At 44.2% G+C, this 144,179-nt stretch overlaps 1 protein-coding gene and 3 non-coding genes across 5 annotated transcripts; 2 read left to right on the top strand and 2 right to left on the bottom strand.

Annotated features, from left to right (window-relative positions):
- Positions 1-12,638: 12,638 nt before the first annotated feature.
- On the bottom strand, positions 12,639-12,776 carry LOC114811776. The gene has a single exon (XR_003759472.1). It is a non-coding gene; the product is annotated as a small nucleolar RNA SNORA7 (small nucleolar RNA).
- A 559-nt stretch (positions 12,777-13,335) lies between these two features.
- On the top strand, positions 13,336-13,473 carry LOC114811422. Its single transcript, XR_003759126.1, has one exon. It is a non-coding gene; the product is annotated as a small nucleolar RNA SNORA7 (small nucleolar RNA).
- A 33,687-nt stretch (positions 13,474-47,160) lies between these two features.
- SNX7 (sorting nexin 7) lies at positions 47,161-126,848 on the top strand. Of its 2 annotated transcripts, none has more exons than XM_007664205.3 (9): positions 47,161-47,178; positions 62,038-62,217; positions 67,922-68,032; positions 68,371-68,535; positions 72,914-73,112; positions 79,053-79,252; positions 86,866-86,952; positions 109,043-109,195; positions 126,435-126,848. In XM_007664205.3, exons 1-9 carry the CDS (start codon positions 47,176-47,178, stop codon positions 126,513-126,515), a joined length of 1,179 nt encoding a protein of 392 aa, XP_007662395.1. In that variant the 5' UTR covers positions 47,161-47,175; the 3' UTR covers positions 126,516-126,848. The 2 variants fall into 2 exon arrangements, with proteins under 2 accessions (XP_007662395.1, XP_028918827.1); XM_029062994.2 differs by lacking the exon at positions 47,161-47,178 and adding an exon at positions 48,426-48,524.
- On the bottom strand, positions 102,568-102,705 carry LOC114811836. The gene has a single exon (XR_003759532.1). It is a non-coding gene; the product is annotated as a small nucleolar RNA SNORA7 (small nucleolar RNA).
- Positions 126,849-144,179: the final 17,331 nt, after the last annotated feature.

The raw sequence follows: 144,179 nt of genomic DNA, 5'->3' as shown, positions 1-144,179 counted from the left end.
CTCCAAGCTCCATGCTCTTACCACTTCCTTTCTTCTCATCCGCCTCAGCCAGGGCAGGAGTCACTTTCCCATGACCTCAGGGCCTGGAGAGTTTTGGTGGCTCCTGGGAAGGAGATATTTTATTTATATCACTATAACCAGGACCCGACGCTCCTTGGGCCTGCACTTCGGCTGTTGTCTATGAGCGCCTGCTGGAACCCCACTGGTTGGCCTGGGCTTCAGCAGTAAACCTGTCAGGGCCATGAACACTACACTCTTTTTCTTTTAATCGTATTTTTTTAAGCACTTCATATGTGCTAAACACTGTACTAAGCTCTGGGGTAAATACAAGCTAGTCAGGTTGGACACAGTCCCCGTCCAACACATAGGGCTCACAGTCTTAATCCCCATTTTACAGATGAGGTAACTGAGACACAGAGAAATGAAGTGACTTGCCCAAGGTCACACAACAGACAAGTTGCAGTGCCGGGAATAGAACCCATGAACTTCGGACTCCCAGGCCCGTGCTCTATCCACTACGCTACGCTGCTTCTCTAGGAGTGGGAAATAAGGAGTAGTCAGGGAAGACCTCTTGGAAGAACTGGGATTTGAGCTTTAACATTCCTACTTTAGCAGAAGATGAAAGGCAGAAGCCAGGACCATGAAGCACAGCTGAGTGATGAGGAATCCTGGATAGGTGGGACACATCTAAATCAATGACATTTTACTAGGCTGTGTTTTAGTGGTTCCTTCCAGAAAGAATTTAGGAGAATATTAGACTTTGCTCTTTGCTACTGATCCAGAACCATAAATCAGAGATCACCTTATTGTGCTCTGGGGAAAGTTATTTGTCAGAATAGATTCATTCAGTCTAGACATGAATCTATTACACCAGATGAGCTATTGTGATTTAGCTGCTCTTGAAAGTAGGGAACCAATGAGAAGAAGTGACACCTAGTAGAATGAGAACAGGCCTGGGAGTCGGAGGACCTGGGTTCTAATTCTGCCTTAGCCAATTGCCTGCTGTTGGACCTTGGGCAAGTCATTAAACTTCTCAGTGCCTCAGTTTCTTCAACTGTAAAATGGGGATTAAATCCCTGTTCTTCCTCCAATGCTTAAACTGTGAGTCCTATGCAGGACAGAGACTGTGTCCAACCTAATTAACTTGTGTCTACCGTAGTGTTTAGAACAGTGTCATAACCTTGGCATTATCCTTGTCTCCTCTCTTTCATTCATCCCACATATTCAATCGGTCACCAAATCCATTTACTCCCGCCTTAACAACATTGCTAAAATCTGCCCTTTCCCCCGTCCATACTGACTGCTTCCACGTTAATCCATTCATCCTACTTCGCCTGGATTATCACAACAGCCTCCTCGCTGACCTCCCAGCCTCCTGTCTTTTCCGCCTCCAGTGTATACTTCACTCTGCTACCTGGATCACTTTTCTACAGAAACATTCTGGTCTTGTCACTATGCTCCTCAAAGAACTCCAAATGGTTACCCATCCACCTCTGTATCACATAAAAACTCCTCCCCAATGGCTTTAAAGCAGTCCACCACCTTGCCCCCTCCTACCTCACCCAACTTCTCTCCTTCTACAACCCAGCCCCCATACTTAGCTCCTCTAGTGCTAACCTTCTCACTGGGCCTCAGTCTCTCCTGTCTCACCGCCGACCCCTAGCCCACATCCCGCCTCTGGCCTGGAACGCCTTCCCTCCTCTAATCCCACAAATAGCCACTCTCCCCCCATTCAAAGCCTTACTGAAGGCACATCTCCTCCAAGAGGCCTTCCCAGACTAAGCCCCACTTTTCCTCATCTCCCACTCCCTTTGTTGCCCTGACTTGCTCCCTTTGCTCTTCCCTGCTTCCAGGCCCAAAGCACTTATCTACATATCTGTAATTTTATTTATTTGTACTGATGCCTGTCTCCCTCACTCAGGACCCCGAGCTCACTGTGGGCTGGGAATGTTACTGTTTATTGTTGTACTCTACTTTCCCAAGGGCTTAGTACAATGGTCTGCACACAGAAAGCGCTCAATAAATACGATCGAATGAATGAATGAATGAATGAATGAATGAATGAATGAACTTCACTCTGCTGCCCAAATTATTTTTTAAAAAAACATTCAGACCACATTCTCCCACTCCTCAAGAACCTCCAGTTGTTGTCCATCCACCTTCTCAACAAGCACAAACTCCACTCCACCGGCCTTAAAGCACTAAATCAGCTTTCCCCATCTTATCTTATCCCACTGATCTCCTCCTATAGCCCAACCCACACACCTCACTCCTCTAACACCAGTTTACTCACTGTACTCCTATCTCATCCATCTAGCTGTTGACCCCTATCCCACATCCTCCCTCTATCCTGAAATTCCCCGTCCCTCCCCTAAAATACGCCAGATCACCACTCTCCTTTCCTTCAGAGCCTTATTAAGATCACATCTTCTCCAAGAGGACTTCCCTAAGTCTGTCCTCATTTACCCTACTCTCTTTCCCCACAGCCCTTATGTACAGCTGTGTAATTTATTCATTTATATTAATGTCTGTCTCCCCTTCCAGACAGTAAACTGGTTATGGGCAGGGAATATGTCTACTAAGCCCATTGTATTGTAATAATAATAATTCATAAGTGTGATATTTGTTCAGTGCTTATTCTGTGCCAGGCACTGTACTAAATGCTGGATTGGATACAAGCAAATTGGGTTTGACACAGTCCCTGTCCAATGTGGGGCTTACAGTCTCAATCCCTGTTTTAGAGATGAGGTAAATGACGCACAGAAAAGTGAAGTGACTCGCTCAAGGTCACACAGCAGACAAGTGGCAGGGCCGGGATGTACTCTCCCAAGTGCTTAGTACAGTGCTTTGGACTCAGTGAGCACTCAATAAATACCATTTATTGATTAGGGGAATTTTCTACACCAAAATAATTCCATTTTTGACTCTTCAACTTTAGAGCTGCCTACTTTGAGATTACAGAAACTGGCATTTTTGGTGAAATAATCTGTAATAATTTGTAATAATTACTTTTTGGTAATAAAGCACTGTAATTATCATAACTGGTTCAATGAAAGCTCTGAACCAAACCTAACCTCTTTTTTGAAAAAACCCTAGCACAAAACAATCTGAATTAATAGTTCTATGAGAAAAAGACAAGAAACAAAATTAGATGAATTTTTGCTTAGAAAATTGAGGTGGGAGATCAAAAGAAAACAGACCCTTCATAAAGGTGGGTTTTAATTTCAGTAAGACATTTGATTTTAACCAAAAATAGTCTTAGTTGTTTACTTCTTAATTTAGCTTTGGGTTAGATCCTATTTTATTGAAACAAAATTTTCTGTCTCATTATATTGATAATAATGGTGATAATAATGAAAATTGAGGTATTTATTAAGCACTTGCCAATGTCCAAGCACTGTACTAAGTGTTATGGTAGGTAGATACAACAAAGTCAGGTGGGACACATTTCCAGTCCCATCTGGGTCTCATAGTTCAGAGGGGCAAGAGAAGAGGTCCCATTTTACAGATGAGGGGCCTGAGGTTAAGTGACTTGCTCAAGGTCACACAGCAGGCTAGTTGCAGCATTGGGATTATTATCTCCAGGACCTGGCACATAGTAAGCGCTTAACAAATGCCATGTGCCAGTTACTATACTAAGAGCAGGGGTAGATACAAGATAATTGAGTTGCACAGTCTATGTCCCAAATGGGGCTCTCAGTTTTACTCCTCCCTTTACATCTGAGGTAACTGAGGCACAGCCCTAGGTCACTCAGCAAACAAGTGGCAGAACTGGGCGTGGCTTAGTGGTAAGAGCCCTGGTTTGGGAGTCATAGGACATGGGTTCTAATCCTGACTCCACCCTGGTTTGGGAGGCATAGGGCATGGGTTCTAATCCTGGCTCCACTTGTCTAATGTGTGACCTTGGGCAAACTACTTAACCTCTCTGTGCCTCAGTTACCTCATCTCTATAATGAGGATTAAGACTGTGAACCCCACGTGGGACAATCTGTTTTCCTTGTATCCACCCCAGCGCTTAGAACAGTGCTTGGCACAGTGCTTGGCAATTGTTGCCGAATTGTACTTTCCAAGCGTTTAGTACAGTGCTCTGCACACAGTAAGCACTCAATAAATATGAATGAATGAATGAATGAACGAATGAACGAACGAACATAGTAAATGCTTAACAAATACCATATTCATTATTATTATTATTATCATTAGAACCCAGGTCCTCTGCCTCCCTGGCCCACGCTCTTTCCACTAGGTTACTCTGTTCTCTCCTCCATACCAACTCCACCCTACCTCCTTTGTGTGCCTGGTAAGAAGAGTTAATCATTGAACCCTTCTTTGATGATTTCATTCACCACAACTTTCAACAGCTTCCAATGGGTTTCTTCCATACATGAATATCTGGACTTTGAGTTATTAGGAACTCAGTATTCTTTCTCTGAATTGAGGCACGGGCAATTGCATTTTCTCACTTTCACATAATGGTTTTCTTCATGGGCTGAATGCGTACTTGGCATGTTTCAAGAGCCTCTGTCTACTGTCAATGGGGAAATTGAATTCCCTTTGATCAACTAATCAGGTTAAGCTACTTCATCCTAGACAAAGCTCTCACTAACATATAAATGCTTAACTGCCGAAAAAATGAAAGGTGGCTGGACGGAAGCTGGATTAAAATATATCTTCAAGTAAAATGAGATCTTTTTATATCTCAGTAAATTAAAGTTACTTTAGCCTCACTGGACAAGTTAACAAAGGGCCTCATCTGGCACTTCTGCACGTCCCGAAAATTGAAGTAGGAAGTAAGGTGTGCTCTTAAAATCTTGCCAGCAATTGAAGTGTGTCTAAAATTGGTAGGGCCCATTCTTACTGTGACAAGAAAGCAAACAAATGTAGATACAACTCAACTTCTCTTGATATTAATGAGTAAATAATGCAGTCCTGTTCTTTAAGGGGTAAAAAGTGATCCTCTTTGGAATATTTTGATTACATTTTACAAATATCTAGTGCAAATGGCTGACAGCCCTCAACACTTATACCATTCAACTTTTGTACATATAGGTTTAAACACTATACTTATTTATTCACATTCATTTTTCCAACCTCTTGCTATTTTTCTCCCTGCTTCTACTGTATACATATGGTCTGTCTGACTCAGTTGAATGTAAGTTACTTGAAAACAAGAATTATGTCTTTTTTTAAATGGTATCTGTTAAGAGCTTACTGTGTGCCAAACACTGGGTTAGATATAAGGTAATCAGGTTGAACAGAGTCCATGTCCCACATGAGGCTCACAGTCTTAATCCCCATTTTACAGAACAGGGAACCGAGGCTAAACAATTTGCCCAAGACCACCCAGCAGATCATTACACTCTTTCATTCATTCATTCAATTTTATTTATTAAACATTTACTGTGTGCAAAACACTGTACTAAGCACTTGCGAGAATACAGTATAACAACAAATAGACACATGTCTGCTTACAATGAGCTAACAGTCTAAGTGGAAGACAGACATTAATATAAAAAAAAGTTAAATACATAAATAAATTACAGATATATACATATGTATACATATGTGCTGAGGAGATGGGAGGGAGCAAGGAGCAAGTAAGAGCAACGCAGAAGGGAGTGGGAGAAGCGAAGAGGAGGGCTTAGTCAGGAAAGGCTTCTTGGAGGAGATGACCTTCAATAAAGTTTTGAGATGGAGAGAAATTGTGAGGTAGGAGGGGGCAAGGTGATTAAGTGCTTTAAAGCCAATGGTGAGGAGTTTTTGTTTGTTGCGGCTGTGGATGGACAACCACTGGAGGTTCTTGACGAGTGGGGAAGCATGGCCTGAAGTCTCCTAAATGCTTAAAACAGTGCTCTGAATACAACAGGCACCCAATATATACTACTGAATGTATAAACCTGAATTTGAAAACCAAATCAATGAAGTCAATGAGTAATCTTGTAATTAAGGAAAGAGCTAAGAGGAAATAGACTCTTATATTATGCCCTGGGTATTGAGCAAAGTTCGTTCCAAGAACCTAATATTGCAGCAAGACTTTTCTTTCCCTGGAAGAGAGTTATATCTGATTCATACTCTGTAGTATCTGGGTAATTTGTCACTCTAGGACTGCCCCCAAACACACACCATAAAGCAGCAGCAGAAACAGTTTAGGTAGGTCTCCTCCTAGGGAAGCAGCATGGCCTAGTGGAAAGAGCACGGGCCTGGGAGTCAGAGGATGTGAGTTTTAATCCCAACTCTGCCACATGTCTGCTGTGTGACCTTGGGCAAGTCACTTAACTCATCTGGAAAATGGGGATAAAGACCGTGAGCTCCATGTGGGACAGGGACTGCCTAATCTATCTGGAATGCTGGCAGCTGTCTGTGGCCCCCACTACCTCAGGGGCAAGTGTGTTCATTCACATTCATTTATTCAATTAACTCTATGGAGTGCTTACTGTGTGCAAAGCACTGTACTAGGAGCTTGAGAGTACACTATAGCAATAAATAGACACCTTTCCTACACACAATGAACTTCCAGTCTAGAGTGTCCAGGAAGAGGGCAGAAATCAGTCAATCAATCAATCATATTTACTGAGTGCTTACTTGATAGTATTGCACTGTACTAATAACAATAATAGTATTTGTTAAGCACTTACTATGTGTCAAGCACTGTGCTGGGGTAGATAGAAGCAAATCAGGTCCCACCTGGGACTCCCAGTCTAAGTAGGGGAGAGAATAGGTGTTGAATCCCCACTTTGCAGATGAGGAAACTGAGGTTCAAGAGGAGTTAAGTGACTCACCCAAGGACACACAACAGCAGTGTGGCAGAGCCAGATATAGAACCCAGGTCTCTGATTCCCAGGCCCATGCTCTTTCCACTCGGACACCCTGCACTAAGCACTTCGAAGTGTACAAGTACAAATAAGTACAAGTTAAAGAGTGCAAGTAAGGATGGGGAGAAACCCAGCCTGCCACTGAAGAAGACCCCAGGCTCACAGCCTGGCTGAAGGAGGGGTGAATATCAAGTGTTTAGGGGGTACAGATCCAGGTGCATAAGCAACAACACAGAAGGGAGGGCAAGTGGGGGATATGAGGGATTAATTAGGGAAAGGTTCTTGAAAGAGATGTGATTTTAGTGGAGGGAGACTGTTAATCTGTCAGATTTGATGGGGGAGTTCCAGGACAGAGGGAGGAGGTGGGGAAGGGATCTATGGAAAGACAGATGAGATGGAGGTTCAGTGATTATGTAAGTGTTAGCGGAGCAAAGAGTGTGGTTGTGTTGTAGAAGGATAGGAGTGAGACAAGGTAGGATGGGGAGAGATGATTGGGTAATTCTAGTGTAATTGCAGCACGGTTAAAAATCCATCCTACACAACCTTGTTCTGATTCTTTTTTTTAATGGTGTTTGTTTACTACTTACTATGTTCCAGGCATGGTACTAAATGCTGGGATTGACACAAGCATATCTGGCTGGACTCAGTCCATGTCACCCATGGGACTCACAGTCTTAATCCCCCTTTTACAGATGAGATAACTGAGCACGGAGAAGTTAAATTACTTTCCCAAGGTCACAAAGCAGACAAGTGGTGGAGCTGGGATTAGAACCCAGGTCTTTTCTGACCCCCAGGCCCATGCTCTATCCACTAGACCAAGCTGTTCCTCATCCTGCTTCTCACTCTGCTGACCGGAGAAATTATTAGACGTTTACCAAGACTCATTCAATCTTAACACTGCTGTTATCAGAACTGCACTGGGGCTGACTACTCACAGCTATGTTCTTAAGCTTCCTAATTGCCCCATACATAGCTATACTTCATTTTGGAAGATTACACTACTGATTTCTACTGACTCACCATGCCTGTGAATGTGATTAAGAAAACCACTGTTCGCCGGACTCTTCTTTACGCTCCTTTCCATGTTGCTTGAATAGAAAGGAAGTTTCTTTCTACCTTAATGGGTTAGCCCCAAACAGGTCTTTCTTGCTCTGCAAGCCTTATACATATGATACTAGCACTAATGTGGCCATTTGCCATAGACTTTCAAATTGAGTAATCAATCAGCTCTCCTTCGCTGGCGCCTCCTCCCCCTCCCATCCTTTAACTGTTGGAGTTCCTCAAGGGTCAGTTCTCGGCCCTCTTCTGTTCTCCATTTACACTCACTCCCTCGGTGAACTCATTCACTCTCACGGCTTTGACTACCATCTCTACGCAGATGACACGCAGATCTACATCTCCGCCCCTGTCCTCTCCCCCTCCCTTCGGGCTCGCATCTCCTCCTGCCTCCGGGACGTCTCCACCCGGATGTCGGCCCGCCACCTAAAACTCAACATGAGCAAGACTGAGCTCCTCATCTTCCCTCCCAAACCCGGTCCTCTCCCAGACTTCTCTATCACCGTGGATGGCACGACCATCCTTCCCGTCTCTCGGGCCCGCGATCTCGGTGTCATCCTTGACTCGTCTCTCTCGTTCACCCCACGCATCCTATCCGTTACCGAGACCTGCCGGTCTCACCTTTACAATATCGCCAAGATCCACCCTTTCCTCTCCACCCAAACGTCTACCTTACTGCTACGGGCTCTCGTTATATCCCGGCTAGACTACTGTGTCAGCCTTCTCTCTGACCTCCCTTCCTCCTCTCTCGCCCCGCTCCAGTCTATTCTTCACTCCGCTGCCCGGCTCATCTTCCCGCAGAAACGATCTGGGCATGTCACTCCCCTTCTTAGACAACTCCAGTGGTTGCCTATCAACCTCCGCTCCAAACAAAAACTCCTCACTCTAGGCTTCGAGGCTATACATCACCTCGCCCCTTCCTACCTCTCCTCCCTTCTCTCTTTCTACCGCCCACCCCGCACGCTGCGCTCCTCCGCCGCCCACCTCCTCACCGTCCCTCGGTCTCGCCTATCCCGCCGTCGGCCCCTGGGCCACGTCCTCCCGCGGTCCCGGAACGCCCTCCCTCCTCACCTCCGCCAAACTGATTCTCTTCCCCTCTTCAAAACCCTACTTAAAACTCACCTCCTCCAAGAGGCCTTCCCAGACTGAGCTCCTCTTCTCTCTCTACTCCCTCTACCAGCCCCCCCTTTACCTCTCCGCAGCTAAACCCTTTTTTCCCCCTTTCCCTCTGCTCCTCTACCTCTCCCTTCCCATCCCCACAGCACTGTACTCGTCCGCTCAACTGTATATATTTCCGTTACCCTATTTATTTTGTTAATGAATTGTACATTGCCTTGATTCTATTTAGTTGCCATTGTTTTTACGAGATGTTCTTCCCCTTGACTCTATTTATTGCCATCATTCTCGTCTGTCCGTCTCCCCCGATTAGACTGTAAGCCCGTCAAACGGCAGGGACTGTCTCTATCTGTTGCCGACATGTTCATTCCAAGCGCTTAGTACAATGCTCTGCACATAGTAAGCGCTCAATAAATACTATTGAATGAATTGAGCATCACAGCCTGAGAAGCATTCTTGGGCCCATCAGTCCATCAGCGTGGCTCAGTGGAAATAGCCCGAGAGTCAAAGAGTCAGAGGTCATGGGTTCGAATCCCAGCTCTGCCATCTGTCAGCTGTGTGACTGTGGGCAAGTCACTTAACTTCTCTGTGCCTCAGTTACCTCATCTGTAAAATGGGGATTAAGACTTTGAGCCTCATTTGGGATCTCCTGATTACCCTGTATCTACCCCAGCACTTACAACAGTGCTCTGCACATAGTAAGCGCTTAACAAATACCAACATTATTATTATTATCATTAAATAAAGGAGAAGTGTGGCTCCATGGCAAGAGAACAGGCTTGGGAGTCAGAGGTCATGGGTTCTAATCCTGGCTCCACTGCTTGTCAGCTGTGCGACCTTGGGCAAGTCACTTAACTTCTCTGTGCCTCACTTACCCACTGAGTAAAATGGGGATGAAGACTGTGAGCTCTACGTGGGACAACCTGATGACCTTGTATCTATCCCAGGGCTTAGAACAGTGCCTGGCACAAAGTCAGTGTTTAACAAATACCAACGTTATTATTATTATTATTAAATGGTATTGATTGAGCTCTTACTGTGTGCATAGTACTGTATTAAATGCTTGGAAGAGTACAATATTGTCAATATGCACAGTCCCTGCCCTCAAGGAGCTTACGTTAAAATGAATCATAGGTCTGGAGACTAGAGTAGTAGAATATATACATCAGTGCTTAAGTGTTGTGGCCCTGGGGATTGGATGAATATCAAAAAGCTTACTGGAGAGACAGACATTAAAATAAATCATAGCTATGGGGGAGCAATAGAGTATAAGGATACTTAAGTGCTTAAGTGCTGCCAGGCTTGGGGTGAGGGGGGATCAAAGTGCTTAGGGGATAAAGGCTGCCTCATGGTCACAATGACTAGGTTAGAGAGATAAAGTTTAGTCAAGGAAAATTTCCTGGAGCTAATATGATTTTATTAGCCTCTCGAAGATGAGAAGAGTGGTGTGATGTAGACTAGACTTGTAAGCTCACTGTGGGCAGGGAATATGTCTGTTTATTGTTGGATTGTACTCTCCCAATTGCTTAGTACAGTGCTCTGCACATAGTAAGCGCTCTATAAATATGACCGAATGAATGAATAATGTGATAAGTGAAGGGGGATAGGCAAGGGAGGACGTGACTAAGAGGTAGGTGGCGAATGAGTTATACAAAGTGATCAGGGAGAACCCTGTCAAGGGCAGCTAACAGGACTGGTTGTAAGCTTCATCAGGAAGAGAGGGAGAGGAAGCTTTGGAAAACCGTAACTAACTTTACTGGAACAGCTCTTCTTGGAATCATTCTTTTTTTTTTTTTTAATTATATTTGTTGAGTGTTTATTGTGTGCCAGGCACTGAACTGAGGGCTAGGGTGGAGACAAGCTAATCAGATTGGACACCGTCCATGTGCTACGTGGGAGTCACAGTCTTAATCTGTACATTACAGATGAGGTAACCGAGGCCCAGAGAAGTGAAGTGATTTACCCAAGGTCACACAGCAGACAAGCGTCCTCTGACTCCCACGCTCTTTCAACTAGGCCACGCTACTTCTCGACTCAATTCTTGGAAACAATAAGATACTACTGGATTTCATTCTGAGAACTGGAAAGGACCTAGTACCATCAGCTCTAAGGTATTCAGTCAGGTCTCTCCATTTCACCAAGCCACACTGATCTCTTACTACAACCCAATGGGCACATTCCACCACTATCATCCACCTACTCTCCGTTACCTCGATATTGTCTATTCTGCCACGGACCCTTTGCCCTCATTCTCCCTTGGTCCTGGAAGGCCCTTCCACTTAATATCTGATGGACCACAACTCTCCCCACCTTCAAAACTGTCTTGAAATCACATCTCCTCCAAGAGGCCTTCCCACACTGAGCCCTTTATTTCCTCTAGCCACCCTCCCCTCTGTGTCAACTGTGTGCTTGGCTCTTTACCCCGTAAGCACCTGGAAACTCACCTCAGCCCCAAAATGCTTATGTGAGTATTCTTATACTATATTATTTCCTCTATCCCTACTTTATTTTAATGCCCATGTCTCCCTGTAGGCTATAAATTCCTGGTAGGCAGAGATTGAGTTTACCAACTCTGTTATACTTTCCCAAGCATATTGTACAAAGGTCTGCACACAGTATGTGCTCAATAAATATTATCGATTAATTGATTGTACAGGAGGTATATATGGGAGAGCCACTCCGCAGTAAGGACCATAATGCTCTTGCTTTCTTTTCATTTAGAAAAAATGGTTTAAATACCAGAAAAAAGATAAGGAGAAGTGACCACTTTTTTAGATGGAGTCTAGATGAATCCCCCAAAATCTGTGTTCATTTCCTAATTATATTATCATTATTAATCGCATTTATTGATCGCTTACTGTGTGCAAAGCACTGTACTACATTAGGTACCAAGGACTGCTGTGAATGTGGGCTAGGCCTGGCTTTATTTAACATTTCTTAAATGGTCTGGAAGAGTAGTCAAGAGAATCTATAGGTTTGCAGGAGACACTAAGCTCTCCAAAAGGAGAATGTCACGCTGAGAAAATTACTATATAAACATGTCATATAACTTAAAAAATGGACAGAAAATATTCGGTATGATCCAATATGAGCCAGCATGACGGAAAAACTACAACTTCAGAAATTGAAATCATTGACAGAATGATTTCAGAAGCAGCATGGCCTAATGGAAAGAGCACAAGCCTGGGAGTCAGAGGTCATGGGTTCTAATCCTGACTCTACTGCTGTGTGACCTTGGGCAAGTCGCTGGCTTCTCTGTGCCTCAGTTCCCTCATCTGCAAAATGGGAATTCAGTACCTGTTCTCCCTCCTACTTAGTTTGAGAGGCCCACGTGGGACCTGATTACCTTGTATCTTCCCCAACATTTAGCTTGTCACATACTAAGCATTTATCAAATACCACAATTATCATTACTATTATTAGACTGGGTCTTGTCTTATGCCATCTAGTCATTTCCGACCCATAGAGACGTCATGGACACATCTCTCGCAGAAGACCCCACCTCCAACTGCAATCGTTCTGGTAGTGGATCCATATAGTTTTCTTGGTAAAAATCCAGAAGTGGTTTACCATTGCTGCCTTTGATGCAGTAAACTCGAGTCTTTGCCCTTGACTCTCTCCCATGCCGCTGCTGCCCAGCACAAGTGAGTTTTGACTTGTAGCAGATGGCCTTCCACTCGCTAGCCACTGCCCAAGCTAGGAATGGAACGGGTGTGCCTCTGCTTGATTCTCCCTCCCGCAACCAAGACTGGTAGAGTACTGGAAACTCTCCAGGTACGACCCTGGTAGCCAGTGAAAAAGGCTAACAAATTAGTAGTATGATCAGAGATGGCAAAGCAAAGACCACAGTTTTGTCAGGATATAAACCTCAATTCACCCAAGGGGGGATTAATGATAATAAAACTGGCCACTGCATTTTAAGAAAGAGTTATAAAAGAGCTGGATCAAGGATAAAGGATCGAGATGCACCAAAGCCATCAGGGGATGGAACAGTACCTGGAAAATAATAGTTTAGAAATTTAGAACTCATCATTCTGGTGAGATGAAGGTTGGAGTTCACAAAAACTTGGGAGCAATGGACAGGGCAAATACAGAATTATCATTCACCTAATTCACAACACCAGGACCAGAGGGCACCTATTCGATGCTTAACGATGATAGGAGAGTGGCCCAGTGACCTGAGTGTCAAGGGACCTGGGTCCTACCACTTGCCTACTCTGTGACCTCGAGCAAGTGGTCTCTTATTTGTGCTTAACCCTAGTACGGAGCTTAGAACAGTGCTCTTTCACAATAGGTGCTCTTGATGAATCACTGCCTCCTGAATAGAATAGATCCCCTCTAGACTGAATAGCCCCTCTCAGGGTCACACCTGAAGAGTTTCCCGTACTCTACCAGCCTCTGCTAGGGTAGGGAGAGCCAAGCAGAGGCCTACCCATTCCATTCCTAGCTTGGGCAGTGGCTAATGAGTGGAAGGCAATCTGCTACAAGTCAAAACTTACTTGTTCTGGGCAGAAGCAGCATGGGAGAGAGTTGAGGGTGGAGACTCGAGTTTACTGTGTGGAAGGCAGCAGCGGTAAACCACTTCCAGATTTTTACCGAGAAAACTCTGTGGATCCACCACCAGAACGATTGCAGATGGACAGCAGGACGTTCTGGGAGAGAGGTGTCCTTGGTGTCGCTATGAGTCGGAAACGACTCGACGGCACAAGGCAAGACTGAAGAGAATAGATACCCTCTAGACTGTAAGCTCATTGTGGACAGGGAATGTGTCTGTTTATTATTGTACTGAACTCTCCCAAGAACTTAATACAGTGCTCTGCACACTGCAAGCACTCAATAAATATGATTGAATTAATGAGTGAATTACTTTTAGTCCATCAGTGCTATTTATTAAGTGCTTACTGTGTGCAAAGCACTGTACTACGCAGTTGGAAAAATACAACAGAGAGAAGCAATGTGGCTTAGTGGATAGAGCACAGGTCTGGGTAACAGAAGGACCTCAGTTCTAAATCCAGCTCCTCCACTTGTCTGTTTCGTGACCTTAGGCAAGTCACTCAACTTATGTGGGCCTCAGTTACCTGATCCATAAAAGAGGGATTAAACTGTGAGCCCCCCATGTGACACGTAGACTCTTTCCAACCGGATTAGCTTGCATCCTCCCCAATGCTTAGTACAATGCACGACACAAAGTAAGCGCTTAACAAATATCATTAAAAAAATGAAAAAAGAGTTAGTAGGCACATTCGCTGTCCACCAGGATCTTACAGTTTAGAGGGACTTTCATAGCTTCATTACTGTATTCCCCACTTCAAACCTCTACCATCTTCAGCCTATCCTACATATCGTATTTTTAAAATGTCTGTTAGAACACATGACTCCCTTCCTCAAAAACTTCCATTGGCTACTTATGTCTTTTCGTATAATAAGAACGATGATGGTATTTATTAAATGCTTACTACGTGCCAAGCAGTATTCTGAGCGCTGGGATAGACATATGGTTAGTGCTAGATACAAGGTTATCGGGTTGTCCCACTTGCGGCTAACAGTCTTGATCCCCATTTTACAGATGAGATAACTGAGACACAGAGAAGTTAAATGACTTGCCCAAAGTCGCACAGCTGATACCTGGCAGAGTCGGGATTAGAACACACGAACCCATCCAACTAACTCTTGACTATTGACCTGGAAACTCTCCCATTTCCACAAAAATCTTACTTTCACTTTTTGCCCCCTCTGAACCTAGCCTTAAAACTCTACTTTGCTCACAGATCTTTCCATCTTCAAGGCATTTCAGCATGGCCTAATGGAAAGATCACAAGCAAAAGACCTAGGTTCTAATCCCAGCCTGCCAATTGCCTGCCACGTGACCTTGGGCAAGTTACTTAATTTTTGGCTTCTCAGTTTCCTCAGTTACAAAATGGGAATTATACACCTGTTCCCTTTCTCCCTCTTAATTTTTTAATGGTATTTGTTAAATGCTTACTAGGTGCCAACCACTGGACTAAGTGTTGGGATAGGTCCAAGATAGGTTGGACACAGTCCATGTCCCACATGGGCCTCACAGTCTTAATCTCCATTTGACAGATAAGGTAACTGAGGCACAGAGAAGTTAAGTGACTTGTCCAAGGTCGTACAGCAGGCAAGAGGTGGAGCTGGGACTAGAACTCAGGTCCTCTTACTCCCAGGCCCGTGCTTTTTCTATTTGGCCACTTAGACTCTAAGCCCTACAGTGGACAGGCATTAGGTCCGACCTGATTATCTTGCAATTGGCTCTGTGTAATCAGGTTATCTTGCCCTTTATTTTACTATCTCGCACTTGGATCCGGGACCTTTGGGCATTTGACATTTGCCCCATCCTCAACCCCAAAGGACTTATGTCTTATGGCATTTAGTTGTCTACGACCCATAGCGACGCCGTGGACATCTCTCTCCCAGAACACCCCGCCTCCATCAGCAATAGCTCTGGTAGTGTATCCATAGTGTTTTCTTGATAAAAATATGGAAGTGGTTTACCTTCGCCTCTTCCCGCACAGTGAACGTCAGTCTCCGCTCTAGACTCTCTCCCATGCCGCTGCTTTCCAGCAGAAGGGAATTTTGTACATAGCTACAAATTATATATTATCAATTACTCATTTCTATGTAATGTCTGTCTCCCCCTATAGAGTGTAAACCCATTTTGGGCGGGGAATGTGTCTACCAACTCTGTTGTATTGTACTCTTCCAAGCACTTAGTACAGTAATGTGCACATAGTAAGTGCTCAATAAATACCATTGATGATGATGATGATCTTTCATCTACCCAAATGCTTAGTACAGTGTTCGGCACGTAGTAAGTGCTTAACAAATTCCCCGTTTTTTCTATCATTACCTTTCCCCTTTCAATCTGTCAAATCACATCCCTCGCCATCTTTTATAAAGCTATTTTTCAAGAGTATTAATAGTACAAATAATAGTATGTATAAAGTACTTATTGTGGGCAGAGCACTGCACTAAACTCTGGGAAAATATACACAAGTGGCAATTAGACATGATTGATGTTCCTCACAATCTAAATTGCTCTAGATTGTAAACTCATTATGGGCAGGGAATGTGTCTACTTATTCATTCAATAGTATTTATTGAGCGCTTAGTATGTGTAGAGCACTATTCTGTTGTATTGTACTCTCTCGGGTACTTAGTACAGTGCTCTGCACATAGTAAGTGCTCAAAAAATAGCATTAATTGACGTGGCATTCCCAAGTAAATCCCCACCAAAGCAGCCATTTCTTTGTTTGCTATCTTTTACCTTTTAACTTTGGCATTTATGTAATTATTCTTTTGCCTATTGTGTATTTCAATTCCTATTGTGTATTGCCTATTTTGCCTATTGTGTATTGAGTTCGAATCCCAGCTCTGCCACTTGTCAGCTGTGTGACTGTGGGCAAGTCACTTCACTTCTCTGTGGCTCAGTTACCTCATCTGTAAAATGGGGATTAAGACTGTGAGCCCCACGTGGGACAACCTGATTCCCCTGTGTCTACCCCAGCGCTTAGAACAGTGCTCTGCACATAGTAAGCGCTTAACAAATACCAACATTATTATTCATCAAATGTGACGAATAGGCAGCGTGGCCCGATGGATAGAGCAAGTGATTAGGAGTCAGAAGGGTCTGTATTCTAATCCCTACTCCGCCACTTGTCTGCTGTGTGACTTTGTGCAGGTCACTTCATTCTCTGTGCCTAAGTTATCTCACCTGTAAAATGGAGATTAATACTGTGAGCCCCATGTGGGGCACTGACTGAATCTACCCCAGCCTGGCACATAGAAAGAGCTTAACAAATACCATAAAATAGGTGTCCCCACTTGTCTACCTCATTAGACTGTAAATTCTTTGAAGGCAGGGATCATATCTATAACTTTGCAACCCACTCAGTAAGAGTTGATGACATTATTGGATAAATTGTATGTTACAGATATTACTAATCTTCTGCTGATAGTTTTCTGTTTTTCAGGGCTGTAGAAAACTAGAAAAACCAACTATTTCTCATGATATCTCCCCACAGTATTTCAAGTCTCTGGAGATGTGTTAAAGACTTTCTCATTGTCAGTTGAGTCAAAATTACAGTGACAAATGTCAGGGGAGAAGATAATAATAATAATAATGTTGGTATTTGTTAAGCGCTTACTATGTGCAGAGCACTGTTCTAAGCACTGGGGTAGAAACAGGGTAATCAGGTTGTCCCACGTGAGTCTCACAGTCTTAATCCCCATTTTACAGATGAGGTAACTGAGGCACAGAGAAGTGCAGTGACTTGCCCACAGTCACACAGCTGACAGTGGAAGAGCCGGGATTCGAACCCATGACCTCCGACTCCCAAGCCCGTGCTCTTTCCACTGAGCCACGCTACTTCTCTGAGATTGAGAAATATTTGTAAGGCTAGCAGAAGGCAGGATGGAGTTAAAGAATCTAGCTAAGCTTTTTGGGGGGTTTCTTTTAAGATCACTATGGGAATAATTAGAAATTCCTGGGCTTCAAGACCTTAAAGACATCAACATCTAAATAACAACAAATACACTTGGTGTTTTTCTGGTATTACCGAAAAACATGTTCAGGAATTGAATAAATCATTTTTTTTCTTCCTGGTTTTGATTTGTTTTACTATTGATTATTACATACAAGATCATTTAGGTTCACCTTTTTAATTCCTGTTATACTACTGAGTTTATTGTCATGTAAACACTTTCTATACTGATATTTTTGATTGCTTCTTTTGATTGTCTTCACTGAGTGCAGACCAGTGTAGTAAGTACTTGGGAGAGTACAGAACAATCAAATGGGTAAACACGACCCCTGACCATAAAGAGTTTACAGTCTAGTGGTGGAGAGAGCGAGAGATTAACAGAAATTATGGGGAGGGGAAGGGGCAGAACAGTGAGATATGTGCATAAATTCTGTGGGGCTGAGAGTGGGATGAGTATTAAAGTGCTGAAAGGGTTCAGACCCAAATACCTAGGCAATGCAGAAGACAGGGCAAATAAATTGGGGAAAAGAGAGGTTATTTATGGAAGGGTTTGGGGGGAGATATGCTTTTAATCAGTCATTTAGTGTTATTTTTGGAGCACTTACTGCGTGTAGATCATGGGGGGGGGGGGGAAGGGGAGGAGCAGGGTGGATAGGAAGTTCTAGGCCAGAAACTGAGGCACAGTGAGTAGATTTATGCTAGAGGACTGAAGTGTGTGGGATGAGTTACAGGGAACGTGTCTATCAACTCTGTTATTATGTGCAAAGCACTGAACTAAGGACTTGGGAGAGTGTTATATCTTACTCTCCCAAGTTTTTAGTTCAGTGCTCCGCACACAATAAGCTTTCAGTAAATTCAATTGATTTATTTATGAATTAGATAAGCAGACAGGACATTGTTATTATCAAGTATCAGTTTGACATCAATTCAAATGTTTTAAAAATCTCTGCTTCTACATATAAATAGATAATATTTTGATGAGAGATGCCTCAGAGAGATCAATCCATTATTTGGCATTTATTGAACCCTTACAGTTCGTAGAGCTCTCTTTATTAAATACTTGGGAGAGTACAGTGCAAACAGGTAGGCATAGATAATCCCTGCCCTCAAGGTGTTTATTCATTTATTCATTTAATCATATTTATTGAGTGTTTATTGTGTGCAGAGCTCCGTACTAAGTGCTTGGGAGAGTACAGTACAGCAATAAACAGACATATTCCTCGGCTAGTGAGTTCACAGTCTAAAGAGGGAGAGACAGACATCCATATAAGTAAATAAATTACAGATATGTACACAAGTGCTGTGGTGCTGGGAGGAGGGGAAGAACAAGTAGAGGAGAAGGCAGGCATTATTACAAATTAAAGCTGGATATGTACATAAGATGCCGGAGAAGGGGTGAATATTAAAAGTGCTTAAGAGGAGCAGACCCAAGTTAACACAGGAGAGCTTATACAGGGAAGTGAAGGTTTAGTTGGCCTCTTGGAGATGTGATTTTAGCAGGACTTTAAAGTTGGGGAGAGTGGTGGTCTGTCAGATATGAAGATGGGGAAGGGGGATGAGTTCCAAGCCAGGGGGAGGATGCGGGCGAGGGGTTGATGATGAGAAAGATGAGATCAAGGCAAGTGAGCTGATTAGTGTTAGAATAGTAAAGCGTGCAGGCTCGGTTGTATTAAGAAATCAGAAATAACAAAGAATATTTTACCCAGGTAAAATAGGAGAGGGAGAGCAGACTGAGTACTTTAAAGCTGTTGGAAAGAGTTTCTAAACAGAAACTCTAAACAGATGGAGAGGTGGTTGGGCGATCACTGGTGATTTCTGAGGAGCGGGGAGACGTGGACTACAAGTTTTGTTAGAAAAATGATCTGGGGAGCAGAGTGAAGAGAGAGAGGAGGCAGGGAGGTCAGTGAGGAGGCTGATAAAGTAGTCAAGGCAGGATATGATAAATGGGATATGATCAGCAGAGAAGCAGTCTGGGAGAAGCAGCACAACTCAGTGGAAAGAGCAAAGGCTTGGGAGTCAGAGGTCGTGGATTCTAATCGTAGCTCCACCACTTTATCAGCTGTATGACTTTGGGCAAGTCACATATCTTCTCCGTGCCTCAGTTACCTCAACTGTAAAATGGGGATTAAGACTGTGAGCCCCACGTGGGACAACCTGATTACCTGGCATCTACCCCAGTACTTAGAACAGTGCTTGGCACATAGTAAGAGCTTAACAATACTATCATCCTATACTATTATGGAGAGGAAAGGACAGATTCTAGAGATTTTGGTAAGGCAGAACTGACGGGATTTGGTGACTGACTGAATAAAGGAAGTTGAATGGAAGATGTGCCGAGGATGATGCCAAGCTGACAGACGTGTGAGACAGGAGGAATGACGGTTTGCCTTCTTCCCTCCTACCTTCCCCTGGCTCGTACACTCCCTGCTGGGCCTCCCCCCGCCGTGTGGCTCTGCTCCTTGGCCTTGACTCTGTTATTGGGGAATGCAGGAGAAATAAAAAGGAAGGTGTGAGGGTGGGAGGAGGGTCGCTGGGATGTTCTGGGCTGGGGTCACGGGTACAGAAGGATTCATTCATTCATTCATTCAATAGTATTTATTGAGCGCTTACTATGTGCAGAGCACTGTACTAAGTCCTTGGAATGTACAAATCGGTAACAGATAGAGACAGTCCCTGCCCTTTGACGGGCTTACGGTCTAATCGGGGGGAGACGGGCAGACAAGAACAGTAGCAATAAATAGAATGTAAAAGAACATCTTATTAAAACAATAGCAAAAAGAGGGCACTGGCAGAGTTGGGAGCACAGTCAGAGCACTGGTTGCAGATAGATGGAGGAGTTGAGGAACCAACTGCTGTAATGGACGCCTCACATCTCCCCACCCTCCCCCTCCCCCTCCCCCCTACTCCCTGAGTTGGCCCCTTTCCGCCTTCTCTCTGCCCCCGTTATCTCCACACTCTGTCCACCCTGGTCCCTTAAATCCCCACTCCCCAGTTTCAACGACTCCAGATGTTCACCCTAATTCAAAACTCCATTCCCTGAGACTCAGATTGTGAGCCTCCTAAGAGACAGGCCCATTTCTAATTCCCACCAGTGTATTCTCTCCTAGCGTTTGATACTCTGCACCCAGTAAGCGCTTAATCGGTACTATTACTATTACGTCACTAATGGAAAAGTCTCAGGGAGGACAGGATTTACGTGGAAATATAGTTTGTTTTAGACCTAAGTTGGAGTAGCAGTGGGACATCTGAGTTGAAAATGAGAAGCAGCGTGGCTCAAGGGAAAGAACACGGGCTTGGGAGTCAGAGGTCATGGGTTCGAATTCCCGGTCTGCCATTTGTCAGCTGTGTGACTGTGGGCAAGTCACTTAACTTCTCTGTGCCTGAGTACCGTCATCTGTAAAATGGGGATTAAGACTGTGAGCCTCATGTGGAACAACCTGATTACCCTGTATCTACCCCAACGCTTAGAACTGTGCTTTGCACAAAGTTAGCGCTTAACAAATACCAACGTTATTTTTATTATTAAATGTCTAAAAGACAGGAGGAAATGTGAGACCGGAGAGTCAAAACTAAGCTCTGAGAGACTCACAGTGGTTAGGGGTTGGGAGGCAGAGGAGGAGCCAACGAAAAACACTGCCAAGGAGCGGCCGGAACGGTAGAAGCGGAACAAGGAAAGGACAGTGTCAGTGAAGCCAAGGTTAGATAGGATTTTTAGGTGACAGTGGTGGTCCACTGTGTCAAAGGCAGTGCTTGGATCAGCATGGAAACAAGTTTAGGATCATTTTTATTATTACCCTTCTAGACTGTGAGCCTGTTGTTGGGTAGGGATTATCTCTATCTGTTGCCAAATTGTACTCTCCAAGCACTTAGTACAGGGCTCTGCACACAGTAAGTGCTCAATAAATATGATTGAATGAATGAATGAATTAGTAATCGTATTTATTGAGTGCTTATTGTGGGCAAAGCACTATACTAAGCACTAGGGAGAGTACAATATAACATCAACCACATTCCCTGTCCAAAACGAGCTCACATTCTAGAGGGGAAGACAGACATTAACATAGATAGATAGATAGATAGATAGATAGATAGATAGATAGATAGATAGATAGATAGATAGATAGATACATGATAGATAGATAGATAAACATATATATGTACATATATGCCGTGATGAAGGGACAGAGGATGAATGAGGAGCAAGTAAGAGTGGTGCTGAAGGGAGTGGTGGAAGAGAAGAGGAGGGCTCAGTCAGGGAGGGCTTCCTGGAGGAGATGTGCCTTCAAATAAGGCTTTGAAGTGGGGGAGAGCAATTAAAGGACAGATTCTAGAGATGTTATGAAGGTGGAACTGATGGCATTTGGTGACTGACTGAATATGAAAGTTGAATGAAAGATGTGTCGAGGATGAAACCAAGCTGACAGGCTTGTGAGGCAGGAAGAATGGGAGTTTGCCTTCTTTCCCCCCACCCTTCCCTGCCTCGGACACTCCATGCTGGACCTTACCCCTGCCCTGTAGCTCTGCTCCTGGACCTTGACCTGGTTCTTGGGGAATGCAGAGAGATGGAAAGGAAGAGTTGGACTTTGGATTTGAACAGAAGGAGGTCATTTGTCACCTTAGATAGGGCAGTTTCTGTGGAGCGGAGAGGCCACAAGGCAGATTGCAAGGGTCAGAGAAAAGAACTGTCAGAGAGGAAATGAAGGCAGTGGGTGGAACAACTCACTTGAGGAGTTTGGAAAGAATTGGTAGAAGGGTGATGGGGTCATGCGGTCAAGGGTGGATTTTTTAGGATAGGGGAATGTAAGGGTGAGTTGGACGCTGGATGCGCTTTGATTCTATGATTCTATTTACCTTGAAGATATCTATGCCAGACTACTTGTTTTGTTCTGTTTTCTTTTGCTTTGCTGTCTGTTTCCCCCGTTGAGACCGTGAGCCCGTCACTGGGCAGGGACTGTCTCTATCTTTTGCCGAATTGTACATTCCAAGCGCTTAGTACAGTGCTCTGCACATAGAAAGCGCTCAATAAATACTATTGAATGAATCAATGAACTCTGCTTTGGAAGTCTTTCCTCACTGGGGAATTTGGAAGTCTTTCCTCACTGGGGAATCGGCTGTGGGGGCGGGGAAGGGGGTGATTTTACTGTCGGTTTCTAGCCGGGATCAGCCCTGCCATTGAAGAGACCGTTTGCTGATGCTGAGCCAAGCAGCCTGCACCAACCCGTCTTATACGCTCTGATGCCCCTGCCATTTTCAGGCTCCTCTTCATTTGTGCAGACAGCTGTGCTTTTTGGTGGTGATGTAGTAGTTCTCTGTTGTGCCTTTTGTTTCTCAGTTTTGTTTTGCCACTTATTCTCTGCAGTAAAAACCCGACGCTTACTAAGCCATTCCAAGCATCAGACGCAACAACGAAAAGAGAGAGGGCACAGTGGTGTCTTCTGTAGTTGAGGTCTGAGATCTGCAGAGTTCTCTTCTAGTGCCAGGGTTGCATCCTTGTAGAGCCCGGTGTTAAAGAAAACCAATATTGTAGGGCTCACAAAGTAACATGCTGTGTATACACAAACCTTTTCATCCCACTAGATTGTAAACTAGATGCAGAGACTGCAACTACCTACTCTACTCCCCAAAGTGCTTCTTATAGTGCTCTGTACAACAAGCTCTCAAAGTGCAGCGTGGTCTAGTGGAGAGGGCATGGGCCTGGCAGTCAGAAGGACCTGGGTTCTAATTCCACTCCACCACTTGTCTGCTATGTGACTTTGAACAAGTCTCTTAACTTCCCTTGGTCTCAGTTACCTCGTCTGTAATTTTTTTTCATGGACTTTGTTTAGCGTTTACTATGTGCCAGGCACTGTACATTAAGCACTGGGGTGCACGCGAGATAATGATAGCAATAATAATAATGATGATGGCATTTGTTAAGCGCTTACTATGTGCAAAGCACTGTTCTAAGTGCTGGGGAGGATACAAGGTGATCAGGTTGTCCCACATGGGGCTCACAGTCTTAATCCCCATTTTACAGTTGAGGGAACTGAGGCACAGAGAAGTTAAGTGACTTGCTCAAAGTCACACAGCTGACAAGTGGCGGAGCTATGATTAGAACCCATGACCTCTGACTCCCCAGCCCGGACTCTTTCCACTGAGCCACGCCGCTTCTCTATCAGCATGTCTCAGTGATAATCAGGTTGGACGTAGTCTATGTCCCATATGGGACTCATAATCGATCCCCATTTCACAGATGAGGGAGCTGAGGCACAGAGGCGTTAAGTGGCTTGCCCAAGGTCACACCGTAGACAGATGGCGGGGCCAGGATTAGAACACAGGTCCTTTTCCCTCCCAGGCCTACGCTCCATCCACTAGACCACTCTGCTTCTGGGGATTAAAATGGGGATTTAGACTGTGAGCCCCATGCGGGACCTGGACTGTGTCCAACCTGATCAACTGGTATTTTACCCCAGTAGCTAGCAAAGTCCCTGGCAAGTACTAAGCCCTTAACAAACATCATAAAAAATGCCACTTAATCGCCCGGCACTGCATCACCCTGTATCTATTCATTCATTCAAGTGTGTTTATTGAGTGTTTACTGTGTGCAGAGCACCGTACTAAGCACTTGGGAGAGGGCAGTACGAGAACAGACACATATATTCCCTGCCCACAACGAGCTTACAGTCCAATAATAATAATAATGGTAGTATTTAAGAGCTTATTATGTGCCAAGTACTATTCTAAACGCTGGGAGGGGATACAAGGTAATCAGGTTGTCCCATATTGGACTCACAGTCTTCATCCCCATTTTACAGATGAGGTCACTGAGGCACAGAGAAGTGAAGTGACTTGCCCAAAGTCACACAGCTGATAAGAGGCAGAGTCGTGATTAGAACCCATGACCTCTGACTCCCAAGACTGCACTCTTTCCACGGAGCCACGCAGCTTCTGTGACGGCGGGGAGACGGACCTTGATGTCCATTCATGTCCACGTTGTGGGGAGAATGTTCCATAAATCTACTGTCACGTTCTAGCCGAAATGGAGTAAAAGGTTGTTAGGGCAGGACCAACGTTGTTGTCGTCTAAGCCCACGCTGCATCAGTTCTGCTTGCTAGCTATTTCGCAGTACATGCCACGGGACTCTGGGCGACTGGGCCAGGGGGTAGATGGTTCATTCATTCATTCATTCAACAGTATTTATTGAGCGCTTACTATGTGCAGAGCATCAGGAGAGCCTGTCAAAGCTACCTGCGGAAGCACCTGAAGTGGGAATCCTACTGGCAGTAAAACAAACTATTTCCTCTAAACTTTGCTATCCGAGATTGCTCTCCTTGTGGGCTGAGGTAATGATCCAGAAAATGTGCGCTACTGTATTTTCTTTTGATGAAGTGTGCAAGTAATCTTCTCTCCATAGCACTCCCACAATCTCACCACAGTCTTTTAACCAAAAGACAACTCTATATGGTAATATTAAACTAAGGTGGAATTTTACCCCATGACATTACCGTAAATCTTTCCACTTTGCGTTGCCTTCCTTTTGGTGTTTACGGGAACCCTGGAACAAAACTCTCCCTCTGGTCTATACAGTTAGTTTTTATGCAAAGAAGGACTTAAAAGTGATGGGATTTTCTTTCCAGAGATGAATTTTTCGTTCCGTTTTGGAGATGGCCTGTCAATCCCTTTAAATTTTCCAAGTGAAAAGCCTCATAAATGTCTTGGATTGTGCTCTTGAGTTAGTTTCCCTTCCATGACTACTATTACCAAGCTTGGAAGCGTATTTCCAGGTTGCAAAATGAGTCATCCATTTCACAAAGTCAGTGTCACATTTACCATACGCTCTCAATTACCATACGCTTGAGCGGTACGGAGCAGCCTCCCGAAGATGACAAGTCCTTTTCTGAATTAGTAAATTAAAGGACAATTTTATGAGTTTGAGGATTCCAGGTGGGCCCGTGACAAAATCAAATTAGGCCAGTTAGAGAATGAAATCTTAAAGCGGACGACCCCCTTCACTGACGGGACGATTTAGGAGAAATAAAGGAGTTCCTTCCGCATAAGGAGTCACACCTGGAGTTTCTGCTTTTAGGTCTAAGGTTGGCAAGTGGCCAACTGGGAATTACTGTAATTTCTAATGTTTTTGAGGCTACTCGGCTTCAAAACTGGTATTTTCAGGTCTAATACTGGAAGTGCCAGATGCTTCCTATTGGAAAGAGCTCCCTTTCCAAAACTATTAATCATCCATTTCCTCCCATAGCCGTGGAATCCTTTGCTTTCCCATTGCTCTTAACTTTTTACTCGGTGTGAGAGAGTTAAGCTTTGATGTCGGAAACTCGGTCCAGCCTGCTGAGAATTCCGCCTCTGAGAGCTGCAGATATTTGGGGAGTGTTAAGAGTTGGTTATTTTAAATCAAAAATGTGGTGACAAATTTGCACTGTTGACTTAGAAATCATCAATCACTTTTAAATATTCCCCACTGCTTCCTATGTCCATTTAAAACGACAATAATTCACCGCTATTTTAGCATTTTCCTGGAGTTTTCAAGTCCGCTGGTCCAATTTCACCCCACTCCTGATAATTTCGTGCACATAGATCAAGAAAGTGGATTTAGGAAGCAGTAAAGAGAGCACAGTGACACCAGACTTTTTTCTAGGTCTAATCTAATACATCCCTTGAAAAAATTGATGCGCAGCTACGAATCTGCAACTGGAAATAAATCTTAATTACTAAACAGAGATGTATAGAGGAAATAGGATGCAGTGCCATCAGTGATTTTATTTTGCTATGGAAATAACTGCTTTTGGAATCGATTCAGGGCGAAGATGTGTTTCAATTCTTTATCCTGTTTGGCCATTACAATTTTCTGGAACTTCCTGCTATTCAAAGGAAAAAAAGTACCACGGTTTAACTTTTAAAATAGGGCAATTACTTTCTGTGATTCCTTGTCTGAAATACTTCAAGGAGGCTTGAAGTGATTTCTTATAGCAACCCAATCCAAAGGATTATGCTACCTGAAAATAAGAAATTAGCTATTGAGGAGGAAGTGGAATGAAAAAAAAAAATTGCATGCAAGTAGGAAAACTGCAACAATGGTCAATAACATTTTAAATGATAAAGGTGTATTTCAAAAATACTACAGTTCGCACCTGGACAATAAATTAGGGCTTTTCATTGGCATTAATGATTTTATTAATAAATGTGATATTTGTTATGGGTTCACTATAGGCCAAGCATTATCCTACCTTATCTTGATGATGTTGTCTTGTTTTTGTTTTGTTCTGTTTTGCTTGGCTGTCTGTCTCCCTCGTTTAGACTGTGAGCCCATCATTGGGCAGGGATTGTCTCTATTTGTTGCCGAATTGTCCATTCCAAGTGCTTAGTACAGTGCTCTGCACATAGTAAGCGCTCAATAAATACTATTGAATGAATGAATAAGCACAGTACCACATACTGGGGTTGTGGATATGTACAATCAGGGGGTCAGATGCAGTCCCCGTTTCTCCTGGGGTTTATACCCTAAGGACGGAGAACAGGTATTATTGAGGAGCGAGTATTTCATCCTCATTTTATGAAGTCAAGTGACTTGCCCACAGCAGCACACTGCAGAGTTTGCATTAGAACCTCGGTCCTCTGACTTCCAAGCGTGAGCTCTTTCCATTAGGCCTTGCTGCTTCTCATGCATTCTTATGGAAAAAAAACACCATACAAACGAGGCCAAGGATTACCCACTTTTCATACTTTCACAAGATTAGTTTTTGGGTACTTCAATCTCGACACCTCGATCTCACCTATCCCAATCCCGTCCCCTCGCCCATATCCTCCCTCTGGCCTGGAATTCCCTTCCCTTTCATATCTGACAGTCCGCCACTCTCCCTTCCTTTCAAAATCTTCCTGAAAAATCACATCTCCTTCAAGAGGCCTTTCCTGACCAAGCCCTCATTTCCTCTACCCTTTTTTACTCATTCATTCATTCATTCATTCAATAGTATTTATTGAGCGCTTACTATGTGCAGAGCACTGTACTAAGCGCTTGGAATGGACAGTTCGGCAACAGTTAGAGATAATCCCTGCCCAATGACGGGCTCACAGTCTAATCGGGGGAGACAGATGGACAAGAACAAGACAAGATAATCACGATTAATAGAATGGGGGGATGTACACCTCACTTATCCTCCTGTAGCACCTATGCACTTGGCTCAGTGGAAAGAGCCGGAGCTTGGGAGTCGGAGGTCTTGGGTTCGAATCCCAGCTCTGCCGCGTGCCAGCTGTGTGACTTTGGGCAAGTCACTTGACTTCTCTGTGCTTCAGTTACCTCATCTGTAAAAAAGGGATTAAAACTGTGAGCCCCTTGTGGGACAACCTGATCACCTTGTATCCCCCAGTGCTTAGAACGGTGCTTTGCACATAGTAAGCGCTTAACAAATAGCAACATTATCGTCTGTACTCTTTAAGCACTTGCTATTCATCCAAGCTTCAGCCCCGCAACCCTTATGGACGTATCCACAATTTCTTTTAACGTCTGTCCGCCCTTGTGTCCCGTAAAGTCCCTGTGGGCCGGGATCGTGTCTCTCGCTCTCCCCAAAGCTTCATTAGAGATTTTCCTTTTTGCGACTACCTTAGTAATTAATGACGGTGCTTGTTAAGCGCTTACTATGTGGCAATCGCGGTTCTAAGCACTGGGGCAGATACAAGCTAATCAGGATAGACACAGTCCCTGCCCCTCACGGGGTTCATAGTCTTCACAGAGAAGACTACAAGAAGTCTTAGAGAAGTCATAGAGAAGCAGCGTGGCTCAGCGGAAAGAGCACGGGCTTTGGAGTCAGAGGCCATGGGTTCGAATTCAGGCTCCGCCACTTGTCAGCTGTGTGACTGTGGGCAAGTCACTTCACTTCTCTGTGCCTCAATTACCTCATCTGTAAAATGGGGATTAAGACTGTGAACCCCACGTGGGACAACCTGATTCCCTTGTGTCTACCCCAGCGCTTAGAACGGTGCTCTGCACATAGTAAGCGCTTAACAAATACCAACATCATTATTATTATTATTACTCATCCCCATTTTACAGTCATGGGGTTCATAGTCTTCATCCCCATTTTACAGATGAGGTAACTGAGGCCCAGAGAATTTAAGCGACTTGTCCGAGGTCACACAAAAGTAGACAAATGGCAGGGTGGGAATTAGAACCCAGGACCTTCTGACTGCAGGCCCGTGCTCTGCGCACTCCGCCATGCTGCTTCCTAGCATGATCTTAGTAATTGTAACTTTCCATAGGAATACTGATCTCATCTTTTTCTCTAGGATGGAGAGAGTTGTTGTCTTACGCTGTCGAGTCACGTCCGACCCGTATCGACGCCAGGGACACATCTCTTTCAGAGCACCCTGCTCTCCATCTGCAATCGTTCTGGTAGTGGATCCATAGAGTTTTCTCGGTAAAAATACAGAATTTGTTTACCATTACCTCCTTCCGTGCAGTTAACCTGAATCTCCCCCCTCGACTCTTTCCCATGCCGCTGCTGCCCAGGACAGATGAGTTTTGACTTGTAGCAGATGGCCTGCCACTCGCTAGCCACTGGCCAAACTAGGAATGGAATGAGTATAATAATAATAGTAATAATAATAATAATAATGGTATTTGTTAAGCTCTTACTACGTGCCAAGCACCGTTCTAGGCACTGAGGGAGATGCAAGATAATCAGGTTGTCCCACGTGGGACTCACAGTCTTAATCCCCATTTTAATAATAATAATGTTGGTATTTGTTAGGTGCTTACTATGTGCAGAGCACTGTTCTAAGCGCCGGGGTAGATACAGGGTGATCAGGTTGTCCCACGTGAGGCTCACGGTCTTCATCCCCATTTTACAGATGAGGTCACTGAGGCCCAGAGAAGTGAAGTGACTTGTCCAATGTCACACAGCCGATCAAGCGGCGGAGCCGGGATTAGAACCCACGACCTCTGACTCCCAAGCCCCTGCTCTTTCCACTGAGCCACGCTGCTTCTCTGTGCCTCTGCTTCACTCTCCCTCCCGTAGTCGAGACCGGTGGAGTCCTGGAAACTCTCCAGGTGCGACCCTGAGAGGTGATGGGGAGAGTAGCAACCTATTCCCCTTAATAAAAATTTCCTGGGAAGCTCGGAATCATCAAGACTTTATAAGCATTTATAAGCATGATAAGCATTCTTGGGTTAGAGAGAGAATCCATCAATCCAGTCAAGCAGTGTACCAGACCACTTGGGAAAGTACGAGGCGACAGAGTTGGGATACGCATTCCCTGTCCCCAAGAAGCGTAGAGTTCGGGGGTGTTTTTTTTTTTTTTAGGTATTTGTCGAGCAGTAACTAAATGCCGGGCGCTGTACTAAGCGCTGGGGCAGATAAAAGCTAATCAGTTGGGACTCAGTCCATCTCCCCCGTGGGGCTCACGGTCTTCATCCCCATTTCACGCCGTGATAACTGAGGCACAGAGAAGTGACAAGGTCACACAGAGGACGAGGGGCGGAACTGGGATTAGAACCGAGGTCCTTTTCGTTCGATCGTATTTATTGAGCGCTTACTATGTACAGAAGCGTCTCGTCCTTCTGACTCCCAGGCCCGTGCTCTATCTGCTAGGCACCACTGATTCTAAGGTCTACAGGGGGAAGATGCACATTACTATAAATATATTCCATGCTCACCCAAGCACTTAGTCCAGTGCTCTGCAGTCATTCATTCATTCAATAGTATTTATTGAGCGCTTACTAGGTGCAGAGCACTGGACTAAGCGCTTGGAATGGACAAATGGGCAACAGATAGAGACAGTCCCTGCCCACTGACGGGCTTACAGGCTGATCGGGGGAGACCTGCAGACAAAAACAATAGCAATAAATAGAATCAAGGGATGTACACCTCATTAACAGAATAAATAGGGTAATCAAAAATATATACAGATGAGCACAGTGCTGAGGGGAGGAGAAGGGAGAGGGGGAGGAGCAGAGGGAAAGGGGGGGAAAAGGGGGCTTAGCTGAGGGGAGGTAGAGAGGCAGCAGAGGGAGCGGAGGGAAAAGGGGAAGGAGAGTCTGGGAAGGCCTCTTGGAGGAGGTGAGCTCTCAGTAGGGTTTTGAAGAGAGGAAGAGAATGAGTTTGGCGGAGGTGAGGAAGGAGGGCCTTACAGGACAGCGGGAGGACGCGGGCCGGGGGTCGACGGCGGGATGGGCGAGAACGGGGGACGGTGAGGAGGTGGGCGGTGGAGGAGCGGAGCCTGCGGGGTGGGCGGTGGAAAGAGAGAAGGGAGGAGAGGTAGGAAGGGGCGAGGGGATGGACAGCCTCGAAGCCTAGAGTGAGGAGTTTGCACATAGTGAGCGCTCAGAAACTACCACTGATTGATTGGAGGGGTGAATAGCAAGTGCCCAAAGGGAGCGGATCCGAGGGCATAGGTGTCGCAGGAGGCGACAGTGGAAAGAGCCCGGGCTTAGGAGTGGGTGGTCATGGGTTCTAATCCCGGCTCTGCCGCCTGTCAGCTGTGTAACTTGGGGCGAGTCACTTCACTTCTGGGTGCCTCGGTTCCGTCAGCTGCAAAATGGGGATGGAGACTGGGAGCCTCACGCGGGCCAACCTCATGGCCTTGCAGTGGAAAGAGCACGGGCTTTGGAGTCAGGGCTCATGAGTTCGAATCCCAGCTCTGCCACTCGTCAGCTGTGTGACTGTGGGCGAGTCACTTCACTTCTCTGTGCCTCAGTTCCCTCATCTGTAAAATGGGGATTAAGACTGGGAGCCCCACGTGGGACAACCTGATTCCCCTGTGTCTACCCCAGCGCTTAGAACAGTGCTCTGCACATAGTAAGCGCTTAACAAAGACCAACATTATTATTATTATTATCTCCCCCAGCGCTTCGAACAGTGCTGGGCACAGAGCGCTTTCCAAATGCCAGCATCATCGTTGTTATTACTGGGTACCCGGCACTGTACCAGGTGCCCAGAAGAGTACGAGAGACTCGGTATTAACGATCCCTGTCCTTAGAGAACTTCAAATGTGCAAAAGTATTACACTTATGAAAAAAAAGAAATGTTTCCGAGCCTTCCTTTTAACACGTCCAGAAACTGAAAGTTGTTGAGGGATGGGATTCCCGTAGCTTGTGTTTTCGCATCAACACCCTGGAAATAATAATAATAGCCAGCGCTTAGAACAGCGCTCGGCACAGAGTGAGCGCTTAAGTGCCATCGTTATCATCACCCTATTTATTTTGTTAATACTAATGTTGGCGAGAAGCAGCGTGGCTCAGTGGAAAGAGCACAGTCTTTGGAGTCAGAGGTCACGGGTTCGAATCCCGGCTCAGCCCCTTGTCAGCTGGGTGACTTTGGGCGAGTCACTTCCCTTCTCGGTGCCTCAGTTCCCTCCTCTGTCAAATGGGGATGAAGACTGGGAGCCCCAGGTGGGACGACCTGATTCCCCTGGGTCTCCCCCAGCGCCTAGAACAATGCTCGGCACAGCAGAGTGAGCGCTTCACAAATACCAACGTGAATGAATGAATGAATGAATGAATGAATGAATGAATGAATGAATGAATGAATGACTGGGAGCCCGTCGTGGAGCAGGACTGGTCTCTCTCTGGGGCCCGATGGTCCATTCCGAGCGCTCAGTCCAGTGCTCTGCACCTAGTAGGCGCTCCATCAATATGACTGAATGACTGAATGACTGAATGACTGTGAGCCCGTCGTTGGGCAGGACTGGTCTCTCCGCGGCCCAATGGTCCATTCCGAGCGCTCAGTCCAGTGCTCTGCACAGTGTAAGCGCTCCATCAATACGATTGAGCTCCGCCCCCAGACCAGGCCCCGCCCCCAAGCAGACTCCGCCCCAATCAGGATCCGTCCCCGTCCAGGCCCCGCCCCCGTCCAGGCCCCGCCCCCAATCAGGATCCACCATTGCACAGGCCCCGCCTCCAACGAGGCCCCGCTCCCCAATCAGGATCCGCCCCAACGAGGCCCCGCCCCCGGTCAGACTCCGCCCCAATCAGGATCCCCCCGCCCAGGCCCCGCCCCCAGGCTCCGCCCCCATTCAGGCCCCGCCCCAATCAGAATCCCCCATTGCACAGGCTCCGCCCCAACGAGGCCCCGCCCCCAGTCAGGCCCCTCCCCCGTCCAGGCCCCGCCCCCAATCAGGATCCACCATTGCACAGGCCCCGCCTCCAACGAGGCCCCGCTCCCCAATCAGGATCCGCCCCAACGAGGCCCCGCTCCCCAATCAGGCTCCGCCCCAATCAGGCTCCGCCCCCGCCCAGGCCCCGCCCCCATCAGGCTCCGCCCCAATCAGGCCCCGTCCCCAATCAGGATCCCCCATGGCACAGGCTCCGCCCCCACCCAGGCCCCGCCCCCTAAACAGGCTCAGCCCCAATCAGGCTTCGCCCATCGCACAGGCTCCGCCCCTTCAAAGGCTCCGCCACCAATCAGATCCCGCCGAAAGCCCAGGCTCCGCCCCCTCATAGCTGGGCAGCGTGGTTTAGGGAAACGAGCCCGGGCTTGGGAGTCAGAAGTTGTGGGTTCGAATCCCGCCTCCGCCGCCTGTCAGCTGTGTGACCTTGGGCGAGTCACTTCACTTCTCTGTGCCTCAGTTCCCTCATCTGGAAAATGGGGATGAAGACTGGGAGCCCCACGTGGGACAACCTGATCACCTTGTATCTCCCCCAGCGCTTAAAACAGTGCTTGGCACAGAGGAAGCGCTTCACAAATACCATCATCATCATCAAAGGCTCCGCCCCCAAGCAGGCTCCCGGCATGGCGCAGGCCCCGCCCCCCACCTTGGCTCCGCCCCCTGCACCGGCTTCTCCGCCCCCACCGGGACCAGCCCTCAAATCCGCCCCCGGTCCCGCCAGTCCCGGACCTCAGCCCTGGGCCGAGGCTAATGGACGGGCCAAGGCCCAATGGGGAGGTGTCTAGGGCCCGGGGGCGGGACCAATGGGGAGGCTCCGTACATCGGTGGGCGTGGCCTCCCAGCGGCGGACCAATGAGCGGGCGCCGTAAGTCAGGGGGCGGGGCCCGAGCGAGGCGTGGGCGGGGCCGTCGGGCCCCCAGCCAATGGGCAGGCTCCTGAGTGTCGGGGGCGGGGCCTATGCGAAACCGGGGGCGGGAGGAAGGACCAATGGGGAAGCGCCGTAGATCGGGAGGCGTGGCCTACGGGCGGAAAGCCAATGGGCGGGCGCTGTAGATCGGGGGCGTGGTCTGCGGGCGAAGGGCCAATGGGCGAGCGCCGTAGGTAGGGGGCGTGGCCTGCGCGCGGCGGACCAATGAGAAGGCGCCGTAGATAAGGGGGTGGGGAAGGGGGCGTGGTCTACGGGCGGCGAGCCAATGAGCGGGCGCAGTCCGGCGGAGGGCGTGACCTCTGGGCGGCGGGCCAATGGGAGAACGCCCTAGATAAGAGGCCGGGGAAGGGGGCGCGGCCTCCGGGCGACGGGCCAATGAGCGGGCGTCGTAGATGGAGGGCGGTGGCCGGGGGGCGTGGCGTCCGGGGGCGGGCCAATAGGAGAGCGCCCTAGAGAAGAGGGCGGGGAGGGGGGCGCGGCGTCCGGGCGGCGGCCAATGAGCGGGCGCGGTGGGCGAGGGGGCGTGTCCGGGGGCGCGTCCGGGGGCGCGGGCCGGGATGGAGGCGGCGAGCGGGGTCGGGCGGGCGGCGCGGCGCCCCCACCCCCACCCCCACCCCTACCCCGGCAGCCTGGGTCCGGAGGCGGCTCCCCCGCCCCTCCGCCTGGACGAGGACGAGGACGAGGACGAGGACGATCTGGAGGTGTTCAGTAAGGTGCCGACCGGCGGGGGGGCGGGGGCGGGGGCGGAAAGGGCCGCTGGGCCAACGCTTAGCACCTTCGAACGGCGCTCGGCACAGAGGAAGCGCTTCAGCGCTTCACAGCTACCAGCATTAGGATTGGCATTAGTTCACTTCTCCGTGCCTCAGTTCCCTCATCTGCAAAATGGGGGTGAAGACTGGGAGCCCCACGTGGGACCGCCTGATGGCCCTGGATCTCCTCCCCCAGCGCTTAGCACAGTGCTCTGCACAGAGTAAGCGCTTCACAGACACCGACATCAGTATCATGACTTCACTTTCTCTGGGCCTCAGTGACCTCATCCGGAAAATGGGGATGAAGACTGGGAGCCTCACGCGGGACCACCCAATGACCCCCGTATCTCCCCCAGCGCTTACAACAGTGCTCTGCACAGAGTAAGCGCTTCGCAGATACCAACATCGTTATTATTACTTCACTTCTCTGGGCCTCAGTTCCCCCATCTGGAAAATGGGGATGAAGACTGGGAGCCTCCCGGGGGACCACCTCATTACCTTGTATCCCCCCCCCCAGCGCTTAGCACAGTGCTCTGCACAGAGTAAGCGCTTAACAAATGCTCAGTGGAAAGAGCCCGGGCTTTGGAGTCAGAGGTCACGGGTTCGAATCCCGGCTCGGCCACTTGTCAGCTGGGTGACTTTGGGCGAGTCACTTCCCTTCTCGGTGCCTCAGTTCCCTCCTCTGTCAAATGGGGATGAAGACTGCGAGCCCCACGTGGGACGACCTGATTCCCCTGGGTCTCCCCCAGCGCTTAGGACGGTGCTGGGCACATAGTAAGCGCTTAACAAATACCACCATTATCAGTATTATTGCCAACGTTATTATTATTATTATTCCAGTGCTGGCACATAGTAAGCGCTCCATAAATGCTATTGAATGAATGAATGAATGAATGAAATGCCCTCATCATCCTCATTATTATTACAGTGATCCAGAAAGAAAGACGAGTGTCACCCACAGCGGGTTGAGTTTTCAGGCATTCAGTCCTATTGTTTGAGCGCTCACCGTGTGCAGAGCACTGGACTGAGCGCTGGGAAAGTACTACGGTGCTTTGCACATAATAAGCATTTAACAAATGAGTTCATTATTATTATTAATAAAATAATCCCTAAAGAGAGACAACCCTCTCTCACAGCGAGTTTAGTTTTCATTCATTCAGTCCTATCGATTGAGCGCTCACCGTGTGCAGAGCACTGGACTGAGCGCTGGGAAAGCACTGCAGTGCTTTGCACATAGTAAGCGCTTAACAGATACCATCATTATTATTATCATCATTAAAATAATCCAGAAGAAGAGACAGTCCTCGCCCACAGCGGGTTGAGTTTTCATTCATTCAGTCCTATCCATTGAGCGCTTACCGCGTGCAGAGCGCGGGACTGAGCGCTTGGAAAATATAATAATCCAGAAAGAGAGACCACCCTTGACCCCATTGGGTTTATTCATTCATTCAGTCCTATTTATTGAGCGCTTACTATGTGCAGAGCACTCTACTAAGCGCTTGGAGTCTACAGTTTGGCCACAGAGACAATCCCTGCGCAGTGAAGGGCTCACCGTCTGGTTTTCATTCATTCGGTCCTATTTATTGAGCGCTTACCGTGTGCTGAGCGCTGTACTAAGCGCTGGGAAAGAGAGATGACCCTTGCCCTCAGCGGGTTTAGTTTTCATTCATTCAGTCCTATTTATTGAGCGCTTACCGTGCGTGTGCAGAGCACTGGACTAAGCACTGGGACGGTGCGATCCAGCAATAGAGACAGTCGACCCTTGCCCACAGCAGGTTTGCTTTTCATTCATTCAGTCCTATTTATTGAGCGCTTACCGTGTGCAGAGCACTGGACTAAGCGCTGGGAAAGTGCAATCCAGCAGTAGAGACTCCCCTTGCCCAGGACGGGTTTGCAGAGTTTTCAGTTCCTCCTCGAGTCCCCCCCTTTTTTCTTTCTCTTCCCGCACCCCCTCCACTTTCGGGGCTCCCTTTCCCCCACGCCCCAAAAACGCCCGTTTGAAAGCCGAGTCCCCCCCCCCGACCCTCTTCGATGGACGAGACGCCCCTCGCCCGGGACACCGGGATCTGGGTTCGAGGAAGGGAGGCTGGATAGACGGGGGCGCCCCTTCCTCCCCTGGGATCCTCGGGGTTCACGGCCGGCCGGAACGGTCCCTCGTGCGTGGCTAGGCTGCTAATAATAAGAATCGTCGTCTTTGTTAAGCGCTTACTATGCTCCGGGCACCGTATTCATTCATTCGATCACATTTACTGAGCGCTTACGATGTTCAGAGCGCTGGATCAAGCGCTCGGATTCTACAATTCGGCGACAGAGGCGATCCCTGCGCAACGACGGGCATATATACAGATAGTGATTATTATGGTATTTATTAAGCACTTACTATGTTCAAGACACTGTAATAATAATAATGCCGGTATTTGTTGAGCGCTTACTATGTGCCGAGCACCGTTCTAGGCGCTGAGGTAGATACAGGGTGATCAGGTTGTCCCACGTGAGGCTCGCAGTTAATCCCCGTTTTACAGATGCGGGAACTGAGGCCCAGAGAAGTTAAGTGACTCGCCCACAGTCAGCCAGCTGACAAGTGGCGGAGCTTTTAATATTGCCCTATTTATTTTGTTAATGAGATGTACATCCCCTTGATTCTCTTTATCGCTACTGTTTTTGTCCGTCTCCCCCGATAAGACTGCAAGCCCGTCAGTGGGCAGGGATTGTCTCTGTCGCCGAATTGTGCATCCCAAGCGCTTAGTCCAGTGCTCTGCACATAGTAAGCGCTCAATAAATACCATTGAATGAATGAATGAATATTTTTTGAGCACCTACCATTTCCAGGCACCGTACTAAGCGCTGGGGTGGAGACAAGGTAATCGGGTTGGACACGGTCCCTGTCCCACGTGGGGCTCGCCGTCTCCCCATTTTACCGATGAGTTAACTGAGGCCTAGTGAAGTGGCTTGCCCCAGGCCACACGGCAGGCAGGTGGCAGAGCGGAATTAGAACCCGGGACCTTTTGACTCCCAGGCCCGGGCTCTAGCCACTAGGTCATGCTGCTTCTCAGGGCTGGGGTGCTTACAAACAAATCGGGGTGGCTACAGTCCCGGTCCCGCATGGGGCTCACAGTCTTCATCCCCATTTTACAGATGAGGGAGCTGAGGCACAGAGAAGTGACTTGCCCAACTTGTCACACAGCAGGCAAGTGGCAGAGCGGAATTAGAACCCAGGACCTTCTGATTCCCAGGCCTGGGCTCCAGGCCACTAGACCAGGCTGCTTCTCAGCGCCGGATTGCTTACAAGCAAATCAGGGTGGATACAACCCCTGTCCCACATGGGGCTCCCAGTCTTCTTCCCCATTTTACAGATGAGGTAACTGAGGCACAGAGAAGTGACTAGCCCAAGGTCACACAGCAGGCAAGTGGCAGAGCGGGATTAAATCCAAGGACCTTTCACTCCCAGGACCTTCGAATAGCAGCGTGGCTCAGTGGAAGGTGTCCAGGCTTGGGAGTCAGAGGTCATGGGTTCGAATCCCAGCTCTGCCACTTGTCAGCTGTGTGACTGGGGGCAAGTCACTTCACTTCTCTGTGCCTCAGTTCCCTCATCTGTAAAATGGGGATGAAGACTGTGAGCCTCACGTGGGACCACCTGATGACCCCGTATCCCCCCAGTGCTTAGAGAAGCAGCATTGGCTCAGTGGAAAGAGCACGGGATTGGGAGTCAGAAGTCATGGGTTCGAATCTCAGCTCTGCGACTTGTCAGCTGTGTGACTGTGGGCAAGTCACTTCACTTCTCTGTGCCTCAGTTACCTCATCTGTTAAATGGGGATTAAGCCTGTGAGCCTCACGTGGGACCACCTGATGACCCTGTATCCCCCCAGCGCTTAGAACGGTGCTCTGAGCATAGTAAGCGCTTAACAAATACCAACATTCTTATTCTTATTCTGACTCCCAGGCCGGGATCTAGCCACTGGCAGAGCCGTTGTTTTGTCTGGGCCCACTCTATCGGGTTGGGACAGATTGAGTGAAAACGAGAATCCAGAAAGAAGAATGAGTCGGGACAGGACGGGACGGCGGGTGGGAACTCCCGGATGCAGGGAGGGCGTTAGTCCCTCATGTCCTCCTCTTCCTCCTCCTATTTTAACCGGGCTAATGAGCAGCTGCTATCCTGGCATTTTCTTTGCCCAATTTAGCGACAGACAGTTGGGGAGATTCAAGCGAAATCCTCGATCAGTTATTTTCTTATTCTGTAAAGCTTCTCGTCTTAGGCGGAAACGGGTTGAAAACAACTAGATGACCGCTAAAGAGCCTGTGCCAGTGTTAAATGTTACTTTGAACTCTTTGGCGAGGGGGCAGCTCAGGTCAGCGGAATAACTATCTGACAGCCAGAAGAGTTGCATTTGGAAAGTGGAAAAATGCCGTAAGTTCTAATTGATGCCTTTACTGAAAGTCGCCATTTGGCGGAACTTTCATTTGTAAGTGGAAATAAGCATTGCCACATGTTAATGTTATTTTCCTTCTGAAGTCAATTTTTTATAAACAACCCCTTATTTATTTTTTTTTCAGTAAACTGATGTTTCCACCTTTAGGTTTTAAGACTGCCTCTGCTGCTTGTCGGCTGCATGACTTTGGGCAAGTCACTTCACTTCTCTGGCCTCAGTTACCTCATCTGGGAAATGGGGATTGAGCCTGGGAGCCCCACGTGGGACAGGGACTGTGTCCAACCCGATTTGCTGGTATCCACCCCCACGCTACGCTTAACAAATACCACATCTTCAGAAATCTCCCCAGAGAGAGGCTAACTGGATACAGAATTTTAAGCTGTTACCGACGCTGTCTTTTCCTTCCTATTCCGTGTTGTGTACCCTTAGAGTCAATATAATAATGGTGGTATTTGTTAAGCGCTTACTACGTGCAAAGCACAGTTCTAAGCGCCGGGGGGGATACAGGGTGATCGGATTGTCCCATGTGGGGCCCACAGTTTAAATCCCCATTTGACAGCTGAGGTAACTGAGGCACAGAGAAGTGAAGTGACTTGCCCAAAGCCACACGGCTGGCAAGTGGCAGAGCCGGGATTAGAACCCATGACCTCTGACTCCCAAGCCCAGGCTCTTTCCACTGAGCCACGCCTAAGTAGCATGGAAGTGCTCAGTAAATGTCATTGATGGAAAAATGCCGTTGATTTAGGGAATTCCTCCAGAACCTGCTAAATGAAGGACAACTTAATGAATTCTTTCACTTTAAAAGTAGTTCAGGTTAAATATCAGATAAGGTTCGTTAGTGAAACACAGACTCGCAGATCGCTGCTTGGGGAGATCATTTAATATTATTTATTATCATTGTTATCATTTATAAGTGCTTACTGTATGTTCTACACTGTTTTAAGTGCTGCGAGGGGAGATATAAGTTAATCAATTTGGGCATGGTCCTTTTCCCATCTGGGGCTCACAGTCTCATTTAGGAGGATCTCATCAATGGTATTCATCGAGCGCTTAGTATGTGCACAGCGTTTGTACTAAGTGTTTAGGAGAGTACAGTACATTGGAGTTGGTAGGGACAGTCCCAGTCCACAAGGAGTTTACAGTCTAGATGGAGAGACAGACATTAAAATAAATTATGGATGTAGACATACATGCTGTAGGGCTAAGAGTGGGGCGAATATCAAGTGCTTAAATCTGTACAAATCTAAGTGCAGGGGCAACTCAGAAGGAAGAGGAGGTAGTGGAAATGTGGGCTTAGTTGGGGAAGGGCTCTTGAAGGAGCTGTGATTTTAATAAAGCTTTGAAGGTGGGGAGGGTGGTGGTCTGTAATATATGAAGGAGGACTAAGTACCAGGCCAGAGGCAGGATGTGGGCAAGGGGTCAGTGGTGAGCTGGATGAGATTGTTCTCATCCCACTAACCCCCGGCCCTGGATCACCTCCGCAATCCCCCTCCTTTGCTCCTGTGCCTAACTTAGAGAGTGCTGCTGGCGGAAATCTAGATAGCAGGCCGACTTGGTCCACCTCAAGTTCTTCCTTGTGGGCTTTATGTCTACCCTCTCCTCTGCCTGCCGAAATTCTTTGTCCATCCTTATTGGCACCCATGCCCGTTGACCTCACCAGTCTTTCCAGATGTTCAACTCCCTCTTCAGGCACCCTGTGATCCGCACTCCACCCCACCCCCTACGCCTCTCCCATCCCTCACCCCTAATAACCTGGCTACCCACTTTGCTAAGAAAATTGAAACTATCCAATGTAATATCCCTAAAATCTAATATCCCTAAAATCCCCCCGTTCCTCTCCAGGCCATCTCGCCTCCTGCCCGTTCTTCGACTCTCCCATCCTTCCCAGCAGTATCCCAAAAGGAGATCTCCTGCCTTCTCTCAAAATCCACCCCTTCCCTCTGCACATCTGACCCCATCAGTTCACTCCTTATCAGAACACTTGGCCTCTCCCTTCTTCCCTTTCTGAACGCCACCTTCAATCTATTCACTCTCCGGGGCTTCATTCATTCAATAGTATTTATTGAGCGCTTACTATGTGCAGAGCCCTGTACTAAGCGCTTGGAATGTACAATTCGGCAACAGATAGAGACCATCCCAGCCCAAAGAAGGGCTCACCCTGTAAACGGGGGAGACAGCAAAGCAAAATAGAACAAAACAAGGCAACATCATCAAGATAAATAGAATCAAGGAGATATACACCTCATTAACAAAATAAATAGATAAATAGGGCTTCTTTCCCATTGCTCCCATTGCTTTGAAACATGTTAATTTTTTTCCCTGTCCTAAAAAAAAAACCACAAAAAAACTCCCTTGACCACTCCCCGCCACCTTCCTCCAACTATTGCCGGATCTCCTTTCATTCAATAGTATTTATTGAGCGCTAACTATGTGCCGAGCACTGTACTAAGCGCTTGGAATGTACAAATCGGTAACAGGTAGAGACAGTCCCTGCCCTTTGACGGGCTTACAGTCCTACCGTTCCTTTCCAAATTCCCTGATCGAGATGTCCACACCTCCTATCTCCAGGTCCTATCCTCCAATTCTTTCCTTGAACCCCTCCAATCTGGCTTCTGTCCCTTTTACTCCATAAAAGACACCCTCTCAAAGGTCACAAATGATCTCCTCCTTCCCAAATGCAGTAATGTCTAGTCCATCCTCTTTGACCGCTCAGCTGCCTTCCACACTGTGGACCAGCCACGTCTCCTGCAAACATCTCTCTTGCTGCTCGTTCTCCATCTCTTTCGCGGGCTCCTCCTCTGCCTCCCACCCACTAACTGTGGGGGCTCCCTCAAGATTCTCTTTTGGGTCTCCTCCTATTCTCCATCTACACCCACTCCCTTGGAGAACTCATTCACACCCATGGGAACAACTGCCACCTCTATGGAGATGATTCCCAAATCTCCATCTCCGGCCCCGATCTCTCTCCCTCTGCGCAGTCTCGCGTTTCCTCCCGCTGTCAAGGCATCTCTATTTGGATGTACTGCTGTCATCTCAAACTTAACGTGTTCAAAACAGAATTCCTCAACTTCCCACTCAAACCCTGTCCTCCCGCTGACTTTCCCATCACTGTAAACAACGCCTCCATCTTTCCTGTCTCACAAGCCCGTAACCTTGGCCTTATCCTTGACTCTTCTCTGTCATTCAACCCCCGTATTCAATCTATCACTAAATCCTGTTGGTTCAACCTTCACAACATCGCTAAAATCTGTCCTTTTCTCTACCTCTAAACTCTTACCACACTAATCCAAGCACTTATCCTCTCCAGCCTTGATTACCGTCTCTGCTTCCTTGCTGATCGATCTCCCTTCCTCCTGTCTCTCCCCACCCCAGACCATACTTCACTCTGCTGCCCAGAACATTTTTCTCCGAAAACGTTCAGTCCACGTCTCCTCATTCCTCAAGAACCTCCAGTGGTTGTCCATCCTTCTCTGCATCAAAGGAACATTTTTCTCCAAAAACGTTCAGTCCATTTTTCCTCATTCCTCAAGAACTTCCAGTGGTTGCCCATCCTCCTCTGCATCAAACAGAAACTCCTTACCAATGGCTTTAAAGCTCTTGAACATCTTGCCCCTTCCTACCTCACCTCGCTATTTTCCTACTACAGTCCAGCCCATACACTTTGCTCCATTAATGCCAACCTGGCCACTGTACCTCGACCTTGTCTATCTCACCACCGACCCCTAGCCCACCCCCTGCCTTTGGCCTGGAACCTCCTCCCTTTTCATATCTGACAGACAATTACTCTCCCCCACTTCAAAGCCTTATTGAAGGCACATCTCTTCCAAGAGGTCTTCCCTAAGCCCTCATTTCCTCTTTCCCCACCCACTCTGTGTCACTCAGCCCCACAACACTTGTGTATGTATCCATAATTTATTCACTTATATTAATATCTGCCTCTATCCCGTAATGAAAATAATTACGGTATTTGTTAAGTGCTTACTATGTGCCAGACACCATAACTAAGCACTAGGAATGTTACAAGCAAATTGGGGTCCCACATGGGACTCACAATCTCAATCCCTTTTTACAGATGAGGTAACTGAGGCACAGAGTAAAGTGTCTTGCCCAAGATCACACAGCAACGTGGGAGAGTTGAGTAGAACCCATGACCTTCTGACTCCTGGGCCCATGGTCTGTCCATTATACCACGATGCTTGGGCAGGGACTTTCTCTGTTATATTATTGTGTCGTACTCTTCCAAGCCCTCAGCGTAGTGCTCTGCACACCCTAAGTGCTCAATATATATTATTGCTCAAGGTACAGTGAGTAGGTTGGCCATTAGTGGAACGAAATATGTGACTGACTTGTGTAAATCGTGGGAGGAGGCAGACCGATTGAGTGCTTTAAAGCTGAGCTGTTTGATGTGGAGGTGTCGGGTAACCACTGGAGATTTTTGAGGAATGAAGAGGGGTGGATTGAATTTTTTTTTGAAGAAAACTGATCCAGACAGGAGACTGAAGTATAGACTGGAGTGGGGAGAGACAGGAGGCGGGGAGTTCAGCTAGGAGGCTGATAAAATTGTCCAGGTGCAAAATAGCTGCTCAGGTCAGTGTAGTAATAGTTTTAGAATAGAATTAGCACCAAACTAATTCTCTTCCCCTCTTCAAAGCCCTACTTAGAGCTCACCTCCTCCAAGAGGCCTTCCCAGGCTGAGCTTTGCCTTTTCCCTCTGCTCCCTCTGCTGCCTCTCTACCCCCCCGTTCACCTCCCCTCAGCTAAGCCCTCTTTCCCCCCCTTTCCCTCTGCTCCTCCCACTCTCCCTTCCGCTCCCCTCAGCACTTTGCTCATTTGTATATATTTTTATTACCCTATTTATTTTGTTAATGAGATGTACATCACCTTGATTCTATTGCTATTTTTTTAATGAGATGTACATCCCCTTGATTCTATTTACTGCTATTGTTTTTGTCTGTCTTTCTCCCCCGATTAGACTGTAAGACCGTCAATGGGCAGCAACTGTATCTGTTGCCAATTTGTACATTCCAAACGCTTAATTCAGTGCTCTAAACATAGTAAGCGCTCAATAAATACTATTGAATGAACGAATGAATGAATAGTTTGCAAGGAGAGGAAAGGGTGAATTTTAGCGATTGTTGTGAAGGCAGGATCTGCAGGATTTGGTGTCAGATTAAGTGTGTGGATTGAATGAGAAAGATGAGTTGAGGGCAATGATAAGGTTTTGGGTTTGGGAGACAGATAAAATAGTGGTGTTGTCTACAGTGATAGAGAATGCCAAGGTTGGACAGGGTTTGGTTGGGATGATAATAATAATGATGATGATATTTGTTAAGCGCTTACTATTTGCCAAGCACTGTTCTAAGCACTGAGGGAATACAAGGTGATCAAGTCGTCCCATGTGGGGCTCACAGTCTTAATCTCCATTTTACAGGCAAGGTAACATGCCCAGAGAAGTGAAGTGACTTGCCCAAAGTCACACAGCTGACAAGTGGAGGAGTCAGGATTAGAACCCACGACCTCTGACTCCCAAGCCCGGATTCTTTCCACTGAGCCACGCTGCTTCTCTAATGATGTTTTGTATATGTTAATTTTGACGTGTTAGTGGGAAATCCAAGCAGAGATTGTTGTCATCAGCACTTGCTGCTTTCCCCTGACACAATCATAATCTCAGGAAGGACAGATTAAGTCTTCCCCTGTCCTCTCTCCTGTCCCATTTTAAACTGACTGCCCAGTTTCCTTGGAGAGGAGACAGGTGAAGGCACTTGAGGGCTCCTTTTTTTATTCCGTCCTCTCATCATGAAACATCTTCCTACGCTTTCCCACTACCCTGCCCGGTTCCATTTATTTTTAGATGATGCTGAGCAGTCTTCTTCAGCTCTCTGTGGCTGAGTCCTCATCTGTAAAAGACCAGTTCTATGTCAGCCCGGACAGAATTCACTTCCTTTTGACAGAATTGCTGGTTGGGCCTCTGCTTTTGCAAGTTTATTAGGGAAATCATCTCCCCATACCCACTCCTCCCAGGCGCCCCACTGTGACACTTTGAACCCTCCAATCTCCCCTCACATTTTTGTCTTTATGGTCCCCCTGAATTCTCTCTCCTTTCTTTTGTCTTTTCTAATTTATAACTTCATCAGAACTTCAGATTAGACTGGAGTTAATTGATTAGACTAAGCCCGTCAAAGGGCAGGGACTGTCTCTATCTGTTACCTATTTGTACATTCCAAGCGCTTAGTACAGTGCTCTGCACATAGTAAGCGCTCAATAAATACTATTGAATGAACTCCAGTGCTGTGAGGTTCCACTGGAGACTGTGCTGCTTCTGCCTCCCCTGTCCTGGCCGTTTCTGTGGCTAATAGGGGCTATGAAGTCAGAGGATGGGAGAAGCAGCGTGGTGTAGTGGATAGAGTACGACGGGGCTGGGAGTCAGAAGGTCATGGAATTGAATTCTGGCTCTGCCACTTTGCTGTGTGACTTTGGGCAAGTCACTTCACTTCTCTGTGCCTCAGTTACCTCGTCTGTAAAATGGGGATTGAGACTGTGAGCCCCACATGGAACCGGGACTCTGCGGGATTGTATCCAACCCAATTTCTTTGTATCCCACCCCAGCACGTAGTACAGTGCCTGACACTGTCACATGGGGTTCACAGTCTAAGTGGGAGAGAATAGGATTAAATCCCCATTTTGCAGTTGAGGAAGCAGAGGCACAGAGAAGTTACACGGTTTGCCTAAGGTCACACAGCAAGCAGTTGGCAGAGCTGGGATTAGAACCCTGGCCCTCTGACTCCCCGGCCCATGCTCTTTCCAGTAGGTCACATTGCTTCTCCATCGTGCCCAGGTGTGGGTCCACCCTTTCTCCTGCTGCCCCGTCTGACTTCACTGTTCTGGCTATTTATGCAGCTTACTGTTTCCACCCTCCGGAGCTGCAAAGTCTGGACTGGGGAAGGGAAGGTGGCCGAGGATGGGGGTAGAGCCTTCTGTTTGCATCCTCCCTCCCTACCTTTTCACTGCCATCTTGGGCAGCCACAGACTCTGGGAGAGGGGGTAGGGAGGCTGCTGGAGGTAGGGAGCAGAAAGGGAGGCTCCTTTCTACTGGAGGGGATTTGGGGTGATTTGGGGGACCAAGTGCAGCACCCTACCCCCTGCTCCAAAATGGTTTTCTTGAAATCAACCCACCTACTCATTTTGCAGGCCCAATTCCCTGCATTTGGGGTGAGCTGTAAACCCTCTAGCAGGAGCAACTGGGACTTGACTGACTTTGTGGACCTCCAGGGTCGCCACAAGGAGTGAGTAGGACTTTTGGAGACTTCTCTGGGGGCGCTGCTTGAAGCACCCTGTCCTGCACTGGGTGAAGCTGCTGGGGGCAGCCCCTTATGAGGCCAAGACACCACCTTCCCCCTGACCCTATCCCCTCCATGAGCCTGGTGGGCAGCACTGGGGCCGGCAGCTCATTCCCCACCACCACCCCTTGGGTTCCCCAAAGGACTAGGAATCGTTACAAGATTAAATGCTTCCTGAGTGCCTGACATCGGGCCAAGTGCTGGACTCCCTCTCCCAAATGAGCATTCCAGTTGGAGAGAGCGGGTATCGCTCTCCATTTTACAGGAGAGGAGCTAGAGGCCCAAAGAAGTCGTGACTTGTCCCAAGTTGCACAACAGATGAGTGGTAGAGCTGAGACTAGAACCCAGTTTGCTGCCTCTGGCCTGTGTTCCTTTTAGGAGGCTAGCTATTTTGGAGACTATTTTTATTTGTTTTTAGTGAGGGTTGTTGGACTCCAAAGCCAGCAGGAAGCACTAACGTTGCATTTTTACTGCAGTTCCCGAGGCTCGTTCCATTATGACACACTGTCACCCTGGTTTTCTACTCAAGCTTCCTATGATCTTGCCACCAGTGGGGTGATGGGGGTAAGGGCCCTGGAACGGGCCTATCAAAAAATTTGATTCCATGCCATGAACACATATCTCCTGCCCTGCCAGAGACCTGGGCCCATGTATAAATTACCTCGATCTCATCTGTCGTGCCACTGGCCTCTCACCCACCTCCTGCCGGTAGCCTGGAATTCCTTCCTTCCTCATATCAGACAGACAATTACTCTCTCTCCGCTTCAAAGCCTTATTGAAGGCACAGCTCCTCCAAGAGGCCTTCCCTGACTAAGCCCTCCTCTCCTCTTCCCTACCTCCCTTTTTGGTCACCCCAACTTGCTCCTTTTATTCTTCCGCCCTCCCATCCCCACAGCACTTAGGTATGTAGCTATAATTTATTTCTATTATTCTCAGTCTCCCCCTCTAGAATGTAAGCTCGTTGTGGTCAGGGAATGTGTCCGTTTATTGTTATATTGTACATATTGCGTGCACACAATAAATACGACTGAAGTATAAGTGATATTCTATTGCAGACCTGGCAGCAGCAGCAGCAGCACCACCAAGGTCCCTGATTGGACTCAGCAGACTTGTGTATCTGCAATGAAGATACAAAAATGAATTCAAAGCATGGAGAATGGTGAATGGATGGGGGGCAGAAGGAGAGGGAACTGGGGAGACAAGGGATTAGTCCAGGGTTCAGTGGAGGTTAAGGGGTCTCGTGAAAGCTACAGGGAAGAAGGGAAGGAAGTGAGAGAGAGAGCACAGAAGAGTCAGACTTTCAAAAAAATAGAAATCAGAAAGGTGGATGTACGTAGGCAATTATTCATTCATTCAATAGTATTTATTGAGCGCTTACTATGTGCAGAGCACTGTACTAAGCGCTTGGGATGAACAAGTCGGCAACAGATAGAGACAGTCCCTGCCGTTTGATGGGCTTACAGTCTAATCGGGGGAGACGGACAGACGAGAACGATGGCAATAAATAGAGTCAAGGGGAAGAACATCTCGAAAAACAATGGCAACTAAATAGAATCAAGGCGATGTACAATTCATTAACAAAATAAATAGGGTAACGAAAATATATACAGTTGAGCGGACGAGTACAGTGCTGTGGGGATGGGAAGGGAGAGGTGGAGGAGCAGAGGGAAAAGGGGAAAAAGAGGGTTAAGCTGCGGAGAGGTAAAGGGGGGATGGCAGAGGGAGTAGAGGGAGAAGAGGAGCTCAGTCTGGGAAGGCCTCTTGGAGGAGGTGAGTTTTAAGTAGGGTTTTGAAGAGGGAAAGAGAATCAGTTTGGCGGAGGTGAGGAGGGAAGGCGTTCCAGGACCGCGGGAGGACGTGACCCAGCTCTGCTACATGTCTGCTGTGTGATCTTGAGTGAGTTCCTTAACTTCTCCGTGCCTCAGTTACCTCATCTGTAAATTGAGGATTGACTGCAAACCCTATGTCATACAGGGACTGTGTCCAACCTGATTAGCTTGTCTCTACCCCAGTGCTATGTGCTTGCACAGACTAAGCCCTAAACAGATATCATTTAACAGATATCATTAACAAAAAAAAAATCTGATTTTTCCTATTGGTTGAAGTGGTGTGGTGAATTCGGTTATTTTGTTAGTCCTAGTAGTATATTATTCTTTAATGACTCTGGTCACTAGAAACTGGCACATTTCTAGGAGTGATTTGCGGGAGGTGGGAAAGATGAACCCGCCCGAGATCGCAATTACTTCAGGACGTCCCCCTGTAGATTGGGATTCTTTGGAACAGTGAGACGGTCAAGGGCTGTGGGTTTGAATTTGTTCTGCCAAGTAAACGAATGTGTCCCGGGACTCCCTTGGAGATCAACTTTCCAGGGCTGTGCATATAACCGAGCCAATCAAGAAGCACCACTGCGCCTACTCGTGCCAACCGGGAGTTCTCGAGGCAAATCTTACGGAATAGTGACTCGATACTAGTAACCGATCCTCTCTTCACTGGATTGAAAACAAGGTAGGATCCACCGTGGCCATTAAGTAGTAGGTGGAAGCTGCTCTGGTTTTTCTATTTGTTTTGCAGCAGGAATTTGGGGGAGTTGTAAAACAACAGCAGACTGTTTCACTGGGATTAAAATGAAGCCAAAAAAGAGGGTTTTTTTCCTTCCCCAGAACTTCCTAATAACCTGTAGTAGGTGTAATCAGGAAAAATAGAGCATACTGAGGTATTTGTTTTTGCTGTTTTTCCTCTCATTTGTATATGAAAGCGTTTTTTCTTTGACATTCTTGCCCATTATTTGGTGGAGAGGGGAGAGAAAGTGAAAAGAAAGTACACCGTTTCTTCCCACTGCGGCCCGGTGGAAAGAGCATTTGTTCATTAATGGGTGGAGGGGGAGAGAAAATGAATGGCAAAAGTACACCATTTCTTTCCAGTAGGACTTAGCAGAAAGAGTATGAGACTGGGAGTTGGGAGACCTGGATTCTATTCCCAGTTTTGCCATTTGCTTGCTGTGGAACTTTGGGCAGGTTTATTTACTTCTCTGGAGAATTTTGGTACAGTGGCTGTGCGTGATTGTTTAATCTTCCTCAGGGCCTAGTACAGGACTCTGCACTTAGCAAGTGCTAACATATTGTTATTATTATTATTTCTATTATTTTTTGTTGTTTCTGCCTAAAGCTCTCATCATCTCAACATTTGACAATACCCAGTTCATTTCTCTCAGATGAACAGGGAAGTGGGAGGAATCAGATTTCAAAAAGAAAATATTAGCTGTTCCGTACTGTGTGCTATGGTTATATTGATTTGCTAAAGTATTCTATTGATTTACTGCTCCTTGTGGGCAGGGAACGTGCCTTCCAACCCTGGGATTGTACTCTCCCAGGCACTTAGTACAATGATCTGCTCAGAATAAGTGCTCAGTAAATACGATTGAATCGATAGTACGGAAGATCTCAAATTATTGATATCAGCGCTTTCTTGCTCAAATTTACTAAAGGAGGGATTTTGTTTTTAATGTAGGGGCACATTTATAGATCATTTTCTCTTCCTGCTAATAATTATTCCACTGCAGGGAACTTAGATTTTAATGTATTGCATAGGATAAGCTTTACACTTTTATACAATATCAGAAGTCAGAAAAGTGTCCTAAGATAAAACATAGCCAGTTGCTGAAAATCTGGACCAACTGAACATACATTACTAACTGTTTATAATTTCCTCTGGCATAAGTGTGCTGTGCTTTAAATTTGGATTTCTGTAATACGAAGGTCTTGAAATAATACCTTTTATTGAAGTTATTTTGACCTGTGTTACTGCTCATAAAAATTCCCATGAACTCCAAATGAGGAATTTTGGAGAAAGATAATCCATTTCACTTTCCTCCTGTGGGTAATCCAGTTAATTTATCTTCTTCCTGTCCTGTGCCCCCCATCTGTCACTTCGGGACTTCATTGCCACCTAAGAACCTGGATTCTTATATCCCTCCGTAAACATTCATGTCTTCATTACTTCTGTCCATCTTTAATTTCTCTTTATGTCCATCTTCCCAGTTAGATTGAAAATTTTGTGAGGGCAGGAATCAAGTCTATTAATTCTATTGGTATGCTCGCAAAGTGCTCTCACAGAAGTGCTCGATATATACTTTTGGTCCATCATATAAATTATCACCACTGAGGGTCTAGCGCAGGAAGCGATCCCTAAGAGACTATATGATTGAAGACCAAAAAAAATTCCTAAGAAAATTTCCAGACCCTTGCCGGTCTTCCCTCTCTCCCAGTCTTTGGTGGTAACAAGTCTTTGGTAGACAAGGCCCTCACCAGTCTTTCACTCCACTCTCCCTGATGGTTACCCAATAAAAATTGAGGGGGGGGGATATCCATGTTAAAGCGGTGGTATGGCTACAGCCTGATTTTAAGATGAGGTAAGAATAAGTCGAATCTGCCAGTGATTTTATAGAACCCATATGTATATCATGAGATATAGAAGTCTCTGTAGGACATATTCAATGGTTTCTACTCCATCCTAATCCCCCTCAACCTCTCAGCAGCCTGCAACATTGTGGATCACCCCCTTCTCCTGGAAACGTTAACCGACCTTAGCTTCACTGACACTATCCTCTCCTCTTTCTCCTATCTCTCTGATTGCTCCTTCTCAGTCTCTTTCACACACTCCTCCTCTGTCTCCTTCTCTTTAACTGCGGGAGTCCCTCAAGGCTCAGTTCTAGGCGCCTTTCTATTCTCTATTTACACCCACTCCCTTGGAGAATTCATTCACTCCCAAGGCTTCAACTATCATTTCCCTGACTAAGCCCTCATTTCTTTTTCACCCACTCCCTTCCGTACTGCCCTGATTTGCATCCTGTATTCACCCACCACCCTGTCTCAGCCCCACAGCACTAATGTGCAGAGAAGAAGCAGCATCACTTAGTGGAAAGAAAACAGGCTTGGGAGTTAGAGGATGTGGGTTCTAATCCTGGCTCCACCAGTTGTCTGCTGTGTGACCATGGGCAAGCCACTTAACTTCTCTGTGCCTCAGTAACCACATCTGGAAAATGGGGTTAAGACTGTGAGCCCCATGTGGGACAACCTGATTACATCATATCTACCCCAGAGCTTAGATCAATGCTTGTCACATAGTAAGTGCTTAACAAAGGCAAATATTATTACCTGTAATTCAATTATAACAATGTCTGTCTCCCCCTCTATGCTGTAAGGTCATTTGGGGCAGGGAATGTGTGTACTAACTCTGTAAGAGTGTTGTACTCTCCCAAGCACTTAGTACAATGCTTTGCACACGGTAAATGCTCAATAAATATGATTGATTCTATGCAGGTGATACTCAAATCTACCTCTCCAACCCTGACCGCTGCCCTTCTCTGTCTTCAGTTTGGTTGATCCAGAGAGATTAAGATTATTTGATTGGAAAATGAACATTTTTCTTCCTGAAAATGTTTTGGTTTTGACAGTTGCTTGTTTCATGGAAATTAAAACTGGAATCTCAGCTGGTAAGCCTTTAATGATAAAGGGCCAAACAAGAACAGTTTGTGACAAAGATGATATTTTGATTTATCTAAAGAGGGTCTTAGGTTATTAGATATTATGAGAGTTCCCCGAGTTACACAATAAACTTGTGCTTCTTAAGGAGCGTGATTTGGATCACTCAGATAATATCCCCCACCAAATTGTAAGTTCCTGTGAGCAAAGGTTGTTTCTGCCTACTCTATTATATTGCAATTTTCCCAAGGGTTTAGAACAGTTTTTCACCCACATAAGTGCTCAATCACTGATTGATTATGGGCAGGTAACCTCTCCATCAACTGCTATATTGTACTCTCCCCAGTGCTTAGTACAGCGCTATGCACACAGTTAGCACTCAATAAATACCGTTGGTTGATGGGTTTGAAAAGGTAGGTAGAATGAGAAGCTAAATTAAGTTAATCAGAAGTAGAAGTCAACTATTGAAGCTGATAGGGAAATAAAAGGTCTTCATCCACTCCTCCGTGGCAGTGAAAAGATTTAAGGTGTTGGAACGGTTGCTCCTGTGGTCCTCTGTACAATTAACATAAAAGGCTACAGGAGTCAAAGAAGGCACACTTACATCCAGACGGAAAAAGGTGGAGAGGATCGGGTGTCGGTCATTTTGTCTGGCTGAACCTAAACCCAAATTTGTTAAGCCCTAAGCCTGGTTTCTAACCAGGTTTCCCCATTATCAATGTGTTTATTGTTACATTGTACTCTCCCAAGCACTTAGTACAGAGCTTTGCATGCGGTAAGCTCTCAATAAATACGGTTGAATGAATGAATGAGTTTACCCAATATCTAGCCCTAATCATATATGGAGTACCAGCCTCCAGAGGGACTCTGAGAGATGACCTCCATTCCCCCAGTGCTCTCCCTCACCCTAACTTCAGGGACCTAATTCCAGAAAGGCAGCTGTCTCCCTGGAGGCAGAGGCAGGGCCTGGACGCTTAGGTTCTTGTAAACAACCTGGTGTCTCTTCCTCCTGAGAGCTGGCAGGTGCCAGATTTGCAAGGAGCAGTTTCAGGGTTGCCTGAGGTGTTTCTGAAAGCACAGAAGGAAGCGCCTCAAAGACCTCTGGTCAGGAGAGCACCATCATTCCTCATTCTCTCTGGCTTTCTCCCAGCCTGCTTTCCCATTGCCTTCTAACTCCTGGAAATTGGTCACCAGAGTGCAGTTTGGGGACTTGAGGAGAGGGGAGATCCTGGAGCAGGATTCTTTAAAGGGTCCAGGGTTCTATCTTCCTCCCCCTTTCTGTACAGAATGAAATGTGCCACCTATAGTGTGTTTTTGAGTATCTCAGAATGTTTTATGTTGGAAGCCTGTAAGGCTGTAGTTGAATGTAATAATAATAATGGTATTTGTTAAGTGCTTACTATGTGCAAAGTACTGTTCTAAGCACTGGGGGGGATAGAAGGTGATGAGGTTGTCCCACATGGGGCTCACAGTCTTAATCCCTATTTTACAAATGAAGGAACTGAGACACAGAAAAGTTAAATGACTTGCCCAAAGTCACCCTGCTGACAAGTGGTGGAGCCAGGATTAGAACCCCTGAACTTTGACTCCCAAGTCCATGCTCTTTCTACTGAGCCACGCTGCTTCTCTAACGGACTAACTCTCCCCAGTGTTTTGTACAGTGTTCTGCACAGCATAAGTGCTCAAATAACATCGTTCCTTGAGTTGCTCGGGTCAGTGGCATCCTTGAAATTTCACAGCTTTCCAATAGTGTTAATAATAATTATGATGTTTGTTAAGCACTCACTAAGTGCCAAGCTCTGCTCTAAGCTCTGGAGTAGATACAGGGTAATTGAGTTGTCCCACGTGGGGCTCCCAGTCTTAATCCCCATTTTACAGATGAGGGAACTGAGGCACAGAGAAGTTAAGTGACTTGCCCACAGTCACACAGCCGACAAGTGGCAGAGCTGGGATTCGAACTCATGAGCCCTAACTCCAAAGCCCATGCTCTTTCCACTGAGCCACGCTGCTTGAGATTGGTGTTTTACAGCTTGTGCAGTGACAAACAGGGTAATTTAGACTCACTCTGCAGTTCATAGGAGAAGCAGCAGTACCTAACTTTAATGTGGGGGTAAGACATAGCCCACCCCTAAGGTGAAACTGGAACCCAGCCAGAGTTAATCCACTAACACATGCCCCATCTTGACTGCAGAGTATCTGAATTAAAAGGCTGAAAGCAGTAGGAAATTCCTATTCAGGGAAGGTGAAGCATTTTGCTCCATGTTACATAGTAAATTCCCGCAATACTTTTCACTAGGTCACATTCCTAATTAGATGGAGTTTATGACCAGTCTTCATCATTTTTAATATTATCCGTATAAACAAAAAGATTGAAACAAAACACAGCTGGTAAGTCTAATTTTAAACCCATCAAGCATGTGTGTCTTACTGAATAGCATGGTTTCACAGAGCCTTTCAGCATTTGTTGCCTTTTCTCAGATGTCCTATTTTTTTTTTTTTTGCCTCAGCACTTTTATTTGACTGGCCTTTTTGTCTTTCCTGATTTGGTATGATTCTCAAAGGGATGATTCTTTTACCTGGAGAAGATTTTGGTGTACTGATAGCATACAGTATGTAAAGGAAAATCTGGTATGATGCATCTAATAACCATAAGATGTTCCCAAGTAGCATTTTAACAAAAGACACCACAGTATCTCCACAGTTACCTACAGAGAAACTAGATTGCCCATTTGTTTAATTTGTAAAAACAAACTAAGTATACCCTCTTGCTTTTATCTCTAGACGAACAGTTATAAACGATACTGTGAAATATAATCTCCCAGGGAAAATGGAGTTAGATTTGTTTTCCTTCTGCTTTGTTGTCTGAATGGCCATTTTCTTTCTCAGAACTTTTTACCCCCCTTGTCAGTTGGATAAGAGTATGATTGGAATTTCATCCAGTAAACTTGATTTCCATTGGCTAGTTGATTTAGAGAGCTGTTTCATTTTCAATTTCTAGGTTTTGCTTTTTACAGGGCTTATGCCCAACTCCGGGCCTGAAAATCAAATCTGGACGCTACCTGCCTTGGAAGGCCAGGAGTGAACGGGAAAGGTGATGTTAAGGAATTGTGGCAACAGGACACCCTGAGAGGGAGTCGGAAAGGCCTGGGGAGGGCGGAGGGGCCCAGGGAGAGGAAGTCATAATAATAATCGTGTTATTTCTTAAGTGCTTACTATGTGCCAGGCACTATACTAAGCCCTGGGGTGGATACAAGCAAATCAGAGGACTCACCATCTCAATCCCCATTTTACAGACGAGGTAACTGAGACAGAGAGAAGTGAAATGACTTGCCCAAGGTCACACAGCAAACAAATGGCAGAGCCTGGAATTAGAACCCATTTACGTTCTGACTCCCTGGCCTGTGCTCTAGCCACTGAACCATGCTGCTTTTCCAATCAGCAGGAAAGGTGCTGGTGCAGTGGCGGGAGCTGTTGTGGTATAGAAGTATCAGCGTGGCTTAGTGGAAAGAGCGCGGGCTTGAGAATCAGAGGTGGTGGGCTCTAATCCCGGTACTGCTACTTATCAACTGGGGGACTTTGGGCAAGACACTAAACTTCTCTGTGCCTCTGTTACCTCATCTGGAAAATGGGGATTAAGACTTTGAGCCCCACGTGAGACAACTCGGTTACCTTGTATCTACCCCAGCGTTTAGAAATAGTGCTTGGGACATAGTAAGCGCTTCACAAGTACCAATATTATTATTATTATTATTATTATTATTAATTTAGAGAGCCAAATGAGGGAACTGGAGAACGAGAAGCAGGAAGTATTAGTAGTAATATTTATTAAGTGCTTACTGCGTGCAGAGTATTGTACTAAGCACTGGGAGAGAATACACAGGTGCGTATCAGGCATGCTTCCTACCCTTCAGGGGGCTCATAATCTAAAGGAGAAAGGATTGAAGACAGAAAAATCCAGAATGATGAAACATAACACATCAGACAAATTCACAAAATAAAAGCAAAATTAACAGGGTGCTGTGGCAAGAGGAGCAGAATTGCAGGTTCTTCAGAGCTCAGTGTTGAGGACATAACCAGAGACACAGCAACCACCAGTCATCCCGGGGTTTTGTGGAGGCCTCATTCTGTGGGCATTTATCTCTTTCCTACCTGGTGGTGAGAGGCAGGGTGGGATGGATAGAGTCTCCTCGGAGGAGAACTGCTGCGTGATCCCGGGAGGGCAGCATGGTTGGCTAGCAGGTGGACAGCGGGGGACGCTGAAGGCACTGCAGTAGCTTTTCTCTGCAATGTAGTGAAAGTGCCTTGGGATAGAATCTCCTCAATGGTGCGGAGCGACGTTGGTTTGGGATCCCCGGGAATCAGCATGGCAGTCCATAAAGGAAGAAACTGAGGGCCCTGAGAGCCACGATGAGGAATGGCAAGAAGACAGGAGAGACCGAGCTCCTTCTGGGGAAACAGTAGGATCCAAATTAGACATTCCTGGGCCTGGGCAGGAGTTTCTGAAAATTAGCAGTGCCTTGTTCCATTAATACACTAGAGACATCCTGGAAGAATCTGACATGGAAGCAGTGACATTGGCTTTTATTTTTTGTGAAGGTGGTATTTTACCAGAAGATGGAGAGAAATTAGCCCTAATAGAAGAATATAGAGATTTTTCAGAGTGCGATTCAGACCTGACACTATCTAAGGATAGGGGACCATCGAGCCTTACCACAGCTTTGAATTGGTCGTCACACAGTCGAAGCACATAGTGATGATGAATGAATGTGAAGCAGAGCAGTGTAGGAATATACTAATAGGCATCCGTGACAGGAGAGCGAGGTGCATAAGAGGTGTTTGGTTGGTTTCCGAATTTGTCTGGGCGGACCATTTAGTTCTAGTACCAATCCCTAGGAACGGGTTGAATCAATCAAATCAATTGTATTCATTGAGCACTTACTATGTGCAGATCACTGTATTAAGCTCTTGGGAGAGTACAATATAACAGAATATAAGGAGCTAACGGTCTAGAAGAGTTATTATGGTGTTGTCTCGCCCTGCCAGTCACAGAGGGCAGTCTGAGACCCAACCCCACGTTCATTCGGTCGTATCTGTTAAGCGCTTACTATGTGCAAAGCACCGTTCTAAGAGCTTGGGAGAGTACAGTACAAAAGCATACGTCCACGTAGCTGCGATGGAGCCCCGGACGTGTGTCCGTCAGGATCGGGTACCGGTGTGTTAGGTCCCTAGGCACGGGCTGGCCCTCAATGGGCTCAACTCTGGCAAGACACGAGGGGCAGCTGAGGCCAGCTGGGTTGTAGGAACAGGCCACCACCATCCTCCACTGGCCAGGCTGTGCTTCCTGGCTCGAGAGTCTCCCCTGCCCTGAACTGCCTCACTGGGGAGGGATGGTTTAAAAAAAAATCAGCCTACCTGTCCCTCCCCCAGTAGTGGAAAGTGTGTGTCTGTGACCTACACAGCCCCTCTGCCTCCTCCACACTGCCCCTCTGTCTTCTCTCTGTCCCTTTAGGACCGGGGGATACAGAGAGAAAGCCAGGACAGAGCCACTTCAGTTTTGAAGGGAAGTGGGCGTCTCCCTGGTGGACAGTCCGCTAGCTGTGCTCACAGCCCTTTCCTCAAGTCTCTTCCTTCTTTGGAGCTTCACGAAAAGCCCTGTTTTCCTCTTCCCCGTCACTGCCCCTGGGTCGGAAGATCAGGCGCTGAGTAATATATACGCTGAAGACGAACAATTGTTAACCGGTATATATCCTTCAGATCATCTTGAAGTATTTTGCCAGGTTAACAAACCTGTTGTAGTGCAAATGCGCCAACCCATCCTGGAACTGTAGTTGGAATCAAGGAGGGATGCTATCCGGCTTTACTCTGTCTTTGCACTGCTTCAGGTCTGCATCGTTTATGCAATTCTGGCGCTTTATGATAATTTTAGCATGGAGTTGAAGGGTGGGGGGGAAATGTGGTGTTCGCAGTGATAGTGGTGCTAGTGAAGCAAAGAGAAAAGCAATTACTTAGAACAGAAGATGGATGTTTTTTCTGAAAAGTGTCTTAATTAAAAGTGTCTAAAAAACGTTAGAAAGTGTTGACTGCCTTTAGGTATCTTCGGTATGCCTTCTCTTCCAGTTCTGTTTTCCTACCTCTCGTTGGCAAACAACTTGTGCAGCTGCAACTGATGTTAATTTCTATGTGTATTAACTAATGTTATTCCAACAAATGCACACCGTTAGTCTAGAAAAATATACGACGCAGAAAAGAAAAATATACCAATTGTACAAGAAATAATCAAAACGTTTGGGAATTTTTATATCATCTTCTTCCTAGCTCCTTATTCCCAATTGGAGCAGTGGTTGACACAATGCAGTTTTTTGATAACACAGTATTTAATAATGATGGTATTTGTTAAATGCTTACCATGCGTAAAGCATTATTCTAAGCGCTGGGGTATATGCAGGCTAATCAGTTTGGACACAATCTGTGTCTTACAGGCTCCCTTCCAGATGAGGTAACTGAGGCACAGAGAAGTGAAGTGACTTGCCCAAGGTCACCCAGCAGGCAAGCGGCAGAGCTGGGAATAGAACCAGGTCCTTCCCATTCCCTGGCCCATCCTCTATCCACTAGGCCAGGCTGCTTTCCTTTGCAGTAGTTTGCTGGAATCCAAATGTTGTATAAAAAAGTGTTTTTGTTTTGTTTGTTTTTTTCTTAATCGTATTTAAGCACTTACTAGGTGTGCCAGGCACCGTACTAAGTGCTGGGGTGGGGCTAGGCACAAGCAAATTAGTTTGGATTCATTCATTCATTCAGTAGTATTTATTGAGCGCTTAGTATGCGCAGAGCAGTGTACTAAGTGCTTGGAATGTACACTTCAGCAACAGATAGAGACAATCCCTGCCCAATGATGGGCTCACAGTCTAAGCGGGGGAGAAGGACAGCAAAGCAAAATAGAACCAAACAAAAACAAGACAGCATTATCGCGATAAATAGAATCAAGGGGATGTATATCTCATTAACAGAATAAATAGGATAATAAATAATATATACAAATGAGGACAGTGCTGAGGGGAGGGGGAGGAGCAGAGGGTGGGGGGGGAGCAGAGGGAAAGGGGGCTCAGCTGAGGGGAGGTGAAGGGGGAGGGGGGAGGAGCAGAGAGTGGAGGGGGAGCAGAGGGAGAAAGGGGGAGCTCAGTCTGGGAAGGCCTCCTGGAGGAGGTGAGCTCTCAGTAGGGCTTTGAAGAGAGGAAGAGAGTTAGTTTGGCGAAGGTGAGCGGGGAGGCCATTCCAGGACAGCGGGAGGACGTGGGCCAGGGATCGACGACAGGATAGGTGTGAACGGGGGACAGTGAGGAGGTGCGCGGCAGAGGAGCGGAGTGTGCGGGGTGGGCAGTAGAAAGAAGGAAGGTAGGAGAGGTAAGAGGTGGCAAGGTGATGGAGAGCTTTGAATCCAAGAGTGAGGAGTTTTTGTTTCGTGCGGAGGTTGATAGGCAACCACTGGAGGTTTTTGAGGAGGGGAGTGACAGGCCCAGAGCATTTCTGCAGGAAGATGAGCCGAGCAGCAGAATGAAGAATAGACTGGAGTGGGGAGAGAGAGGAGGAAGGGAGATCAGAGAGAAGGCTGACACAATAATCCAGTCGGGATATTATGAGAGCTTGTACCAGCATGATAGCCATTTGGATGGAGAGGAAAGGACGGATCTTGGCAATATTGTAAATGTAAGACCGGCAGGCGTTGGTGACGGATTGGATTTGTGGGGTGAATGAGAGAGCTGAGTCAAGGATGACACCAAGGTTGCGGGCCTGTGTGACGGGAAGGATGGTCGTTCCGTCCACAGTGACAGAAGTCAGGGAGAGGACCGGGCTTGGGAGGGAAGATGAGGAGCTCAGTTTTGGACATGTTGAGTTTTAAGTGGCGGGCAGACATCCAGGTGGAAACATCCTGGAGGCAGGAGGAGATAAGAGCCTGAAGGGAGGAGGAGAGAACAGGGGAGGAGATGGAGATTTGAGTGTCATCTGCATAGAGATGATAGTTGAAGCCGTCCTTGTCCCGCATGGGGCTCATAGACTTTACAGATGGGGGAACTGAGGCACAGAAAAGTGAGGTGACTTGCCCAAGGACACAAAGCAGACAAATGGTGGAACCGAGGTTAGCCTTCCCGACTCCCAGGCCAGTTCCCTTTCTACTGAACCACACTGCTTCTCGGCGTTTTCAGGAGGCACTCTATGATCTAATGACCAAGAGATTCCTGCTACAAGCATTTCCTTCCAAAAGAAGATCCATTTTCTTTCTACTGTGTTTACCTGAAATGTATCATTGAGCTGCTTTTTATTTTGTTACTCTTGTTAGTAAATGTGTAAATTTTGGCTTAAAATAATAGAATTAAATAGCTTTCTTTCCTTGTTTTGATTTTTCTGCAATTGGACAGACAAGGCTCACAATCTAGACTTTTAAAATTATTTAGAAGAAAGGGGAAACTTACATTGAGGTTTTAGTCATGACCTCATCACCAATCCCTAAAAGAGAAATAGTGTTTAAAGTGCATAAAATCGTAGCTATTGTCTCCCTCCCACATCTATAGCCAAGGAATCAAAAGCTTACGAAAGAGCGGGCATGGGTTTTAGTAGTGATTAAAGACCTTTGTTGGGAAAGAATAAACTGTGACTCCCCATTACTGCATCTCTGTCAGAAAACCAGTCAGAAAAGTTTAAGTATAGGTCATTCCAGTTAATTAACTTTTCTATCCAAACTGGAACGCTTCATTTTTCTTTGTTACCTTACGCTACAGATTTTCCAAGAACTGAGTATTTACTTAAAGCAGGTTTATCTTTTTGTTCTTTTGAAGATTAAACAGTCCAATAATGAAACCAAAATATTCTGGATGCTTTAAAGTTGGGCTCAGTGCTTAGGGAGTGGTACTTGGAACAAGTCTTTTCACAAGTCTCTCTCACTTTCTGAAATGAAGCCTAAAATATTTCCTCCTGGTTAGATTTATGATACCACCCAAACACACTGAAGTTCTGCAGTCTTTATGCTCTATAAAAAGTCTATGTTTTCATCCAGAAAAAACAAAGTTAAATTACGTATGCTCTTGAGTAAAATAGAAGTGGTTTGCAATGATTAGGTTTCCATAGCCCCAAAAAAAAAAAAATCATGTGGCTAAATTGCCACATGCAATTTCAGCAAACAGTGGATCCAGCTCCATGAACTGAAAGTCTGTTAATTTTTTATTTCTTTGTAGATTTTGTAATTAAAAATTTGGAATTGGGAAAAAGTACTACATAAATGACTTGCCACTGATCAATACAATATGCTAGATGTTTTGTAAAAGGTACACTTCTGCTTGATGGTTTAACGAGGTGAATTCAGTGACTCTCCATGACCCTTCCTGGAGGGCCTTCATGAAGAGCTATAGATTTTTGTTTTCTTTTGGGGATTTTCTGTGTTTGGGTGTAGAAAAGGTGAATGGCAGGGGGGAAAAACAGAGGCAAAATATGTTTTCCAAAGCTGAGTGATTTATTTAAGATGAGTATGTGTATCTGAGTTTCGGCATGCAAGTATTAAGAAAACACCCCACTTGTGATAGAGAAGCAGTTTGGCTTAGTGGAAAGAGCACGGGCTTGGGAATCAGAGGACATGGGCTCTAATTCCAGCTCTGCCACTTGTCTGCTGTGTGACCTTGGGCAAGCCACTTAACTTCTCTGTGCCTCAGTTACCTCATCTGTAAAATGGGGATTAAGACTCTGAGCCTCATGTGGGAAAATCTGATTACCTTATATCTAGTCTAACACTTAGAACAGTGCTTGGCACATCGTAAGTGCTTAACAAATACCATGATTATTATTATTATTGTAGTAAATGCGTGCAAGTATAAATTGTTCTAAATAGCAGTTCCAAGGCCCAGACTGGCTAAGAAAAATCTTAGCAGGAAATCCCTGAAATGAAGCCTTGAAAGCTGAAGGGAGAATGGGCAGGAGAGCAACTGAGAAGCAGATGCCTCCTCATATCCAGCAGAAAATTACTCTCCCCACCCCTTCAAAGCCTTACACATCTCCTCTAATAGGCCTTCCCTGACTGAGCCCTCCTTTCCATTTCTCCCACTCCCTTCAGTGTCGCCCTGACTTGCTCCCTTTATTCATCTTCCCTCCCCTGGCCCCACAGCACTTGTGTGCATATCTTTATTTATATTAATGTCTGTCTCCCCCTCTGAACTGTAAGCTCATTGTGGGCAGAGAATGTCTATTACATTATTGTATGGTACTCAAGTGCTTAGTACAGTGCTCTGCACACAGTGAGTGCTTAATAAATACGACTGCCTCAGTGACAGATCAAGCCTCACCACCCACCTCTAAACTTAGGCTCCGTTTCCTAACCCTCAGAAGTTCTCAAGGAGCTGCTCGGTCCCAAGCAACTCAAATGGGTCCTGTGGGTACTAGCCCACCAGGATTTGGTCAATTCTGGCTACTGGAACTATCGATTTTATTTGGATTATGGAAGTATGGGATGAGAAACAATTTTCTGCCGACAATAACGTCTCAAATGTTTTATTCATTAGGACACCTCATTGGCAGATATGAATTCCTTCAGTCCTTTGCCAACATCTCCCTTGTCTATGGTAAACCAATATAAGTTTGAAGATGAGCCAGACCTGAAAGATCTCTTCATTACCGTCGATGATCCCGAAAGCCACATTACTGCAATTGAAACTTTCATTACTTACAGAATCACGACTAAGGTAAATTTTACGAACTACTTTCAGCCACGTGATTCCTTTGAAATTTGATGACTGTTGACTATTTGTCCAACTTTTTTCACAGTTTAGGGGTTTTAGCCGATGGGCGTTTTTCTTCCGTTGTTCTCTAAATGTACAACGAAGTCCGAGTGTGTGGAGGAAGCTGTGGTAGTAAATGGCATCTAGTAGGGCCAGTGTATGTGGTGATAATTTGCTTTTGGGTGTGAAAATTGCACCCCTTGGTACAAAACTGGCTTAGAATGCAAAATGACCCAATTCACAGCCATTGCAAGTATTCGTATAAATACATTATTTTTTATTTTTCCTCTTTACATAATTGCTCCTTTCATGATAAAATCTCTTCAGGGTGCAATTACAGAACAGAAAACATTTCATTAAAATGCAAAATAATATAATAATACTGTCTACTGTATGCTGCCTTTCTGGGGAAGAACTCAAAGTCCCTTCACATCTTATCTCATTTGTCCGCACAGCTTTCCTACAGATTAGGAAAGAGCAGGTCTGGGTTTTGAAATTGAGTTTAATAAAGGTCAGGTGTTTCCCAAGGTCACAGGTGCTGAACTGGGCCTAGAACCTTGTCTTTTCTTTTATCTTTCAGCCTCAAGCCCTTTCTCCCAGACCACACTGCCTCTATAATATTGTATAGTCAATTATCCATTAGTTATTCATCAAAAATCCAAATAAGATGCCAGGGTTCTACAGCTCAATCCAGCTATGTTCTGTGTTTCTCTTTCTGGATCTCTCAATTGTTAGCCTTTCTGCCAGATTTCTTTCCCTGACAATACATTACAAAAGTCAAATTATTTTTCTTCACTTCCCACATCACAGAATAAGAAGGCACCCTGGCCTAGAGGAAAGAGTGTGGAATTGGTAGTCAGAAGATCCAGGTTCTAATATCACAAACTTGAGCAAGTCACATAAGTGCTCTGTGCTTCCGTTTCATCTGTAAAATGGGGAGAAGACACCTATTCTCTTAACTTCTTAGATTGTGAGACGGGGACTGGTTAGATCAACTTGTATCTTCCCCAACAAGAGAAGCAGTGTGTCCCAGTGGATAGAGCACCGGCCTGAGAGTCTTAAGGACCCGGGTTCTAATCCCAGCTCTGCTGCTTGTCTGCCAGATGACCTTGAGCAAATCATTTCACTTCCCTGTGCCTCAGCTACCTCAACTACGGAATGGGGATTAAGACCATGAGCCCCATGTGGACTGTGTCCAACCTGATTTGCTTGTATCCAACCCAGTGCTTGGTACAGTGCCTGGCACATAGTAAGTGCTTAACAAATTCTATTATCATTATTATTATTATTCACCACAGTGCTTGGCATAATGAAAGTCTATAACAAATATTGTTGTTGTGATTATTTTTATTATTATTCATATCATTAGCCTTAATTGTTCCCGATCTGAATTCTGCCCAAATTCAAAATATCTAATGTCTTCCAGACCTATATTAACTTCTTGATAGTAGTTTGGTTCTTTGAGAGTGACATCAAATATTTTGAGTCTGAGAGACCATTAAGTGACTTGTAGCAGTGAATGCACAAGGAATTTATGTACGTATCTTTAAACTTGATTACTTCCCCCGATTTGCAATTTTAGTATCCCTGTTCCCCATTAGGTTGTAAGCTCTTTGCGGGGGAAGGGATCTTGTCTACTTACTCTATTGTACTCTCCTAAGCGCATAAAACAGTGCTTTGCACACAGTAAGTGCTCAGTAAACACCATTAACTGATTTCTTGAATGTTTGAAATAGTCCCTTAGTATTAAAGTGAGCTAATGATTAGTTTAGTTTAATAAAGAGTGTGGAATAAACACCACCTTTGGAAAGTGCCCAAAAGGAGGAGCGAAAAAGAAGCCCTTTGTCAATTGAGGAATTCCAAAAAAATGAAGGTGAAATGTGTCCAGTATCTGACATGTTAATAAAACTTAATTCAGGCTGAATTCCCCCAAATATCTCCTTTACTTTCCCAGCTCTATCCTATCCCTCCATCCACTCTCTCATTCTTTCCTGCCATCTCTTAGGAGGTCCCCTGCCTGCTTTCAAAATCCAGCCCTCCACCTGTGCTTCCAACTCCATCCCTTCACAGCTTCTTCTAACACGTCCCCTCTTTTTTTTCCCCCCCGACCACCATCTTCAACCCTTCGCTTTCTGATAGCTCTTTTATTCCCCCTCTGCTTTTGCACAGACCCACATGTCCTCTACCTTAAACGAATCTCTTTAGACCCCATTGCCCAATCCAGCCATCGTCCCATGCTCCTCGTACCATTTCTGACCAAAATCCTTAAATGAGTTATTTGCACCGCCCTCCTCCAACTCCCTCCTAGACCCTCAACAATCTGGCTTCCAAGGTTCTCGTACAGGCCATCTGAGGGATAGTGCAGGCTGGGAACAAGTTAATTGGTGCCAGGTTGTTGCTTCCAGGCTTGGTCCGGGGGTGAGAACAGTTCATATGAGGAGTAAAACAACTTGTAACTACATTTATTCTGCTCCTTACATTGCTATATTCCCTGGAGTGGGCCCATGAGCCATTGTTTGGGGGGTTGATTTGCCCTTGCCCCAGTTGTTTTTCCCAGACTCAATGTAATCAGGGAGATTATGCCATGGGTATAAGTACCCAGGCATGGGGTAATCTTGCTGATCTACCCCACTCATTCTAGCACTGACTAGAATTATTATGATGATGGCATTTGTTAAGCACTTACTCTGTGCTGAGCGCTGTTATAAGCGCTGGGATAGATACAAGGTAATTAGGTTGTCCCATGGGGGCTTTACAGTATCAATGCCCATTTTACAGATGAGATAACTGAGGCACAGAGAAGTTAAGTGGCTTGCCCAAAGTCACATAGCAGACAAGTGGTGGAACTGGGATTAGAACCCATGCCCTCCGTCTCCCAAGCCCGTGCTCTTTCCGCTAAGTCATGCTGCTTCACGCTGCTATTACTTCTTATTTTTTTCAAATGGTATTTTTTTAAGCACTCACTATATGTCAAACACATATGACAAAGTGCTGGGGTAGTTACTTGGTAATTAGATCAGACACAGTCCTTGTCCCGCCTGGGGCTCGCTGTCCAAGTAGGAGGGAAACCAGGTATTTCATCCATTTTACAGTTGAGGAATCTGAGGCACAGTGAAGTTAAGTGACTTGCACAAGGTCATACAGCAAGCACTTGGCAGTCCTCTGACTCAACAGGCCCCTGATATTTCCACTAGGCCGTGATGCTTCTTCCAGCTTTACATCCCATTCAAATCCAACTGACCAGGTCAAATCCTGTCTCTCTCTGCTTTCTTAAACACCCCAGTGATCCATAACATACCATCTGTAACCTCCAACTGTGTAATTCTCTTTCCGTTCTCTTGCCCATCCCACTGGAGAGCAGGGTAGGGAAAAAACTGCAGTCACATGGCCCCTGCAGTCCCCTCCTATCAGAACTCCCCCACTAGTAAATGCTCAAATAGCTTTAATGGATGTACTCCCAAACTCCTTTAACCTATTATTTAAGCACTAATTTATGTTCATGTTTTCCTCATTTTATTATCGAAGAGTAATAATTATTATTGTGGAATTCGTTAAGTGCTTACTGTGTTTCAAGCATTGTTCTAAGCCCTGGGGAAATTCAGGATGACAGTCAATTTGGGCTCACAGTCAAAGTACGAGGAAGAACAGGTATCGAATCCCCACATTAGAGATGAGGTGACTGAGGCGCAGAGAAGAGAAGTGATTTGCACATGGCAGAGCCAGGATTAGAACCCAAGTGCTCTGACTCCCAAGCCAGTCACCTTCACTAGGTTTTCAGGTCCTTGAAAGTAAGAATCATGCCTACTGATTCTATTTTACTCCCCGAAGCATTTAATACAGTGTTCTGCCTAGAATAAGCATTCAATGAATCTGATTGTGTCTTCTCCCTTGCTGGGCTGTGGAGGTTCATAGTTCCAGATGTAACACATCACAGCTGCTAACGCTTTGTTGAAATTCAAGACCAAAAATATCTTTTTCCCCCAAGTTCGTGTGCTTCTCCTATTACTTGCTTCTGTGTGTTTTCGTCATTGCAAGAGTGACTTCACTGGGCACTGACTGTGGGCAGGAAATATATCTACAACTATTGTACTTTCCTAAGTGCTTGGCACGTAATAAGTTTTAATAAATACCATTGATGATTATCATGTTATGCATTCCTGAGCTTTACTAGCCACATCTGTAGTCACTTTATTCTGGTGATTCTTTTTTTTTGTTTCAATGTGGGCAGCATTCCCAGAGTACATAATTATCTCCACCAGGGTACTACTTGGGGTTTTTTTGTTGGTTTTTTTTGGTCCAAAAAGTTGAGGATTTGTATAGAGTCTCAGATATGCACTCATTGCATAGCTCTTCAAGCACGTTGCTCTTATAAATGCATGGTATACGGAGAAAGAATATTGGCAGTCATATAGTGGGAGATGAGTATTCTAAAAGATTTGGCAGAAAAATCATGATTCAGTTAATAAAGCTATGGTTTCATCTAAAGTGTCTTAAATTCAAAAATGTGTTTAACTCCAGTGAAAGTTTTCAGCTAGTATTTTAAAGTGTTTTAAGGAATTTTAAAATTCCTCAGCCCACGCACCTCCTTCAGAAAAAGCACAAGAACAGCAGCCTTGTGCCTGCGTATTGTAAACATTATCTTCAAATGTGAGAAATTTAAGAAATGGGGATTCATAGACATAGATAAAATTCTATGGATTAATTGATCAAAATATCCATCTCTTTTGCAAAGTGATATTAATCCCAGGTATTGATCTCTTCTGAGAAATTTCTGAGCTCATTGTGGGCAGGGAATGTGTCTACCAACTCAGTTGTACTCTCCCAAGCACTTAGTACAATGCTTTGCACACAGTAAGCGCTCAATAAATACAATTGATATGCTTGTGAAAGGTGGTAACTATGTTCTCTGGTATTTTTTTCTTGGAGAATTTGGATTGGGAAACAGGGGTTAGGCATGCAGTCCTGTCCTTTTCTGAATTTGGGATTTAATATGTAATTGGTTCCCTTCTTATGTGGATGTATGTGTTGGTTACTCAGCATCTATTAAAGGGCAAAAATATAAATCTTATGCAAAGCTGCCTGGGAAGTGAGTTGAGATTAAAACTGACAGCACGATTTCTTGTGAAATCAAATGTGCGTCGATAGCATTTTATCAAACAACAATCCAACTGCCATTCAAGATACCACTTTCCATCTGCAAGAGCTTCTAAGAGCTACCTAATTTGCATAGATAGAGGAAAATATTTTCCTCGGTTAGGTTTTCATTCTTCACGTTCTAAAAAGAGTTATGACTTCTAATCATTTTAGGGAAACATTCTATTTCATGCCTAAAATCAGAATGTACACTCATGCTAGGAAGAAAACCATGCCCAAAATACTGGTGGATTGATAAATTGTGGAAGACAGCTGGCCCTTCGAAGAGATTTTTTTTCTCTGCTTTGATTTTAAATTTATTTGCTTTCTTTTTGGAAATACAGAAAAAAAGTTTATTTCATCGGCAGCAAGAGTAGATCACTTCACAGAATTAATGTTCATCTGGCACACTGAATAATTTAATGTTCCTTTTCCTTAGCAGTTCTGATTTATTCCAGAATGTTTTAAATGACATAAAACAAATACCTACTTAGATTGCAGTTAGAGTTTAATTTTTTTTGTTGTTCTTCTTCAGACATCTCGTGGTGAGTTTGACGCTAGTGAGTATGAAGTACGAAGACGTTATCAAGATTTTCTTTGGTTAAAAGGTAAACTTGAGGATGCACATCCCACTCTGATTATTCCTGTAAGTATTTTGCTTTGTCATGCCACCACGATTATTTTATCCTGAAATATTTAGTAAATTAAGGATTTACTTTTAGCTCTTTAAAATAACTTAATTACAATCTTCATAAATGAATATGAGGACACAATGATCAAATTACATTTTTTCTTAGACTTTGTCAAATGTCTTAGGCTTTTGTTTTCATTCATTATCATTCATCACTGTTATTGAATTGTGCATATGTATTTTGTGTTTTCCTTTGTAAAGTAATATAATCTAATCCTAGAGCCATACAACAGAGAATTATCTATACTTGCTATTAAATATAATTTGGGGATTCTTTTTTTTCTTTTTCTTAGCCTTTGCCAGAAAAGTTTATAATGAAAGGAATGGTGGAACGATTTAATGATGATTTCATTGAGACTCGCAAAAAAGCATTACATAAATTTTTAAACCGAATTGCTGATCATCCAACTTTAACTTTCAATGAAGACTTCAAGGTGTTTCTTACTGCACAAGCATGGGTAAAGAGCTTCAATTTTTACTTACGTGATCTGTTATTGTAAATGAAAGATTTGATTTTGTCCATAATCTTTGTCGGCATAAGGCAAATGTTGATATTTAATAAATTTGTACGTAATCCAAGTGCCCTAAAAATCTGATATCCGTATTATAAACATGGTCATTAAAATTAACAGTAGTTATTGAGTACCTACTTTATGCAGAACATTATAATAGGGGCTGGTGAACATCCGGTATAAGTGGAAAATGTAATCCCTGCCTTTGTGGAAACTGCATTCTAATGGTGGAGATAGAGGTGGACGGATGAATATGCAAACGTTAAACATGATGCAAGTGAATAAATGAATGAGAAAAAATGCAGGTAGTGACTGATACAGAACAGTAAAGTGGTAAGAGATTAATCATGACCTGCCACCTGGAGGAGGTGATGTTTTAGGGGGACTTTAAGCAAAGGGGAGCTGTAATTTGGTTAGGGAATATTCCAGGCAGTGGAAAAAACTAGCAATAGTTAGGAGATCAGAGAATTAGGCCTCTAATTAGGTCATCTTAAGAGGAGAGGAGACTGAGTTAAGGTGTTGGAGGAGATGTGGCCCAATGGATAGAGCACAGAGCTTGAAGTCAGAAGGACCTGGCTTCTAATCCCAGATCCCCCAGTTGTCTGCTGTGTGAGCTTGGGCAAGCCATTTCACTTCTCTGAGCTTCAGTTTCCTCATCTGTAAAACAGGGATTAAAACTGTGAGCCCTATGTGGGACAAGGACTGTGTCCAATTTGATAAGCCTGTATCTACCCCAGCACTTAGAACACATAGTAAGTGCTTACCAGATATCATGATTATTATTATCATTATTATGATAGATCATTAATTATCAAAAGGGCACAAAAGCAAGAAAGAACCAAATGATGAAAAACTTTGAAGGCAGTGATTATAAATTTTTGCTTTATATGGTAGGATTGTAGAGCCATTACAGATTTATAGAGGGAAATAAGGGCTGACCTTTTTTTTATGGTATTTAAGAACTTACTCTGTGTCAAGTACTGTTCTAAATGCTGTGGCGGATGCAAATTAATCAGGTCAAATGCAGTCTTGAACAGTCTGATCAGGAGGGAGAACAGGTGTGAGAATGATGACGTGCCAACCAACTCTTGTGTTCTACCAAGCACTTAGTACAGTGTCTTACAAACAGTAAGTACTCGGTAAATAGGACTGATAGTGTGGTAGACTGTAGTTAGGAGAAACTGGAGTCAGGGAGTCAGTAAGGAGGCTATTATGGAATTCAGGTCAGGAGGTGAGTGAAGGATGAAGGATGGCAGTTATGTGATTAGAGAATATGGGGTAGAACAATGAAATATATCAAAAGAACTAACAAGGATTTAGAGGTAATCTTGACACCAAAGTTGCTGGGACAGGGAGGATGGTATTCATTCATTCAGTTGTATTTATTGAGCGCTTACTGTGGGCAGAGCACTGTACTAAGCACTTGAAAAAGTACAATTCAGCAACAGAGACAATCCCTGTCCTCAATGAGTTCACAGTCTAGAAGAGGAGAGACAGGCATCAAAACAAGTAAACAGGCTTCAATAGCATCAATATAAATAAATAGAATTGCAGATATATACGCATCATTAATATAAATAAATAGAATTATAAATATGTATATGTATACACAAGTGCTGTGGGTGGGGGAGGCGGGTAGAGCAAAGGAAGCGAGTCGGGGCAATAAGAATAATCATTTTAGGCAATGTTAAGTTTCAGTTGCTGGCCAGTCATCTGAATGGGGATTCCTAAAGGCTGGAAGAAATATGAGATTGTAGAGTAGTGAGGTCAGCATTTTAAATGGTGATTTATGAGTCATCTACACAGAGGAAGTGGAAATCGTGTAAAAGGCTGAACTTCCAAAGTGAGCACACAGTGTGAAGAATAGAGTATCAAAAATAACTAGAAATATGCAAAGTTCTTTATAAAACTACAAAAGCACTTGTGCTTCACTTGGTGTGATTTCTTATGTACAGAGACTTATTCATAGGAATGAGCAGACACAAAGCCATCCAGGCATGGGCACAGGCAGGTCAGCACAGATGACCAGTTTCTTCAGGGCACGGAATAGAGCAGTAGTTATGAGGGTGACTGTGGTTGGCCAGTGTTCTTGGGAGGCTACCATGATGGCGACACTCTGGTTTGTGGCCTCAGTGGTGCTGGGAAGCAGCATCATCATTAGTGGTGATTATTGAGCATGATTATTGAGCACTTACTATGTACAGAGCAACGTACTAAGTGCTTGGGAGAGTGCAACACAACAGAATTGGCAGCCACGTTCCTTCCCCACAGCGAGCTAGCAGTCTAGAAAACCAGTTCCCCCGGCTTCTTGGTGGTTTGGGTAAGGTGGAAATGGATGCAGAAAGGGAGAAGTGGAATGTGGGAATCACAAACACAGTAGACCAGACTTAACTCCATAGTTCCACATGTTGCCATGACCCCTTAACACTTTCAAGATGGCTGCTGCTGAGGCCAAGCATGTACCCATGCTTGGTACCAAGTACCTCTGAGGTTCCTGTTGACTTGGGTTGCATGCCAGTCTTGATTCAACAGAGAGTGGAGTCAAGCTTGAAATAGCAGTGGTCTAAATGTGGGACCAAGGACCTTTGTGGTTCTAGTCTGCTCTTTCAGAGTGCAGGATTAAAGGAGGGAGACCTTTATGGAATCCCCAATCATTCAGTCAGTGATTCATTTATTTATTTGAGTACCTGCTTTGTGCAGAGCACTGTACTAAGCCTAGTCACCCTTCCAGCTACAGAGATGCTTGAGAGTTAATCTTTCCTTTGTGGTGACTCAGACTGTAACCTTTTCTATCTAATGGGAGTTGTTTCTGTTACCCCCCTCCTCTCTGGAAGCAGATTACATGGGTGCTCTTTGGTACTCAGCACTTTAAAAAATATGTTCTGTTTATTCAGGTATGCTGTTAACTGATAAGCAAATGCCTGAATGTGTTGGCAGTTAGGGATGGGTGGAGATTAAGTATTTCCATTCCTTTTGCATACCTCTTTGCCAGCATGCCCCTTCTAGGAGAGAAGAATCTCACAGGGAAGCTACTTTAAAACAGTGTAGTTTTCCTGAATGTCATCATAAGACTAAGCTAATTCTCATGGCATCATTTCTAAGACTTTTGTAGTGCAAAACCCTCTCTCTGTTGTGATCTTTTATGAATTAATAAATCATAGCTCCTCAGGAAAGATTATTGGTGACAAGGGTCAGCGTTAGATAATTTATTGCAGAGATTACCTGACAATGACTATCCAGCCTAAGTCGCTACTTAAGAGGCTGCAAGTCGGACAGAAGAATCCTAAAGTTATTTTACTGAATATAAATCATTTTCCGACAATACTGATTGAGAATCATAAAGACTGGAAGGTTTTAGGCATTGGAATTGATTTTATGGTCTCAATCCACTTTCAAAAATTGAAACTTTAGAAGATGCTGATGTTTGCAGAAGAGACTTCACGGGATTAGCTGTCTTCAGTATTTCCTAGGATCAGTCGTAGATCCTAAGCAGTATCAGGTGAATGGGATTTCCGGGTAAAGAGACCATAGGATCATTGTGGGTAATAATAATAATAGTATGTGTTAAGCACTTACTGTGTGCCAAGCACTGTGCTAAACGCTGGGGTAGATACAAGATAATCAGATTGTCCCAGGTGGGGCTCATAGCCTTAATCCCCATTTTACAGATGAGGCATAGAGAAGTGAAGTAACTCACCCAAAGTCACACTGCTGGGATTAGCACCCACGACCTCTGACTCCCAAGCCCGTGCTCTTTCTGTTAAGTCACATCTACCAGATCTGTTATATTGTACTCTCCCACGCAGTTAGTACAGTGTTCTGCACACAGTAAGTGCTCAGTAAATTCTATTGATTGTTAAAGAAGGGTCACTGCATGCACAGTCGGTCACTTCAACATTTATTGCTTCTGAAATGTTGTAGCCAGTAATCTAGTGGCATAAACGTTATCAAGCCTTCCAAAGCTTCCTAAAGCCAAACTACAGCAGCAGTAGCTTTAGACATAAAAGCTCTACTATGCAGTGAAGACTCCTAATCTTCTTTGACTGCCTGCTTCTCCCTCTCCAAGCCCTCTGCCTTGAAAGAAGCCACAGTATTCATTCGTTTTCCATTTCAGCATATCCCTATGCAAATAAAGAAAGAAGCCTGGAATGGAGTGTACCATTCAGGGCAAGGAAATAATGGACACAAACCGTACTGACTAGAGAGTAATTGGGAACTCGACGTTATGTGATTTATAAATTACAGTGTTTTATCAATTGTTTTCCTCTTCGAACTAAGGAATGTTTTCACGTGTCCCACTTCAAATGTTGTGTTTTGATTCTAGGAACTTTCCTCGTACAAGAAGCAAGGTCCTGGCTTGCTTAGCCGGATGGGACAAACAGTCAGAGCTGTAGCCTCCTCTGTGAGAGGGGTGAAAAACCGCCCCGATGAATTCATCGAAATGAGTGACTACGTGGAAATATTTAGCCAGAAAATAAACTTGATAGACAAAATATCTCATAGAATTTACAAGGAAGAAAGGGGTAGGTGGAACTACTAAATGCTGCCTTTTTCTCAGTGTAGTTTAACATAGCAGATTTGCTGGGGGTGTTGCACATTGAGTGCTGAGAATTTGCCTGAAAAAGCTGTACCCCGTACATAGGTAAATGTGCTTGTTGTCTTGGAATCTTCTTATTACCCTAATTAGCTCATCAGAATAGGGGTAAGACAGACATGAGGGTAAAGAGAGTAGAATCTCAAAAGCAGTGTTCTAAGGGAATGTGTTTTATGGGGGAGAGTTGGGCCACAAGCTAGAGAGCTGTTGCAGAGGGTAGTGGGTTTTATAGTTTTCCAAGAAAAGAGGTTGTCAGAGGGTGGGAAGGCACATAGTGATCTTAATATTTGCTGCCCCACAGAAGTATGAATTCTTCAATAAAGTGCTCCCCGTTTTCTAGTCCCTTTTCTTTCAGTTTCTCCCCTGGGACAAACCCTCTCCCATCTTTGTCACCTTCAATCAACCTTAGCTCTGTGGAATGGACAGGGGTATGATTCTATCATCATCATGAGTATTTATTGACCACCCACTGTATCAAGCACTGTATATATTTGTTGTTTGCTATTTGCCCTCCATATTTGAGGAAGTCACCAGGGCAATTTACCAGGCAGTTTACCTAAACTGCACATGTGGCTGAAAAGGCTAACACGGGACCTACAATCCTGGCCATGTTGCGTGCACAAAAATGCTGCCTCTTGTTGGGTTGTCATATTTGCAACACCTGGATCTCTTTTTTCTCTTTTGCCTCATCCTTCCTTATGAAGTTTTTGTTTGAAAAGAGCCACTCGTTTTTCATTAGCAGTATGCCATGCTGATCTGTCCACAGCATTGACTACCAGTTTTTCCTGGCTGATTCAGTGGAGTAGTTCCCAATCATTTTTACGTTTTCTTGAGGGTGGCCTTTAAGGCACTATCATCTGCATGCAGTAATTCTGAGTCACTGTTTATGTGATTTTTGGATGATGCAAGAATCCTTTGAGTTGGAAGTTTTCCAGTGGTCAAAAGGGTAATCTAACACCTGCATCTGGGTCTCTTGATATGTCCTCCAGCATCTATACTGAGCAAATGGGATCATAAAACAAAAGTGGAAAAAAATAGTCCACACTCTCAAAGATCTTACAATGTAATGATCATCATTTATCTTATAAGAAGTGAAAAGGGACTTTTAGTAAAAGTTTTCCACAGTATGATGAGGAATAGGAAAGGATTTTGTTGCTATAACAAGCATTCTTCAAAATAAAAACGAAATAGTAAAACAGATCACTATTTCCTTAGTCTTCTCTCTGATTTACGTACTTGGTCTGAAGGAATGGCAGGCTATGGTACAGAACCTGTCCTTCTCGATAGTAGTCAATCTCCCAAATTATGTTATAATGTTTTAATTGAGGAGTAGTGTGGTCTGGGAGTCAGAGGATCTGGGCTCTAATCTCAGGGTAGGTCACTTTTTTAATAATATTTGTTAAGTGCTTACTATGTGCCTGGCACTGAATTAAGCACTGGGCTAGATATGAGAATCTCGAGTTGTACCCAATCCCTGTCCCACATAGGGATCACAGTCCTAATCCCCATTTAATCCCCAGAGAAGCAGCATGGCTCAGTGGAAAGAGCACAGGTTTAGGAGTCAGAGGTCATGGACTCTAATCCCGGATCTGCCACCTATCAGCTGTGTGACTTTGGGCAAGTCACTTCACTTCTCGGTGCCTCAGTTACCTCATCTGTAAAATGGGGATTAAGACTGTGAGCCTCACGTGGGACAACTTGATACAGCTCGGCACATAGTAAGTGCTTAACAAATACCAACATTATTATTTAACAGATGAGGTAACTGTTGACTCAAGGAAGTGAAATGACTTGCCCACAGTCGCACAGGAGGCATGTGACAGGTCCTCTGATTCCCAGGCTAGTGCTCTTTCCTCTAGGCCACACTGTTTCACTGTGCCTCAGTTTCCTTATCTGTAAAATGGGGATTCAATATCTGATCGTCTTACTAAGACTCTGAGCCCCATGTGGCATATGAACTGTGTCTATTTTTAACTTGTATCTACCCCAACATTTAGAACAGTGCCTGCCACGTAATAAGTTCTTAACAATTACCATCTTAATCATAATGATAATTCATCTTTCTATATCTGCGTTTTGAAAATCAGGCCCAGGCATCAAGGAGATTATTGAATAATACAGAGAGAAGCAGCTTGGATCTTAAAGATGCCAGAGGAAATAGCCTTAAATTAGGAGAGATTTTGGTAGAACATACTGTTATGTATTGACTGTTAGGGTGATAAACAGTGGGGTTAGTTTCAAGAGAGATTGTATTCTGTCCATCTAGATATATTTAAGGAAAGAGTAGATCACCATCTTCTCTGGATATATGCCATCCCAGAGTCAAGTGTTTTGACTGAGGGATCGCTCATAAGTCCTTTGAGTTGTTAGTGTCTATGAGAATGCCCAGCACTTAATACAGTGCCTGGCAACAAATACCATAATCATTATTATTATCTTATTTCAGAGGGCACAAGGGGCATGGCTATTTGAGCATTGCCAAGGAGATGATAGTCTGCCAGTGGGTCACATGAAGGTTGAGTGTTACTCAAAGTGTTACTCCCAAGTTGGTAGCTGAATGATTTGCCACAGAGACAGAAGGAGATAAGATTTCTGTGAGAATTGAGGGAAAGAGAAAAAACTCTCAAGCCTGCCTGTTAGAATTGGCCCAATTGCCTAACCCTGTTTAATACTGGGTGGTCTGTGGCCGAAATAACCTCCCATTTTTGGTGAAGGGGGAGTTGGATGATCAGTTCCCTGTCCTGTGACCAGCCCCTAAAGGGGACCTGCCTGTGACCTACCTCCCTTCTGCCCTGGAAGCCCCAGGAGAGCTCACCACACTGACCACAAGGAATGTCCAGAAATGCCAGAAGTCAGTGCAGGATATGCTTTCTTTGAGCTCTGTTACACATTTTTTTTCCTAATGGTATTTAAGTGCTTACTATGTTCCAGGCACTGGGGTGGATGCAAGATATTCAGGTTGGACAGTCTCTGTCCCACATGGGGCTCACAGTCTTAATCCGCATTTTCCAGATGAGGTAACTAAGGCACAGATAAGTAAAGTGACTTGCCCAAGGTCACACAGAAAAGTGGGGGACCCAGAATTAGAACCCACGACCTTCTGAGTCCCAGGCCCGTACTCTAGCCAGTAGGCCATGCTGTTTCTCAAACACATGACACAAGACGTCCAGTAAGCACTGTAGGAGATGGCCTATCTGGCTTAACACCCAGGAGGTCCACCGGCCCACACTGGCAGAACGCCCCAGAGCATCACGGACATAGCTGCCGGCGGCCAGTACAGTCTTTCCCTTGAGGAGCAGAGCCCCGGAGCTGCACCCGGGGAAGACCGCTCACTGACACCTCACTTTTGACCGGTTTTGTACAATTTATATCATCGTATTATCTTGTGCCTTCATTCTATCATCTGTTTCCCCTTTATTTCTCCTCCTCGGTCCTACTCCCTTCAGTTTTTCCTTCCTTTCTGGAGGTGAGGCACCTTCTGCTCTCCCTGCTCTTGGGAAAGGTGACCTGCTTGGTTTTGGGATCCCTTCAGCCTGTTGATTGACTATTCCGTACTAGGTCTTCAAGCTTCTGCCTTGGACCGATTCATATTGACATCCAAGCTGTAAGCAGCTTCTCCAGAATCGTCCACTTTGCTTGCTGCCTCTCCTTACAATTTCTTTCTATCTCAGTCAGTGCTACTGAATACTAATAGTGGCATTTGTTAAGAGCTAACTATGTATCAAGCACTGTAGGAGGTCTGGGGTAGATCAAAGACTGGAGGCTCTCTGTCTATGGGCGGGAAATTAGGTGTCTCATCCCCATGTTACATATGGGAAAACTAGACACAGATCAGGTAAGTTACTTGCCCAAGGTCACACAGCAAGCAAGTAGCAGAGCCACGATTTGAACCCAGGTCCTCCGACTCCTGGGGCCCTGCTCTTTCCATTAGTTCAGGTTGCTTCTTTGCCTATGGAGGGCAAAGCACTGTAGTAAGACTTTGGAGGAAGGAGTTCAACAGAAACCAAACACACATTCCATGCCATCAGAAAACTTACAATCTGACATTGCTTTCTGCCTACAGATGATTTCAAATTGTCACTCTTTCAACCTTCTCCTTGCCAGTAGGATGCCAGTCTATAAAGTCAGCCTCAATTGTAGCCTCGTTATGTTGTATTCTCCCATGCGTGTAGTGCAGTGCTCTGCACACAATCAGTGCTCAATAAATGTTTGATTGATCAGAACTCTCCTAGTCATTTATGCAACATATTTAATACTCCATGTATATGGGGCTTATAAGAACATCCCTGCTGTAAAGTTTAATGGACTAGCAGCATAATAGAAACTTGTGATTACTGTACTGAAAGGATTCATCAAAATAAATCGGATAATCTCTTTTTACCACCTTCAAAATCTTTGGCAGGTTGAATCTGTCCAAAATTCAAAGGCAGAAAATAATTTCTTTCATTGGATTTTTTTTCCTGAGTTAAAAAAACTAGACATTTTCCCTGTAAATTTGAGCTATCATTCACAGAGTTGCATTATGCTATTTTCATGTTCATGCAAAATATAACATCTTAAATGTCACCATGAAGAACTTAAGGGCATACTTTGTCCTTTCAATGTGAGATATGCTTGTCAACATCCCATTAAAATTGATTAGATTATTTCTGTTTCGTAGCTTTGGGAAACAGTTGTCCCAGTTACTGTGTTATAATCAGAATGTTTCTTTCTCCCCTCTCTCACCCAAGTTAATGGAAAGGGAAAATTTTTTTTGGCTACAGCCCAAGTTGCAGAACAGCTGGACACACTAAACTAATATAGTTTGGTTTTTTTGGCTTTGTTTAATTTGCCATTGATTGAAACTGTCTTGGTGTTGATTGTGATTCTTTGGTGGTGTTGTTGCTATCCATTGCTTCGTCTTTTTCCTAAAGAAAAGTAAAAATGAAGACATCTATTTGCATTAGAAGAATAGGATAACCTCATACACTCCCAGTCTGGGACATCTTTTTCGGCATACGCTTCCTGTTTCCTGTGCATTTTAGCTAGGAAACTCTAGAATAGCTGAATGGGAAAACTCTGTTGAGCAAACACTAATGATGCCTCCATTTAATTAACATACCAAACCAAGAATAGAGAAGCTAAAGGTCACCTGAAAGTGTGAGCTTCACAATCTTAGTATAAAGATAAAAATATTTGAAATACCATATCTAACAATCAGAAATATTACATCCAGACACAGTTGGTGCTTGTCATGTTTCTTGAAATCTTTTCCACTTGATACTGGCTGCATGTAACTAACTGGCCTGGAGTTTTAAAAATAGGATTATGGAGCTGTAACAGCTCTAATAATTATAATAATGGTATTTATTAAGCACTTACTCTGCCAAGGACTTGTAGTAAGTGCTGCATATAACTTAATTGGCTTGGACACAGTCGCATTCTCACGTGGGGATGACATTCTGACGCAACTATCCGAGAATGTAGTGAAGATTTAAATTTGCAAAATCTACACATCTGTTTTTCTGTCTAGGAACTAGGATAGCTCTGAGGTGATGGAATCAATTAGAGACGCTCCGTGTTATACTGAGATGGTTCCCTGTATGTTGGTTGTTCTATGGGCTGCTTTGGTTTACATTCTCTTCAGGCTTTGCTGGATATTTTCCCCCAGCAACTTTTCAATCTAGAGATTGCTTGAGGCCATTGCTTATTCTAATCTTATCGTCCATTGGTTCGTGCAAAAATAGAAAACAAGATGAAGGTTTTTTCTTTAGCGTTGTAGTTTTTGACAATTGCAGTCCATTGAGGTTTTCAGTAACTAACTTGTCTGCAATTCAAGTTCAAATATGCCTGTACAGATGACACATATAACTAAATCTCTCTCTTTTAGAATATTTTGAAGAAATGAAGGAATATGGACCAATCCATACCTTGTGGTCTGCATCAGAAGAGGATCTGGTAGAATCCTTGAAAGGGGTGGCCAACTGCATTGACAGATGTTGCAAGGCTACTGAAAAAAGGTTGTCAGGATTTTCAGAAACCCTACTGCCAGGGGTTCATGAATATGTTCTTTACAGTGAAACCTTAATGGTAAGATCATTTAAATACCCAAATTATTATTTACGGGTACCATTCTTTCAAACATAGAAAGTCAGCCTTTTCGTTCTAGCCCTACTAAATTTGAGAAAACTTGCACTTTCCGTCTTTCCCTTATAACATAATTCTTCTCCTAACAGCTTCACATCAACTGTCATAAAACTATAGAAATTAATTTGGTGAGCCCACCTCAGGTCTGGTTCCACCCAGTGTCCTGCCGTGGAATGCTAAGTAGTGGTTCATAAGTGATCACGATGATGGTATTAAATAAGCGTGACTCAATGGAAAGAGCACGGGCTTTGGAGTCAGAAGTCAAGGGTTTGAATCCCGGCTCTGCCACTTGTCAGCTGTGTGACTGTGGGCAAGTCACTTAACTCCTCTGTGCCTCAGTTACCTCATCTGTAAAATGGGGATTAAGACTGTGAACCCCATGTGGGACAACCTGATTCCCCTGTGTCAACCCCAGCGCTTAGAACAGTGCTCTGCACATAGTAAGCGCTTAACAAATACCAACATTATTATTATTATTATTATTATTAAATAAGCACTTAGTCTGTGCCTAACAATGGAGAAGAGGATTATCAAATCCGACAGAGTCCCTGCCCACACTGGCCTCTCAGTCTTGGAAACTGAGAGAACAGGAATGTCATATTCGTTTTATAGAAGAGAAAATCCAACCCACAGAAGTTGATTTGCCCAAGGTGGTAAAGCTAGGGTCAGGACTTGAATGTTATTTATTTATGTTTAATGACACTTAAGTGCTTACTATGTTCCAGGCACTGTACTAAGCATGAGGTAGGAACAAGCTAATAAGGTTGGATAATAATAATAATGGTATTCATTAAAGCCCTTACTATGTACCAGGCACTGTACTGAGCACCGGGATGCAGTCCCTGTCCCACCGGGAGCTCACAGTATAAATTGGAGGAGGAAGAAACAGTCCCCATTTTCCAGATGAGGTAACTGAGGCATGGAGAAGTTAAAGGATTTGCCCAAGGTCATACAGCAGAGCAGCGGCAGAGCCAGGATTGGAACCTAGGTTCTCTGCACCCCAGGCCCCTATTCTTTCCACTAGCTGGAGGAGTTGGATGTGTCTTCTGAAGTAGGCTCAGGTCTCACAGTGGTGTAGAAGGTTGGACATATCAATCAATCGTATTTATTTAGCTTTTATCGCGTGCCAAACAATGTAATAATAATAATAATGTTGGTATTTGTTAAGCTCTTACTATGTGCAGAGCACTGTTCTAAGCGCTGGGGTAGACACAGGGGAATTAGGTTGTCCCACGTGGGGCTCACAGTCTTAATCCCCATTTTACAGATGAGGGAACTGAGGCATAGAGAAGTGAAGTGACTTGCCCACAGTCACACAGCTGACAAATGGCAGAGCTGGGATTCGAACTCATGAGCCCTGACTCCAAAGCCCGTGCTCTTTCCGCTGCTCCACACTGCTACTGAGTGTTTGGGAGAGTACAGTATAAAAGAGTTGGTAGATACGTTCCCTGTCCATAATGAGCTCAGTACCTGTGTAGACCTTCAAACTGATATGGAGCTTGATAGGAGAATCAGCGTGGCCTAATGGAAAGAGCATGGGACTGGGAGTCAGGCAACCTGGGTTTTAATTCCGGCTCTGCCACGTGTCTGCTGTGTAACCTTTGGCAAGTCAAGTGACTTCTCTGTGCCTCAATTACTCATCTGGAAAATGGGGATTAAGACTGAACCCCACGTGGGATATGGGTTGTGTCCAACCTGGCTAGATTTTATCCGTCCCAGTGCTTGTTACAGTGCCTGGCACATAGTGAGCACTTAACAAGTACCATCTGGGGAATCGGGCAAGAGGCTTGATGCCGTATTATCACCCCAGACTGTTTTGTAGTCTGCTGAATGCTATATTCACCTCCTTGATTCTTTCCCTTTTTTTGCCTTGGTGCATTATTGTATCCTATACTTACTAAGCAACAGAATATAATGACAGTTCTGAGCAAGAAGAATAAAAATAATCATGGTATTTTTATATGCTTACAATGTGCCAAGTATTATACTAAGCATTATACAAGATAATCAGGTCCCACTGATGAGTAGGAGGGAGCAATGGTATTGAATCTGCATTTTGCAGATGTGGCTACTGAGCCACTGGGAAGTTAAGTGCCTTGTCCAAGGTCATACAGCAGGTAAATGGCAGGTATACTGCACTCTCCCAAGTGCTTAGTACAGTGTAAGTACGGAATAAATATGATTGGTTTATTAATTTTCTTGGTGTTTTTGTAACTGTCTTTCCAGCCAACAGGGTTTGTGGGACAACTGTTTGAAGAACACTTAGTTAAATGATTCTGAGAGTATTAATTGGTTTAAATGACATGAACCCTGCCCTTGAGTTTACAGTCGAACTGGGACCATACTCAGGGAGGAAAAAGGAAAGTGGATATGTAGATGAGTGAGTACTTAATAGGGCATGTTAAAAAAAAAGTTCTATAGATGTTTGTGAGTATGGAAGTACATGGTTGGTGAATAGTGCTGGGATGGTAGTTGAAAAACCAAGGAAGAGGAGAAATTAATGGGTGAATTCCTCCAGAGGTGAAGTGATTTCAGAAGGGCATTGAGTGTGGGGAGAACTGAGGTCTGCCAAACATGAAATGAGTGGGTGTTCTCGATGGTGGGAGAATGCAAACTGTGTGCAAAAAGCCCAGGACTGGGAATTAGAGGGCCTGGGTTCTAATCCCAGCTCTTCTGCTTGTCTGCTCTGTGACTTTGGCTAAGTCACTTCACTTCTCTGGGCCTCAGTATCCTCACCTGTAAAATGGGGATTAAGACTGTGAGCCCCATTTGGGAGAGGGACTGTGACCAATGCTATTATCTCTACCCAAGCTTAATATAGTGTCTGGCATATAGTAAGCATTTAACAAATACCATAAAAAACTGACTTGCTTAAGATTACACAGCAGCCATCTGGTAGAGCTGGGATTAGAACTCCCTCCTCTCTCCTTCCTCCACCCTAGACAGTGAACCCATTTGAGACAAGAACTGTGTCCAACATGATTATCTTGGGTCTACCCCAGCCCTTAGTAACACATAGTAAATGTTTAACAAGTTTCGTAATTATTAATGGGAGCGATGAAGAATGCAAGCTGGGGTATAACGGAAGAAGAGTGCATAGGTAGGGAGAGAACGGACAGTGCCTTTAAAATCAGTTGTTAGGAATTTTAGTTCGATGTGGAAAGGAATGGGCACCTGTTAGCTCTTTTCAAGAAGTGGTAGATGGCAGAATGTGATTCTGGAAAAATGATCTGGGCATCGAGTGTGGATGGCAGAAGGAAGAATTCGGAGATAGAGAGACCAGCCAGAAGCTGATGGAATAGTCAAGTCAGGATATGGTATTCTCCATGACCAACGTGGAGGGCACTTGGATATAGAGAAAGGGGAAGACCCTGGTAACATTCTCTTCCAAGTATTGGGCACAATGTGTACCGTTCAGCAAGTGCTTAGTAAATGCCTTTGACTTGACCGTGTAGTCAGCTGTAGTTGTGAACTGTAATTCCTACACATCCTCAAATTTCAGGCTAAAGAATAGGCTGCAGTTCTTCAAATGATGATGGTGATGGTATTTGTTAAGCACTTACTATATGCCAAGCACTGTTCTAAGCTCTGTCCCATTCCAGCGAAGCCTAGAGAAGCGAGCACAGCACTGGGAGCCAGGAGAACTGGAATCAACTCCAGCTTGGCCACTGGCCTACCATGGGACTGTAGACAAGTCGCTTAACCTCCTTGGGTCTCAATTTCCTCATCTGGAAAATGGGAATGAGAAGGTGGCTCTCCCTCTCTATTAGGCAGTGAGACAAGGACTGTATCTGGTCCATTTGTCATGTATCCATCACATAGTAAGCCCTTAACACCATAATTCTAAATAAATTTACTAATATATATGTGCACTTTTGCGCAAAATAGGCTAATGGCATGTTATTCCTCATCTAATATATTTTAATGTCTGTCTCCACCTCTAGACTTTGTGGGCAAAGATCCACTATATTGTAATTCCCAAGTGCTTATTATAATGATCTCTACGCTTATGTTGGTTAGCATTGGTATTTCATCTATAATTTATTTTAAAGTCTGCCTCCCCCTCTAGACTGTAAGCTCCTTGCTGGCAGGGATCGTGTCTATTGCACTGTGCTGTCCTAAGCATTGATCCACACCTGTAAGCGCTCTATAAATTACATTGATTGATTGATATTCCCAACTAATGTCTTTCTTTATTTCCCCTAGTTGCCTAACAAACCATTTTTGGACATAGTTACAGTCTTCAAATGTACAGTAAGGTCTCTGTAATTTAAAACCAAAGTTGAAAGAGGACCCCAAGTGCAACTTGAATCTTTTCTTCTTTTAACCGCAGACTGTGTATTGTATTGTGGTTAGGTGTCTTCTACACCCCTCCCCCTCCATGCCCCACCAAAGTACTTACAGTCATATCTCTAATCGATTTTAATGTATGTCTCCCCCTCTAGAATATAAGATCATTAAGGTCAAGGAACATGGTCTACCAACTCTGTTGTATTGTACTCTCCCAAGTGTTAGTGCAGTCGTCAGCACCCACTAAGCATTCAAAAATACCACTGATTGATTAGTCTTTAGGTGACTAAACATAAACTTAGTTTGTTAATAAGTAGGTATATGTCTGTAAATCTGCCTGAATTGACAAAAGATCCTAGTGTGTTTACTGGCCACTGCTCCCCAGTTGACTCCCATCTATCTCCATATATCTCTTACCACTAGCTGCTTAAATGGTGTTTTGTTAACTTCCTTGTCGAGCTCAAAAATCTACAGTATTTTGACAGCCGTTAAAAGGAGCAAAGAGTGGTCCAAATTATCAGAGTCTGGTTTAATGAGGCTTAAATAAATGGCATTACTGTGGAAAGGGGATAGTGACTACATAATTTGATAGTGACCAGAAGAAAGAGGAACAGGTTTACAGTGCAGTGTGAAGGGTTTGGATTAGAAATCAGAAGCAGCATGGCCTAATGGAAAGAGCACAGGCCTGGATGTCAGAGGACTTGGTTTCTAATCCCTAGTCCACCAGTTTGCCTGCTGTGTGACCTTGGGCAAGTCGCTTAACTTCTGTGTACCTAGGTGTCCTCAGCTGTAAAATAGGGATTCGGTGTCAGTACTACCTCATAGATTGTGAGCCCCTTGTGAAGTGGGACTGTGTTCAACCTGATTAACTTGTATCTACCCCAACATTTAAATGGTGCTTGATGCATTATAAGCACTCAACCAAGACCATAAAAAAGAGAGAAGTATTAATCACCAGAATATTAGTTAAGGGGGTGGAGAATCTCCTCTTCACAGGCTTTAAAGATAGGTGAGGTTCTTCCTGGATTAGATCAATTTGATCCTCCCTGAAAGAGTGGATATGGAAGTACATATCCCCTTTAGACTGTTAGCTCCTTGTTGGGCAGGGAACATGTCTACCAACTCTGCTAAATTGTACTCTCCCAAGTGCTTAGTACAGTGTTCTGCGCCACAGTAAGCACTCAATGTGATTATTGAAATAGTCAATTTTATTATTATTAATAATAATAATGGTATTTGTTAAGCGCTTATTATATGCCAAGCACTGTTCTAAGCACTAAGGTAAATACGAGGTAGTCAGGTTGTCCCACGTAGGGCTCATAGTCTTAATCCCCATTTGACAGATGAGGTAATTGAGACACAGAAAAGTTAAGTGACTTGCCCAAGGTCACAGAGTAAATAAGTGGCAGAGCCGGGATTAGAACCCACATCCTCTGACTCCCAAGTCCGTGCTCTTTCCACTAAGCCACGATTTTCTTATTTTCTCACCAGGCGCTTTGGATAGCATGCTGTTGGGGAACTAGAGAAGGTTCATTTAACAACACGAGCTGCCCAGATGCAGTGAGAGTTGGGAGGTCTGGTTATAATAATAATGATGGTATTTGTTAAGAGCTTACTATGGGCCAGGCACTGTACTAAGCGCTGGGGTGGATACCAGCAAATCAGGTTGGACACAGGCCTTGTCCCACACGGGGCTCACAGTCTCAATCACAGGTAGTATTATTCCAAGCATGCCTCCTATAGTTCAAGTTTGCCTTCTGCAGGAACATAACTCCCCAGTTACTGGTGAGCTGATGGGGTCTGACATCCTGTAATCATTTACAGCCCTGAGATTAAAAATTTCAGGAGTCATAACTTCTCTTTAGTAGTAGATCCCTCAGGGCAGCTGCCCTGCGTGTTCTACCAACTGAGCGCTCTGAACGAGCGTATTGCTTGTACTGGCTCTTCATCTGTTTGTATTTTGACTTCACAGAAATACTTTATTTTACTTGGCAAGGCAGTATATGCCTGGGGAACAGTCTCAAGAAAAGAATGGGTTATGAAAGCATTCGGTTCAGTGTAGTGCCTTCAAGTTCATTTTTAACAGAAAAGAGCAGCACAATCAATGGTATTAAGTGGTTACCGTGTGCAGAACACTGTACTAATCACTTGGGAAAGTTCAATTCAATAGAGAAGCAGCGTGGCCAAATGGATAGAGCGTGGGTGGGGAGTCATATGGACCTGGGTTCTAATCCCTGCTCTGCCACTTGTCTGCTGTGGAACTTGGGTAAGTCACTTCCCTTCTCTGTCCCTCAGTTGTCTTATGCTGTCGAGTCATCTCCTACCCATTGCGATGCCATGGATGCATCTCTTCCAGAATTCCCCACCTCCATCTGCAATTGTTCTGGTAGTATATCCATAGAGTTTTCTTGGTAAAAATACAGAGGTGGTTTACCATTCTCTCCTCTGTGCAATAACTTGAGTCTCAGCCCTCGACTCTCCCCCATGCCACTGAAGCCCAGCACAGGTGAGTTTTGACTTGTAGCAGTTGGCCTCCCACTTGCTAGCCACTGGCCAAGTTAGGAATAAAATGAGTAGGCCTCTGCTTGACTCTCCCTCCCATAGCCGAGGCTGATAGAGTACTGGAAATTCTCCAGGTGTGACCCTGAGAGGCGGTTCCTCAGTTATCTCATCTGTAAAATGTGGATTACGACTAGGAGCCCCATGTGGACGGGGAACGTAATAATAATAATGTTGGTATTTGTTATGAGCTTACTCTGTGCAGAGCACTGTTCTAAACGCTGGGGGAGATTCAGGGTAATCAGGTTGCCCCACGTGTGGCTCACAGTCTTAATCCCCATTTTACAGATGAGGCCCAGAGAAGTGAAGTGACTTGCCCAGAGTCACACAGCTGACAAGGGGCAGAGCCGGGATTCGAACCCATGACCTTTGACTCCCAAGCCCGGGCTCTTTCCACTGAGCCACGCTGCTTCTCTGAATGTGATTTGATTGTATCAACCCCAGTGCTTAGTACAGTGCCTGGCACATAGTAATCACTTGACGAGTTCCACAGTTATTACTACTACTATAGTAAGCACTTAACAAACACCTTTAAAACAGAAAAGATATTTAGGTAAACACAACCCCTGCTCACTAGGAGTTTATGAACTAGAGGGACTAGCTACTGTAGGATCTGCAATCAGAATTTTGAAATGGGGAATTTTTTACATGTAAGATGATCTTTTTTAAAAAGCAATAAACTAGATTTTAACTTTTTTTAATATCAGGGCGTAATGAAAAGAAGAGACCAAATACAAGCTGAACTGGATTCCAAAGTTGAAGCTTTAACCTCCAAAAAGACGGAAAAGGAATCGGTAAGTGCTAAATAGTTCCGATTCTTCTAAAAAGTAGAGTGTGCTTTTATCATCTGCTGTGTGACCTTGGGCTAGTCACTTCACTTCACTGTGTCTCATCTCATCTATGAAATGGGAATTGAGACTATGAGCCCCATGTGGGACAAGGACTGTGTCCAACCTGATTTGCTTGTATCCACCCTCGTACTTAGTACAGTGCCTGGCACATAGTAAGTGCTTAACAAATACCATTATTATTATTATTATCAGTTTTATAAAGCAATGGTATTTGAATATCTTCTGGGTTGACTTTAAGTGTTTGTTATCAACATCTAGCTGAGCGTAACTCCAGGAAACAGACTTGTGGAATATATCCACATTCAGCTTAATTTACTTTGCTTTCCAATAGCTATTATATAGATTTTGAACTCTTGGGCCAAGATAAGACAACTTATATTTAATGGATGACTGTGTTCAGTTTAAATACGTTTATTATATCCATTGTGATATTCATTTATCTTCCATCAACTTAAAATTTAGAAGTCCTTTTATTTTGCCAAGGAGTAATGTTTATGCTGCCCATGCATTTCATGAATGACATCTAATTAATTTTTTTCTGAATCAAAATGGTTCAGACTAATATTATCATAGATGTAGAAATCAATTTAATTATCATATCCTGGGTGGCAATTTAAAGAAAAACACCCAAAGCTACATTTTAATCTATTATTTTTTCATCCTCATCATCAGTGGTATTTAATGTGTGCATACTAGGTGCAGAGTATCGTACTAAGCTCTTGGGAGAGAACCGTACAACAGAGTTGGCAGACATGTCCCATGCCCACAATGAGCTTACATGCTAGAGGGATTCTAGATCGATTAAACAATCAATCATTGTTATTGAGTACTTATTTGCAGGACACACTACTAAATGCTTGAGAGAGTACACTACCACGGAATTAGCAGATACGTTCCCTGCCCATACCAAACTGACAGTCTAGAGAGTAAGACAGACATTAATATGGGTAAATAAGTTATTTATAATATATAATTTTAAAATAAGTACCTAAGTGCTGTGGGGCAGTGGGTGGGGAGAATATCAAGTGTCCAAACCTCTCTTTGGTGTAATATGTAATGAGAAGCAGCATGGCCTAGTGGGAAGACCGTGGGCTTGGGAGTCAGAGGTTGTGGGTTCTAATTCTGGCTCCACCACTTGCCTGCGTGTGACCTTGAGCAAGTCACTTAACTTCTCTGGGCCTCAGTTCCTTCATCTATAAAATGGGGATTAAGACTGTGAACCCCATGTGAGACAGGGACAGTGTCCAACCTGATTACTTTGTACCTACCCCAGTGCTTAGGACAGTGCCTGGCACATAGTAAGTGCTTGACAAATACCATAATTATTATTATTAAGTCCAACCTGATTATCTTGTGTATAAACCCAGTGCTTAGTACAGTGCCTGGAACATTATAAGCACTTAAATACAATTTTGAAAAATGTTGAAACTTACTCATTGACTAAAAAGTGCTCAGTTTTGCCATAATGGGTGCTTTGGCTAAGTCACTGTTAAGGAATTAAGTCATGTTTGTCCAGCAATTGCAAGCCCGTTCGGCAAGTTGCAAGCAATTGCAAGGTGTTGGAAGAAGTAATTTCTGTGTGGGGTCAAAATGGTTACGTAGTACAGTGGGACCATTCTCTTAATGAAGGGCTTGGCAAAAACACAACCTCTCTGCATTATAGGACAACTGGGTGTACTTGGATTTTTTAGAGCACTTATTTATAATTTTCCAAAGTGCTTTCATTTCATTCATCTCCTTTTGTCCTTAGGGCATCACTGTGAGTTGAGGCAAATATTATTATCGCCATTTTACAGATGAGGAAATTGAGGCCCTGGGAGGTTAATTGATTTTCCCAAGACCTCACAGTGAATGACAGAAGTGGAACCATGTTCTGTGCTCCTCTAGACTATATACTTATTATAGACTCATTGTGGGCCGGGAATGTGTCTGTTGTATTGTTATATTCTACTCTCTTAAGTGCTTAGTACAGTGTTCTGCACATAGTAAGCACTAAATAAATACAATTGACTGGCTGCTCCTTCCACACTCCCATGCTGCCTGTGGTATTGGCTCACTTTTTCATAATTGAGCTTTTTGCAAACAGTATGCAGTGAATTTACTAGATCTGCCTGTGTCTGTGAAATTATTTCACCATTTTTATCACTGTGACAGAGGTGGTGCTTTGATCCCATTGCTCTTCCTTCCTCTTCCCAACCCAAAGTACTTATTTATGTATCTATAATTTTATTTATTTATATTGATACCTGTTTACTTATATTGATGACTGTCTCCCTCCCCCCCAAGACTGTGATCTAGTTGTGGGCAGTGATTGTCTCTCTTTAGTGCCATATTGTACTTTCCAAGCACTTAGTACAGGACTCTGCACGCAGTAAGCACTCAGTAAATACTAATGAATGAATGAATCCCTCCCCGCAGGGAGTTTGTCTACAGGGGAAGAGAGATATTAAAATAAATTACAGATAGAGGAAATAGAGTATAAGAATATAGGGATAAGTACAGTGGGGCTGGGGTGAGGATCAAAGATCTTCACACAGAGGGGAGGGGAGGGGAGGAAGGATAAGAGAAATAAGGGCTTAGTCAGGAAAGGTCTCTTTTTTGTAGGAGATGTGATTTGATTAGGGTTTTGAAGGTAGGGAAGGTGGTCTGTCTGATATAAAGAGGAAGGGAGTTCCAGGCCCAAGGTCAAATGTGAGCGAGAGATTGGTGGTGAGATAGACGAGACTGAAGTACAGTGAGTAAGCTGGTGTTAGAGGAGCAGAGAGCAGTGAGGTAAAATCGAAGAGTACTGACTGCATGCCTTAAAGCCAATGGTAAGGCGTTGCCATTTGAAATTTGGTGGATTGAGGAACATTCCAGACATAATGTTTGGTCTGAAAGGTTAATCGGCTAAAATCTGAGGATCAGGATTATCACACTGAGGAAATTTACCAATGAAGCAAAGGTAACAGCCTGGAAATAGGAGCCCTCTGCTTGATTTTCTGTGACCTGCCGAGGTAGCCGTATATTGTCTATTTGGTTTAGGATTAGTTTCATCTTGTGCTCTCTCTGTCATGATCCTTCACGTGTGTCCCGATCAGACTTGGCTCATCTCCAGCCTTAAGTAATCAGGAAGGGCCATTTGGTTCTGTGGGCCATCCACCTTCAGCACTAGAGATACCCTGGAGAGTCCTGAGGCATACTGTATGTATGTCCCTGCCGTCGTCACCATCGATGGTATTTATTGAGCACTTACTATGTGCAGAGCACTGTACGTGCTTGGGAGAGTTACAACACAACAGAGTTGGTAGACGGGTTCCCTGCCCACACCGAGCTTACAGTCCACAGGGGGAGAGAGACATTAGTATAAATATGAAATTTAGATATATAATTGAAAGATATGTACATAAGAGCTCTGGTGGGCTGAATGTCAAATGCCCAGAGGTCACCAACCCACATGCATAGACAACAAAGAAGGAGAAGAAGTAGGGGAAATGAAGTATTAATTAGGGGAGGCCTCTTGGAGATAGGACTTTAATAGGACTTCGAAGATGGGGAGAGTGGTGGCTTGACATATATGTAGGGGGAGGGAATTCTAGGTCGGAGAGTAGACATGGGAAAGGAATCAGTGGTGAAATAGATGAGATCAGAGCACAGTGAGTAAGCTGGTGTCTAGAGGAACAAAGTGTGCGAGCAGGGCAGTAGTAGACGATCACTGAGGTGAGATAGGAGAGGGTGAGCTGATTGAGTGCTTTGAAGCCAAAGGTAAGGTGTTTCTGTTCTATGTGCAGGTGGATGATCAACCATTGGAGGTTCTTGAGGAGTGGGGAAACGTGGTCTGAACAGTTCTGGAGAAAACCGATCCGGGCAGCAGAGTGAAGTTTGGACCGGAGTGGGGAGAGGAAGGAGGCAGAGAGGTCAGCGAAGAGGCAGGTGTAATAGTCAAGGCGGGATAGGCTAAGTGCTTGGAGCAGTGTGGTAACAGTTTGGGTGGATTTTACCAGTGTCTTGGAGATAGAACTGACAGCACTCGGTGTCAGATTGAATATGTGAAGCTGCATGGCATAATGGATAGAGCATGGGCCTCGGAGTCAGAAGTTCATGGGTTCTAATCCCAGCTCCACCACATGTCTTCTCTGTGACCTTGGGCAAGTCATTTGACTTCTTGGTGCCTCAGTCACCTCATCTGTAAAATAGTAAGTGATTAATAAATACCATTATCATTATTATTATTATAAGAATTGTATGAGAGATTAATCAAGTACAATGCCAGGGTTATGGGCTTGTGAAATAAGGAGGACAGTGGTGTTGTCTGCAGTGGTGGGAAAGACTCAGGAGGACAGGATTTGGGTGAAAAGATAAGAATTCAGGCAGAAATGTCCAGTTGGCAGGAGGAAATGCGCGATTATAGAGTAAGAGAGTGATCAGGGCTGGAGGTGTAGATTTAGGAATTATCTGCATATAGATGGTAATTGAAATTCTGGGAGCAAATTCATTCAATAATATTTATTGAGTGCTTACTTTGTGCAGAGCACTGTACTATAAGCGAGCAAATGAGTTCTCCCCAGGAGTGGATGGAGGTGGAGAATAGAAGGGGACCTAGAAATGAGTCTTGAAGGACCCCCATTGCCAGAGGGTTGGAGGCAGAGGAGACTGAGAACAAGTGGCCAGAGAGAGAGAGAGGAGGGGAACCAAGACAGAACAGTATCAGTGAAGCCAAGGTTGGATAAAGTTTCCAGAAGTGTGGTAGTCTATGGTGGTCTAGGACATTAGGATAAAATAGAGGCAGTCAGACTTAGCGATTGTGGGTGTTAAGATTTAGCAAGAAGAAGGTCTTGGTTACCTTAGAGAGGGCTGTTTCTCTGGAGTGAAGGCAGCAGAAGCCAGATTAGAGGGGAATTAGGAGATAATTGGAGGGGAGGAAGTGGAGACAGGGAGTGTGAACCTTGGGGCAATGGAGATCCATCAACAGATAGTATTTATTGAGGACTTACTATGTGCAGAGCACTGTATGTAGCACTTAGAGTTAATGGATGTGATTTCCATCTTCAAAGAATTTACAATTAAACCATTCATTCGGTAGTATTTATTGAGCGCTTACTATGTGCAGAACACTGTACCAAGCACTTGGAATGTACAATTCAGCAACAGATAGAGACAATCCCTGCTCATTGACGGGCTGACAGTCTAATCGGGGGAGACAGACAGACAAAAACAAGACAATTTAGTCACGATAAATAGAATCAAGGGGAGGTTCAGACACTAAAATAAACTACAGGTTGTTGGAAGCAACAGAGTTTAAGGATGTGTACAAAGGTGCTATCTCATTCCCACTAAATACATTACTTCTTGGGGTTAAGGCCAGGAGTTTGGACTCCCCAGGGAGTTGAGGCCAGACCTGGCTGAATTCTAAGGGGATCGAGCTCAAAAATATAACACATTAACATGTCTGGAAATCTACGGTCCAACAAATCATAAGGCAGGAAAAACAGACGAGTGCCCCCAAATTAATCCTGCTGGGTTTCTCTATTGCTTTGTGTCTGAAAAGCTCAAAGCCTTCTTATATTCATCATTTCATTCATCTTCCCAATACCCCTGTGATGTAGAAAGCAGTCAGGTATTAATGTCCCTGTGAAATAAGTGGAAAAACCAAGGCAGAGAGAGATTAAATGACTCACCTAAGGCCCCTGATCAAGTCAGGGCAGCGCCATGGCTAGGACCCAGAGACCATTTTCTGTACTTCAGGAAACGAGGTGGAATTGTAAGCCGGAGATCAATGAAGGAAGGGGAGGTGGTGCAGTCAGGACTTGTGAGAGGAAACCACAATGGAGCAGCTGGAAAACTCCAATAAGAAACTCTCTGAGAAAGTACAGGAGTACAGAGGCTTTGTATATTCAGTGCTTTAATCAACATTTCATCCAGGTTTTACTGAACTTAACCCTCACTTGTTGCACAATTGACAGCGGTAGTAAATAATAATAATAATTGGGGTATTTGTGGTATTCAGCGCTTGCTACATGTCAGGCAGTGTACTAAGTGCCGAGGTAGATACCAACAAATTGAGTTGGACACAGTCCCTGTCCCACATGGGGCTCACAGTCTTAAACCCTATTTTACAGATGAGGTAACTGAGGCCCAGTGACGTGTCTTGCCCAAGGTCACACGGCAGATAAGTGGCAGATTGGGAGATCAGGTCATTCTGACTCCCAGGCCTGTGCTCTATCCACTAGGCAAATATAAGAGAACGGTTTGGAGAGAAGCTTAGGAGTTCAGTTCTTGCGTTGTTTGAGGTACTAATGATTAATACAACTGTCTTTATCCTAGAAACAAGATATTTGAAGCTGGGATGATAGAGCAAGTTCAGGGCAGGAGAAATAAATTTTGAACAATCTCCACAGAGGTGAAAGTCGAATTATGTGAATGTGAAGTGAGAAGAGTGTAATGTGGATCAGTGTGGCCTAGTAGAAAGAGCACAGTCCTGGGAGTCAGTAATAATAATGATAATACTGATGGTATTTGTTAAGCGCTTACTATGTGCCAAGCACTGTTCTAAGCACTGGACAGACCTGGGTTCTAATCCTGACGCTGCCACTTGCCTGCTATGTCACTTTGGGCAAATCACTTTTCTGTGCCTCAATTTCCTCATCTGTAAAATGGGAGATTCAATATCTGTTCTCCCTCCTACTTAGACTGTGAGCCCCATGTGGGACAAAGACTGTGCCTGGCCTGTTTATCTGGTATCTAGCACAGCACTTCATACGAAAGGACCCAAATCTGAGCCTTGAGGACTCCTGACAGTTCAAGGAGTCAGTGGTGGAGATGGAGAAGGATTTTTTGTGAAAGGTATTACAGAAGTTTATGTGGCAGCTAGCTTCTTCAGAATTTCCTCCCTTTCCCCTCCAGGGGAAGTTCCAGCTTAGCCACGGTCAATTATTGACCGGCAGAAGAGATGACGCTAGTTGGTTTAGTTAAAGAAAACAGTTCATTCATTCATTCATTCAATCGTATATATTGAGCACTTACTGTGTGCAGAGCACTGTACTAAGCCCCTGGAAAGTACAATTCATCAACAGATAGAGACAATCCCTATCCAACAACGTGAGCTAACCACCCCTCACTCTTCTCACCTTTCTGAGTGAGATTTGGGGTTGGGTGAGGGGATCGCAGGGGAATGGCCTGGGAACTGGTAGAGTGGTGGTTAGCATTGTAAACCAGGTTACAGGCTACTTCCCCCAGCAGCCATTCATCAGTATTTTTTCAGTGACGTCGGTGGGCAGAGAAATAGACGAGACACTTGTGGAAGAAGGACAGAGATAGAAGACATGGTGTCTGCCACTGAAGAGTCTCCAATCCCATCCCCTGTGGTGCTGGGGGTGGTCGGGGCAGGCAGGGTGTTGGGGGAATGGGGGCGGGAGGGCCGTGAGCCCATCAGTATGTTGGACCCTCCAATATACTGTCAAATTGGTTTGGTTTTGAAGGACTCATTAGTGCTCATATGTAGATTATGGTTCTGAAAGATAAATCTTAGAAAATAGTCAGAGAATTCCATGCGGTAGGCCATGATTTAAGAGGACCAAAAACACATTTTTCATAAAATAAATACTTAAAATAGTAGTGCATTTAAGAAGCCCGAAAGCATTCCCCTGACTCAAAAAGGACTTAAAGTTGTATTTTATTTCTGCTGTAGTTGATGAACTCACTGTGCTTGCCTTGGGCATTAGGCCTGTCCTCTTTAGAAGCAGTAATAAAACTGTTGAGTGCTTTTGGTACAGTGCACTGGACTAGGATCTTGGAAAGTACCAAATGAAAATATATTCCAATGCCCACAAGGAGCTCACACTTTTAATGGGAATGACAAATGTTTACAACTAAGAGTAGTCAAAATAAATAAGTGAAAATGTACACACACATACACATATAAATCTCAGCCAAAAAAGCCCCTGGAATCACTTTGAAGATGAAAGGATTTGAATCTTACCATTTAATAGGTACTGCTCATGCTTTAATGGAGCATTTCATTATGAAATGAGGTGGTGCAACTTAACATATATAAAAATAATAATGTAGGTATTTGTTAAGTGTTTACTATGTGCCAAGCACTGTTCTAAGCCCTGGGGTAGATACAAGGTAATGAGGGTGTCCCAGTTGGGGCTCACAGTCTGCATTTCCATTTGACAGATGAGGTCACTGAGGCCCAGAGAAGTGAAGTGACTTGTCCTAGGTCACACAGCTGACAAGTGGGGGAGTCGGGTTTAGAACCCACGACTTCTGCCTCCCAAGCCCGGGATCTATCCCCTGAGCCATCATCGGCCCTTGCCTGTTCAGCTGATTTTCTGTGTGACCTAGAGGAAGCCACTGAACCTTTCTGACCTCTCTATAAGTGAAAATGAAATACCAGTCTTTTTAGAAAGTAACACAGTGTTCTTTATTCTTTAGCCATTTGGATACTCAGTGTTCTTCTGGAGTGATTTGATCAGTCAAGCAATTGTATTTAGTAAGCACTTGGGGTGTGCAGAGCACTGAATTAGGGCTTGTGAGTACTGTATAACAGATATGGTAGACACATTACCAGCCCCCAAGGAGCTTATAGCCTAGAGGGGGAGATAGACATAAATAAATAAATTACAGATATATACATAGGTGCTGTGGGGCTGAGGGTGGGGTGAATAAAAGGTACAAATCCAATAACTCACTTCGATACTGTGAGATGTGGTTTATGATAATGAATTTTGGTAGTAACACAAGCGTTGGAATGTGTTCTGACAGTATAATTCCATTGTTTGTTAAAAAAAAGAATTAATGACCAGTATTGGGAAAGGATATCGGTTTTTAGTTTCTGATGCAGTTAAAGTTTATCCAAAGGACATTACTGGGTCTGTTACTAATTATATTAAATTAAAAATATTAAAATATTAGAAATATAAAATATATTGTGATCATCAAGAAAGAATGTTTAAATTTAAGCATCTCATCTAAGTTACACTGTACCTTTTAAAATTCAGAATCTTCAGTAATGCTACTGCTAAGAGCCTCTTCTATCCCCTGCAGTGTATTTAATCCTTTAAGAAAGAGTAGTCAGGCTTTAGGTTTATTCAGAATTTGGTGTGATCAACTGGTGGACTAGCGATTTACATCCGTTTATTTAGCCTTTCTTGACTAAGTCCTCATTTTGTCTTCTCCCACTACCTTCTGCATCACCCTTTCACTTGGATTTGCTACTCTTTTCACCCCTTCCTCAGCCCCACAGCTCTTATGTATTTATCTGCAATTCATTTATATTAATGTCTGTCTCCCCGTCTAGACAAAACTTCCTGTGGGAGTTGCTACGAACTCTGTTATATTGTACTCTCCCAAGTGCTTAGTACAGTAAGCACTATAGTATGGTACTTAGCTATTTAGTCCTTAGTTACTTAGCACTCAATGCCTACCATCGATTGATGATTGATTATTTTAGGCTGAGTAGATGGTGTTCTATTTTGGTTATATTTTGTAAACTGATGGTGTGCCGGCCTTCACTGTGACCTTCTGCCACATGGATAAGTGTACTGTGGTGCTGTTAAACCTCTCACTGTTAAAGGGAAGCAGTTATTGTAACAATGAATATCTCTGATGGGATTGTCCTTCACTTTGCAATGGGGTTGGTTCCAGGAAAAGGTGACTTACAAAGTAAACTCAATTTTGGTAGCAAAAGAGGGATTAGATTTAGGATGCTTTTAGGCTATGCAAATTAGCCTGTGCCACCCTCCTGGCTGACAGATCAGCAGGAGCTACTGAGCTGCCCCAGAGGCCTCTGGCTTTGTCTAGTCTTTTCAGCAAAACTGGGTTGTTAAAGCTGTACATGGAGCTCAGATTGATACCTTCAGCATTTCAGGAGACTGTCCCCAATACAAAGAGGGACCTGAAGGGAAATTGGCTAAATCTTCTAGAGGGCCATGCCATCATTTGATGAGCTGAAACCCTGAACACCATTCAGCAGCACTGGGTTAAAGTTCTGCAGCTCCTGTCATCTCGTGGGTTGTTTGAAAAGTGTCTTTATAAAGACAAGAAACGAAACCTTGTTAGGAGCTGGTTTTGATACTACTCCTTTCCCATTTACCCTCGTTATCCTTCTTGTCCTGTTCTGGAGGAATTCCCCAACAGAAATTTGACATTTTCAATAGGTGGACCATCAGTTGGGCAAAGGTCTACCCGTACCATCTCTGGAAAAGAGAAGAGGAAGAGATAGTCCTGTTAGAGATTTCGGCCTCCGTGACCTCAAATCAACTTTCTCTGGCTCTGCCTGCATGGGTCCTTTTCACCAGAATCCCCCTCCCACCCTCCATTCTCCCCCTGCTAAGTTCCCTCTCCCCAGCCTTTTTCACATGAATAATCTTGCCACCTTATCCACCTGTCACTTGGCCTAGGCTGTATTTACTCTTGCTCCTTGGCACATCCCCATTGGTCACAGCTCTCTTTCTACCCCCTTCACCTGCACCTCTGACCCCATCCCCTCACACCTTTATGAAAATACTTGTCCCCTTCCTTCTTCACTCCCTGTCCGGCATCTTCAACCACTCACTGTACAATATCTTCTTTGCTACTGCTTGCAAACTCGCTCAGGTATCCCCTATCCTAAAAATACCCTCCTTTGATCCCACAGGTCCCACCAGTTATTGGCTTATCTTCCTACTCTCATTCCTCCCCATATGCCTCTAGCAAGTTGTTTACCAATGCTGCCTTACTTCCTCTCCTCCAATTCTGTAAGTCAGGGCAATCTGGCTGCTGCCCCCTTCACGCCACAGAAATGGCCTTCTCCAAGGTCATCAGTGACCTCCTTCTTGCCATATCTGACAGCCTCTACCCATTCTAAGCCTCCTTGACCTCTCAGCTGCCTTTGACACTGTCAACCACCCCTTTCTCCTGGGAACATTATCCAACCTTAGCTTCTCTGACACTGTCCTCTCCTGGTTCTCCTCCTATCTCTCTGACTAAGACTTCCCAGTGTCTTCTGCAAACTCCTCCTCTGCCTCCGTCCTTTAACTATGGGAATCTCTTAAAGCTCAGTTCATTCATTCATTCAGTCATATATATTGACCTCTTACTGTGTTCAGAGCACTATACTAAGCGCTTGTTGTTTTGAACTTTCCCTATAAATAGTGACATTCCCTGCCCACAAGGAGCTCACAGCCTCGAGTGGGAGAGACAGACAGCAATACAAGTAAATAAAATTGCAGATATGTACCTAAGTGCTTTAGGACTCGGAGTGGGGAAAAGAAAAGGGAGCAATTCAGGGCAATAAGGAAGAGAGTGGGAGCTTAGTCTCGGAAGGTCTCTTAGAAGAGATGTGCCTTCAGTTAAGGCTTTGATGTGGGGCAGAGTGGTTGTCTGACAGATTAGAGGAAAGAGGGAGTTCCAGGCCAGAGGCAGGACATGGGCAAGGAGCCACAGCGAAACAGGTGAGATAAGGCACACTGAGAAAGTTAACACTAGAGGAGCACAGTGTGCAGGCTGGGTTGTAGAAAGAGAGAAGGGAAGTGAGGTAAGGAGGGAAAAGGTGATGGAGTGTTTGACCTTCTGTTCTCTCCAGGCCTGATCTCTCTACCTCTCTTCAGTCTTGCATTTCTTCCTACCTTCAGGACATCTCTTCTATGATGTCCTCCCTCACCAAAACAGAATTCCTCGTTTTCCCATCCAAACCCTGTCTCTCCCCACAACCCACTTTCCCATCACTGAAGAAAGCATCACCAATCTTCCCGTCAAATAAGCTCATAACCTTGACGTTAGCCTCGACTCTTCTCTCTCATTCATTCATATTTATTAAGTGCTTACTGTGTGCAGAGCAGATTCAACCTACATATTCCATGCGACTGAATCCTGTTGGTTCAACCTTCACAACTTCACTAAAAGCTGCCCTTTCTCTCTATCCAAACTGCTACCGTGCTGATCCAGGCCTTTATCTTATACCACGTTGATAATTGCATCAGCCTTCTTGCTGACCTCCCTCTCTCCCTTCTCTCCTCACTCAAGTCCATACTTTACTTTGCTGCCCAGACCATTCTTTTTTTCAAATGTTATTTGTTATACCTATGTGCAAAGCATGCACGAAGCACTGGAGCTACGTACAAGCTAATCAGGTTGGACACAGTCCATGTCCCACATGGGAATCACAGTCTTAATCCCCATATCACAGATGAGGTAACTGAGGCACAGATAAGTTAAATGACTAGCCCAGGGTCACATAGCAGACAAATGGCAGAGCCAGGATTAGAGCTCCAGTCCTCCTTACTTTCAGGCCCAAGCTCTTTGAGGCTTCTCTGTGGAAAAAAAAACAAACATTTTTTCTTCTAAAAAAATTTTTTTCTCTAAAAAAAATTCAGTCCATGTCTCCCCTCTTCTCAAGAACTTCCAGTGGTTGCCCATCCACAAGCATCAACATACTCTTTTAAAGCACTCAATCAGCTTAACCCCTCTTACCTTACCTAACTGATTTCCTGCTACAGTCCAGTCCACTCACTTCACTCCTCTAATGCCAGCCTACTCTCTGAACCTCACTCTCTTTTATCTCACCACTGACCCCTTTCCAACCTCCTGCCTCTGGTCTGAAACTCCCCCCTTCCTATAAGATATAATGTCACTTTCCCCACCTTTTCCAACATCTCCTCCAAAGCACCTTTACCTGACTTGGCTTTTGTTTTCCATATCCCTTCTCTCCTGCGTGCCACCTTTGTGCTTCATTTTGTACCTTTTAAGCACTTGATTTTTACCCCACCCTCAGCTGCTTTGCACTTACGTATATATGAACGTGTAATTTATTTTAAACCTTGTCTCCCATACACTGTAAGCTTCTTGTGGGCAGGGTGCATGTCTACCAACTGTGTGGTATTGTACTCTCCCAAGGCCTTAGTATGGTATTCTGCAGACAGTAAGCTCACAAATACCATTGATTGGTTGATCCCACATCCTTGGCTGTTCCACTGCACCTCTGCTCTCCCGGTCACCCTTTTTGACTTAAGATACTTTCTCTTTATGCCTACCAACTCACTTCCTGCCCTGGGCTCTCATCATCCTGGCCCCACATTTCCCACCTGTTGTACATTCCAGCTGTATCTCCTCACTCCCCGGCCCTGACTTCCCACACCTCTGCCTTTCCCAGGCTCTATCTTTTTCCAGTCCTTCCATTTAACCCCAGTGCCTTTCACATAACTACTTTCTTTGACCTAAAGTGCCACCATCAACCCTTCACCACACCGTGAGTCTTGGTATCGTTCTAATAATTATAATAATAATAATAATGGTGGTTTTTGTTAAGCTCTTAATATATGCCAAGAACTGTTCTAAGCACTGGAGTAGATACAGCATTAACAGGCTGTCCCACATGGGGCTCACAGTCTTCATCCCCATTTTACAGATGAGGAAACTGAGACCCAGAGAAGTGAATTGACTTGCCCAAGATCACACAGGTGATGTGACAGAACCAGGTTTAGAACAATGACCTCTGACTCCAAAGCTTGTGCTCTTTCCACTAAGCCACGCTGCTTCTCTGCTTTCTCCTGACTTGCTCTAGATATTTTCCTGGTCCTTCCCCCAGGCAGAACAGGAGCAGTGGAAGGGAGCAGGTGGTGCTGCTGTCAGAGGAGTAAGCTGGTTTGGCTTTTATGGCCAGTTGTCATGCTCCCTCCTAAAAAGAGAAGCAACCAGAAGAAGGATATATAGGTAGTGGCCACAAACAGTGCATTGCCAAAGCCCATAAAGATCTTTAATATGCCCACTGAAACTATTGCAGCCTAACTCTATTCCCATCGTGGCAGTGCAATAGAAGCATGGGAACAGTTTGGGTTAGTGGATAGAACACAGATTCACATTTTTATAAGTTTTAAAGTGGCTACATTATATAAAAAAGCAACAGCAAAAAAATATAGGAAGAAGAGCATCAATAGTACAGCAATTGCTTCGCCTTAGATGCTTTGTCCTTGAATGCCCTTTTCACTGAGTTGTACCATACCAAAATTCACAAAGTATGGCATGAGTTATTATTAATAATAGTAATAATCATGATGTTTGTTAGTAATAATAGTAACAGTATTTGTTAAGCACTTTCTCAGTGCCAAGAAGTGTACTAAGCCCTGGGGTGAATCAAGCAATCAGGTTGGAAAGAGTCCCTGTCCAACATGGGTATCACAGTTTCAGTCCCAATTTTCCAGATGAGGTAACTGAGACACAGAGAAGTAAAGTGACTTGCCAAAGGTCACTCTAATCCAGAGCTGGCATTAGAACCCAGTTCCTTCTGACTCCCAGGCCCATGCTGTATCCACTAATCCATGCTGCTTCCCATGCTTCTGTTGCACAGCCATGATGGGAGTAGAATTAGGCTGAAGTGCTTTGTTTTGCTGTCTCCCCCCTTCTAGACTGTGAGCCCGTTGTTGGGTAGGGATTGTCTCCGTTGCCGAATTGTACTTTCCAAGCACTTAGTACAGGGCTCTGCACCCAGTAAGCGCTCAGTAAATACGATTAAATGAATGAATAAATGACTCTACCACTTACCTGTTGTGTGACCCCCGGCACCTCTCTTAGTTTCTCTATGCCTCAGTTACCTCATCTGCATAACTGGAGATTAAATCCCGTTCTCCCTTGTACTTAGGCTGTGGGACCTGATTATCTTCTATCTACCCCCGGGCTTATTACACTGCTTGGGAAATAGTGCTTTATAGTTGCCATTATTATTATCATTGATGATAATGATGATGACAATAAACCAGAGGTAAGTAGGACAGAAGACTTTGTGGCTTTCAAGTAGAGCTGTTTCCATGTCTTGACTGCACTTGTTCACCTACAATTTTTTGCTTCCATTAGAACTTTAATATCATTTTTAGAGGAGTCTTGGTACAGCTGCCAGTATTATTATCATAATAGTTTTTTTTAGAAACAACAGAAGTTAAAGGGTTTGAAAAGATCCAAGAAATCTAGGAGGTAGACTTGGGGGGTGGAGGATAATAAACATTGCAATGATTATAAACATTGAATTGGAGAGCAATAGGGTAAGCACAGAGTATTTTCCATCCTTTGGCATCTCTTCACTTATGCATGACTCATTTTAGACCTTGCCAGGAAGTCTTTCAGTATCTACAAAATTAAGAACAATTAAAATTTGGCTGAAGTACTTCCCTTTCCCCAACTTGGCTGAAAGAAATGTGGACCAATTTCTGAGAGGCAGAGACAAATTAGCTGGGAAGTAGCAGAGGATATACATATATTTATTTGTGTGAGAGAGAGGGCAGTGGTAAGGGGAGAGGGTAAATGTTAAAATTGTACATTATTATAGAGAGTGTAATAATACAAATATATATGAAATGCCACAAGGTATTACTGCACTTACTTGTCTTAAGCCTTCGAGTCGTCTCCGACCCATAGAAACTCCATGGACACATCACATCTCTTGCAGAACACCCCACCTCCATCAGCAATCATTCTGGTAGTGTATCCATAGAGTTTTCTTGGTAAAACTATGGCAGTGGTTTACCATGCCACCTTCCATGGAGTGAACTCAAGTCTCTGCCCTTGACTCTCTCCCATGCCGCTGCTGCCCAGCATGGGTGAGTTTTAACTTGCAGCAGATTGCCTTCCACTTGCTAGCCACAGCCCAAGCTAGGAATGGAATGGGTAGACCTCTACTTGACTCTCCCTCCCGTAGTCAAGACTGGTAGAGGACTGGAAAGTCTCCAGATGCGACCCTGAGAGGGGTGAACACTTACTAAGGGACTACAGTGTACAGAGTGTGTTGGGGAGATACACTGAATAAAATTAATCAATGGTATTTATTGAGTGCTCACTCTATGCAGAGCACTGTACTAAGCTTGGGGAGAGTACAATTCAGCAGAGTTGGTAGGCATGTTCCCTGCTCACAAGGAGCTTACAGTCTAGAAAGGGAGACAGATATAAAATAAATTAGAGATTTTTCCCATACATCAGTAGTGGATGAGCTAAATTATGGCGGGAGTAGTTTTATGTATTTTTGAAATGTGCAAATGCCAACAAGTAGGAGAAAAGAGTACCACTCTGAAATCTGATTGCTTGGAATATTTCTGCTTTTAAAGTTCAGCTATTTCAGAACTGTCTTCTGCCAGAAAAAATCGTACATCCTTTATCCATTTTAAATGTAGCATGTTTTTCCCTCAATTGCATTTCTTATGCAGCTGAACTTACTTTAGTCAAGCAGTGGCAAAGCATGGAAAATTCCGACACAAAAGAGAGTTTTGGGAAGTGTTGAGTGAAGGAAAACATGTTAACCAACTGATACCTCCAGAAGATCATTGATAGAAATGTCATCTTCTCCAAAACAGTTTGCTGTAATAGGGCCAAGTTGAAGTTGTGCCTTCAGGAGTTAGTACAGAAAAGTGTAAGCAGCCAGATTTTTTTCTCTTTCTTAAGTCTAGTTGAACGTATCTCGAAATGAGGAAAATTTCCCTCATAATGCTTTCTTCAGAATGAGGTAATGTAACATTCAAAAGACAGTTTAAATTTTCATTAGTATTTAGCACAGAGTTGAGTGGGATACTTAGGGCACTTTCTAGTCTTTTGATATTTGACTGTTATTTTCTAAGTTCATTCTATTTTCCAAAGCATTGTCGAGTCTGCAATCTAACTAGGATTGCTTTGAAACATTTGAAGATATAAATCACAAAGACAAAAACAGTACACAAAAGCAATAGTTTTCTTAAAACGTAGAAACGTTCAGTGTTTTGAAATTAAAACGTACTTGAGTTTACAAGTCATCAAATTCAAAATTTTCCCAAGTGTTTTGTTATATTGTTTTAAACTGGTAAAATGGTTTTGAGCATTTACTGTGTGCCGGACACTGTACTAAGCAATTGGGAGAGTAGAATACAAGAGTGATGGTAGACATACTCCCTGCCCTCAGGGGGCTTAGGATCTATTGGAAGAAGACAGTTATGAAAATAATTACATAGAGAAGATATGGCAGAGTATAAGGATATGTATATAAGTGCTATGAGCCTGGGGGCAGTGGGGTGAATATCAAAGTGCTTAAGGGAAACAGACTCAAGTGCGCAGTCAGTGCAGAAAGGAGGGTGATAAGCGTTTAACAAATACCATTACCATTATTATTAATTGAGTGGGAAAATGAGACGTTACTCGGAAAGGCCTCTTCAGGGAGATGTGATTTTAGGAGGGTTTTGAAGATGGAGAGAGTGGTGATTTTTTGGCTGTGAAGAAGGAGTTCCAGACCAGAAGGAGGATGTGAGTTGTTCAGCAGTGAAACTGATGAGATCAAGGTACAGGGAGTAGGTTGGCATTAGAGTAAAAAAGTGAGTGGGCTAGGTTGTCATGGGAGATCAATGAGGAAGGTAGGAGGGGACAAGCTGATTGCCTTAAAGGAGTTTCTGTTTGCCGCAGAGGTAGATGAGAAATTATTGGAGGTTTTTGAGGAGTGGTCAAATCAAGACATAAGTTCTTGTACGAGCAGGATGGCAATTTAGATTCATTCATTCAATCGTATTTATTGAGCGCTTACTATATGCAGAGCACTGTAATAAGCGCTTGTGAAGTACGATTCTGCAATAGAGACAATCCCTACCCAACAACAGGCTCGCATGGAGAGGTAGGGGCAGATTCTGAAGATGTCATAAAGCAAGAACTGACAGGTTTTGGTGACTTAGTGTGTGAGTTGAAGGAGAAAGATGAGTCAAGGATAATTCCAGTGTTAATCAATGGTAATTATTCAGCACTTCATGCAGAATACTGTACTGAACACTTAGGAGAATACAGTACATTGGGTAGACATGACCCCTGGCCCCCCATGTAGGACAACCTGATTACCTGCTATCTACCCCAGCGCTTAGAACAGTGCTTGGCACATAGTAAGTACGTAACAAATGCCATTATTATTATTTACAATCAATCATATGTATTTATGGAGTACTTAATGTGTGCAGAGCACTGTACTAAGCTTATGGGAGAGCACAATATAACAGAGTTGGTAGACACGTTCCCTGCCCGCACCGAGCTTAGAGGTAGGTTACAGGCTTGAGAGACATGGAGAGCAGCCTGTAAACTCATTATGGGCAGGGAACGTGTCTGCTAATTCTGATGTACTCTCCCAAGTGCTTAGAACAGTGCTCTGCACATAAAAAGCACTGAATAAATGTCACTGAATGAATAATGGTATTGTTGACAAAGATACGTAAAATGAGAAGAAAAGGTTTGGCAGAAAAAAAGAGGAGTTCAGTTTTAGACTTGTTGAGTCTGACGTTTTGGTGGGACTTCCAAGTAGAGGTAGCTGCTGAAGAGAGGAGGAAATACGAGATTGCAGAGAAAGAGAGGGGTCAGGGCTGGAGGAGTAGATTTGGAAGTCATCTGGGTAGAAATGGTAGTTAAAGCTGTTGGAGTGGGTGAACTCCCCAAGAGAGTCAGAGTTAATAGATAATATACCTACCAAATCCCACTGTTGCTTAACAAATATCATTATTATTATTAGGAGGGAGACCCGGAGGTGCGTCTTGAGAGTCCCCCCCATCTTTAGCCAGATAGGTAGAGGAAGAACAAGAAAAGGACAGTGATCTCTCAGCAACCTTTGACACTGAACCACATCATTCTCCTGGAAACAATGTCTAAACTTGGTTTCTCTGACTCAGTCATATTTACTGAGCACTTTCTGGGTGCAGAGCCGTATACTAAGGGCTTAGCACTGTACTAAGGATCTGAGGTATGAAGAAGGATGTGAGCAAGTGGGTGGAGGCTTGAGAGATGAGAGCAAGACATACTGAATTAGTTAATTTGAAGAAAACAAAGAGGTGGAGTGTAGTGGGAGAAGGGAGTGGTTAAGTAGGATGGAGACTGCTGATTGAGGGTGTTAAAGCCATTGGTCATGGATTTTTGCTTCTTGCAGAGAGGATTGATTAATCTTTGAAAGTTTCTGAGGAGTGAAGAGACACGTGCAGACCAATATTTTAGAAAAATGATCTGGGCATCAGAGGAAATTAGAGACTGGAGGCAGAGAGACCAATGAGGAGGCTGATGCATTAGTCAAGATAAATGCCCGAACCACTGTGATGACTGTTTGGATTTAGATGAAAGAGGTAGATCTTAGAAATGCTGTGGAATAAAAACCGCGAGGTACTACGACAGACTGAGTGTGAAAGTTGAAAGAAGGGAAGGAGTCAAGGATAATGCTAAGGTTGCAGGTTAGAGAGTTTAGATGGGTGGTGGTGTTGGCTGTTATGGAAAGGTTAGGTGGAGGATAAGGTGTGTGAGGGAAGATAATTTAGTTTTAGACATCTAATGAGTTTGAGATGAAAAATATCGAAGTATCTCTAGACCCTTAACCCTCCAAATCACCTGGAAATGGCAGTTGGAGGAGCATGACATAGAACTGAGTTCTAATCTTAACTCCAACACTTGCCTGCTATGTGACTTTAGCCCCCTGTGGGACAAAGACTGTGTCTATCTGATTAACTTGTCTCTGCCCCAGCACTTAGTGCCTGATTTACAGTAAGGGCTTAACAAATACCAAACCCCCACCCTACCCCTGCCAAAAAAACATTGTTTTGATTAATTCCATGTTACTGTAAGGCCCTTATGTGCAGGGATTATGTCACTTCTTAGTTTTGTGAAGAACGAATTGCTCCAAGTATATGCTCAGTAAAAATTAGTACTAATATCACACTTACCCTATGAGTATATTCCCTATCTCACAGAATGCTAAAGCTCAGAGGACCTTGTGAGTTCTCTAGCAGTTGGAATGGAAGGGGAGCGAATGTTAGAGTAGTAGTAGGTTTGGGAGGTTGTGACAGTGTGAACCAAAGATATCTTTTCCAGGAATATTTCTTCTAAGCAATGTCCTGCTGCTGCTATGTTGGCCGTTTTTGATGAGCTATTTTTCTTGTCAAATTAGTCTTGTTAAAACTGTCAATTGTCCTTTTTTCTTTCCCCGGCTTAGTACACCCTGCACGGAGAAGGCGCTTAAAAAATGGCCTTATTAATAATACAGCTAGTAGCAGTCCCCTTTTTACCCGCAAAAGCACAGGTCAAGCATCCAGTCTGATGAATAGCTCCCTATTTTTCCCATCTTACGGGCAAGAATGCAGACAAAGAGTTATGGAGTATGCTGACCATATGCCTGGATTTCAATAAAATAACTAGGAGGCTAATTTTAAATGTGCCTTGATCAGGGGTAGTTAGGTGATGAGAGGCTTGGAGAGTACTAGAAAGGCCTTAATGACTGCCAAGAGCAGAGAAAGAAAATCGGCTTGTGAAATACAGTAGACCCTGAAGGGTTTGGACCAATGCTTTCATCTTTACCATTTCCCGTATACGGACCCTTTTGAACTAAGAGCACCACTCTGCGCTAATGACTTGGTGTGCTGTAGAAGTCAGCTTTAAAATCAAAACCATAGCCAAGCACAGAATAGCCCTCAAGTACCATTTTCATAATTTAGATTTACAACAGCTCTAAGATGTAACTGGTCTCTCAGCATGGAATCAGCATGAAGCCCAGTATTTCTCATACTTTTGTTTGAGGACAAGCTCACTTTTTAAAATGACACTGTATATTCTCGGTATGGAAATTTTCAGATGATAAACAGGATATAGATAGAAATAAAACCCAAAGTAAGGACACTTTTAAATTAAAACACTAAAGAACAATTCATTGATACTTAAAACTATCCAGGATTGGATTCTTTTTCTGAAATCACTACCATTTCAGAAGGTAAAATTCTGAACTCCAGTCCTTAGGCATTAACTGACTTTACACAAATCGTTACACCTATCTGTACTTCTACTATCCACTGATGATGAAAAATACTAGGTTGGGTTTGTGGAGGGAAATAGGTGGGAAGATGGAAGAACCTAAAATGCAGTTGGATATGGCAACATCAAAATTTGTGGGGCAGGAAACCAGACTACTGATATTGATAACATAAATGTTAGTGTGGTCTTCTTTACTCAAGCCTGCAGTTAAGAGTTAATGCCTGGCTGTGGACTGGCTATGCACTTTTAGGGAAAAAAAGTATTTTCTATTAGAAAACAACCTACACTCTCCTCTTCAGACATATATTGTATTTCTTATGTGAAAAATAATGGTTAGCACTATTCACCCAGTAGAGCAGCTATTCCTCCCATTTTGACCAGTTCCTACTTCTTCCCACCCTGGCCTATTTGATATGTTCAGATTCCATGAGGTTTAGTTTAAGAGATATGCACTTAGAAAGACAAGCAATGGAAATTTACATGTAGACATTGGCTAAGCAAATAACTACTGATTGTCTAAATTTTTATGTGGTCTGGAACACCGTCTTAAGAGATAAAAGTAAAGCACGGTCAGAAGATGGTGAAATATTGTTCAAATAGTTCTGTGGAAATCATTCATTTCCACCTAAACCCTTTATATGGAGAAGAATGGGTCATCACTGATGGTTTGATGGTTATGGGGGAATGAGAAGAAAAAAGATAATGACATCAGAGTAAAATGGACTGGAGAGGGGAGAGACTAGAGATGGGAAGATCATCAAGGAGACTTGATGGAGAAGTCAGAATGGCTAATTACAGATGTCTAGAGTAGCCTCGTGGCTGTTTGGAGAAGAATGGACAGATCTAGGAAAAACTGTGGAGGAAGAACTCACAAGATTGGTGACAGACAGAATACGGAGGTGGGAAGAGTCAGTGAACATTTCAAGAATGCATACTTGAAAAAGGTGAATGGCAGTGGTGTCAGTAGTGATGGGAAAGTCGGGAGAAAGGGAGGGTTTGAAAGAGAAGATGAGTTCAGCTTGGGCCATGTTGAGCTTGAAATGCCCTTTGAGACATCCATGGACATGTCCTGGAAACAGAGGAGGAGATAGATCGGGATTAGCGGGGAAGACTGGGGAGTCATTTCCAGAGAGCGCGTAAATTTAAGCCATGGGAGTGAATGAGCTCCCCAAGGGAGGAAATGAAATTTAAGAAGAGAAGGAGACTCGAAACAGAGCCTTGAAGGACCCCCCCATATAGAATCTAAAATGAAAGAAACCACCTATTTGAAATAATTCTGTGATTAAATAAGCATTTTTTGTACTTTTTTCAGCTTTCAGAAGAGATTGGAAAGCTCGAAGATAAAATGGAATGTGCAAATAATGCTCTCAAAGCAGATTGGGACAGATGGAAACAAAACATGCAAAATGATATCAAGGCAGTGTTCACAGATATGGCTGAGAAGAATGTTCACTATTATGAAGAGGTAATTATATACTTCAAAAGTAATGTTTTGAATGTATTTCACTTCTCTGGATTTTGTTTACCATTGATTCCCATCTCCCTGGCCTGGTGGAAAGAGCATGGATTTGGGAGTCAGTGTTCCAATTCTGCCATATGTCGGCTGTGTACCTTGGAGAAGTCACTTTATTTCTCTGCACCTCAGTTTCCTCAGTTGTAAAATGGGATTCAATGCTAATCCCTCCTACTAAGACTTTGAGCCCCATATCAAACAGGACTGGGTTCAACCTTATCAACTTGTATCCACCCCAGCACTTAGAACAGTGCTTGGCACATAGTGTTTAACAAATTGAATTTGGTTGTATTTATTGAGCACTTACTGTGGGCAGAACACGAAGCACTAACACTAACTGTACTAAGCGCTTGGAAAATACAATTCAGCAACAAATAGAGACAATCCCTGTCCACAACAGGCTCACAGGCTAGAAGGAGAGAGACAGGCATCAAAACAAGTAAACAGGAAGCAATAGCATCAGTATAAATTAATAGAATTATAGACATATACAGATCATTAATAAATATAAATAGAATTATAAATGTATACCCATATACACAAGTGCTGTTCGGGGGGTAGAGCAAAGGGAGCGAGTTGGGGCAATGGGGAGGGGGAGCAGAGGAAAAGGGGGGCTTAGTCTGTAATACTAATGAAAATACCTTTCTCGAAGTGGCCTGTTATAGATCAAGCAGATATGAGAAGCCTCTAGTTGCTTGATTATTTGAGTACATAAAAGTGCACACCATTTTTGGTTCTGTGATTTCAGCATCCACACTGTTTCTCAGGAAAGGAATCCAAAATGGGCAGCCCTGATTATTTATGATCTAGAGACCAGAGCACTTAACCGTCACTTAAATAACCACTTAAACAAATTCTCAGTACTGCTGTATGCATGTTTTTATTCAACTGTACATGCAATTATTTGTTTTCATTGCTCCGTAGTTACTTTCATGTTTGTCTCCCCTAATTAGAGTATAAGCTCCTGGTGGATAGGGAAATTATCACTTGCTTCTTTTGTATTTCCCAAGTACTAATTACAGTGCATTCATTCATTCAGTCGTATTTATTGAGCTCTTACTGTGTGCAGAGCACTGTACTAAGCACGTTGATAGTACAATTCAGGGACAAATAGAAACAATCCCTACCCAGTGGGATCACAGTCTAGAAGTGGGGAGACAGACAAAACAAAGCAAGTGGACAGGTATCAATAGCATCAATGTAATTAAATAGAATTATAGATATATACATATTCTTAAATATGTACATATATACACAAGTGCTGGGGGGCTGGGGGGAGAGCAGAGGGTGGGAGTGGGGCGATGGGGAGGGAAGGAGGAGCAGAGGAAAAGGGGGGCTCAGTCTGGGAAGGCCTCCTGGAGGAGGTGAGCTTTCAGTAGGGCTTTGAAGGGGGGAAGTGTGCTAGTTTGGTGGATGTGAGGAGGGAGGACATTCCAGGGCAGGGATAAGATGTGGGCCAGGGGTAGACGGAGGGACAGGTGTGAACGGGGGACAGCGAGGAGGTTAGTGGCGGCAGAGGAGCAGAGTGTGCGGGCTGGGCTGTAGAAGGAGTGAAGGGAGGTGAGGTAGGAAGGGGCAAAGGGATGGAAAGCTTTGAAGCCAAGAGTGAGGAGTTTATGCTTGATTCAAAGGTTGATAGGCAACCACTGGAGATTTTTGAGGAGGAGGGTGACATGCCCAGAGCGTTTCTGTAGAAAGATAATCCAGGCAGCAGAGTAAAGTATAGACTGAAGTGGGGAGAGACAGGAGGTTGGGAGATCAGAAAAGATGCTGATGCAGTAATCCAGTAGGGATATGATGAGTGATTGTACCAACATTGCAGTAGTTTGGGTGGAGAGGAAAGGGCAAATCTTGGTGGTGTCGTGAAGGTGAGACCGGCAGGTTTTGGTGACGGACTGGATATGTGGGGTGAATGAGAGAGCGGAGTCAAAGATGACACCAAGATTGCGGGCTTGTGAGACAGGAAGGATGGTACTGCCGTCCACAGTGACGGGAAGGTCAGGGAGAGGACAGGGTTTGGGAGGGAAGATAAGGCGCTCGGTCTTGGACATGTTGAGTTTTAGACGATAGCAGACATCCAGGTGGAGATTACATCTTCAAGGTGCTCAATAAGAACTGCTAGATTGCTGCTGAACTCAGCCATATCTGGGCAGTGACAAATCAGTGGAACAGGAGAGACTGCACTTTGTGGGTAAAATTAAGATAGTTTCTTAGCCATTTTCATCACGAACTATATGAAGACAGATTTGGGGTTCAAGATAGTGTAAGGAAGGTTGTCTTAGTCATTTTCCTATGAAGATAGAGTATGTAATTTTTTATACAGAAGGTAAATTCCAGGAATGAAAAAAGAGTGGAACTATTTTGGAAAATAGATTAATAGCCATATTTTCAGCCTATGGCAATTACCTCTTCCCTCATCTAACGCTTGCTGAGTTGTTGAAAGGAGAAAGTGACTAAATTGCTCACTCACTTCAGTCAGCTTTGTCCATCAGTTGGAAGTAGTTTAGAGAAAAAAAATTGGGGGATTCAAGAGTATATGCATTCTCAATGTTTTTCACTTAAGAATGTAAACTCAAATATATGGAAGTTTGGGTTGAGTTGGCATCTTTTTTGGTGATTCTTAAATACTTCACGCCTTTCATTTCAAACATCATGTTACTCTCGCCCCTCTTCAAAGCTTTATTGAGAGCACATCTCCTCCAAGAGGATTTCCCTTTCCTCTTCTCCCACTCCCTTCTGCATTACCCTTTCTCCCTTTATTCATCACCCTCCCTCCCCACCCCAGTGCCACAGCACTTATGGACATATCTGTTAATGTATTTATATTAATGTCTATCACCCCCTCTAGACACTAAGCTTATCAGGGTTAGAGTTATGGTCTGTTTGGTTTTACTTTGTACTCTCTGCGGTGCAGTGCTTTGCACACAGTAAGCACTCAATAAATATAATTGAATTAATTTGTCGAATAAATTGGCTTCAAAGCTCTCGGCTCTCCACCACCTTGCCCCCTCCTACCTCACCACCCTTCTTTCTTTCTGCTGCCCACCCTGTACACTCCACTCCTCTGCTGCTCACCTCCTCACTGTCCCCCATTCACGCCTATCCCGCCATGTACCCTTGGCCCACATCCTCCCGCTGTCCTGGAATGCCCTCCCTCCTCACCTCCGCCAAACTCACTCTCTTCCCCTCTTCAAAGCCCTACTGGGAACTCACCTCCTCCAAAAGGCCTTCCCAGACTGAGCCCCCCCTTCCCTCTGCTCCCTTCCAATCCTCCCTACCTTCTGCTCCTCCCCCTTCCCCTCCCCTCAGCACTGTGCTTATTTGTATATATTATTTATTACCCTATTTATTTTGTTAATGAGGTGTAAATCCCCTTGATTGTATTTATCTTGATGATGTTGTCTTGTTTTTGTTTTGTTCTCTTTTGGTCTGCTGTCTGTCTCCCCCGTTTAGACTGTGAGCCCATCATTGGGCAGGGATGGTCTCTATCTGTTGCCGAATTGTACATTCCAAGTGCTTAGTACAGAGCTCTGCACATAGTAACCGCTCAATAAATTCTAATGAATGAATGAATAAGTGATTTTGCTCTCTTACTAGAAATCTTTTATATTATAATGATGGTATTTGTTCAGTGCTTACTGTGTGCCAAGCACTGTTCTAAGCAATGAATATAGGGCAGGCATTTATTAAGATGAACTCCTAATGAGGCTTAACATAGTGCATGGGCCTGGGAGTCAGAAGGTCCCGGGTTCTGATAACGTCTCCATTCCTTGTCTGCTGTGTGATCTTGGGCAAGGCACTTCCCTTCTCTGTGCCTCAGTTCCCTCATCTGTAAAATGGGGATTAAGACAGTGAGTCCCATGTGGGACAGGGACTATTTCTAACCTGATTACCGTCTATCTACCCCAACATTTAGAACAGTGTCTGGTACATAGTAAGCATTTAACAAATACCGTTAAAAAAAACCTCACTGAAACAGGGGTGGTCAAGCCTCGTGAACCTATGAGAGGCAAACCAAATGCATAATTTGGCGGAGAACCAAAGATGTTCCCGGGGAGGAGGTGGTGGGGAGTAGCGGTGAGGACGAGATGGGACTGGGGGCCGCACCCCTCTCTTGCGGGATCCCTGTGCCCAACCAGAAGGGGGGAGCAGTGATTTCTGCGTCGCTCACCACCACCGCCATAAAGCAGGAGTACACAGAACACACAGCCAGAGGAGGGGGACCCCCTGGGTGGCTTCTGACTCATGGTATAGTAAATACAGCGCGGGCCTGGGAGTCAGAAGGTCATAGATTCTGATCCCGGCTCTGCCACTTGTCTGCTGTGTGACCTTGAGCAAGTTACTTCACCTCTCTGGGCCTCAGATACCTCATCCGTAAAAAGGGGATTGAAACTGTGAACTGCGTGTGGGACAGGGACTGTGTCCAACCTGATTTCCTTGTAACCATTCCTGCGTTTAGTAAACACTTAAATACCACAATTATTATTATTAGGATGGCATTCCCCTGCCTTCACATGAGGGGACAGGAGAAGTAAAGCCTCCTAATGGCAGTGTACCTCATAGAGGGAAATGTTGACATTTCTGAGCTGAGGAATGCTACTTGAGGGATACCATAAAATCAATCTATGAGTATTCCTACCACATAATTGTGCATTTTTGAGTTCTCGTGTACTGATGTTTTATTAAGTGGCCTACTTAATTGAAAAGAAATATTTCTACATTTCAGCTGCCTTTGGTCTTCATGCACAGTTTGTAAGAGAGTGCTGGGCTTTCAGCTCTATTTTTTTCCAAATTCCATTTGAATAAAAAATTTTCAAGGCTCAGATTGTTAGAAGCATGAGCATAGGCAATCTGTTATGTATTAAGCTGAAACTACCCTAAAGAAGAAGGGAAGCTAATATTTTCCAATCTCCCCATTTCCTATTAGAGTTTAATCATATAATATCTGATTTTCATCTGCATGCATTCAGATGGAGAGGGGAAAAAAAGCCACTGTTCCCATAGTGATAAGACGCGCTGTAAACATCTGCCCTTGGAATTTCCTACATTGAAAAAGAAGATAGTCATGCTTTAATTACAACTTCAAATTAAAATTTAGAGTGGCGGAAGAAAATGAGTTTCAGGATGTGCGTGAGCTGCTTGAATTAGTCATAACTCTGGATCTACAAAAATGGCTCACCCCACTAGGTTGATTCATATGGCATATCTGGCCTTTGTAATATTTTGTGCTTCGGGTGTGTGTTTTTTAATGCTGAATCTGAGTACAATGATGAATTTTAAATTAGTCATTAAAACGTTCCTCTTCCCCTTGTAATCTACTTGGGTAGAGCTGTATTTCTGAAACCCAGCAATATGTAATATCCCTCAAGTGTTCATGGGTAAAGTTATTGATCATTTTATTTATTTGGTGCCTCCCAGGCTATTTGAGCGTTAAGGTCGGCAAGCCGATGGCAGCGCCATAATGTTCAGAGGGCATTTGGGTAACGGCAGAAAGAATGGTGGATGGGATTCCTCTCCTGGAACTTCACTGCCAGTGGATCAAATATCATTGCACATTGAAAAGTTGGTGGTGGATTTCAAGGAGAACAAATTGCAAACACCGACACACTGGGGAAGCCTGGCTATTGTCAGCCAATGTTCAGCTCTGTTTGCCTCAGCAATTATGTAGTCACCCCTTAGATGCTTCTCCCGAAAAGCATTGTTCAGGGAAATCCTGCTAGCCTCCTGGAATGTATTTTGGTACTCTAGAAGCCTACTCCTAAGTTCTTCCACTCAGCTTTGAGTTTCCATCCTTCTCAAGATTTACCCTCTTGTTACTTTTCATTCCTCTTGCTCAGGACCACTTTAGGGTTTTGAAGAGCACTGGGTAAGACTCCCCCCCCCCCCGAAAGCTTGTTCTCTCCTGGACTGAGTCCTCATTTCCCATACTTCCCCTGTCTTTTGGGTTGCCCTTGCCCTTGGGTTTGTACCCTTAAAGCACTTGAAATCACCTCACTCTCAGCCCCTAGCATTTTAATACATATTTGTAATTCATTTTCATGTCTGTCTCCCCTCTAAGAGGAGAATTGGGTGATTAATGGAGCAGGGATTGTAGTATCCAGTTCTGCTTCCTATAGTGTATTCCCAAAACTTGCACAACAATGGCTGAGAAATACCGACTTTTATAAACACTTCTCTGGGCCTGCAGTTTTGGTTTAAGAAATATTTGGGGATATACCTAACTGCCCTTGTAGACATTCTATATCACGAGATACATCCCAAGTCAATGTAGTGTTTTTAAACATTTTATATTTTTAACCACAATTAGAACACCAAACCCACTGACCAGGATTTAACCTTGTCCTGTGAACATTTGAAACCAGAAAGACAGTTCATCCGTTTCCAACTGAATTTAGCAATTTGTTTTTTGGGATAGAAAAGACTGGTCCATCTGCATGATGCCTTTATTTGGATTGGTATACATTTTCCCCAAAACCTTGAATGACAAAGATTACTATTTTTACCTTTAAATTTGGAAAATATGTCCCACTTTTGTCTGATTTAATGGCTCAGTGGAAAGTGCACAGGCTTCGGAGTCAGAGGTCATGGGTTCGAATCCTGGCTCTGCCACTTGTCAGCTGTGTGACTGTGGGTAAGTCACTTCACTTCTCTGTGCCTCAGTTCCCTCACCTGTAAAATGGGGATGAAGACTGTGAGCCTCAAGTGGGACAACCTGATTACCCTGTATCTCCCCTAGCGCTTAGAACAGTGCTCTGCACATAGTAAGCACTTAACAAATAGCAACATTATTATTACAACTATAAGGTCAATTTTCATTCAAAAACTAAATAATTTGAAATGAAAAGTAGAGATCACACCTGTGTATGCCTTTTACTTGCCATTTGATTAAAATCTTGGGTCACAGAAAGGGAATACACTTTTTTCCCCAAACAATTATCATTAATCTTAAAACACAGACTAGATACGTTCAGATTTTCATGGGCAAATATTCCACCAATTCATATAGTTCAATGGAAATAGTATAAAAATTTGAACAATGTCATGTTACTTATTCCCCACGCTTCAAATAGTGTCATTAAAGATCCATTAATATAATTAAGTGAAGCCAGAGCAGTAATTAATAGTGTTGAGACACCTTAAAAAATAAATATTCATAACTGAGATTTCAGGAAATGGGTATTTAGCTATTGTAAGCTCATGGTGCAGGGAACGTATCTACCAACTCTGTTATATCCTCCCAAGCGCTTAGTACAGTGCTCTGCACGTAATAAGCATTTGATCAATATGATCGATTGACTTATTTCTACAAGAAAATACTATACGATAAACAGGTAAAAATAATCCTTAACTTTTCTGACTGTTGTTTCTATGGAGGACGAATGGGTGGCTGGTTGTTTTTCTCTTGGAAAGGGAGATGGGTGAAAATTAATTAGAAATTATCCAAAAGTATAATTCTGCTCCTTCTTGAAACCCAAATTCCTCAGTCTTTCCTAGAATTCTTCCTACCAAACTGCCATTTTATTATATGAGGAAATGCATATCCGCTGTATGAAGATCCAAATGATGAAAACATCTTACTAGACTGTAAGCTCGCTGTGGACAGGAAAATGTGTGTTGTTGTGTTGTACTTTCCCAAGTGCTTACTCTCTGCAAAGAGTAAAGGCTCAATAAATATGAATGTTTGATTTAATGAGCCTAGATGAGTCATGGGGAAGTGAACATTCTGCCACATCCCTATTTGAAAGCGATAAAACCATGAGATCAATTTTCATTCAGAAAGTAAACAATTTGACATTAAAAGAAGGGCCCTCACCCATGAAAAGCCCTGGAAATGGCTGAGAATGTAGTGAAGCAACATTTTTCAGGGGCAAGTGAATTCCTTGCCCCTCATGAAGGAATTTCACATGCTGGTTTATCTTGGCGTACGTTATCTCATAACCTCTGAATATTGTGGAGAGGACATCATAAGACTGCAAAAATGGAAAGGTTCCATTTTGGATAATTGCATGATTAAAAATAATAATTGTAATAATTGAGGTATTAAAGTGCTTATATGCCAAGCACTATTCATTCAGTCGTGCACTTATTGTGTGTACAGCACTGTACTGAGGGCCTGGTAGAGCACAATACAACAATAACAGGCACATTCCCTCCCACTGTGAGCTTAAGTCTAGAGGATGCTAAGCGCTGGAGTAGACACAAGATAATCAATGTTGGTATTTGTTAAGCGCTTACCATGTGCAGAGCACTGTTCTAAGTATGGGGGTAGATACAGGGTAATCAGTTTGTCCCACATGAGGCTCACAGTCTTCATTCCCAGATGAGGGAACTGAGTCACAGAGAAGTAAAGTGACTTGCCCACAGTCACACAGCTGACAGATGGCAGACTGGGATTAGAACCCGTGACGTCAGGCTCCCAAGCTCGGGCTCTTTCCACTGAGCCACGCTGCTTCTGTAATCAGGCGATAGGTACACAGTCCCTGTCCCAGAGGGTAACAGAAATCCCATGGCTGGTAGTGTGCCCTAGGGTTTGTCATTTCTTTTTTCAATTCCCAACTGGACAAGAGTTTGTGATCCTTTTAATAGTTAACAAGCTCTCATTCCCTGAGGCTGGGAATGGGAAAGAATAAGTAAGACTATTGACCACGAGGTGGCGTTTAGGGCCGCGAAGCACCACATGCAAACCTACTTGTGTCTCCTTGGTGCAGTTTGGGGTCAAGTGTTTTCACCCCATAAAAGCCAAGCCTTTCTTACAGTCAGGCTACAAAGAGAAACTCTTAGTTTTTTTATAGCTAAAGGTACCCAAATCACTGCTCAACTTCAGCCATTTTCCATGCTTCCGGTCTGAGGGAGACAGACACAATTTTGGACAGATGGCACACTCAGGAGGGATGACAAGGATAAAACAGGTCGTCGGATGAATGTGTCTGGATGAAATTGCCGATTAAGTGGATACGTCTCTACGCAAACGCTCAGGATAGGATTAAGGATTATGTACAAAGTGGATCTTTTAAGTTAAGAACCTAAAACGATAAAAAAAAGGCAAAGAATACGTGGAAGAAAAATGTGATTGTTGCCCTAAATATTCAAGGTACTCCTGTCATTTCTTAATGGGGGTTTTATTTAATGGTGGAATTAATGTAGTGTTCCGGTGTCCAATTCATTAAGAAGAATCAGTTTCCCTTGGCTTCCTTGGTGACCGAGCGGTGACCCAGAATTGTTTCCTGTCAATGTCAAAGGATATTGAAATATGGGAAAACGATGATCTCAGTACAGTAAAGCTCTTGGTCTTGCCATTTGACAGTGTGACTCATGCTTTGTTGACTTTCAAATTTGGAGAATTAAATAATTGAGGTAATTTTTAAAAAGCAAACTTTCAGCAATTTTTGTCATTATGATCGTGCAACAGAGCAATCACAATACGAAGTACACATTCATCATTTGCTAATTGTGCTGTTTTATCATGAGGCTTTTCCCCCAACTAATGGCCTTTACTGGGAAGGTCTGAAAGTTAAACTTCTTTTAACATTTCCCTAGGTTCTAGGGGCTGATCATTTCCTAGGAACAGTTATCATTTTCTATTAAGCAAATGAGGAAGAACAAATTAAAGTAATCCAAGAATATTTAACAAATTTATAAAATCCCTGGTTCATGTCTTGCACCAAAAGAAGAAAGAGACTGCGTCACAGAGACATGGTTTTACATTGTTTTAGCTCATTTCAAAGTATTCCATTTTTAGGAAAGTAATTGTGATTGTTTTTTATGAAAAACTATGAAGCGTTTCCCATCACCGTAAACAGCACAACTATCCCCCTTTCCTCACAAGCCTGTAACCTTGGTGTTTTCTTTGACTCATATCTTTCATTCAACTCATATATTCAATCTGTCACTAAGTGCTATCAGTTCTACTTTCACAACATCACTAAAATCTTCCCTTTCCTCTCCATCCAAACGGTTACTGTCGGTCCAATCACTTATCCCATTCCTCCTAGACTACTGTCTCTCCCCTATTTACTTCACTCTGCTGCTATCATTTTATTTAAAAAAAAACCCTCATTCCGCTCCTCAAGAACCTCCAGTGGTTGCCCATCCACCTAAGCATCAAACAGAAACTCCTTACCGTTGACTTTAAAGCACTCAATCACCTTACCCTCTCCTATTTTACCTCACTGATTCACTGCAGTAACCCAACATGCTCACTTTGCTCCTCTAATCCCAACCTACTCACTTCGTTCATTCATCCAGTCGTATTTATTGAGCCTTGCTCTATGCAGAGCACTGTACTAAGTGCTTGGGAGAGTACAATATGTCAAACTATGTATTCCCTGCCCACAATAAGCTCACAGTCTAGCGGGGTACACAGACACCAATACAAATAAATTATAGATATGTACATAAGTCCTGTGGTACTGGGAGGGTTGATGAATAAAGGGAGCAAGTCAGACTGACACAGGAGGTAGTGGGAGAAGAGGAAAAGGGGGGCTTAGGGAAGGCCTCTTGGAGGGGATGTGCCTTCAATAAGGCTTTGAAGGTGGGGAGAGTAATTTTCTGTCAGATTTGAGAAGGGAGGATGTTCCAGGCCAGAGGCAGATTGTGGGCGAGGGGTCAGTGGCAAGTTAGGATGAGATCGAAGTACTGTGAGAAGGTTAGAATTAGAGGAGTGAAGCATGAGGGCTAGGTTGTAATTGGAGAGTAGCAAGGTGACATAGAAGGGGACAAGGTGATGCTTTAGAGTCAATGGTGAGTTTTTTTTGTGATGCAGAGGTGGATGGGCAACCTCTGGAGTTAATTGAGGAGTGGAGAAACATGTCCTGAGCACTTCTGTAGAAAAGTGATCTGGGCAGCAGCGTTCAGAAGTATGGACTGGTGTTGGGAGAGACAGGAGGCTGGCAGGTCAGCAAGGAGGCTGATAGAGTAATTAAGGCGGGAGAAGGTAAGTGATTGTATTGAGGTGGTAGCGGTTTGGATAGAGAGGAAGGGGAAGATTTCAGTGGATATGAAGGTAGAATCGACAGGATTTAATGATGGATTGAATGCGTGGGTTAAATGGGAGGAGTCAAGGATAATGCCATGGTTCCAGGCTTGTGAGAAGGAAGAAGGGTGGTTCCATCTCCAGGGATGGGAAAGTCAGGGGAAGGACAGGATTTGGGTGAGAAGACAAGGAATTTGAGAAACCTGGTGTGGATAATTCAGTCAAGGAGTTTGGAGGAGAGCAGTAGGAGGGAGACGGGGTGATAACTGGAGGGAGCAGTGGGGTCCAGGGAGGGTTTTTTTAGGATAGGGGAGACATGGGCATGTACCTCGTTCTCATCTATCTCAGTGTCAACCCCTCACCCACTTCCTACCTCCAGCCTGAATCTCCTTACCCTTTCAAATGAGAAAATCACTCTTTCCACCTTCAAAGCCTTACTGAAATCACATCTCTTCCTAGAGGTCTTCTCATTTCCCCTTCTTCCACTCCCCTGTTCCACTTTTGCACTTGGATTTGTACCCCTGATATTCAACCCTCCTTCAGCCCCACACTCCTTATGGACATATCCATAATTGATTTTTATGTCTGTCTCCCCCTCTAGATTATAAGTTCCTTGTGAGCAAGTAACATATCTACCAACTCTGTTGTACTCTCCCAAGCCCGTAATACAATGCTCTGCACACAGTAAGCACTCAGTGAATTCATTGGTTACATTTAAATTTTTGTATGGCTAATTTGACTTAAAGGATAACCTGGAATTTAGTTCCTCTTGACTATTTTCTTCTCCGATTTGATGACATCTGAGCAGCTCTATTTTAACATTCCTTTCTCTATGAAAGGATCAAGGGGATTAGGAACAGTGTTGATTTTTTGTTTCTCGTTGAACAGTTTCTAACAGTTACATAGAAGTTTGGACATCAGTACTTATTAATCTTGAATAACCTTTTTTTTTTTCAAACAGCTGCGTACATATGTGTATTCATTTAGTTGGATTTAAAAAAAAAAAATTGAGAAAGTACCATTTCCATACTCTTATGTTCTAATTACCATAACAGTAATTTGCTAATGATTCCTTATTAAATTAAGAACAATTTCATCCTAAAAGATTTGCTGTTTACCATCCTGTTCATTGGTACAAAGTTGTCTTGAGTCAATACTGGAAGCCAACAGAATCTTGGGATAACTTTTTGTTTTGGTTTGGTTTTTTTATGGTATTCGTCAACCTCTTACTATGTGCCAGGCACCGTACTAAGCGCTGGGGTAGCTAATCAGGCTGGACACAGTCCATGTCCCACATCAGGCTTACAGTCTCCCCATTTTACAGATGAGGTAACTGAGGCACAGAAAAGTTAAATCACTTGCCCAATATCACATAGCAGACAAGTGAAGGAGCCAGGATTAGAATCCAGGTCCTTCTGACTCCTAGGACAGTGCCCTATCTACTAGGCCATGCAGCTTCATCTTGTGACATTGTGAACAGTGATCTTTTATGCTTTACTGAAGTAGAAAAGAGTAGACAAGTCATTATGTACTTATAAGTAGATTGTTTCCTTGTCTAATGTGTTGTTTATTCTTTTTTCAGAGTAAAGTCTAAGATTGTAAAATTGATTTTATTGCTTCTGCTGGTTACTGACTTTCACCTCACCCTCTATAAATTCCGACTTCATCACGGTCTCTGTTTCCAGGCAATATTGATGAATATTAAGTGTAATTTTAAATGTTTTGGTTGTCCTTAAACTGTGGTGGTTTAAGCAGAGCTTACTTGAAAAATATTTTTAACTCAAGGCTGTTGTCTTTGGGGCAATTTGGATTATTTATCAGACATGATTTCTAATAAATGGGACATTCTGTCCAGAGTTCAATATTTAACTTATGATTTGTCCATTGAAAAAGTGAGGAATAATTAAAGTGGGTTGGCCCTTAGGTTAAAAAATAATACAATGTTAAATGTTTGTATGTTTGAATATTTGCATATGGTGTGCATTGCCATCAACAATGGTGGAATCAATCGATGGTATTCATTGAGCACTTACTATGTGCAGAGCATTGTACATACTCACTTGGGAGAGTTGGTAGACACATTCCCTGCCTGAAGCAAGCATACAGTCTAGAGGAGGAGACTCACATTAATATAAATAATAATTTATTGCTAGGTAATGTGTTGTGGGTCTGAGGGTGAGGTAAATACCAAATCCCCAGTGGTCACAGATTCAAGTGCATCAACGATGCAGAAAGGAGAGGGAGTTGGGGAAAAGAGGGCTTAATCGTAAAAGTCCTCTTGAAGAGATGTAACCTTAATAATGCTTTGAAAGTGGTGAGAGTGCAGCCTAGCATAAATATAGAGGAGGGAGTTCCAGGCCAGAGGGTGGAAGAGCAAAAGGGGTTGGAGGCAAGATAGATATGATTGAGGCCCAGTGAGCAAGTTGGTGCTAGAGGAGCAAAGTCTGTGGACTGGGCTGTAGTAGGATAAGCAAAGTAAGGGAAGAGGCGAGCTTATTGAGTGCTTTAAAGACAAGGGTCAGGAGTTTTTGTTCTATGCGGCGGTAGATGGACAAACAATGGACGTTGTTAAGGAGTGGGGAAACGTATTGAATGATTACCTGTGGTAACTGGTGCCTCACCCCTGCCACCGAGAGCCCCTGCTCCCAGCATGCTCCCTGCCCACTGGGCTGGGAGTAGAAGCCGCTCCCGTACACTCGGACTTTTCCATCCCTGATAAACTTTGAACCTATTTTATACATTTGTTTATGTTCTGTTTTAATTCGTGGTGATCTGTGATCCAATCCCTTCTCCCTACTTTTTGATTGTGGGCACTCTGAGAGGCAGTGACTCTAATTCCCACCTGTGTATTTTCTCCCAGCACTTAGTACAGTAAGCGCTTAATGAGTGCTGATTGAATGCATTAAAGTTGATGGTGAGGAGTTTCTGTTTGCCTCTTGACTGTAAGCTTGTTGTGGGCAGGATATGGGTCTACCAACTCTGTTATATTGTAATAGTAATAATTGTGGTATTTGTTAATCACTTACTATGTGCCAGGCACTGTACTAAGCGCTGGGGGGGCATATAAGCAAATCAGGTTGGACATAGTCCCTGTCCTTTGTGGGGCTCACAGTGTCAATCCCATTTTACAGATGAGGTAACTGAGGCCCAGAGAAGTGAAGTGACTTGCCCAGGTCACACAGCAGAAAAGTGTCAGAGCCAGGATTAGAACCCATAACCTTCTGGGTCCCAGGCCTTTGCTCTATTCACTAAACCATGCTACTCTCCCAAGTACAGAGTTCTACATACAGTAAGCACTCAATGAATACAATTGATTGATTAATTACAGAGGCAATTGGACAACTACTGGACATTCTTGAGGAGTGGGGAGACCTGGACTGAATGTTTTTCAGAAAAATAATCAGTTGTCTTATGGGTATGATAACTTTGAGATGTCAGTGGAACATATGAGTAATAATGATAATTGTAGTACTTGTTAAGTGCTTACCATGTGTCAAACTCTGTACTAAATGCTGAGGTAGATACACGATACTCAGGTCTTACATGGGGTTCACAGTCTAAGTGGCAGACAGAATCAACATTTTGCAGATGAAGGAACTGAGGCACAGAGAAGTTAAGTTCACTTGCCCAAGGTCACACAGCAGACAACTGATGGATTAGAAGTAGAAGGATTAGAACACAGGTCTTGTGGCTCTTAGCCTGCGCTCTTTCCACTAGGCAACACTGCTTCTCTAGAGATGTAGAGATGTACTGAGGGCAGGAGGAAGTATGAATGTGCACAGCAGAGGGATTAGGGCCGCAGTGATAGATTTGGGAATCATCCACATAGAGATGGTAGTTGAAGTCCTGGGAGTGAATGAGGTCTCCAATGCAATGTGTATTGATAGAGAATAGGAGACCTAGAACTGAACCTTGGGGGACTCCTGCAGTTAGAGGGTGGGAGGCTGAAGAGCATAGGGAGGAGACTGAGAATGAACATCCAGAGACATAAGAGAAGAAAGAGGAGAGGGCAGTGTCAGTGAAGCTAGGGATAGAAAATGTTTTAGGAAAAAAGGCTAATTCACAGTGACAAGACTGGAGAGAGATTTAGGAGGATTAGGTTGAAGTGGAGGTCATTGGATTTAACAAGAAGGGGTCTCTGTTGACCTGAAAGAGATCAGTTTCCATGAAGTAAAAGGGAGAAAGCCGGATGGCTAGGGGTCAAGGAGAGGAAATGGAGGCAATAGATATATTTGTTCGTTCGGGGAGTTTGGAGAGGAATGGTAGATGGAAGATGGAGTGATAACTGGACAGTGCGATGGGGTCAAAGAAGAGGGGTTTTTTTAATTCATGCATTCAATAGTATTTATTGAGAGCTTACTGTGTGCAGATCACTGTACTAAGCTCTTTTTAAGATAGAGGATACATAGGCATGTTTGAAAATAGGGGGATACTAAACAATTGAAATAAGTGATTGAAGATTGTGATAGAGGGAGAGCAATTGCTTTGATATAGTGTGAAGGGATGGGGCTGAAGGTGCAGATGGAAAGAAATTTTGAGAAGAGATGGGAGATCGCCCTATAGATACTGCTGGGAAAGACGGGAGAGTCAAAGAGTGGGCCAGAAGAGGATGGGATTGGAGCCGAGCAGGGGCGATTTCTGGGAGATCACACCTGATGGTTTCAATTTGATCAATGCCTAGTTAGCTAGGTCATTACGGACAAGAGATGGGGGAACCTGGGAAATAGGGCTTAAGGAGGAAGTTAAAAGTCTGAAATAGCTGGTGTGGGCAATGGGCTTGGGAGCCAATAAGGATAGAGAGGTATTGTTGTCAGTGGAGGAGAAGGCAGAGTTAAAGCAGTTGAGAATGTTTGAGGTGGACGAGGTCTGGATTTACACCATTATCACTCTGCAACTCGAGCACATGAGCGGAGGAGGCAAACTTTGGAAGTGATCCAGGGTTGTGGATTGGTAGTACCAGATTGATGGAGGAATATAGGGGATCGAAGGAGTTAAGCGGAGAGAACATTATTGAGGGTGTGGATTTGTGCATAACGGGATGGTAGGTTGGATATGGTGACCAAGTAGGGCATGATGACTGTGGAAAATTGGAGGGGGTAGAAATCTGGGGGGGGAGGTGCAGGACAGATTTGCAGATGGGAAATGTGGAAGAGAAGGCAGGTGAGGAGGCCATGAACAGTGAGCTGGGGGAGAGGATGGCCTGAGGGATGATGGGGATGAGGGGCAATGTTGGAAAAGAAGGATAGGGATTAGTTGATTAGAGGGAGTGGATTGAGGGACAAGTATATGTATTTACCTTTCATTTCTATTTCAAAAACAAATAGTTGAAAATGACAGGTAGTGATAACTGTTTGCTTCTTTGTTCAAGTTATGTAAGATTGGTAGGAACAGCAGACAAACGGAAATATTGTTTCACCTAATAGTTTATCACAGGAAATTATCCAGGCAGAATCTTAATCAGTATGAGAAATGTTTAGCAAAATTTATGAACTGGAGGTCTAATATGAAAGATAAGTTTGAGAGATACATGATACTGGAAAGTTCAGTCAAACTCTAAACAGATTCAAGAACAGTGGGTACACGATAGGATTTTAGTGGGAAGTGTTAGGGGTGTTAAAGATACTGACTCTCAAACAGTTCCTAAAAGCATCCTTCAGTGCTATTAGAATATGGCTGAATAAACCGTTGCCCAAACATGGCATGATATTATTAATTTCTTTTGACTTTGCCATCCTCTAAAACACCACTGAAACTAGAATTTATCTGGCATTACCTTCCTTCTTCATACCTGGCAAACTGCACCTCTCCTCACTTTGTAAGCCCTTTGAAATTTAATCTCTTCAGGGAAGCTAGCCCCACAGATTTATCCTATCCTCAGATTTCATCCCTCTCAGTTACCACCCCAGCACTTTCAAATTTCCAGCTACCCGTTGGACACTTTGATACATAACCTAATATTAGAACCTCATTCATCTAAATATCTGCTTTCCTCCTTCCTACCTGTAAATTATTTTAGTGTCTGTCTTTCCCACTAAATTGTAATCTCGAGAGTAAGGATGCTGTTTGCTAACACTATTATACTCTCCCAAGTGGATAGTACACTGCTCTGCATACTGTAGGGGCTCAATAAATACCATTAGTTGACCACTACACCAGTCCATTTCAAAGAACTAATACTGCCTTAACCATGTGGGTGTGTTTTGCTTTTGTTTTCCTAAGTGCCTTGCTATATGGGAGTCCTTCCTTGCATCCCAAACAACCGACCTTCACTTAGAAGAAGCCTCTGAAGATAAACCTTGACCTTCCATGAAATATCTTGACTACTGGATGGTTCCTACCAACCAAAGAGAGGTGCTCACTTTATGAAATCAGCTGCATTCTTGTATGTACTCTGTGGAAAATCAATGACTTCTGGAAAGCCAACCATTTGAAGACTCAGGTATTCCAGGGTCCTGACCTCCATTTCAATCGCGGTATAACATTGCTTATTTTTACATTCCTTCTTCCTACATTTTTTTCTGCAAATATTGACCTTATAGCAATTGTTTTGTTCACTATTCTGTAATTGGGATATAAAATATTTTAAATATGATGTAAAGGCTTCATTTTAATAAAATGTTTAATAAAAGCAAATGCAGTGTGTTAGATTTTGCTCTCTTCCCCTTAACACCCACTTCTGTGACAGACTGGGTCTGCAGTATTTATTGTGTCTAGGAAAACCATATGTGGTTGATTGAAAGATCTCTTTAAAACGTGGGCAAATATTTAGGCTATTACCTAAAATCCATGCTGTTTTTCTATTCTTTATGCAGTCTCTCTTACAGAGATCACCATTTCTTGGCAACTCCAGAGGATTATGCAGCAGCTCAGCTCTCCTGAAATGACCCTAACTCAAGAGCATGAGCACAAATACCTACTTGGTTATGTTCTTTTCTGAGGGCACGACAACAAACAGAATCCTTCAGTGTAGCAGATGGGAAATCAGATTACACTTATTAAGTTGGATAACATCATTTTGTGGGAAGAACACTGGGTAGGGGGTGGGGGGAGTCAGAAGATCTCATTCCACCAGTGTTGCTAATCTGTTCAGTGACCTTTCAGGATCTGCTTCCTCATCGAAAATGAGGGTGATAATGCAAAGAGAGTGGATTGATGGGATCGGTGGTGAGCATTATTATGGGTTGTGTGTGTGGAGCAGGGCACTCTACCAGGCTCTGGGCCACAGTACAAGCATGAAAATTTAGTCAGTCCCTGGCCCACATGGAGCTCACAGCGGAAAAGGGAGAAAGTTGAAAGAAGAAATGGCTGCAGAGACAGCAAACTCACCCAAGTTGTTTTATAGGGAATGCAGCAAATAAATTAACCATTTAGACAGTAGCAGTTATCTCTAAGACTCTAGACCGTAAGCTGACTGTGGGCAAGGAATGTGTCTGTTACATTGTATCATCCCAAATGCTTAGTATAGTGCTCTTCACAAACTATATAATATTTATTGACATTTATCCTAGCTCAATTAAGATTGATTGATATTCATCAGTGGTATTTTTTGAGCGCTTATCATGTGCAGAACCACGTACCAAGTGCAAGGACTTGGGAGTGTACAATGCACAGAGTTGGAAGTTGATGGACATTTCGGGGCTCTTCACCAAACCATCAGTGCCACGGATCCCCAACCTTACCAGTGATCTAGAGGCTGTTACAGATCTTCGGCCACCACTACTTCATTCATTCAATCGTATTTATTGAGGGCTTACTGTGTGCAGAACTCTCTATTTCCACCCAGCCCTCTGCAGTGAGATGGGCGCAGGGTCCATGATGATGAGGGTGGAGTATGATGGGCCAATGGGCAATCCGTCTTCCTAGACTGTGAGCCATGGGTGGAGGAGAAGGAGGAGGAGTCCCCTGGGTTTCTGCCGCTGCCTTTTTACATCCTGCTCCAGCGGGACCGAGCTCGTGCAGATCATTTTAAGACATGGTGCAAAGTTCTGATATCCTAGAAGCCTAGAACTGAGGCCAGGATGTTCCTCCGGAGACCCTCCGCCCCAGCCCCCAGCTCTTCTGGTCCCCCAGAGACTCAAGCCCCTGCTTGGGCAGCATGGACCCTGAACCTTGCTGGTGAGAGGCAAGGGAAGGAGCTGCTCACTGGGATCCTCTTCAGTCAATAGGATTTACTGACCGCTTACTAAGGGCTAAGCCCTGTACTAAGTACTTGGGAGAGTACAATATAACAGAGTTGGTAGCCACATTCCCTGCTCTCAATGAACTTACAGTCTAGAGTCTACATTCTACGGTCTAGCCTTAATGACTAAAGCAGGGGCCTCAAACTTTTTTCAGATATAAAAACCAAATAAGATGAAACCTTGGAACATTAGGTGCATAAAGAGCCCATCTTACAATTTAAGGGCCCTATATGTGACATATGATGTTGTTATGCTACCCCCAATACATCATGTTGATATCATTGCCAGGCGAGCAATCATATTTATTGAGTGCTTACTGTGTGCAGACCACTGTACTGTGCACTTGGGAGAGTCTAATAGACACATTCCCTGCTCACAACGAGCTTACCATCATTCCTTTAAAGCAACACCGGTTGCTACTAGAGGGGAAGGGAAAGAAGAGGGGAAAAGATAAAGAAAAGGAAGGGCGGAGACAGGAAAGAGGACAGTGTACTACTCACTGTGCTTAATTCTTGTCTTTCCCACTGTTGACCTCTTTCTTGTGTCCTCCACCCCCTGGGAACTCCATCCTCTTTGGCTCTGAAAGACCACTCAATACTACTGATTGATTGATTGGCCCCTGCTCTCCCCATCTACAAAGTCCTCCTGAAATCCCATCTCCTTCAGGTGGCCTTCCCCAGTTGATTTTTCATTTCCATAAGAATAATAATAGCCTCTCTCCTACCCTTTCTGGGTGGCACCTGGAGAGTTTCCAGTTCTCTGCCAGTCTCAAATGCTGGAGGGAGAGTCAAGCAGAGGCTTTCCATTCCTAGCTTGGCCAGCGGGTAGCAAGTGGAAGGCTATCTGCTACAAATCAAAACTTACCTGTGCTGGGCAGCAACGGCATGGGAGAGACTCGGGGCCGGAGACTGAAGTTCACTGTGCGGAAGGAGGCAACGGTAAACAAATTCCATATTTTTACTAAGAAAACTCTCTGGATACACTACCAGAACGATTGCAGATGGAGGTAGAGAGTTCTGGAAGAGATGTGTCCGTGGTGTCGCTATGGGTCAGAGATGACTCGACAGCATAAGACAAGACAAGACCCTCTCTCTCCCCCCCAGCCCCAACGTGACTGCCACAGCCTCCTCGCCTAAGCACTCATCTACTCAAACCCCCTGTAGCGTGTAAGTACCAGTCTTCATTCCCTATTTTGCCTCCTCCTCTGCAATCTCCTTTAGTGTCCATCTATCCAGCTAGATTAAACTCCATCGAGAGAAGAGGTCATGTCTCTTAATTCTAATGTATCCTTATAAGTGCTTATTGTAAGGTTTTGCACACAGTAGATGATCAGTAAATGCTCAGAAAATACTATTAACGGAGAGGGAAAAGAAATAGGGGGGAAGTGTGGCAAAATAGGCCAATCTGTTAGTCTCTTCCCCCTTTCCCCAGGGGACTGCATCGAGTTCTCCAAGGACAGGTAGGTTCTTCATCTCCCTAGCGGAGAGTGGGACGCCCTTCCTCTCTACCCCGTGGCCACAGCAGACTCCGGTTTCTCTCCAGCTGACACAAGGGGCAGGCATTCCTCCCTCAGTGGCTGGAACGGAGCTTGGCTTTCCACCATTCTAATCGTTCAGGATGGGTGACTTAGTAAGGGCATCTGGCCCCTCCCAGCAGCCCCTGAAGCAGGGGACTGGATCCTTGGCTTTCTGACAGAAGCAGCGTGGCCTAGTGGATAAGGCACGGGCCTGAGAGTCAGAAAGACCTGGGTTCAAATTCTGGCTCTGCCACTTGTCTGCTGGGTGACCTTGGGCAATTCTCTGTGCCTCATTTATCTGTAAAAAGGGGATTAAGAATGTAAATCTAAGTGGGACATGGACCGTGTCCAATTTGATTAGCTTGTATCTACGCTAGCGCTTAGTACGTTGGTGGACATTTAGTAAGTGCTTAAAAAATACCATTTTTAAAAAAGCTTGTGGAAGGCTGTTTGTTGCTGACGTCCCCTGCCTTTCTTTCTTCTGTGTGGGAGCAGGGGAGCCCATCAAGCCTGCATCACCTGCCGCCAGGCTTTTGAGAAGGTTGAGGCTGCCATGCCGTACACCATAACAGCGCTGGAGGCTGTTGGGTATTTCCTGGGGATAGCCTCTTAGTCTGAAGTCCTGTTTGAGAGCCATATTTGTCTCCAAGAAGAGGTAGATATGGCCTGTGATCTATAGGTTGTCAATCCTTGGACTACAGTCAATTGTATTTATTGAGTGCTTACTGTGTGCAGAGCACTGTGCTAAGCGCTTGGGAGAGTCCAGTATGACAATAAACAGACACATAAAGCCTCCAAGGCAGCTGGAAATTATTTCCTTGAAGATCTACAAGTTTGAAGACCCCACAGCCTTTCTTGGTAGCCCACTCCAATGGTGGAATACCAGGCAGCTCTTACTATGTCCTTTAATCAATCAGTGGTAATTATTGAATGCTAACTGTGTGTAGAACACTATGCTAAGCACTCGGGAGAATACAGTGCAACGGAGCTGTTAGGCACCTTATTTCTTTTTGTGTGGTATTCAGTAGATTTGGGGTAAGGTTTGCAACTGGTCAGCATTCTGTCCATAAAACTCTTCCACAAACTTAGACAAAGTTCTTAACTTAATTGTAGTTTTTGAGCTCTTATCATGTGTGAAGCACTGTATTAAGCCCTTGGGATAGCATACTTTAATGGATGTGATAGATACCTTCCCTGCCCACAAGAAACATGGTACTGTTCCCCAAATCTCACAACATAGGACAAGAGGGAACCAATTGAAACTCAGGGGTGGTAACATTGAAGCAGTGTTGCCTAATGGAAAGGGCACAGACCTGGCAGAGGACCTGGGTTCTAATCCCAGCTCCTCCTCTTTTTATTTAATGGTTTTTATTATCTAGATAGAAGCTAATCACGTTGGACAGTTACAGATGGGGTAACTGAGGCAGAGAGAAGTGACTTGTCCAAGGTCATGAAGCAGACAAGTGTTGGAGCTGGGATTAGAACCCAGGTCCTTTTGACTCCCAGGCCTGTGCTCTATCCGTTAGACCAGACTGCTGCTCAGTGCTTCACACTTGTCTATGTTACCTTGGACAAATCACTTAACTTCTCTGTGCCTCAATTAGTTCATCTGTAAAATGGGGATTAAGAGTGTGAACCTCATGTGGGACATAGACTGTGTCCAATCTCATTAGCTTATATCTACCCCAGAGTTTAGTAAAATGGGGATTAAGTGTGAGCCCCATGCGGGACAGGACCTGTCCAACCTGACTAACTTGTATCTATCCCAGTGCTTAGAACAGTGCCTGGCACATGATAATCACCTAAGAAATACAATCGTATAATAACAATACAGTGCCTGGCACGTGGGAAGTACTTACAAATACCATTTTAAAAAAAATAACTTCTTCCTGCAGTAGGTTAAGTGTATGGAGTTTATTATCACAGAAGGTGATGAAGGCTAGAAATAGGGCATTTTCAAGAGAGATTTTGATAAATTAATGGATAGGAGGTCTTTAAAGAGAGAAAGCTAGAGATGTAGAGGTGGGAGAAGTTAGACATGTTATATCCCTAAGTGTGAAGATGGATATCAATAGGCCAAGCATCCTGCTAACAAGGCCAACCATCATTCAGGTCTTCCAAACATCCTGCTTCCCTGATCAGAATCACAATATTGAATCAACTTGGTCCAATAATGGCATTACTTATATTTTTAGATTCTTATTTCACAAAGCCTTAATCATTTTTGTCACTCTTCTGACCATTTCCAGTCTCCTATAGTTTTGTTTAAAGGTTGTGACCAAAATGAACAAACACAGTCACTTCCCGCTACTCACGGTTTCAGAGATTGTGTCACGGTACAGTGTTGCCGTGCCCATCCTGTAAGTGCCTCGGGGTTCACTGGAGGGACTGCGTTGTGGTCGCTGACCCTCTGCGAGGCTGGAGTGACCCAGGAGTGGATCCAGGAGAGCTCTGAAGGAAGGTAAGTCACTCGCTGTCTGGATCCCCAAATGCCCTCGGGGATGTGTGTGATTCTGGACAACCTGGGCATCCCAGTGAAGATACTCCCACCTGTCCGATCTTTGGGGCTTTTGTAGAAACTGCACGTTCCCATGCCAGAACGCCAGTGCCTTTATCTGATGACTGGTTTCGTGTGAATGGAAGTGGGAGTGTGAAAGTCACACTTTAACACATACCAGATTACTCCTTGTTTTTGCATGGATCATCTTAAAGCATCGTTCAGCGCACAGCTCTCCCCCACTCCTCAAAACCTCAATTAGTAAATGGTATTTACTGAGTGCTTGCTATGTGCAGAGCACTGTTCTAAGTGTTTGGGAGAGTACAGTACAAGAGATTAAGCAGAAAGGTTCCCTTCCCATAAGAGCATCCTTCCTATTTTCCTCACCACCAAGCAAAAATTCCTCACAATAGACCTCAAGGCTCCCTAACAACTCATCCCATCCTACATATTGGCTCTCTGCATTCACTATTCCCAGGTCACTGTCTTTTTTCCTGTTAGGGCAACTTTCAACTTAAATTTCTCTCACCTTCATCCCTTCATTCCAGCTGTACCCCATCCTGGAACTCCCTCCCCAAATCTGGCAACTCTCCCCATATTTAGAGTCTTCCTAAAATTTCACCTTCTTCCACAAGCCTTCCTATAAGAATAATGACTTTTAAGTGCTTTCTCTGTGCCAGGTACTGTTCTAAGCACTGGAGCAGATATCAGATAATTGGCTAGGACATTGTCCCACATAGGGTTCATAGTCTTAATCCTAATTTTACAGAGGAGGGAACTGAGGCTCAGAGAAAGTCCTTCTGACTCTCAGGCCCATGGTCTATCCACTAGACCACACTGCTTCTCTTCCTGATTAACTTCCCATGCCCCCAGCATAGGTCCCTGCTTTATGGGAAACATGGTAGCCTAGGTGGCCAAGGCCCATGGACTTGTCACTATGGGGTTAACACCATTAGCTTCTCCTCTGCAGTTGGGACAGAAAGAGTAGCCATAATTATCTGACCTACCCTTTAGTTGGGTTAGGGGATCTGAAAACTCTCGATTGCAAGCTCCTTGCGAACAAGGATCAAGTCTATCAAATCTATATTGTACTCTCCCAAGTGCTTAGTGCGGTGAGCCCACAATTAGCTGCCTTACCAGTGAGTGTTTGTGATACTGCATACAACAATAAGGAAGAGACTTGCTAAGGCACTGATGGGTTCTAGCTGAGACAGGTGATTGCTGGCCTGTGGGGATGGAGCATGGAGGGAAGAGTGGCCTTCTCTCCCTGTTCTACCCTGTAACGAAGCTGATCCAATCAATGAGGCCAAATAGAGCCACAGCTGCGATACCTAAGGAAGATAAAAGGTGGTTGTTTTGAATCGTGAGGAAGCACATGGTAAACACACACACACACACACACACGCACGCACGCACGCCCAGAGGGAGGCACCTGGAGCAGAAGCAGCACAGAGAAGCAAGTTTTGAAGCAGCAGGAGAGCAGCACTCGAAAGCAGCGGGAGGCAACAGCACTTGGAAGCAGAAAGAAGAAGCATCAGCAGAACGAGCTCCCTTGACCAGCAGATTGGTATTGGATCCTTGGTGGAGTGGAGTGATGAGTGTGTGTATGTGTCACTCCCTTGCACATTGGTAAAACTAAGTAAAAAAAACTTTCCACGATAACCTTGGTGGTCGGTGGTGTGGTTTGACTTCTAATAAGTGTCGCCGAGGCTCCCCCCAGTCCAGGAAGGTCCTTGTTGGTATGAGCCAGATGAGCTTGCCACACACAGGACAGTGCTCTGCACACAGTAAGTGCTTAAATATGAAGCGGAGCTCACACTGCAGCTCTTTCAGTTGAGTCTTTCGACGCTGCACCAACAGGGGCTGGAGTCCGCGTGGCCCCAGGAAGCCTGGGCAGTCCTGGAAGGGAATCAGGAGTGGGCGTGGGCTGGGGACCTTTGAAGTGCAAGCTGGGGCTGGGGAAGCAGCATGGCATAGTCGATAGAACCTGGGCCTGGGAGTCAGAAGGTCATGGGTTCTAATCCAGGCTCTGCCACTTGTCTGCTGAGGGGCCTTAGGCAAAACACTTCACTTATCTGTGGCTCAGTTACCTCATCTGTAAAATGGGTTTGAGACTGCGAGCCCCAGGTGGAACAGGGACTGTGTTCAACCCAATTTGCTTGTATCCACCCCAGTTCTTAGCTCATTGCCTAGAAAATGGTAAGTGCTTAACAAATACTATTATTATTGTTATCTCCCAAGCACAGATAGGGACTGGGTGTGAGAAATTACTCAATAGATTGTATTTACAGAACACTGTAATAAGCACTTGGGAAAGTATAGTACAACAAAGTCAGTAGTCAGGTTCCCTGCCCATTAGAGCAGGGATGCAATGGAGAAGGGTCAGGGGTTGGAATCTGGAGCACCCTCATGGCCTCCCTGTAATAATAATAATGATAATAATGTTGGTATTCGTTAAGCGCTTACTATGTGCAGAGCACTGTTCTAAGCACTGGGGGAGATACAGGGTAATCAAGTTGTCCCACATGAGGCTCACAGTCTTAATCCTCATTTTACAGATGAGGTCATTGAGGCACAGAGAAGTTAAGTGACTTGCCCACAGTCACACAGCTGACAATTGGCCGATCTGGGAATCGAACGCATGACCTCTGACTCCCAAGCCTGTGCTCTTTTCACTGAGCCACGCTGCTTCTGAATAATAATAATCATGGTATTTGTTAAGTGCTTACTATGTGCCAAGCACTGTTCTAAGTGCTGGGGTAGATAAAATTGCTTGCTGTGTGACCTCGGACAAGTCACTTAACATCTCCCAGCCTCAGTTTCCTCAACTGTAAAATAGGAATTGAATGTCTGTTCTTCCTCCTACTTAAAGTGTGAGCCCCATGTGGACAGCAGCTTCATCCAACCTGGTAAACTACCCAAATGCTTAGAACAGTGCTTGACACATGGTAAGTACTTAGTAAATACAATTATCATATCCATAATTTATTTTAATGCCTGCCTCTCCTGCACTCCTTGTGGGCTGGGGACCCTTCTACCAACTCTGTTGTACTCTCAAACACTTAGTACAGTGCCTTTCACACTGTAAGTGCTCAATAAATATCATTGATGATGGTAATTATCCTTGATTACAATTTTTCTATAAACTGGTCTCATAATTAAGCCTTTTTGTTCAGTCCAGCTGCCATGTTGTCTCTGTCTTGTGCTAGTAAACATTCTGTGGGGAAAATGTCCTTTACTTGACATTTACAGATCATTAATTTTCTATCACTTCTGATGAAATTTTGAAGAGTCCAATTATTACAGGAAAAACATTTAGTCGAAGGTGTAATGTTCCTTGTCAATCTGTTGTTATCTAATTGGTTATTCTCGTCTAAGACATTTTACATTTTCTACCTAGGTTGTTCTTTACTTTCATGATATATAAGAGAGGATATCATTTTTCTCCCCTGAAAAAAGGAAAAAGGCTAAAATTTTCAAAGTCACCCAAAATGGAGATGCTGGAGGTGTAAGCTCGTCCACTAGACTGTAAGCTTGTTTTGGTCATGGAATATGTCTACTGTATTGTACTCTCCCCAGTGCTTTAGCACAGTGCTCTACACACAGTAAGTGCTCAATAAATATGATTGACTGTTCCTTGCGTGAATCACTTAGATTCTCATTTGAAGAATGCAATAGGTCCAAGGCAAAACATACTGAAAGTTAGAGTTTGACGAGTTTGACAGGTTGTATGCTCCCTCTACTGGCTGTCAGTGTACTTCCAAAGCTGATTTAAGGAATTGGTTTTTTATTGTATTCATTAAACTCTATGTACCAGGCACTATATTAAGCATTGGGTAGATACAAGTTAATCAGGTTGGACACAGTTCATGTGCCACATGGGGCTGACAGTCTTAATCCCCATGTTACAGATGAGGTCACTGAGGCACCGAGAAGTAAAGTGACTTGCCTAAGGTCACAGAGCAGATAAGAGTCAGGATTAGAACCCAGGTTCTCTGACTTCCAGGCCCATACTTTATCCACTAGGCCATGCCTGGAATTCTCCTGGAATTCATTTTTCAGCACGGAACAGAACAGATTCTGGCTTTCCTGGATACCATCTCCCACCATCACCTTTGAAGTCAGCATGTCTCAGTGAAAACATTTAAACAGGAAATCGCTAACGTAGTTCCAAATCTCCATTCTCCCATTGACTTGTGAGGCCTGAGCAAATAAATTCCGACCGCTTCAGGATTCTCGTTTATTAAAACTGTAACAAAGAGGTGAAGAGATTTTAGTTCTTTGGAGCCTTTTAATGAAATCAACTATAATTTATTCATTCTTTCGTTTGTATTCATTGAGCATTTAATAATAATGTTAGTATTTGTTAAGCGCTTACTATGTGCAGCGCACTGTTCTAAGCGCTGAGGTAGATACAGGGTAATCAGGTTGTCCCACGTGAGGCTCACAGTCTTCATCCCCATTTTACAGATGAGGGAACTGAGGCCCAGAAAAGTGAAGTGACTTGCCCACAATCACACAGCTGAAAACTGGCAGAGCCGGGATTCGAACCCCTGACCTCTGGCTCCCAAACCCGGGCTCTTTCCACTGAGCCTAGTTTCTTCTCTAGAAAATTGGAGAATGCAGGCATCGATCCCGCTGCCTCTCGTATGCTAAGCGAGCGCTAATTCCCCACCACCTATGTAGATCACTGTACTAAATGCTTGGAAAGTATAATTGAGCAACAGAGAGACGATCCCTGCCCGCAACAGGCTCACAGTCTAGAATTGGGGAGACTGACAACAGAACAAACAAACAGGCATCGGTAGCCTCACTACAAATAGAATTATTGATATATACACATCGTTAATAAAAATAAATAGAATTATAAATATATACATATATACACAAGTCCTGTGGGGCGGGGAGAGGGGTAGAGCAAAGGGCGTTAAGGCGATGAGGGCGGGAAGCAGAGAAAAAGTGGGGGGCTGTGGAGTACACCCAGTTCTCCAGTAACTGGGTGTGCTCTGTCATTGTAGTTGTTCCTCGAATAAACCCACATTAAGGTAAACTCACCCCCATACAGCCATTTCTTTAGACACTATGTTGCAGTATGTCCAGATAGACCTGTGGTATTGGAAGTCCAATTCCTCTCTCTGATGTTGTGTTTTAATAATAATAATGGTACTTGTTAAGTGCTTCCTATATGCCAAGCACTAGTTCTAAGTACTGGATAGATGCAAGCTAATCAGGTTAGAGTAGGTTAGACCGGAGCTCACAGTCTAAGTAGGACGGAGTAAGATCAAATTCTCATTTTACAGATGAGGTAAATGAGGCATGGAGAAATTAAGTGACTTGCCCAAGGTCACAGCAGAAAAATGGCAGAGCCAGGATTCAAATCTAGGTCCTCTGACTCCCAGATGTGAGCTCTTTCCACTAGGCCATGCTGCTTCTCTTAGCCAAAATATGGTGAAAACAAGCCATCTGGCCAAATGGTGTATTTTTTAAAGGAATGAAAAATAACGGCTCATACTGAAGTAAGTGGTGAATGAGTAATGCATCAATTTGACTCGGACAGATCTTTGGTCAAATTGTAGACAATTATGCTTGTACTCTCCCAAATCCTTAGTTCAGTGTTCCGCCCTCAGTAAAAGCTCAATAAATACTCCCGATTGATGCAATCCAATCCCAAACCTAATGGGTCCAAGAGGTGTTCTCTGGATAATCTCCACTTACAAGTTTGTCATCCCATCATTCTCCATAACACTATTTTGTACATCTGTATTTATTGATATATTCAATTATGGGCATCTCTCCTGCAATTTGGTTGCATTCGTATAATTTGTTGTCCCCAAACTGTGCTGTGTTAAGAATTGTTTCAAGGGGAAATAAGGTGTTTGAAGGGAGATGGTTCAAGAACATTTGAAATAGCACACGGCTTCTATCACATTAGTTGGAAATCAAGAAGGTAGATGAAAAAGCCTCATGAAGCCAGTGAGTTGAACGTGAGCTATCGTACTCACAAGCTGCCCTTCAACCCCACTGGCCAGTCAAACAAAACATCCCAGTCTCCTTCCACCCTCCCCACTCTGCCATCCTGGATCTCCTCTCCTGACCTTCCCTTCTTACTCTCCCCTCCTTCAAAGCACTCTACATCTCCTCCAAGAGGCCTCACCTGACTAAGCCTCCTTTTCTCTTCTCTCATTCTCTTCTGCGTCACCCGACATGCACCCTTTGGTCTTCCCCCATCCCAGATCGACTTTCCCATACAGTGCTTGGGAAAGTACAATGCAGCAATAGAGAGACAGTCTCTGACCACAACGAGTTCACAGTCTAGATATCAATACAAGTAAACAGACATCAATATTAGTAAATAAAACCACAGATTTATACATGAGGGAGAGGTGGGGGGAAGAGCAAAGGAAGCAAGTCAGGGTGACACGGAAGGGAGGGGGAGATGAGGCAAAGGGGGAGTTAGTCTGGGAAGGCCTCTTGGAGGAGATGTGCCTTCAGTAAGGCTTTGAATGGGGAGAGAGCTTGTGAGATGGGAAGGAAGGTGGTGCCGTCTACTGTGACAGGAAAGTTGTCTATGTCCCATTTGGGACTCAGCATCTCAATCCTCATTTTGCAGATGAAGGTGGGGAGGGACTAAGCTGCTTTAACCAAGGAGCATGGCTCAGTGGCAAGAGCACAGGCTTGGGAGTCAGACGACATGGGTTCTAATCTCCGCTCCGCCATTTGTCTGCTGTATGACCTTGGGCAAGCCACTTAACTTCTCTGTGCCTCAGTTACCTCATCTGTAAGATGGGGATTAAGACTGTCAGCCCCAAGTGGGACAACCTGATTATCTTGTAGTAATAATATCATAATAATGGTATTTGTTTAGCACTTACTAGGTGCAAAGCACTATTCTAAGCACTGGGAGGATACAAGGTGAACAGGTTGTCCCATGTGGGGCTCACAGTCTTAATGCCCATTTTACAGTTGAGATAACTGAGGCCCGGAGAAGTGAAATGACTTGCCCTAAAGTCACACAGCTGACGAGGGGTGGAGCCGGGATTTGAACCCATGACTCTGACCCCCCAGCCCGTGCTCTTTCTCTACCCCAGCGCTTAGAAAAGTGCTTGACTTGTCATAAGCTCTTAACAAATACCATCATTATTATTATTATGTTCTGGAGTTTGGGAGAAGCACCTATTGTACCTGGCCTCTGGACCACCTGGGGGTCAGCAGTGGGAGATCCCCACCGGCCCCCTTTACCACCGGACGCTGAGGCCCGGTGACAGTGTCCTGCCCTCCCTCCATCAGGGCTTCCAGTCGGCCCCTGTTCCGAATGGGGAAAGGGGAGAAATCGGCAGCTGCAGCCTGAGGCCTCCTCAGCCTGTAGATCATTGGGAAGGAAGCCGCAGGCACCAGGACTTCACCGGTCCCTCTCCGACCCCTCCTCCGCTGGTCCTGTGGCTGAGGCTGTGGCTGTTGGGAATGTTGGGCTCTCAGCTGTGAGGGGCCAGGAAGTCTGAGCCACGAGGGACCCAGGACACTGAGCCATCCAGGGATGGCCCGGGGCTCTGCTCCTCTAAGCAGGACTCAGTGGAAAGAGCTTGGGAGTCAGAGATCATGGGTTCGAATCCCAACTCTGCCATTTGTCAGCTGTGTGACTTCGAGCAAGTCACTTAACTTCTCTGTACCTCAGTTACCTCATCTGTAAAATGGGGATTAAGACTTTGTGCCTCACGTGGGACAACCTGATTACCCCATATCTCCTCCAGCGCTTAGAACAGTGCTCTGTACATAGTAAGCGCTTAACAAAATACCAACATCATTATTATTATTATTATTATTATTACCCTAGTCTTCTTCTCATATTTATTATTGTCCTCATCTTTTATGTTCTTGTCTTTCATCTCTCCTTTTATCTCTTGCCAGTCTCCTGTCCTTAGTTGTGTGAATCTCCCGAGGACCAGGGACTTCGGGTGATTCTCGCTTGTTTATTCTTTCCTAAAGCTTAGTAGAGTGTAATCTGCCTGTAGGTAGGGATTGGCTTGATGGGTAGAGCACGAGCCTGGGAATCAGAAGGTCATGGGTTCTAATCCCAGTTTTACCACTTGCCTGCTGTGTGCCCTTAGGTGAATCACTTCACTTCTCTGGGCCTCAGTTAACTCATCTGTAAAGTGGGGATTTAAACTTTGAGCCCCAGAAGGGGCAGGGACTGTGTTATAGCTGATTTGCTGTATCCACCCCAGCATTTAGAACAGTGCCTGGCACATAGTAAGCACTTAAATACCACCATCATTATTATTTTTGTTAACTCTGTTGTACTCTCCCAAGCTCTTAGTCCAGTACAGGTAAGCAATCAATATATTCTATTAATGATGGTGTTGTGTATTTTGCACATAGTAGAAACTAAATGTTAACCCAACTCTACTGCTTCTTTGATACTATCTGACCTTGATTACTAGTCATTTACAGCTCATATCATAGAGCAGCACGGTCTAGTAGAAAGAGCATGAGCCTGGGAGTCAGAGGACCTGGGTTCTAATCCTGAGTCCGCCACTTGACTGCTGAGTGACCTAGGGCAAGACACTTAACTAGTCTGTGCCTCAGTTACCTCATCTGTGAACTGAATACATCGGAGCCTTATGTGGGAAATGGACTGTGTCCAACTTCATTAGCTTATTAGCTTGTACCTACCCCAGTGCTTAACAGAGTACCTAGCACATAGTAAGTACTTTATAAATACCATTTAAAAAAATTCTCAACGGACACCAATTTCCAGTGCTTAGATAATTGTCTAACCAATAATGAATTTTTATTATGGTAGAATGGTTTTCCTTTGAAATGCTAAGGCCTGTTTATAAGCCCTATTGAGAGCTCACCTCCTCCAGAAGGCCTTCCCAGACTGAGCCTCCCCTTTCCCTCTTCTCCCCCTCCCGTCCCCTCCCCCACACCCTCTGCTCTTTCCCCTTCCCCTCCCCTCAGCACTGTGCTCATTTGTATATATTATTTATTACCCTATTTATTTTGTTAATGAGGTGTATATCTCCTTGATTCTATTTATCTTGAGGATGTCTTGTTTTTGTTTTGTTCTGTTTTGCTCTGCTGTCTCCCCCGTTTAGACGGAGAGGCCGTCATTGGGCAGGGATTGTCTCTGTTGCCGTATTGTATATTCCAAGTGCTTAGTACAGTGCTCTGCACATAGTAAGCACTCAGTAAATACTACTGAAAGAATGAATGAATAAATTGCCACAAGATCTTATCCACTGAAATAGCAGTCCTAGTAACTGTAGTAATTGTAATTATTGAGCACCCATTGGGTGAAATGCACTGTACTCAGTGCTAGACAAAAGTTCAACCGAGCCCTCAGGTGCTCCTCCTCACCATGAGTTTGTCTTGTCTTATGCTGTCGAGTTGTCCCCGACCTATAACGACACCATGGACACATCTCTCCCAGAATGACCCACCTCCATCTACAGTCATTCCAGCAGTGAATCCGTAGAGTTTTCTTGGTAAAAATACAGAAGGGGTTTACCATTGCTTCTTTATGCACAGTAAATTTGAGTCTCCACCCTCAACTCTCTCCCATGCTCCTGCTGCCCAGCACAATTGAGTTTTAACCTGTAGCAGTTTGCCTTCCTTCCACTTGCTAGCCACTGGCCAAGCTAGGAATGGAATGGACAGGCCTCTGCTTGACTCTCCCTCCTGTAGTTAAGACTGGTAGAGGACTGGAAACTCTCCAGGTGTGACCCTGAGAGGGGATCATGAGTTTACACTCTAACAATGTGGAAACCTGGCAGAATCTTCTTTGACTCTCCATCCTTCCTAGGTGTGCCAAAATCAGTCAGTGTGTTCAAAAAGTATGAGCTCTGGAGAAAGCACTCCACACTAAATGCCAAATACCCTTGATTTAATTGATATTTAGAGCCAATTTCTAGCTATGTTGACGATGTCCCCCAATTCCTCCATCGTGCTTTATCCAAATTAATGAAAACACACAGTAGAGTGGACCTGGTTCTTTTAATAAACGAGTCTCAAAAAGTTATGCATCTTAAACTTGTCCCAATTCATTAGAATGGAATTCTTTCACCTGTGAACCATTACTTGCTACATCAACTTGTGAAGCTGTTATGTCTTGTTATCATTAGGGCAAAAAACTAGTTTCCTTAGGAATTGCTAAATCCACTGAGGCAACTCTTATACATATACCTCTACTATTTGTTCTTTATCTCTAGATTCTAAGCTCCCTGTGGGCAGGGAACTTGACTGCCAACTCTATTGTATTGTACTCTCCCAAACTCTTTTCCCTTGAGAAGCTCCACCCTGAAATATGTGGTCTTGGTTGTTATCATTTTTTGAGGTTAATCGGCACTTTTTTTTTTTGAGTTTGTCATATTGTTTGAGAAACTACGTGGCTTTATTGGAAACTCAGATCCTGACATTTTGGAAATGGAAGGTCAAAAAGAAAATGGAGCTCTTTCAAGGAAACAATAACCTCTTAATTACTATTTCAAAGAACACAGCGTTCTACCTCTAAAAAGCTCTAGATGGCTTTGATGGCATAATTTGCATCACGCAGTGAACCTAGAAAGGCTGAAATGGAAAATGAAGCCATACTACTGTAATTATCTACTCTTCAACTTTATGGGATGAAAGTACATTCTGCTGTGTTTTATGTTTGAAAATTCTATTTTTTATTTATTTTTACCTCCTGGAAGCAAGGTCAGCTAAGAAAGTCCTTAATAAATGTAGTAAAGGGTGGGGAAAAATCTAACAGGTCATCTTTTCACTCTAAACAGATTTTTCAGCAGCAGCATTTCCGTGCTGCACTGGTGCAGGTGCTGGGGAAAATTCAACTGAAGCTAAATAATGATGATGGTATTTGATAAGCGCTTACGATGTGCCAGGCAAGACGCAGTTCCTGCCCTCAAAGGAGCTTGCAGGGTTCTTTTCAAGTCATGAACCGTTATATCACACTTGCCCCCAAACCTTCAAAGCTCTAGTGTAAGACTCACCTCCTCCAAGAGGCCTTCCCAGACTAAGCCCCCTTTTCCTCTGCTCCCCCTCCCTTCCCCATCGCCCTGAGTCGCTCCCTTTCCTCTACCCCCCACCCCACAGCACTTGTATATATATGTACATATTGCATGGCACATAGAAAGTGCTTAAATACCATTATAATTATATTTATAATCCTATTTACTTATATTAATGATGTGTATATATCTATAATTCTATTTATCTATATTGATGCTTTTGATGCCTGTTTACTCGTTTTGATCCCTGTCTCCCCGCTTCTAGACTCTCTAGAGGGATTGTCTCTATTTGTGGATGAATTGTACTTTTCAAGAGCTTAGTACAGTGCTTTGCACATAGTAAGCGCTCAAAAAATACAATTGAAGGAATATTTTGATAGTCGTGGACCCTAATAGGATATGATTAGATTTTTCTGAAACCAGTTTACCACTGGTAATGACTTTGATTGTTCTGAACAAGAGTGTAAATTCACTGTGAGCAGGGACCATCCCTACCAGTTCTACTATATATACTCTGCTCCCCCAAGCACATAGAAAGCTCTAAATAAATATGATTGACTGAAGAGAATGCAGATTTTTCAAGTGGGAATTTTTGGTTGCACATGCCTAATGGAGTGTTGATGTGCTAAGAAATTAATCAGAACAGGGAGATTACAGAATATTTTGGTTTAATCTGCAAAGAGACGCAGTGTGTCTTAGTAGAAAGAACCCAGGCTTGGGAGTCGGAGGTCATGGGTTCTAATCCCGGCTCCACCACTTTTCAGC

The sequence above is a fragment of the Ornithorhynchus anatinus genome, chromosome 4 (genome assembly GCF_004115215.2).
Source record: "Ornithorhynchus anatinus isolate Pmale09 chromosome 4, mOrnAna1.pri.v4, whole genome shotgun sequence".
Classification (NCBI taxonomy): Eukaryota; Metazoa; Chordata; class Mammalia; order Monotremata; family Ornithorhynchidae; genus Ornithorhynchus; species Ornithorhynchus anatinus.
Note: the sequence above shows the minus strand (reverse complement) of the source record. Positions and strands in the feature narration are given on the sequence as shown.

Bases quoted from the DNA above. Each gene is read 5' to 3' on its own strand.
- SNX7 (XM_007664205.3), top strand. The intron at 68,536-72,913 runs GTAAAGAGCTTC...TTTTGATTCTAG, and splicing joins TTCTTACTGCACAAGCATGG to GAACTTTCCTCGTACAAGAA. The intron at 86,953-109,042 runs GTAAGTGCTAAA...TACTTTTTTCAG, and splicing joins AAAAGACGGAAAAGGAATCG to CTTTCAGAAGAGATTGGAAA.